At 34.6% G+C, this 143,905-nt stretch overlaps 10 protein-coding genes and 3 long non-coding RNA genes across 15 annotated transcripts in view; 6 read left to right on the top strand and 7 right to left on the bottom strand.

The window, feature by feature from the left end:
• The first annotated feature begins 16,587 nt into the window (after positions 1 to 16,587).
• LOC145016088 (uncharacterized) lies at positions 16,588 to 20,367 on the top strand. The gene is made up of 5 exons (XM_078974510.1): positions 16,588 to 16,848; positions 17,513 to 17,738; positions 17,962 to 18,769; positions 18,960 to 19,027; positions 19,304 to 20,367. The coding sequence occupies exons 1-5, from the start codon at positions 16,588 to 16,590 to the stop codon at positions 20,365 to 20,367; spliced, it is 2,427 nt and encodes an 808-aa protein (XP_078830636.1).
• An 11,705-nt stretch (positions 20,368 to 32,072) lies between these two features.
• On the top strand, positions 32,073 to 32,684 carry LOC145017813 (uncharacterized). The gene has a single exon (XM_078975768.1). It carries the CDS (start codon positions 32,157 to 32,159, stop codon positions 32,523 to 32,525), a length of 369 nt encoding a protein of 122 aa, XP_078831894.1. The 5' UTR covers positions 32,073 to 32,156; the 3' UTR covers positions 32,526 to 32,684.
• A 10,944-nt stretch (positions 32,685 to 43,628) lies between these two features.
• LOC145014705 (pentatricopeptide repeat-containing protein At1g59720, chloroplastic/mitochondrial-like) lies at positions 43,629 to 45,699 on the top strand. The gene is made up of 2 exons (XM_078973137.1): positions 43,629 to 44,721; positions 44,816 to 45,699. The coding sequence occupies exons 1-2, from the start codon at positions 43,852 to 43,854 to the stop codon at positions 45,641 to 45,643; spliced, it is 1,698 nt and encodes a 565-aa protein (XP_078829263.1). The 5' UTR covers positions 43,629 to 43,851; the 3' UTR covers positions 45,644 to 45,699.
• A 22-nt stretch (positions 45,700 to 45,721) lies between these two features.
• LOC145014706 (calcium-dependent protein kinase 7-like) lies at positions 45,722 to 48,782 on the bottom strand. 2 transcript variants are annotated; one of them, XM_078973139.1, is made up of 9 exons: positions 48,488 to 48,782; positions 47,836 to 48,355; positions 47,608 to 47,731; positions 47,327 to 47,470; positions 47,013 to 47,165; positions 46,809 to 46,924; positions 46,539 to 46,706; positions 46,219 to 46,449; positions 45,722 to 46,119 (listed from the first exon to the last, which is right to left on the bottom strand). In XM_078973139.1, exons 2-9 carry the CDS (start codon positions 48,343 to 48,345, stop codon positions 45,964 to 45,966), a joined length of 1,602 nt encoding a protein of 533 aa, XP_078829265.1. In that variant the 5' UTR covers positions 48,346 to 48,355; positions 48,488 to 48,782; the 3' UTR covers positions 45,722 to 45,963. The 2 variants fall into 2 exon arrangements, with proteins under 2 accessions (XP_078829265.1, XP_078829264.1); XM_078973138.1 differs by having other exon boundaries at positions 47,836 to 48,782.
• Positions 48,783 to 80,571: 31,789 nt separating this feature from the next.
• Positions 80,572 to 81,024, bottom strand: LOC145016087 (S-protein homolog 5-like). Its single transcript, XM_078974509.1, has one exon. The coding sequence runs from the start codon at positions 81,022 to 81,024 to the stop codon at positions 80,572 to 80,574; it is 453 nt and encodes a 150-aa protein (XP_078830635.1).
• Positions 81,025 to 83,926: 2,902 nt separating this feature from the next.
• Positions 83,927 to 87,766, bottom strand: LOC145015096 (putative elongation factor TypA-like SVR3, chloroplastic). The gene is made up of 14 exons (XM_078973547.1): positions 87,368 to 87,766; positions 87,012 to 87,121; positions 86,591 to 86,794; positions 86,317 to 86,493; positions 86,092 to 86,244; positions 85,914 to 86,003; positions 85,649 to 85,783; positions 85,451 to 85,567; positions 85,217 to 85,368; positions 85,054 to 85,138; positions 84,874 to 84,968; positions 84,625 to 84,790; positions 84,355 to 84,550; positions 83,927 to 84,266 (listed from the first exon to the last, which is right to left on the bottom strand). Exons 1-14 carry the CDS (start codon positions 87,600 to 87,602, stop codon positions 84,133 to 84,135), a joined length of 2,049 nt encoding a protein of 682 aa, XP_078829673.1. The 5' UTR covers positions 87,603 to 87,766; the 3' UTR covers positions 83,927 to 84,132.
• A 2,735-nt stretch (positions 87,767 to 90,501) lies between these two features.
• LOC145016086 (uncharacterized) lies at positions 90,502 to 90,930 on the bottom strand. Its single transcript, XM_078974508.1, has one exon. It carries the CDS (start codon positions 90,928 to 90,930, stop codon positions 90,502 to 90,504), a length of 429 nt encoding a protein of 142 aa, XP_078830634.1.
• A 14,189-nt stretch (positions 90,931 to 105,119) lies between these two features.
• Positions 105,120 to 108,199, bottom strand: LOC145014378 (uncharacterized). The gene is made up of 3 exons (XR_013665512.1): positions 107,871 to 108,199; positions 105,374 to 107,786; positions 105,120 to 105,291 (listed from the first exon to the last, which is right to left on the bottom strand). It is a non-coding gene; the product is annotated as an uncharacterized LOC145014378 (long non-coding RNA).
• Positions 108,200 to 109,586: 1,387 nt separating this feature from the next.
• Positions 109,587 to 111,364, top strand: LOC145015665 (remorin 4.1-like). The gene is made up of 2 exons (XM_078974136.1): positions 109,587 to 110,412; positions 110,965 to 111,364. Exons 1-2 carry the CDS (start codon positions 109,753 to 109,755, stop codon positions 111,154 to 111,156), a joined length of 852 nt encoding a protein of 283 aa, XP_078830262.1. The 5' UTR covers positions 109,587 to 109,752; the 3' UTR covers positions 111,157 to 111,364.
• A 2,677-nt stretch (positions 111,365 to 114,041) lies between these two features.
• LOC145014018 (remorin 4.1-like) lies at positions 114,042 to 115,254 on the top strand. The gene is made up of 2 exons (XM_078972371.1): positions 114,042 to 114,679; positions 114,764 to 115,254. Exons 1-2 carry the CDS (start codon positions 114,179 to 114,181, stop codon positions 114,953 to 114,955), a joined length of 693 nt encoding a protein of 230 aa, XP_078828497.1. The 5' UTR covers positions 114,042 to 114,178; the 3' UTR covers positions 114,956 to 115,254.
• Positions 115,255 to 127,051: 11,797 nt separating this feature from the next.
• Positions 127,052 to 130,035, top strand: LOC145015715 (guanylate kinase 2-like). Of its 2 annotated transcripts, XM_078974189.1 has the most exons (11): positions 127,053 to 127,274; positions 127,744 to 127,775; positions 127,868 to 127,975; positions 128,152 to 128,222; positions 128,294 to 128,423; positions 128,512 to 128,874; positions 129,008 to 129,129; positions 129,202 to 129,337; positions 129,405 to 129,450; positions 129,532 to 129,619; positions 129,700 to 130,035. In XM_078974189.1, the coding sequence occupies exons 2-11, from the start codon at positions 127,773 to 127,775 to the stop codon at positions 129,779 to 129,781; spliced, it is 1,149 nt and encodes a 382-aa protein (XP_078830315.1). In that variant the 5' UTR covers positions 127,053 to 127,274; positions 127,744 to 127,772; the 3' UTR covers positions 129,782 to 130,035. The 2 variants fall into 2 exon arrangements, with proteins under 2 accessions (XP_078830314.1, XP_078830315.1); XM_078974188.1 differs by having other exon boundaries at positions 127,052 to 127,274; positions 129,008 to 129,337.
• A 2,441-nt stretch (positions 130,036 to 132,476) lies between these two features.
• Positions 132,477 to 133,274, bottom strand: LOC145017724 (uncharacterized). The gene is made up of 2 exons (XR_013666636.1): positions 132,999 to 133,274; positions 132,477 to 132,842 (listed from the first exon to the last, which is right to left on the bottom strand). It is a non-coding gene; the product is annotated as an uncharacterized LOC145017724 (long non-coding RNA).
• A 7,765-nt stretch (positions 133,275 to 141,039) lies between these two features.
• Positions 141,040 to 143,905, bottom strand: part of LOC145018262 (uncharacterized) — a 3,064-nt gene continuing 198 nt past the window's right edge. Inside the window, exons 1-2 of the long non-coding RNA XR_013666927.1 lie at positions 143,664 to 143,905; positions 141,040 to 142,097 (exon numbers count right to left, since the gene is read on the bottom strand). The exon at positions 143,664 to 143,905 is cut by the window's right edge and continues 198 nt beyond it. This is a non-coding gene — a long non-coding RNA (uncharacterized LOC145018262). The remainder of the gene's footprint in view (positions 142,098 to 143,663) is intronic.

The following is a 143,905-nucleotide window of genomic DNA, read 5'->3' as shown; positions in this document are numbered from 1 at the left end:
TCAGAGATTGTTTCTTTCATTTTTACTCTTTCCTGAAAATGTCAATTTTCTGGGAATTTTTTGAGCTTCCTAAGTCAGGGTTTCCAACACTAGGATTAGGAGGTGAGTATTTCTTAAGACCTGAATATTTTCCTGGCTTGGATTTTTGTTCTATGATGGAGATATTTTTGATGTGCTCAAGAATGTCTTTATTACAAGGGCAAGAGTCAATCTTTTCAGATAACTCCTTAATAATGTCTGCAATAATTTTTGCAGATGCTACTTCCAACCGGGCAATGGTTACGTATTTATTGACTATTAAGTCCAAGTTTATAATCAGACCATCTATTTTTTCATTAAGGAGGTTGATTGATCTATTGAGCTCGGGTATCGAGGTGGTTGATCTATTGAGCTCGGGTATCGAGGTCATCCTATTAGTTGTTTTAACTGATCATGTATATTAGTGATCTTAAGGTTGATTTCCTTAAGAGTGCCCTCAATATTTGCCTTTTTGGCGACTTCTTCAACAAATTGGTTGTTTTTTAAAGAGTTTTCTAAAAGAATAGAATGTTTGTCAATAGACTGCGTTAACTTGATAGTTAATTTATTTTGTCTTTCAATAACTTCCAAGAATTTTTCCAAATCTTTTTTATCAAGATTGTTTTTAACCATAAAGGCTAAATCGTTTTTAAATTGGTTAAAAGGTATTTTATTTTTTGAAATATCTTCAGAAATATCTTTTGAAATACCAAGATAATGGCTTATTTTTGAAGTTTTTAAGAGGCGTCTTGCAATGATCTGGTTGAGATTATTGCAATGATTTACAATTGTTTGAATACCGGCTTTTCCTGAAGTAGAGAAAACGTATTCTTTCTTTTCAGTATTATCGTCAAGAGTTTTAATTTTGACTGTTTTACCTTTTTTATAGAAATGAGGAAAATCAATTTTATTATTCATTTATAATGTCAGTGATTTGTTTGATATTCTGGCGTAGACTATCAATTTTTAAAGACATGTTTCTTATTAAATTATTATCTTTTCTTTCCGAGCTTTCTCCTATGTGGAGTGAATCCATAGAAATTCTTGGTCTAAGAGTTTCTCCTAGAGCTTTTTTATTTCTAGCTATATTTAAAACCCAAGAGTTTTCTTGAGGATTTATGTCGCAGAATTGTTTATCTTTGACATGGCCTATTTCTGAAAAGACATCATCAAGTTCGATGTACTCGTCTTTCTTATAGTCTATGCTATGGTGACTGTTGGTCAGGGCATATCCTATAAGATATGTTATGGTGAATGGTTTATCACCTGGACTCATAAGGTCACTTCTTTCAAAGTGATGTATAAAAGATAAGGTTTTATCTATATTTGCAGATTTTAAATCCAGAGCAAACTTTGGATAGACTGAAAACATAAACTTTTGGTAAGCAAGGTTTCCCTTTGCAGCACCTAAGATGCAGTCCTGTCTGTCAGTAATTCTATTGTCAATTAAGGCCATTTTTATGGGAGAATTTATTCCTGCTTGGAATTGGGATTTTAGCAAAATTTTTACAGCTCCGATATGGACCATTCTAATTTTTGATCTAATCTCAACTGGAATACTTTTTAAGTTATTGTTTATTTGTTCCTTAGTTAAAAGGGGTAGAAAGACAGCTCCTATTGTATCTTTTATGTCTACTGACATTTCTTTAGTACTAACAAAGTAGAAGATTTCATTTTTCCTTTTAAGAGGATTTAAAATACTAAGTTTAGAAGGAACATTTTTGAAAATGTTTTCTTTCTTTATTTTTAAATCTATTTTCTTAACTCGAGAGAGGTCTTGTTTTATTAAAAGATTTGAATGAAAGCCATCTTCATCTTCAACATAACTTAAGATTTGTTTTTCTTCTGAATTATTTTCTTCAGTGTTGTTGAAAATTTCTTTATTCATTTTAAGAAAATTTTAATAAGTTAAAATAAATTTTCTGAGTTCTGAAACTAATTTTTTATTTCTATCAAGATGTTCTTGATGTACTTTTTGCTCATGTAGGAGATACTTACGTATACTAACCAAGTTTGGTATATATTCGTGAGTATGTTTATTTTGTGCTTGTAGAATTCTGAAATTTATATGCACTAAATCTTTTTTATTATTGAAAAGTATTTCTTTATGTTGAGAAATTTCCATTTCTTTATTATGAATATCTTCAAAAATTACACTGTAAAGTGTTTTATTATAATGTAATGCCATTTTTATCAAGGCTCTGATACCAGTTTGGTATCATCATGATCTTCAGCAAAAATGAACAAGAACATTATGTTCATGTCACACAGGTTCTCAGAACTATTTTAAAATATGGAATAATACTTTCAAAAAAGAAAGCTCATCTTTTCAAAACAAAAATCAATTTTTTGGGTTTAGAAATAAATGAGGGTACTCATTGTCCTCAAAAGCATATTCTTGAACATTTACATGACTTTCCAAATGTTTTAGAAGACAAAAAGCAACTACAAAGATTTCTTGGTGTTTTGACTTATGCTGAAACATATATTGAAAAACTTGCAGCCATGAGAAAACCTTTACAGGCAAAATTAAAAAAAGATGTCATTTGGAATTCGTCAAGTGCTGATACAGACTACATCAAAAAGATAAAGAAAGTTTTAATCAATTTTCCAAAACTTTATCTTCCAAACATTGAAGACAGTTTAATTATTGAAACTGATGCTTCTGATGAATTTTGGGGAGGTGTTTTAAAAGCTAAAAACCCCAAAAACGAAGAACAAATTTGCAGGTACACCTCTGGCAGTTTCAAAGCAGCTGAGAAAAACTACCATAGCAATGAAAAAGAATTACTCGCTGTAAAAAGAGTTATTACAAAATTCTCTGTATATTTAACACCAGTAAATTTCCTGGTTCGTACAGATAATAAAAATTTTACTTATTTCCTCCGAACGAAGATTGCAGGAGATAACAAATTAGGCCGGCTAATACGATGGCAAGAGTGGTTCTCACGATATACATTCACTGTTGAACATCTCGCAGGAAACAAAAACGTACTGGCAGACTGCCTCACTCGTGACTTCAGGTATGCCTTACATCATCCATGATCTCACTCGCTCCTCTCGAGCCCTATAAAAGGATATGATCCTCATGACATATTTCCTCACAAAAACTTCACCTACAAAAAAGAGAGGGGGAGATTAGAGAGAAAAGTAAACAAAAATCGAGTTTACAAAAATGGAAGACCTCAACATTTTGAGGATGAAGAAACAAATGCTCCTCATAGAGCTATCTGCAATTGAGCAGAAAATCAACTTGTATGAACAAGTAACAACGGTCACCAATGTACCGGAAAGCGAAAGCTCAAAAACAAAGGCTATTCCAATGCAAACGGCACCTGGTAAAGAATCAACAAATCCGTTGAAAGCTGATGCTTTGCTAAAAAGCATAATAAAGGAGACAGCTACTCCTCTTCCTAATGGAAAAACTTGCTTATTGGTTGATCCCAATCCTTGTACTGAAGGAATCAGTAAAATGACAACTTTGTCACCCACTAACAAATATGTGCAGGAGTTTACACCAGATTACAAAAAAGCTCTTAACAAAGAAGCTGAAAGATTTTATGTAATCTATAAAGGACCCCATGCCGGTGTTCATACTGACTGGGGAATTACAGAAACCTTCTGTAAAGTTGATAAAGTTACTTGCAAAAAATTCAGAAATGAAACATCTGCAAGATTAAGCCTTGCCACTTATCAAGACGATACAAGCAAGACTAACCAACCACTTCTTCGACCAAAAATTCAAAAAGTCAAAGAAGCCCACAGAGACCAAAGGTTTGACGTTCCAATCGACGTTCAACAAATGGTTAACTATCCTGAAATCTCTTTTGAAGATTTCAGAACAATCTGGAAGAAAGCAAGAGTTGCATGCCCAGAAGACCTTGTTCATGAAAAGTTTTTCACTACGGACAAGAAAACAAAAAGTCTGTTCAACTTTCTCGAAGGAGCAGATGCAAAATTAGTCTACCAATCCTTTCAAGCTGGACTAATCGACAATATCTACCCAAGTTGCAACCTTCAAGAACTCAAATTCTTCCCAAGCAGCATGGTAGAATCCATTAAGAACTTTCGAAAGAAAGTACTTAAAGCAAAAGATAATCCGATCTACATCAGATGCATCTCTTCACTCCCAGAATGGATTCAAGAATCAACTCTTTCTCCATACCATTTTCTGGAAATTGGTCTTTCTAAAGCCAATAGAGAGATTGAACAATCTCAACCAATGGAAGATAAAGATTTACCTTTCACAGAAATTCTTCATCCCAATCGCGTCAATGGTTTAAGAAGAATATCAGAAAAAATCATTGAATTTATCTCTGGTTCAAAAAAGAAGATTAATTATACCGATTCACATTGTATAATTACAAGCTGGAGTTACAACAACACCGGCCAAGAAGATCTTCGTCAAGCCTCCAAGTTTGGAGAAAAATTCATGAACAATAGCATGGAAGTATCCAATGCTACACGCCAGCACTTCTGCCGACATGCAGAACAACTTTTCGAAGAACATTTTTGTCACTTTTGCGAAAGCAAAGATTCAGAGACAAAGGAGGGACCCCCCTCTGAAGATGACAAATCCTCATCATGTTAAAGAAAGATGCTTCACATGTCAAATGGCCCCGCCACTCAAAATAATAATGCCTTTTCTCCATTATTAGAAGCTTTCCAGTTGTCCACAATAATGTAATCTTTAGTGGATAAAAAACGTCATGCCTGACATAATAGGCAAATATCAGACCCTCTCAATATATCTATAAATTGAGAGTTATGTTTTGGTTTTAAGACATCGCAATAACGAGTGCAACAAAAAACACTCTCTATCTATTAAATTTTCAGTTCAATGTCTAGTGAGTAATTCCTCCCTTAGAAGGGATAAAATGTAAAATATTGTAAGAGTTTTCCCTTTTTGGGAACTCTTTTATCAATAAATCTTTGTTTTGTTATTTTTGAGTGTTCATACAAATTAGAGTCATGAAACTTGTAAGTGACAGAGTGTCAGGTCGATGATGATTAACAGTACCACAGGCACGATGCCAAAAGGGAAAGCAACCACACAGACCAAAGAACGACACAGGCTGGCTTGAATAGTTTCTATCTATGTAAGTTTATCACTCACTACATTACAATCACACATTTATTGATATAAGAGTCTTCTTTCACAATTTTTATATTTATTCCCTTCTTTGTTAAACAACAAATTCCGTACACATCACACACCCAAACTGGTATCAGAGCCTTGATAAAAATGGCATTACATTATAATAAAACACTTTACAGTGTAATTTTTGAAAATATTCATAATAAAGAAAACTTTACACCTTGATTTGATTAACTCCTTTCCTTATATGAATTTGGACTAAAATACCCTAATTTTTAGAAATTTCGAAATTCAAAAATTAAACTTATATTTGTTGAAAGTTTTGAAACTACCTCGTGCTTTATTTCACAACCAGCCTTCCACGATCACTGATCTTGCTGTCTCCATTCGTCGTTTCAAAGTTCTTGATTTTTGGTCGTCTCCCAAGTCCCAACTCCTCACCTCCGTTCACATCCATACGACGTCGGTAGCCCGCCATCAAATCCTACTTAATAACACCATACGACGTGTGTTTCGCTTCTCCTGCATTTCATTCACTTTTCGGTAAAACTTTACCCCCTCTTTAGGTGTATCATTTCTTTGTGCTTACTTGGTTATGTGTAGAACAAGTAAATAGTTGTAGGTAGTGTGTAAACGATAACTCTTTACCTATTTTCGAACTAGACATAAATCTTTATCTGAGAAATGTAGATGCAACAAAGGTGGCTTCTGGTGCCGAAATTCGGAATTTTGTGTAAGTTGATAGCTAGGGCTTCTAATTGGTTTCAATAATATGCGATTTATGTTACTGAACAGGTATAGGGGTGGGACTTGGGAGTGGTGGGTCTTATAATGGGATTTCTATTACTTTAATTTTTTTACTTAATAGAAACATCACTTTTATGTATTTCAATCGGACAATAAAATCTGATTTTTTTACCAACAAAAACAATATATTAAAATTAAAAAATTGTATACTTATATTTATTGTATTCATCAGATTTTATAAATATTGTTTTTTAAATATAGGTATTTGAAAAAAATATATATTTTTAAATCATGTACACTATGATATTGATATATGTATTTGCATGTATTTATTGTAATTCATCATATTAAATAATTATGTTATACAGATTCATAAAATAGCATGGATTCTATTTTTGCTAAAGAGCGAAGAAAAAAAAGGAAATTATATTTGGATAACCGAAAAGCTAAAAATAAAACTATCATATCCAAGGGTCAAAGTTCATTTACTGCACAATTTTTTCACACTTCTGAGAACGGTAATTATTTCATATACCTTTTATTAAATATTTCAACCAAGTTTTAAATTTCTTTGTCGTTATATATTTTTACAATATTAACTACATTTATACTTATTTGTAGCCAATATCATCACTCATCGTCAACATATAAACTCTTCAAATAAAGTCACATCTATTTCTTCTCACAAGGAATACATCAACTCTGAAAACTTTCATCGATATAATTCTCCAAACTTTCAATCTCCTGCAAATATAAATTGTAGGACTCCGCTATCCAATATATCAAATGGTATATATAACTTTTTTTTGTTATTATACATACAATATTCTTTTCCATTACAATAATTATATGAATCATAAGTTATAATTTTTTTTCAGCTTTTTTTATCAATCAGCATAATGGTCGAGCACCGTTATCAAATAACCGACAATACTCTGCATTTTGTAATCCAATGCAATCTCCGGAAAATATAAATTGTAGGACTCAACTATCAAATATATCAAATGGTATGCATAACTCTTTTGTAATTATACATTCAATATTATTTTCCATTACAATAATTATATAAATCATAAGTTATAATTTTTTTTCCAGCTTTTTTTAGCAATCAGCATAATGGTCGAACATCGTTATCAAATAACATACAATACTCTGCATTTTGTAATCCCATGCAATCTCCTGCAAATATCAATTGTAGGACTCCACTATCCAATATATCAAATGGTATGCATAACTCTTTTGTTATTATACATACAACATACTTTTTTCATTACAATAATTATATGAATCATAATATCAGTCAAGATGTTGTTCAACCCACAGATATAGGTATGTAAAAAAAATCATCATAAATAGTATGTTAATTCTTACATGATTTATTTTTTAACGTAGAGATTATATAATAAATTTTAATTAATTTTTTTATTTTATAGGTTATGAAAATAACTTTAATTCTACTTCTGCTAAGGAGAAACGAAAATTAAAGAAATTATACTTGGATAATAGAAAATCCAAATATTTATCTACCATGTCAAATAGTCAAAGTTCATCTGCACCACCACTGGTTAACACACTCCAAAACGGTAATTATTTCTTCTACTTTTACTTTATTTATTATACTTACTATATTTTTTAATAAAATGTCAACTCCAATAAACTTCCTCATTACCATTGTATGACCTTGTGATCTCCATTAAATATCAATTCTATGATGCCAATATCCAATATTTCAAATCTTATACACCATTCTCTTTATTATACAATATTATTTTACTTTACAATAACTACATGACTAATAAGTTAAATTTTTAAAGCGTTTTGTACCAATGGTAATAATGGTCCGACACCGTTACTAAAAAATACACATCATTCTACATTTTCTAATGTCACACAATCAACTAATTCATCTGCAATCACTTACAGTTATTCATCCAACAACCCTTCTTTTGCAGTGATAAAGTAAAAAAGGAAGTCTAGACATATATCTCATATACCTATATTTGATCTAACAAGAGATGATAATAATGGTCGAGATATGTTCCAACCTACACATGCAGGTATATCAATAGGTAATTATAATAAGCAACACTTATAAGATTGTAACCTTCTAATAATTACAATATTTGTATACTTACAATTCTCAATATTGTTTTATTTAACAACCTATTTAGATCATGGTGATCAGAATGTTGTTTGCGAGATATGTCATGCTAAATTATGGAAAGATGAATCTGTAAGAGGCAAAAAACAGGGACTACAAGTTTTTCTCTCTGTTGCGGTTATGGGAAGGTAGAACTACCTGCTTTAAAAGAAGCACCACAAAGTTACAAACAACTTTATTGTGCTGTAGATTCTAAAAGCAAATACTTCATGAAAAACATTCGTCATTACAATTCAATGTTTTCATTTACGTCGATGGGTGGGAAAGTTGATTCATCCATTAACAGAGGAAATGCACCATACGTATATAGGCTTAGCGGTCAAAACTATCATAGTCTTGGAAGCCTTCTACCTGCAAATGGAGATCAACCAAGATTTTATCAGTTGTACATATACAATACCGAAAATGAAACCTCAAACAGACAGAAATGTTTTGGGTATATATTGACTTTTAGTGTTACTTTATATTATCACTTTAACTATATTTACTAAATTACTAAATAATAAGAGTATATATATATATATATATATATATATATATATATATTTATATATATAATTGATTTTATTTGTAGTGGAACAAAACATGCCTCTACATCGTCTAATGATTCAATTGATCGTCAAATTATACAAGATTTGATGATTATGTTGGATTCAAATAATGAACTGGTTAAGTGTTATAGGATCGTTAGAGATGTTTTTAATACAGATCCTCATGCTGACCTAAAGTTACGAATTATTGGTAAAAGGCAACAAGATGAAAGGACGTATAACCTACCGACTGCTTCTGAAGTCGTTGCTTTAATTGTGGGTGACTTTGGTGATTTTATTGTTAACAGAGACATCGTTGTACACACTTCATCAGGAGCTCTACAGTGTATCAGTGAATTACACCCGTCTTACCTTCCTCTTCAGTATCCTCTACTATTTCCATATGGCGATGATGGTTATAGAGTTGACATCCCTCATAGAGGTGTTACGTCTTCGAGCGATAGCAAGCGTCAAAACACAACAATGAGAGAATTTTTCGCTTACAGAATTCAAGACAGGGATAATTCTTTCTCATTGATTTTGAATTCAAAAAGGCTTTTCCAGCAGTTTTTGGTAGATGGTTATACTATGATTGAAAGCGAGAGGTTATATTACGTACGGAATCAAAAAAAGTTCTTAGCACTACTAGAAAACAGCCTTTTACGACGCGCAAATGGGCGTCAAGGAAGGCCCTGTCATAAAGAGAGACGACGCGCATTTACGACGCTCAATTACGATGCGCGTTTACGACACACAATGCGTATCAAGGAAGGCCCTGTCATAAAGGAAGACGATGCACGTGTTAATGACACGCAATGCGTATCAAGAAAGCCCCTGTCAAGAAAGATCATGTCATAAATGAAGATGACACACATTTTTGCGTATCGTAAATTTAAATGTTTAAAAAAAATAAATTTATATATTTATTAGTTTTTAAATTAAATTTGCATTTAAATTCTTATAATATAAATAAAATACAATATACAAAAAATACAATCCATTGCATAATATAAAATAAAATTTCATACTAAAAAAATAAAATAAATTACACAAATTATAATGTCATACAAAGAATCATTCAAATGTTAAACAAAAATAAAACATTCTAACATCTGTTATACATTCCTATAAAACTAACAAATAATCATACAACTCTGTTTCTTACTGGAAAGGAATGCCAAACATGATTATAAGTCTCCTTTAATCTTTGATTACTCACTTGCTTAAGTAGAATGCTGTTGTTGAAAAGGTTACCTAGCAACAGAGAAAAACACAACACCTCTCCCACAATCACAACATCATTTACAGAAAAAGGGTTGTCAATTACTTTCATTAATACTTTCATTCAATCACAAAAATATTAAATAAAAGGGTGAAAAGAATAACTTACTTTTGATAAGTTGATCTCCCTTAGAGCAAACACAGCTAAAGCATTGAACAAGACCCTATTTCAAAATTTTGTAAATACATAAATCATGATACCTGATATTGGAATACACACTTTGAGACATGAATAAATACGAGTAGATTAACTTGATATTGGAATACACACTTTGATACATGCACCATTCAGACCACCATCCAGACCTTCACCCAAATCTGGACAAGAATTACTCTCACTGCCCTTAAAAAACCCTGAAGTGAATAAAATGTTCCATAAATTATAGAAAAGGATTCGAGTATTTTTTTTTACCAAATTTTCGTCCTTCTTCCCTCATATCCTCTAATATTTCTTCATATTCTCCATCATCCATCAATTTGTCAGCATTGATCACCTTCATTGCACCAAAAAAACCATGCTTGCGTTTACCAAAATTATTCAAAAATATCATATTTCTCAAAATGAGGTTTTCCACGTTAACCAACTCCTAACATTTTCTCAAAAATATTATTTAAACATCATTTACATTTTTTCTTTTTAAAAAAGAAAAAACATATGGTACCTCAGTTAAACACAAAACTTTAGTTGGAATCTCATCAGGTAATCTAGGTAATCCGGGAAGATTAAACCCTCCAACTTGTAAGGCCATTTTCGACAAATAAAAACATGAAGTTTCAAAGCATTGAAAGTACATAAATAATAATAATAATAATTAATAATAATAATAAACTTTGTAGTCCCTACATAGCTATATGTTGTTAAGCCTGGGCCATAATGGTCTCCTGTTTAGATTTCATCTGCCCGTTGCAGTAAAATAAAGAGCACCAAAAACATTAGATTTATCATAAACTTGTTCATAATAATAAAGCCCACATGCATTGAGAAAAATTTAAATTAATAATAATAATAATAATAATAATAATAATAGTAATAATAATAATAGTAGTAGTAATAATAATAATAATAATAATAATAATAATAATAATAATAATAATAAATGATGTTTTAAATAAAAACCTGATGGTTGCACGTCTGACTGTGAGTGTTTTATCCCCCATTTTTAAGCCATTAAGTGCAGCACAGGCAACGTCTGTGGCTGCTTGATCCTGAAAATAACTCCCAAACATTTTATATTTATTGGAAGAAAGAATAACTGACAATAACACCCTTCTTTTTTAACTTAACTTAGGACAAGGTGCAAAAATGTTTAAAAATTGAGAATATTTACAGATTCATATTGTTTAATTTAAAGAAAAAAGGGTGATAATTACCTCATAGACACATAAACCATATCCTTTAGAGTTTCCAGTATCTCTATCCTTCACAAGATCAAACCTACGCAGCGGTCTGAATCAATAAAATTCCTTAAACTTTCATTTTGTAAAAATATTTAAAAAAATCATAAAATTATAAAACTACATACCCAAAGGATTCTAGCAGCTCTCTTATATGTACCACAGTAAAGTAATACGGTAAACCCCCAACAAATATACGATCAGGTCCTTCAGCTCCACCAATACCACTAATTACACAAAAAAAATCAGATTCACAATAACAAAGAGGGGCAAAAACATCTTTTTGACTCTCATCTACCCAGGGGTAAGCCCAGCACCAGCTAAATTAAGGTTTGGGTTTGGTTGACTGGGGCACCACCACGATAATCACCACCACCACCACGTCCACGGTTCCATTACCAAAGACTACCTAGAAAAGATTCCAGAAAAATTAATAATGAAGAAACTATAGGAAGACTGAAGATCAGAACAAGAACAAGATCAAATCATGGTCCTGTTTTTGAGTAATAAATAACTTCCTTTCCTAAAATTTTAAAATAAAAAATGATAAAACAAACCTCAAGAAGCTTTGGCTCACTGTTGGAATCAAGATAATGAGACACTCTGTCCTTTTCTCTTTTTAAGCACTCCTCTGCCTGAAATTCCCAAAAAGATTCTTGCATTTTACAAAATATAATCTTTAGATATAAGTTTACTTTCAAGATCTAAAAGGGTATTAGATGTATACTTTGAACATATAATCTGACCAAGAATCTTCTAGAATCCAGTTGGAAGCCTTGCGTGAATAATATGTTGCTGTATCATTAAGCATGGATGCTTCAAAATCATTCTCATAGTACTCCATTTGTCCCATTCCTATCTCCACAAATATATCTAGAACATTCTTCAGTAAAGCCCGATCAATCTGCTCCCCTTCACGCTCTTGATCAACACCTAATCCCAATCCTTTATTCTGAAATGAGGAAATAGGTTGATGAAGAGCACCTGTACTTTGATAGGCTCTTGCTGGCTGAACATATGTTTGACTAGGATGAACATACATTTGACTTGACAGATTTGGCTGCTGCTGCTGTTAAGGGTATGATTGATTTGTCACGGGTATCTGAACAACAAACACACACAACTCAAACTCAATAAATCAAAACCCAAACCACCAAATATCATTTTGCAAAAGTAACAAGTGCCATCAATTTTTGGGGAATTTGATTCTTAGGTTCTAGGAGTTTGAAGAAAAAGATGAACGAGATGGAGAATGTGACAACCCCAAATATATTGCCGTTACAAACCCTATTTTCACTAACGGAATGCGTCACTATATGTTATTTTCGGTAATGTTTGGAGTCGTCAATAAACGAATATCTAATTATTTATATGTTCAGATATTATCAAAAGTAATTATAACTTGTAAATGTTAACCCCGTTTAACTAAATAGAGATATTACTTTTCAACCACTTCACCCGGGTAAAAAGTTTTAACCCCGTTAAACTTTAGCATCGAGTAGCCGTGTATCGGGTGCAATACCCGAGACATATATAAACAAATGGACACTACAATTGAACTCTTTTACCACACCTTCACCTCTCTCTCACTACTTTCTCTCTCTAGACCCGAAATCAACCCCAAATCCGCGAAATTTCCGGCTTCCAAACGTAAGGACTCATTCCCTATCTTAATCTAAACATACTTCACTGTATTTAGAGGCCAAAATCATAGAAAACAAGGACCAAAAAGGAGTTTACGGCCTAAGAAGCCCCTTAGGCCGTAAACCCCTAAAAACTTGCCAAAAACCTCATTTTTCCTTCCTTTAAGCTTATGGACTAATTAAGACATATACCTAGGAGAGTTTGGACATTAAAACACAAGGATTTAAAGCTTAAAAAGGAGTTTACGGCCCAAGCTTATGCTTAGGCCGTAAACACCCCAAAAACCCTTGTTAAAAGCCCCAAAAACTCATCTAGGGTGTTTGGTAATTTAGTCTTGACACTAGGGAATGTTTAAATGCATTAAACAACATCATTTGAGGACAAAAAGAGGAGTTTATGGCCAAGGCTAAGCTTCGGTCGTAAACACCCAAGTTTTTGTGTCAAACAAGTCCCAAAACTTATCTAATGCATGTAAGGAATTTAGCTAAGGCCCTTGGATGTGTGTTGTACCATTAAACTTCCCATTTTGAGGCCAAAAGAAGATTTTATGGCCAAGGATATTCTTGGGCCGTAAACTCCCCAATTTTCATGTCAAAATGTCCCAAAACTCCATCTAAGGCCTTCTAGAATTTACCTAAGGTGAGTGAGAGTGTGTTGTACCATTTAAACATCCATTTTGAGGGATTAAATGGAGTTTACGGCCCAAGCACAAGTCTTGGACGTAAACTCCCCAAATTTTCACAAAATGAGGGTTTAATCCCTCCATATTAGTTCAAGACACATACCATTAAATCAAGGAAGTGAAATAAGGCCTTAAACATGCATTTTGGAAGACCACATGAGTTTACGGCCAAGCCTAGGGGGCTTACGGCCGTAAACTCCCAAGGAGTGGCCTTTGGGCCGTAAACTCCAAGGGAGTGAGCTCATAGACCCTCCCGTAAATCCTTCTTAACCTTAAACCACTCTCGGGAACCCCTTCTAGGCCCTAAAACCCTGAATTGATGCTAGAATGCCTCAATACTTAAACGGAAAGCATAAAATGATTAATTTATTGTAAAACACATATTTTCATATGACATTAGGGTCCTAAAAGGTGTACAAGTCATTATTTGGAACAAAACGCTCAACCGACACTTTTACCCGATTCACCCGATTTACGCGAATTCAGGTGAGTTCATACCCCTTTAATGAACCTTTCAAATGTTTTATATGTTTTAGGGGGGAGATACAAGTTGAATATACAGGTTTACGAAAAGTTATACAAGACAATTTTTCATATTACAGAATTAATCACATGTGATTCACTACCTGTAGTTCAAATCACATGTGATTTATCACTATGCCTCATAAATCAATCATTTGTTTTCAAAACTATTTTGGATGAACAAACGAGTTCTAAATGTTTCTTTTGTAAAATACTTTTATTTAATGAATCTCTTTATAAAAATGTGACCACATTGATATATTTATATATGTAAGACTTGAAGGACTTAGGACCGATAGCCTGCCTTATTTCCTGTTCTTGTTTGATTGTGGGCTTAGGGTAGTGGTTATCTGTCTGACTGTCGTTGATCTCTTAGTTATATATCTTGTATATTAGTATGGATTACAAGCATTTCTTATTTCATTAGATGCCTAACTCACTATCCTGACTAGAACCACACACACTAAGTTAACTATAATAAGTATAGTTAAGGTCTCTATCACTCGTTTTAACTACTACTCTACACTACTATAATTCTCCCTATTACAAAAACTAAACACTAATAAGAGAATTACAATACGAGTTATACAAAAGACTACTACACTATATTACAAGAGAAAGTACTAATCATGAGATAATTCATTAACCCACTACGAGATACGCTATTCGCTACACACTACGCCCGAATTTCTTCCGATAGGAAGACGACACTATATGTATAGATCTATACGGGGCAGACGCTATTACATCCCGAATGATAATTTCAGTCCGAGCCGCATAGGTCCAGGGATGCCTCTACTCCACTACACTCTACATGACCGGGAAGGTCATGGAGGTCCGCTATTACTCACACTATTGGCAACATGCAAGAAATACACTATAACCGCACTAAAACACTAAACAAAAGATAAAGTTAATATCCCGAAGTAAATAAGTATCTAATACTAAAGGAAGCTGCACCACTATTATTTACTTCAAGTATAACTTACTATATTGCTTTACTTATTGGTGAGTCACTATTATACCTCCACGATAAATGGTTTACAAAGATGTAAATATCATATTATTTAAAGGTTTTCACTTACTATACATTTCTGGAAAATATAGGATTTTCTAGGTTTTACCACTACTTATGACTATAAACTTCAGCTTTCATACTAATGATTATAATGCTTTTTATATAAGAACTCACACTAAGCTCTTATGAACTCACCAGCTTTATGCTGATATTCTTTTCAAAATAACTTGTATCTTCAGGTCAAAGATAGACAGGTACAACTGCAACATTTTTGGAGAAGATGGAGCATGCAAGACCCATCTCTTATTTTTGTTTACTTTTGGTGTTTGTCAAACATTACAAAACACACTTGTAAATACACTTACTATGTAAATGAAATGGTTGTATGTTTCTTGCTTTTACTATTATGCAATTGTGATGATACCGTACACTACGTCATCCACCCCGAAACGTATTCCGCCGTTATCGGTTTTGGGGTGTGACAGAGAATATGAGGGAAAAACGGTCAACTTAATGGTTTTACGTCCTGGGGACAAAATGTATCATGAAAAGTAGTTTAAGGACGAAAAAAGACAACCGATGAAAGTGATACAACATATCCATAGAAACCAATAAACCACAGGGTCTACTACAAGTGGTATGAATGCCTACACCTTAAAAAACAGAAATTCCCTTTTCAAAAAGGGTGAGATGTGATGAAAAATGGCATACCTTCTCCAATTCTTGTTGGTATAAATCTGTTCGATAATATGCAGTTGACAGCAGTAGATTAGGATTAAATAAACCAAACAGACTGCAAAACAGCAAAGAAAAATGAAGTAAAATAGGCCAAGAAAACTTTAATAGATTTTTCAAAATGCAACATTTTTTATACATGATTAATGATGCATTGTCATACATATTGAGCCTCTCAAAGAAAGCTAATGTATAAAATGTGAATCGATCCACAACAGATACACCAACCTATATCTATCACACAGAATTAGCAAGAGAAGTTAAAAATCATGGAGTATTTCTGTATATCAAATTACAAAATTTTCACTCCTTCTTTCATTGGATAACATTTACATAACAGGAAGAAGGATCACAAACTTAACATCAATATATAAGCCAGTGTTTGCTTGGATGGAATGGAATCAGGAATAGTAATTACATTCCATGGTCATGTAGGAATGGAATAATTTCATATGAATGCTATGTAAAGTTTTGACGAAAAACAAACCCATCTTCAACCATTCTACCTAAACCAAAAGGATCAAGATCCGAAAGCATGTCAGGACGTTTAGTTTTCCAATCTAGCATCATCCATTGCTTCTCAGCAGCCAAGAAAATGGTTGTGATAGCAGCAAGTAGCATGCTCCAATCAGGCAATTGATTGATAAAAGTTCTTGGAGCAGTTGATGTTGGATTATCATCATTCTTCAGGAGCGAAGCATAAATTTAATATAAGCATTTCGTCGAACACTTTAGAGGCAGCAAAAAAAACGGAAAATGAAGTTAGGAGCAAAGCATAACTTTAACTTTCCTCTTCCCCAGCTCATTCCAACCTTTCCAAACCACCCTCACATTACTCCTCGTTCATCTTATTCATCGCCTCCTCCAATCACCATCCTTCACCGCCTCCTCCGATTTTCATGGACCCGATCCGCTACTTCAGCCTCCGAGCGGAGCCCTCAAGTCGATCAAACCACTCGGTGGTCTCGAATCTCACATGATGCATGTCAGCGAGGACTTGAGGCCGAAGAGGGCTCCGTAAGAACCTCAATATCTTCTTCTCGACCTTCTCCATCTTCCGCAACAACTATACACGTTGGGGTTAACTCCATGCTGAGTAGTTGATCTGAGATACCAGCTTGGTTGTATTATTCCTTAAGGATAAAGTAGTGGTGGAGGCAGATTAGGGTTTGCAGAGAAAAGGAGAAGGAGAGAGTGAGAAGCGGGGTTTTAATTTTTTTGGGGATTTCATGCCGGAGTAGTTGATCTGAGATACCAGCTTGGTTGTGTTATTCCTTAAGGATAAAGTAGTGGTGGAGGCAGATTAGGGTTTGCAGAGAAAAGGAGAAGGAGAGAGTGAGAAGCGGGGTTTTAAAATATTTTTGGGGATTTCATTTCCCCCCCCCCCCCCCAAACGCGTGCGTTCATTAAAATTATAAAGCAACATCCATAGAGGACGCGCATTTAAGATACAGCGCCCTCCGTCTTTTTAATTTTTTTTCTTATAACACTAATTTAAGGGCACTCAATAATGCGCGACCTAAATCCTAATTTTTTTTTTGAAGAAATGACACTTTTTTAATGTCACTCTCTTTTGCGTAACATAAATCAATGAGTGTCGTGGTTTGCGCGTCGTAAAAGGGTCTTTTTCTTGTTGTGTAGATGTCAATCTTATGAGAATTTGCGTAAGTTTCAAGATCAGGGGAATAAAAATATTTCGGAATTCGGCCAACGTGTTATTTTACCTTCTTCTTTTACTGGTGGTGCACATTACATGATGCAAAACTACTTAGACGCCATGTCATTGTGTAATTGGTTTGGGTATCCTGATTTTTTCATAACCTTAACGTGTAATCCAAAATGGCCTGAAGTTTCAAGATTTCTTAAAGACACTACGCTTAATCCAGATGATAGACCTGATATCCTATGTAGGTTATTTAAGATCAAGCTTGATGCGTTAATTAAAGACTTATGAGAGAATGCGGTTTTCAGCATGGTTCAAGCAGGTAATTAAAATTAATTATTCATACCAAGCATATTATATATTAATTTTCTTTTTATATTTAAAACAATTGTTATATATATATATATATATATATATATATATATTACAAATTTACATTTCTTATTTGTTTATTTGCATATGTGCAGTTGTTTATACAATTGAATTTCAAAAACGCGGTTTGCCTCATAGTCATATATGTCTATTTATGCAACCTGATTACAAGCTTCCAACCGTGGAACACATTCATCAATTTATTTCAACTGAGATTCCCAACGTTGGTGAAGATCCTGTTTTGTATTCAATTGTCAGGGAGTTCATGATTCATGGTCCTTGTGGTGCACAAAATGTCAATTGCCCTTGCATGGTAGATAACAGATGTTCTAAAAACTTCCCAAAGAATTTCTCTGATCATACTTCAATTGATAAGAATGGTTTTCCTGTATATAGGAGAAAAAACGATGGATCTTTTGTTGAAAAATCTGGTGTCCGGTTAGATAATAGAAATGTTGTTCCATATAACAAATATCTTCTGAAAAGATACCAAGCACACATAAATATTGAATGGTGCAATCAGGGTTCTTCCATCAAGTATTTATTCAAATATATTAACAAAGGTCCTGATAGAGCTACTGTTACTGTTGTACAAAACAACAGTGAGTGTGAGAACGATGATTCAGTGGATGAGATAAAAGAATATTATGATTGTAGATATCTATCTGCATGTGAAGCATCTTGGCGAATTTTTGCATATGATGTTCATTATAGGTATCCTTCGATGATGAGACTTCCTTTTCATCTTCCTGATCAACAACAACTTGCCTATAGTGCAGATGATGACATTGACGATGTTCTTAACAAGCCTTCAGTTGCTTCTTCTATGTTCACATCTTGGATGGAGTGCAATCAAGTTTATAAAGAAGAAAAAGATCTTACATATGTTGAATTTCCAACAAAGTTTGTTTGGAAACCTAAGTTGAGTATTTGGAAGCCACGGAAAAAAAGGATATTCTATTGGAAGAATTCATTCAGTGTCTCCTAAACTTGGTGAAGCATATTTCTTAAGAGTTCTTTTAAACAAAGTGAAAGGACCAAAATCGTTTGAAGAAATTCGCACAGTTAATGGTGAATTGTTTGCTTCCTTTAGATATGCATGTTATGCTTTAGGTCTCTTAGATGATGATAAAGAATACATCGAAGCCATTAAGGAAGCAAGTCAATAAGGATCCGGTTGTTATATACGCTTCTTATTTGCTACGATATTATTATCTAACAGCTTGTCTAGACCGGACGTTGTGTGGGAAAATACATGGGAATACTTGTCGGATGGAATTCTTTACACTCAACAAAAGAGATTAAAATCTCTAGGTATTATATTATTTTCTATCTATTTTAGAATATGTATTATTGTTTCAATGTATAATATTATATTATTATACAAACAAACATATTTTTAAATTTATATTATTTATTATACAATTCTTCTTTCAGGTTTATCACTTAATGAAGATCAAATTAAGAACCTTGCTTTGTTTGAGATTGAACAAATTTTACTCCGTAACAATTCAAGTCTCAAAGATTATACAAGGATGCCTTTACCTGATGTTGATTTTGTATCTTCTTCAAACAATCGTCTTATCAATGAGGAGCTAGATTATGACATATCAGATTTAAAGAACGAGTTTGATCAGCTTTCCATTGCATTAACACATGAGCAACGAAGCATTTTTGATGATATCATGAATGCAATTCAGAATAGTAAAGGAGGTGTTTTCTTTGTCTACGGTTATGGTGGAACAGGTAAAACATATCTTAGGAAGACATTATCTGTTGCAGTTAGATGTAATGCTCAAATTGTTTTAAATGTTGCTTCAAGTGGGATTGCTTCTTTATTATTAACCGGCGGCAGGACAACACACTCTCGGTTTATAATGACTTTGGTTCTTACTGAGGTTTCTGTTTGTTCCATATCACCTGATAGTGAACTCGCCTGTTTATTACATAAAACCTCATTGATCATATGGGATGAAGCACCCACGATTCATAAGCATGCGTTTGAAGCTTTAGATCGAACTTTGAAAGACATATTAAAGCGTCATAATCCTAGAAACTCAAATTTGCCATTTGGAGGCAAAGTCATTATTTTTGGAGGAGATTTCAGACAAATTCTTCCTGTTATCCCAAGTGGTAGTATACAAGACACTGTTAATGCTTCTTTAAGTTCATCGTATTTATGGAAACAATGCAAAGTCCATCAACTTACCAAAAACATGAGGTTAACTGTTGGAAGTGATAGATCTGCTATTCAGCAAACAATGGATTTTGCAAAATGGCTCTTAGATATACGTGAAGGAAAACTCGGTGATTCTAATGATGACGAAGCGGTTATTGATATTTCGCATGATCTTCTCATTAATGATTTGTGTGATCCTATAGGTTCGTTAATTGAGTTTGTATATCCTTCAATTCTTGAAGATTACAACAATCCAGGATATTTTCAAGAAAGAGCAATACTTGCTCCAAAAAATGAAGTTGTTGGAAAAATAAATGATTGATTGCTATCATTGTTTCCAAGACATAAAGTCGAGTATTTAAGCTCAGATAAACTATGTCAATCAGAGTTTCTATATGATCAGTTTGATGCCAACTTATACTCACCTGATATTTTAAATGGTCTTAAAGTCTCAGGTCTGCCTAATCATAAGCTAGTTTTGAAAGTCGGGGTTCCAGTTATATTGCTGAGAAACATTGATAAAAAAATGGCTTATGTAATGGCACTAGACTACAGGTGATCTCTTTGGGAAAACGTGTTATTGAGGCAATTATCATATCTGGAAGTAATATTGGGAATCGGACCTTTATTCCAAGAATGTCCTTAACACAATCTGAAAAAAAAATCCCATTCAAATTCCAAAGAAGACAGTTTCCATTAGCCGTTTGTTTTGCAATGACAATCAACAAGAGCCCAGGACAGTCTTTATCTAAGGTTAGTTTGTTTCTCAAAGATCCGGTTTTTACACATGGCCAATAATATGTTGCTTTATCTAGAGTTAAAAGTAGAGAATGATTAAAATTGTTAATTTTAGATAAGGATGGTAGACCTACAAATAAAACTTCTAATGTTGTGTAAAAAGAAGTTTTTAGAAATTTGTAAGTAGTTTCTAGAATATTATTTCTTATAACGTCTTTTTTTTTTTTAATAAAACTTTATTGTTAATTTTTAGTTGTAATTTTGTATTTTTTTTCATATATATTTTTTTATTTCAAATAATTAATTTTATTATTTGCCATATATCAATTATAATTTATTTCACTTGTGCTTGTTTTATTTTTATAATTAATTTAACATTTCATTATACAAAATCATTTTTTTATTAATTAAAAGCTAATAAATAACTAATATATATTGAAAAATAATTTTACATATTTATTTGAATCAACAATTATAATTTTACATAAATAAAAACATAAATCTCTTAATTAATAATCTATTTAAAATAATTTATTAATAATTATAAGTTTTTACTATAAAAATTCAATTATTTTGCCAAACCGTAGTTTCCACAGGCTATAACCTAGTGACAATATATACATGTGTGGTTATTTTGTGTAATTGACCAAAATATAAATCGTACTTGCTAAATATTTTGGTATAAATTTATATAATTAGCACATTTTCTTGCTATATGACCATTATAGTATGTTTATGCATTTTATGAAAAATATTTTTGGAAATTTCTTCATTTGAAAATGAAAATGTTGGTTGGAATTTATTTTTTTAAGCATCATATTTGTGTATATCAATTCGGGTGGATTGGATTGCGTGTTTCATGGACATTTTGAAGGATTAATTTCATAGATTTTCAAGGATAAAACATCATGGTTTGACATGATGGTCTTGATGAAGGAAATTCTTGATTGCATAAGCACAAATAGACTTTACAAACCTATTAAATGGGAATCATGGTGATAGTTGTACGATCCTCTAAATAATGAGGGATTAGATATTGGTTCCTAACCATGTTGGTCAGAATTTACTTAATTTATTAAGTCAACGACAATGGGTTAAGTTGTAGCTTATACCCAAATTAGACTTAGACCATTTACACCTTAGTATGGGGGTGTGCAAGACTTGTTATCATTCCACTATCAAAAGCGCCAAGAGCCAAGACTTGTTATCCTTCCATTATCGAAAGCGATGAACGGGTAAGTCAAATTACACACCACCAGACCCAACCAAATTGGATTAACTCATAATCCAACCCACTTTCATACCCCTACTTAGGTTACATGTAAACGTTACAAGGCCCAGTATTTACACCCTAGTATGGAAGAGACTTTGTTTGAGAGTAAGTAACTTCGATTATGATTTTGAAGCAATTGTATTTCAATTGATTTGGTTTTATATTAATTATCACAAAAGTTTCTAAAATTACATGCTTTGTATTTATCAATGGTTTGAAGTGTTTTTGGGAGTTATGATTTGGGAATTGGATTGTTGTTATTATCCAATTCCAATCCAAAGACTAACTACAGGTTTACACGATTACTATTTTGACATATATTCACATTAGGGATTTGAGCATGGATTGAAGAACTAGCTTTAACATATTTAGAATGTCATATGACTATAGTGGTTCATCTGACTTTTGGTTTGTTCTAATTGTACACCCTCGTATTTTGAAGTTTTAAACTTAAATGGTTAAAACTTAACTTTAGTAACATTATTTAAAAATGAATAAATATTTTAGATATAATGAGGCTAAATACTTTTAACCCATACAAGGAGTGTTTCACATATGACATATTATTTTCTTCCGAAAAAGTATTATACAAGTATTATTATTTTTAAATGTGAAGTATTAAATTCATCACTGGCTACTAGTAGTGTCTCAAAGTCTATGTCTTTCCCCCATCTCTATCCTAACATTTTTTTAGTTTCAAAAAAAATATGTGTTCAACATAGCTTTCGAGAATTCATCATTGTCAAAATTATTCTCACTTTCCTCGATTCCTCGTCCTCTAAATAGTGTTAAAGTAATCTACAATTTGAATGTTTTGTATAAACTTATTTCGTATCTAAGATGATGGGTCATTTTAAAGAAGAGAAAACAAGGTATGTGACGCTTGTTTAACTTACTTCCTTTAATTATAACCATAAACTCATAAAATTATAGTAGCAGGGTTCAAAGTATCAATTTGGACTAGTTATGTAGGGTAATTTTTGGTCAAGACTTACATTGGAGGACTAAATATGACAATAAGGAGAAGATAACATGTCTTAAGTAACCAACACTTGAAAATCTTCCATTTTGATGAAACATATTTTAGAAAAGAAAATAATTATCTCTTACTTTAGAAGAGCGATTTATATTTCATCAAGCAACGGTTGATTCTAGCTGAGAACCTTCACCATTTCACTAAAGAAATCTCATATGGTAACCATCTTCTTTTGTTAGGACTTAATTTGAGTTCTATATCCAAAAAACAATGATGAAATCTTCATGTGATTTTAACAAGAATATATTTAAACTAATAAATTGAAATTAACAATATGTTAAACCTATATGTGAACGACTTATGTTCATTAAATTGAAGAAAACCACCTGATTTTTTTGTAAGGATGGAGGTTGTTCTTGTGAGCTCCATCCATGGAGAATATTGCTTAATTGAATTGAATTGACTAATCGATGTTATAAATATGATAGTAAAAATATTCTAACAGATTAAGACCAACTGAATGATGAAATCCATAGAGATTGGTCAGTTTGATGTGTTTAGAGCTCACTTGAGTGTGTATTGAGTAATATTTGTGATGAAATTCAAAATTAGTTGTAATTAGTGGACGATTTAAGTTCAAATCATTTTATAACATATTAGATCAATACCAAGTCTTGAAATTTATTAACTATGTGATGGTTGTGAACTAAAATTAAGAATATGCTTTAAAGTGAGTTTGTACATCGTTTTTGTGTACATATCCCATTACATATGCTTTAAAGTGAGTTTGTACATCATTTTTGTGTACATATCCCATTATAAGGTTGTGTAACACGCATATTTTTCATGGTCTGTGTAGTCATCGATCTCATCTAAAATGTCACACCCCCGACTGACAACTAAAACGTTAGTATGTGTGACTTCTTGTTCATGGATCACAATCATTACACATACATTTAAAAAGTAAAAAAAGTATAACATAATTGGTGATGGTATTATTTTTGAAAACGATTACAATAATATTCAAGGTTTACAATGAATTGTTGCCTTAAACAGTAGGCCAAAAGCTACATCACTCTTTTATTGGTGACGTCAGCTTCGCATCTTGACTTCCGGGTATGCAATTTCCATCTATTGATTTCCTAGGAATACATATGATTTTGATAACGTCAACATAATTGTAACATCCATATCCTAGAGGCATGATAAATTAAGTATAATACGGATTTGAGGATGGTCATGACGTGAAGGGAGCACCCTCATGTTGTGACATGGTCGTGTTGTGCAGGTTACGTAATTGAAGTGTCACGACGTGACACTATAGGGGTCACGACATGACATATGATTAAATGAAAACCCTAATTTTCAGACTTTGGACCATGTTTAAAGGAAGTGATGGGTTATACTTTCCTTCACCCTCAACATCCATCACCTCCAAACCATAAATAAAAGACCCTAAAATCCTTCTCCTCCCTTTTTGGTCTCGTTTTGGTGCTTGTGACTGCTTTTGAATGAAGAAGAAGTCATTGGAAGAGTGTAAACACATTGGCTAGCTTTGAGCTTCATTTGAGCAAGTTTGGACCTTTGTAAGTGTCCAATATTTAATCTTTCTAATGATAAGTTGGTAGATTTAAAGTTTTGTCCCATTTTTCCATATATAAGTTAGCTAGATTGGTGGGATTCCATAAAATTGGCAACTTTATGAATCCTTGAGGTCCTATGTTTATCATATGGTTCAGATCTGGAAAGTGATTGTGTTTTGGACCCTTTCATGAGAAGCTTTGGTGATTTCTTCATTTTGACCCAAAAGGAGATCTAGACATCCATGTCCACAAAAGCATCGATTTTTAGCTTCATTTTAGAGTTGTAAGGCATCCCGGAAAGTTGGAATGCATATGTTCAAGGACTATGGTTGAACGCATTAAGATGGTCATTATGTGTGCATCACGACGTGGCTATTTGGTGGTTACGACCTGACGATGAGAATTCCCCGAATGTTTTTGAATGGATTTGTTACGACGTGAGGGTATGGCCATTACGATGTGACGGTGGCCTGGATCGGTTATGAGTGGAGCTAAGTCGAGCTAAATCGTGACTGAGTTAAGACTAGGTAGGATCTGTTTTCACGGCGTGACCATGATCTGGTCACGACATAAGGGTGAGCTGATAGAAGTGCTGACTGTTAACTTTGGTTGTGACCATTGACTTGTTGACTTGGGTTGACTATTGGTCAAAATGAATAATTTTTGAAGTTCGACTAAGGTGGGACCTTGTTTGATTCGATAGGCGTGCTATCATGTCGTTCACATGGAAGTACGCTATGTTGATCCTATGAAACAAGTGAGCCTTTTCACTATATTTATGGGTCGAAGGCACCAATGTCGACCCACTAGATTGTATCATGTAGGATGTTAGATGTCTTTGTGCCTCGTGCATGTGTATGTGGGGTTGGGCCCTTTTTATTTGTATGTTGGGTTGGTCTTATTTGCATGTTGGGCGGGGCCCGTTATGTATTTTGGGCGGGGCTCGTTATGTATGTTGGTCGGGGCCTGAGATTATGTATGGTTTTGTGGTACTTTGGGGAACTCACTAAGCTTTGTGCTATATAGTTTTGTGGTATAACATTTTCGGTACTTCTAGTTCGAAAAGGAAGGCCCAATGTGATCGCGCAACACTCCCCATGATTTTATTCTGCATAGACATTTGATTTTACTCTTATGTTGACAATATTTATATTATGGTTGATTTGGAACAATTTGGTTGTATTTTTGGGTGTTTGAAAAAATAAATTTTTACTACTGTTTTTGGGACGTTACAAGTTGGTATTAGAGACTTGGTTTGAGGGATTCGGCCACACTCTTAGGTGTGTCAAAACTCAAACCGGGGAATTGATAATCTTTTAAAGGAAAATGAGTTTTCTAAAAAGATTTTTACAAAGAAAATGGGTGTGTTGTGTGCAATCAGCCGAGCTTAAGTAAGTGATTCCCAAAATACTCATACCCAAGTATTATGAATAGTATGTTGTTATGTGAATTGCATGCTAGAGTAAGGCTAAGGATACCTTCAGAAATCACATGATAGAATTGCATGATTTGTGTGATGCATTGTAGCCTAGGAGGGATTGGATGTTATGTATACTTGGAATCTATATTGACAAGATTAATTGCTAAGTGTATGTTCCAAAAGTTGAATACAGTTAGGATCATATAGCCTTAGAATGATTGATTTAGCCTTATGGGAAAATGACTTACAAACCCAAGGAAATTTCCAAACCGTTCAAAAATCATCAATCATGTTTTGTTTGTTCAAGAAAACCTAACGAAGTTAACCTTTTGTCTAAAAACTCCCAACGACGTTTCTAAACCGTTCAAAAAAAACCCTAATCGTGTTTTGTCTTTTCAAAAGGTTAAGTTTGTTGTGCTTTTTTGAATAGACAAGATATGATTGGGGTTTTTTGAACGGTTTGGAAACTTTGTTGGTCTTACAAGTCATTTTCCCGATATGGTAATAAGCCACATCGTCTATTTGTCTTCTTTGGCTTCCATAGAATTGAACAAAAGTGTAACTTAGTTGGGCTTTCTTAGACAAAAGGTTAAGTTCGTTGGGTTTTTTGAACAAGAAAAACATGATTGGGGTTTTTTTAAATGGTTTGGAAACTTCGTTGGGCTCGTAAGACATTTTCCCTTAGCCTTATTTCCTGTTCCATGTTATGTTGTGGGCTTAGTTTAGAATTATTATTCGACTATCTATCTAATACTGTATTATGTATAATTTCCATGCATAAGGCAACTAACAATGTTGGTAGAAGTTCCTAGTATTGCAGAGGCCAGTGAGGTGAGGATTCTTAGGAAAACCTGGGGAATGTTACAGTGGCGATATACGTATGTTGTTTACATATGGATTGGTTGATTTGCTTTAGTGGAGTGACTTAGAGGATTCAGGATCGTTCTTGAGGAAAGTACAGGTATGTGTGGAAGGTAGTATTAGACTCGTACTACTGAAAGAACACGACCCATACTCGAACCAAGGATGGTCTCGGAGATTCTTAGGAGCTTGGGGTGCGAGAATTCCTTTGAGTGCTTTCTGATCATTTGTATGTTTGCATTTAAGTATGGTAACCACTCGTGGAGGAGGTTCTGGGTCCGGTTATGGTTCGATGCAGAACTGATTGATGAAAGGATGCACGAGTTCATCACGTTGGAGATTGCTCATGGTATTATGGAGGCCACCCCTAGGATTTTTGGTGCCATCAAGGAGGGGATCATGGAGCTCTAATATGAACGTCTTGGGGTGATATGTGCATATCTACATATATTTTTTACATCATATTTTAATATTTTTAGCCATTTTTATGCTTGTTATAGGACAAAAGATACTTAATCTAGTGCATGGTGTGCTGTAGAACTCAGATAAAGGCTAAAATGAAGAAAAGTCTCTTTACCACAACGTATCGTTTTGAATTGTCCCGATGAACTTCGAAGACTTGTTGATTACACGATAAACCCAAAGACCATGTTGTGGTGGACTTACCACGACATGGTGAACTGACTTCGGGAAAAAAAAAAAAATATATATATATATATATATATATATATATATATATATATATATATATATATATATAGCAGGCAGAATTCTCTGAAAACCTAACTTTTTTTGGAGCTTTAGTCGACTTTTGAAGGCCAAGAACGTTATTTGGAAGCTTAGAAGTGTAGAGATCAATTAGAAGCTCGATTTTTGAGAGATCGGAGGCAATACTTCTTATATTTACTTATTCTTCTTGTTTTTTTTAATCATGGATTACAAGTTGAATTTTGTTTTTACATGTTTTTTTTGCTGGAGTTATGGGCTAAATACCCTAACTTTCGTTTAGACTAGATTACTTATTTATGAGTTGATTTATGGATTGGATTATGTTAAGTTGGTTATTTGTTATGTTAGCTTATTAAAGAACCTTTCTATGTTTATAATAACTACTTTTCTGTTTATTGTTGAGTTTAATTAAGTTTGCATGACCTATGATTCTTGATTAACTTGAATTTTATGATTTGTGATTTGCAAAATTGTAGCCTTGTAGGACTAGTGTTTTGACCACAACCCTAGGGTTAAATAGAAAAGTGGGTAAGTAAATGCAGGAGCTAATATATGAAGATCAATCATATACCCAATTAGATCAATCCATTATAAGTCTAACATAAATTGAACCGCGCACTAGTAAATTTGTTAGTTTATCTGTTTGATCACCATATGAATGAACTTATTAGCTAAATGATTAGGTTAGTGAACATTAATTTGATCATATTAGGAATCGATAATCAACGAAGTATTAATCCATTACACTTCCATTAAAGCAACCATAATAGCAAGTATATCAAATCTAAACAAAAATCTTTTATTTATCTTAATTAAAATCATGTTGTGTTTGTTGATTAAATCAACCATAATAAAAAAGAAATGAAAATATAAAGAAAATGACAAGGAAGTGTAGAGGCTTGATGCCACAACCCTATACCAAGGGAATGCGATAGTGTTTGCCACGCTAGACAAGCTTCATCTCAACCTTGATGATTTCACTGTTAAAATTAGGGGTGAGCATAAGCGGGTATCCGTCCTAATTGTATGGAATCGGAACCGCCGATTCTTGAAATTTAGGAACTGAAACCTGAACCGGTTACATCAGTTCTTTAGATTTTGGAACCGGTCATTGAACCGCAGGAACCGGTTCCGGTACCAGGTACTCGGTTGTTTTTTATAATATTTTCATTAAAATCTTGGTTAAAAATGTGTAGTTTCGTAAATAAATGAATTATTAAAATGTATAAATATTGACGATTGAAAAATTACTTGATGAACAAAAATAAACAAGAGTTAAGGTAACTTAATTTATAAACAGAGAAGATATCTTAAATATTACTAAAAGAGAAACTTTATGACATCATCTTAAATAATCTGGACCATTGATTGTATTTCAGTCTTATTTTTTCCACCCTTAGATCAAATTGCTGACATCATCTTCCCTATATGGAATGTATTTAATTCCAATAAATGTTTTCCAATCATCAATCAATAACTTACATTCGTTGAAATGGAATGTATTTAATTCCAATAAAAGCTTTCCATATTTTACATCTTGAATTTTCAGTTATGAAGATTTTAATATGATCAATTTTAAAAATATATTACTAACAAATCATTTCAATCAAGACCTTAATATCAACCATTAATATAAATCCGTTTATATTAGTAAACCAGTAATATAAAATCTTTTTTTTATTAAGAAATCATTAATACCGAAAAATCATATTCAAATTATCATATACATATACGATTCACCATTGAATCCGCGACTCACATTTATTTTCAATCGTTTCTTTTCTTCAAACATTCTCCTACAACATCGTTAATATTGGTTATAACTTCCATCATCATTCTCTACTATCAACATTCGATCTTGTGCGCTAGAAGGTCAGTACCTTCTTTCATTTTTTTATATTTTTTTCGATCATTTTTTGCTCCTATATCAAATGTATGTAGTCATATATTTCGATTTTCTTTGTCACAAATTACATGAAATAAGTTAACTACTTTTCTGAAACTTTTCAAATAAACATGAAAAGGTAGTAGGTACCTTTAACAAAACAAAAATTAACTATCCTGGGAACTGACATTAATTACGAAAATATTACTTTTATATATTAGAGATGATGATGATTTTTTTAAAATTTTTATGTCATAAGAATCCGGTTAATTTTGGCATGATTTTAAAATATCATTGAAATTATTATGTTTTTATATATCATATCAACCTACTTTTTTATCTTCGTATAGTAACAATAAAATTTATTAATTTACACAACAAATATAGATATTTCAAATTTTGTAATATTATTATACCTTACAAAATACGACTCCTTCCAAAATAAATTTTCGTCAGTAATTTCATCCATAATTTTAACAAATTTAAATTTGTATTTTCTTTATATAAATTTTTTTTAATGATCCTGATTTTTTTTTTTCTCCAAAAGTATATCAAACATTTACGTTTTAGATAATGTTGCCATATTATAATTATTATTTTCCAAAAATATACCCGTTTAATGAGGAATTTGATATAATAAACGAAGTGAATGTTAATTAAAATGAGATATATATTCCATAATTATTACATGAGTTTATTAAAAAAATTAATATCAAGGTGTAAACATTAAACATTTTTAAAATGAAATTTCAGAATACATACAAACGATAATGTTGTACAATGAAATATAAAATTGAATAGACTGAAAAAAAAAACACTATTAAAGCAGTCAATCTTGAAAATAACATAGTTATGAAAAATTATAAAGTAAGATTAAAATTATAAGATATTAGGAGATTTGTAAAAAGTACATTTAGTAAAAACGTTACGGTTATTAGAAAAAATAAGACCGTTAAGATTAATGAAAATACAATATATAAACTAAATTATCACAATAGTAATGAAATTTCATTATTTGATATTTCATATAATTGACAGATATATCAAATTAAATTGATGATATACTAAAATTATTCAAAGTTACGCCAAAACTAATACAAAATTTTTGCGAACACTAAATAAATAAGAATAAACATAAAAGCTAGCATTTATATTTATAATCAATTTAAAATAAACCAATCATGATTTAGAAAAGAATCTTCATTAATGATATACTAAAATTAAATCTATATAACATTTAACATTTTATAAATTATATTACATAACTTTATTTGAATAAATGAAATAGCTGTTAATATTTAATGCAATAGAAAAAACGGTATATTGATTGTCAATATATGTTTAAATTAGGTAATATTATTATGCAATGAACGTTTAATTAAAATTCTTATAAATATATAAATATCATAACTATATAAAACGAGGAAAATCGTTCAACTAATAAAACAAAAAATGATGTCTACAAAGAAATCTTTCAATGATTATATATATTTATCGTTTTCAATGTATTTTCTACATATTTCAATAATACAAATAACCATATATTTTTTTATAATCATTATACAATATCTATAAACGATTATATGTTTTTTTATGCGTTTCCCGCGTTTAACGCGGGCTATAATCTAATATGTAAACATTTTAAAACATATAAAAAAGAAGAAATAAAGAAATAATGATTTGAATTCGGTAACAAAAAAACCAACTTAAATTATATGTGATCTGTAATCTGACGCTTAAATTTAAAGGATGTAATATCCAAATTCTACCTGAAAGGATTAGTAACTTTTTATATGTTATAAAGGCTTATCATGTCCGTTGATTTCATATAATTCCGATTTCACATAGAAAGCAAATTAACACACAATACGTCCAATAGTAAATCGTATTATATATATATATATATATATATATATATATATATATATATATATATATATATATATATATATATATATATATATATACACACACACACACAAAAACCGATTCCGACGGGTACCCAACAGGTTGTGGTTCTAGAAAAATAAAAACTGGAACCGAAACCGCTTAAGGTTATTCCACAACTTTAGAAACCGAAACCGGAACCGTATACAAAAACCAGTTCCAACGGGTACCCACTGGAAAAATGGAAACTGGAACCGAAACCGCATACAAAAAATCGGTTCTGACGGGTACCCAACAGGTAGCGGTTCTGGAAAAATAAAAACCGGAACCGAAACCACTTAAGGCGGTTCCACAACTTTAGGAACCGGAACCGGAACCGTATACAAAAATCGGTTCCGACGGGTACCCAACAGGTAGCAGTTATGAAAAAATAAAAACCGGAACCGAAACCGTTTAAGACGGTTCCACAACTTTAGGAATCGGAACCGCTTAAGGCAGTTCCGATTCTAGAACTGACGGTTCCGAAAACGTGTACCTGTTTAGATACTTACCCCTATTTAAAATTATTATTGTTAAATTGAAGGAAAAAAAAAAAAAAAAAAAAATTTTTAATGATAGTACAGGGTTCAGACTGTAATTCAATAGTAAGGCAGTCAACACCTTTTATCACCCACCCACCCACTAACCTTAAAGTTAGAACATTGTCGTTAGCTCTCTCTTCCTCTCTCTTTCACACACACACGAACATTTTGCCTGGTCATGGTGATGGTAACGTTTAGACTGATGAGGATGGATAGTGGGGATGATGATCAGCTACCGCCTCTGGTGGAGCCACCACCGGTGGCTGTGGGGCAGAGCCATTCAGCAAACCGGTCAATCGAGACGCTGGTGGTGGTGCTGGCAGTGATAACCATCGTCGCCGTGATTGCAGGATTCATAGCACGGCTATGTGGAGGAAGGCATTATGGAGGGAATGGAGGAGATCATGAAGTTGAAGGATGTATTGAGAGTAGATGCAGAAGCTGTATTGATGCCGGCATTTCAACTGCACCACCGCCGCCGGCAGCAGCAGCAGCAGCACCGCCAAAAGAGGAATCAAACCCAGCAAAAGAAGAAGCAAAAAAGTGAAGAATGTACGGAGAGGGTAAATTTAGGAACACTAATAGTATATCTTTTTATTTTTATTTTTACATATTTAAAATCTTATATGGTTATTCATTATTGGTTTAATCAATTTGTTGGTGTAGATGAAGATTTCGGTCCCTTACATAATTAAATATGTTTTCTAACAAAATGATGAATTTGATTCCTGTTATATACACTTGATCCAGATAAAAAAAAACTTTAGTATGGTTCACAATCAAAGGCTTAAAATGTACATCTTTTGATAATAACAATTTTTGAATTTTGTATATATATATATATATATATATATATATATATATATATATATATATATATTACTTTCAATAATCGTTAATGATTAAAGAGTAATATTTGACAAAGAAACATTATGGCACTTACTTTAAAAAGGACTTACTTTAAAATGTAGACGTTGTTTAAGGATTAAATAGATAAATTTAAATTCTATCACTATATCACATATATCCGTTTGATAATTGCTGACTGAGAAAGTGTTGATTGAAAAAGGTCTGTCTGAGTAATAAGTTCTGATTGAGTAAGAAACTATGATGTTTGATTATACATCTGAGTGAATGTGCTGACTAACGGAAAATGATCATTTTACCCTGATGTTCTTTATAACAATAATAATAATAATAATAATAATAATGTATACAAAAACTTTCAGTATAATAGACATTAAATATACTATTTAGAGATTAAAACACAAAAAACTCTTTAGTTTGCTGGTAAACATCCTTATATGTATAAGGGAGACACGATTTTAATTCTTGTAACATTCCATTTCACTTGTTTTTATTCAAAGCCAAAGATATTATTGTAAAGTCTTGCTTTCTTTCTCAGTCAGCCTCCTGTCAACTCCTTTCTCAGCCAGACATATCTTACCGAGTTAGATGGCCAAAGTTGGATTATCAAACACATTTTGCTGACTGAGTCAGCCAAAAACGTCCGACTTGACTCGGTCAGACGCATATCAAACGGGGCCTAAGATCATCTCTAATCCAACCTCTCTTTATTTTCCCCCCAAAAAATGGAATAAAAAATAAAGCAACTAGTGTTTCATCTCTAATCCTACTTTATTTTTTACTCCTAAAAAGTATATTCATAATATATTTCATTATTCATTGTCAAACACAACCCCTCTACCAATTTAATTTTAACAAATGCATAATCTATATTTTTTTTCATTACATTAATATTAAATACAAAATGTTATATTTATAATAAACTTATAAATAAATATTATACATGCATTTATAAAAAAATATTACACATACACACTTTTAAATAAATATTATACATATATTTATATAAATATTAGACATACACACTTTTAATTATAAATTTTTATAAAATACGTTAACATTTTTTAAATTTTCAATATGTATTTAAATTTTTATATAAATTCGATGAACAAAAAAATAAACTTTATATTTATAATTAATTAATATAATTTAATATATAACAAAATATTGTAAATATTAAATATTATATTTAAATATTAATTCGTTGGTAAAAATGAACTAGAAATATATAAATATATAAACATAGAGACTAAAACCGACAACGCAACGTTCATTATCATTTTGAGAGAAACGGATAGTATAACACCATATTTGGTGTGATACTATTCATATCCCCAAAAATGTGTGAATAAATGGGGGAGGGTTGGAGGAGAATGAATGAATAAATGGAGGAAAAAATGAAGAATAAGAGTGAGTTGGAGATGCTATAAGACCATCATGATTTTCTTTTGAAATATTTCAACTGTTTACCACTCAAATATCAGTAAAATTTGATCAAAATTATCATTTTGGATATATATATATATATATATATATATATATATATATATATATATATATATATATATATATATATATATATATAGGGTTATGTTATTTTATTTTTACTAACTATTGTGTGCCAGAATGCACAGATCTGGACTATCGGATGAAATATAATCAAAAGTTATGATTTGAGGGTTTATGATAGTAGAATAGGATAGCATGTACCATATAATCACACAAATTTCAGAATAAGGGCATTTTAGTCAATTAACGTATATTAAAAAAGGAAATTTTCGTATTTTTAGAGATGATTAATTCCTTTATTTTTTAAAAATATGAATATTTTAAATTAATTCAAATTTAAAAATCCGATTTTATTCTGTCAGAATGCTAGATAGCCAACCATAAACTAGTAAATATATTTTTCGATTTTATTCTGTCAGAATGATAGAATGTCAAACATAAACTAGTAAATACATTCTGAAAGAATACACAAATCAATTCTTGAACTAAATAATATAACAAATAATTACATTGTATGATTGTGATTCATTGAATAATAACAATATTCTGAAAAAAAAAAATTAAAAAAAAACATCAAAATCTAACAAAAACACTAATCTATTCTGAAAGAATATTATTTTTAAGCAACACTTTATACATTGTAGCATAACACATTCTGATATAATACACTCTTGTTCTATATGTTTTCTTCCTTTTCCACATCAATGTTAGCTTCTTTAAAACCTGAATCCACAAAGAAAAGATAATCAAGTTTCAAAAATTAAACAATTCAATTTATTCTAATAGAATACAGCAATACAAAAATTCTTATAGAATAAACTATTCTTGCAGATATAAATTCTTATAGAATAAACAATTCAATGCATTATAATAGAATACAACAATACAAATATAAATTTTTGATAAGAGGGACTAAAAATGTGGATTTATTAAAACTTGGGCCAAAAAGATGAATTTATATATAAATGGGCCGAAAATGCACATTTTCATAACAATCAAGCCAAAAATGATATTTTTGACAAAAGTGAGTTAAGAATGTTATTTCTACTTAAAACTAGCCTCAAATACAAATTTTATCCTTAAAGAACCTAAATTGTCATTTTTACCAAAAAGGTGCCCTAAGTGTAAATTTTCGATTTTAGGACCAAAAATGTCTTTTTACAAAAAAAAAAAAGGGTTTTTCGCATCAATTTGGTAACCAACGAAGCTTATACAGTCAACGTAACCAACAACGGATAAAATACGTCATTCTTACCCTTATTGGGCCTGAAACTAATTTACATGCTTAGTGGGTCTTAGTTGTCTACTTACATGTTTATTGGGCTTGGGATACTCCTTATATGATTATTGGGCCTGTAAATAATATACATGTTAAATGGGCCTTAGTTGACCTTTTACATAAATATTTGGTCTTGGATAGATATTCTCATTCCTTTTGCGCTTAGAAATAATTTACATGTTTAGTGGGCCTTAGTTGTCCACTTACATGTTAATTGGGTCAGGAATATATCTTATATGTTTCTATTCGCGTAAATTCAATTAAGGATCAAGTGAGACATGTCGGTTGACAATTATTGAGTGTACAATCGTAGCCTGTAGTTATAACCAGAGTCTCCTGAAGGGAGAGCGGGAGTTTGTGTATAGATCTATACAGGGATGACACCCCACACCTGAGTTGTTCGTTACAGTTAGACTAGGCCAGTCTAGGGTGACAAAAACCTTACCTTATTCCATCAGCGTCCGAAAAATGCCAAGACAGGCGAAATTGTCATTATCTAGTATGGTTATAAAGACTCACTTAGAGGAATTAACGTTATAAAATTTACGGGAAACCATTCTGTTTTCTCTTTGGATTACTCAGTAACATACTCGCGCTGGTACTCAACCTCGGGGGTTGAGATACCAGTATTCTCTTTCACCGATAACATCTGGTTGTTTGGGGTCATTATATTTAAATTCTCTTGGTTATTCTCTCCATACTCTCTTTACATTCTAGCAAACATAAACACACATGCATTAATACAAGATCGGACACAAACATATCAAACTGTTTTAAGAAAATATCGGATTTTCTGGTGTTTACATAGTAATACAAATCATTTTCTCAAACATGCTTATGAACTCACCAACATTTTTATCTTGACCTTTTAAATTAACTAGTATTCTCAGGAAATTGTTGAGCAGGTTGGGCACAAAGAATCCATGGATATTTTGTTATATTATTTTTCATTATACTTTGATTATTTTGGCATGCAATATTGAAATACAATACTTGATGTAAACAATGAATGTTTTTATATTAAACGTGTGATGGTGATGATGTTATGTTTCAACTAAATACTCTGTGATGATACTACAACAATGAAGTCGCCCAAGCCCTCGGACGTTTCCGCTGTCTTGTTCGGGGGTGTGACAGCGATTCACTCAACCGAGAAATAGATATCGCTGAACATCTCGCCCAGGGTATTGACATTCTTTTTGTCATGCCAAACTGTGGAGACTCAAATGTATTCTCGGATACATTCTGTGACATTCCCATTTTCACGGCCAGAAAAGACTGATTTTGTTTATGCTTTATAAAAATCAGAGTACTTTTCATAAAAATGTTGCCGAATTTGTTCCCAGAAAAATACGATAAATATGTTATCAAAATATTTTCGAAGAAATGTATTTTATTCATTTTAAAACGTTTGGGATGTCATCGTCAATACAGAAACATAAGCAAAAACAAAACTTACATTTATTTACACTGTTGATCTACATCTTTGTAATCTCTCAGTGTAATGTGACTTCATATCAACACCTGTGATATAAATAAACTAAGTAGGTCAGGTTGGGAAACCTGGTGAGTACATAGGGTTTTCAACCCACAATAATATCATTATTATGTTTAAACAATCAAACAATCAACCCAATTACCCATCCCCATTATCTTCTTTAATCTTAAGGATCTACCTTAAGAATCAACTATTCCTCGTTCATTCATTCCTAAGGATCATCCTAAGGAATCAGCACAAAGTCCATCGTTGCCACGGTTTACACAATGGGAACTAAGTCTGCATAATCGCCAGGGTTAAGGCATCAAGTCTGCATGATCATCAAGGTTTAGGCATCAAGTCTGCATGATCACCATGGTTTAGGCATTAAGTCTGCATGATCACCAGGGTTTAGGCATCAAGTCTGCATGATCACCAGGGTTTAGAGTACACCGGGTGAACACATCGTTCACAACACCTACAGGTTGTGAGCCTGCTAGTGTTCCACTGGACTGTCTAGAATAGTCTGTGGTTGTCATCCATACTCTATTGAATGACGGGGTCATCATTTGGAAAAAAGGCTTCTCACATTGTCCACCTCTCACCCTCACCTCGTGGTCTATAACACGTCTTAACTCATCATTCAACTCATATTCCATCTATTATATCTACCCATGTTTATCCCAACATTATCGTAGATATAAAATACATATACAGTTTAAATCATTTAAAACATGTATAAAATCATTCATTTAGCATAGACAACAAGTACTCAGATAATATGCACACATAGCATGTAATTTATATAAAATACTTCATATTTATGTGTAAGATGAAAGTAATTATGCACTCACTTGAAAAGGTGGTGATTCCGAACTCAGACAACGCTTCACTTGAAGAAAAAAAAATTCCTTCGACGAAACCTAGTATTATTACCACTAGAGTTTAGTCTATTATTCACCGAGACAAATTAATAGTCTAGCTATTATTACTATTATATAACCGTTAAATAATACTTATATAACCCATAATAATAGCCCAGTTACTTATTATATGTTCTTAATAACGTTAATATAATTAAATAAAAACTATATTAAAAATAGCGTAGGCGTAGCTCACTTACAGCGGGTTTTATAGAAAACCAGGCTTTGCTTGGAGCATCATTCCCGTGCGGAAAATCTCTTCTTCTCGGAGCTGTCGATCACTCAGGGCTTCCGCCTCGTGCTATGGAGGTTCCCTAGGCTTTTCGGGGGGTTTTGGGGCTAGAGAGAGGTTCTAGAGAGAGAGTAAAGAGAAGAAAGAATGAGAAAGGTGTGAAGAAAATGAGGGTGGGAGAGGTTCTATTTATAGGGTGAAAATGGTTGAACTTGGTGCCACATGTCACCATCTAGTGGCAAGACTTGGGGAGAAAGCAATGGCCAAGATTGTGCCACATCACCCATTTTCGCACAACACACTTCCAACTTCTAAAATCCGTAACTTTCACATACGACCGCCGTTTTTACGTTCTTTATATCCACACGTAGGTAAAAATAATATCTACAACTTTCATTTTGACTCCGTCGGCTAATTCTCGACCGATCTTAAATTTAACAGTACAAGGCGTTTAGACTATTAAATGACTGCGAAGAATTCGTAACTCCTTCATACGGACTCTGTTTTCGTCTGTATTTTTACTGTTAAGCTCCTATTAATGATATATTCAACTCTCATTTAAGTCACGTAAGCCAAAAACCGCTCGAACTAAAATTCGAGTTTCGGGTCATGCACTGCTAAGCCGAATCTTAGAAAAATCATAACTTCTTCATACGCAGTCAGATTTGGGCGTTCTTTTTATGGATTTTCTCGGTTTAACATATTATACGAATTTCATTTAGATATCTAAGGCTAAAAAGTCTTCCATCGTAAAATCACTATTTACGCTTCCCGGTGCCGTGCCGGTTCCGTCGCGAAACTTCGACGGGTCATAACTTCTTCGTTATAACTCGGATTTCGACGCTCTTTATATGTACGGAAACCTTGTGACATATTCTACAACTTGGTTAAGATTATTTATTCTAAATAATCTTTTGTCAAAAAATCATTTTCAATCCCTATTACCTCTAAATTGACTAGCCCAGATCTACGGGCGTTACACTTTCTCCGCAGGTAAGGAATTAATGGTATTGGCACCAAGGAAATGCACCTCGCAAGGCATGATTATTGTTGAATGTCCCGCCAAGGGCCTTGACCTTGTGTCATGCTAAAATTTGGAAATATGTCTTTGGATACATTTGCCGCAAGAATGGTTTTGTGAGTTATTCCTCATTAACTCTCACTGGCACTAGAATAGTACACTCAACTGAGATTCAGAAACCAATTAACATCTCGCCAAGGGCCAAGTTAACTTGTTAACTTGAAAACTGTATTGAGATCTTTGATCGAGGATATACAAGGGCTAACATCAAAAATAGCCATGAGTAGTTCTCCGATATTCAACAAATCGCAATGTGTTCCTTCGTGTTCACACAGATACTGCGAGTAGTCTCCATCTGAGCCAAGGCTGGGTCCTTGAACAGTTGTGGTGAGAAGGGTCTTTATGACTCTGTAATCCATATGGACTTTTAGTCATGGTTATTTTTCAAGATGCATCTTTGATTAGTGAATAATATTTATTCAAAGGAACAAGAAGTGAAAAATCAATTTTCAACACACAACCTTTCAACCCCAGAAGCAACGTGAAACAGTATTTGAAGTTATGCGACGAATTGCATTGAAGCCTCCTCAATCAGTTTGCTACTATTTATGAACCTGCTGAAGTGATCAAGAAGCATCGAACTCTATGTAATTATCAAGGAAGAAATTTAAAGCTAAACGTGCTGATCTTGAAGAACCAATTCAAGAAGCCTCTACGCCCAGTGTATATTAAAAGTCAGATTTTTAATGAAGTCCAACTACTAAAGATAAAGTTATTCATGTAGAAGATTCATATGCACATCTTGTAGTCAAGTCGTGAAGAAATCGAGGAAAGAGAGCTGAAAGTCAAGATCAAGGAAGACTGAAAAGAAAAGAAAGCTATAAACCAAGGTGGAGTTTGTTATGACATAAATTTGTGGTTTATACTTTGTTTCTCAAGGCTTTTAGAGTTCTCGATTTAGAACCGAAATCACTATGATCTCAGTTGTACATGGACCGAAGTCACCATGTGATTTCGGTGGGCTTAATGATGTTTTCGATTGGACTGGGCTTTAGTAATTAGGTATTAGTATATACTGTGTTATTTTCAGTTGTGAAGAGAGTTGGTCATTCGGTTTTATCAAAGAGAGATTTAGAAAGCATTAACAGTTAGAGAGAAATTGTTTGATCTTATGTACCCGACTATTAGTCAATAATAGTGTGCATTGAAGATTTGTGTTTTTGTTTTTGTTTCATATTTATTGTTTTGTGTTTATCACTTGATTAGGATTCCGCACTAATCTCATATTTAAAATTGATACCTAGATCGGGGTTTTACATAAGGTAGGGTTCTGTGTGTGATCTTTGTTTTAGATTTATTCTTCTTCATCTTCCTTTTTTATTTGGAACGAAGAACATACCCATCTTTGACTTTTGGCTTTGGGTTTTATTTCAGACCCAGAATTAAGAACCAAGAACACACATTATGTGTTTATGTGCATGCCGTGTTGTACACTCACCGAACAATGTTTATTAGAGGGAGAAAGAGAGTTAAACACACACACACATACATAGTTCGATCTTGAAAGAATCAACATCTACTTCGATCTTAAAAGTTGATTTCATCTGGGTTTGCAACTTGAAGATCGTTCTTGAGTTATTGAAGTTCATTATTGAGTTCATGAAATCGAGTTTGAGTCTTGATTTGTTAATAACATACAAGGGGGTTTAAAAATTGTTTATTCATCAACTTTTTTTTTGTCCATCTTCATGTTTGGACAAGAACACGCAGAAAACCCAATAAATTTCGGGATCTACATCCTTATTTGGTTAATCCTAGATACATATGTTCATGAACAAATATGAGAGAGAGAGAGAGAGAGAAGAGAAGAGAAGAGAAGAGTTCTTGTCATAATAAAAGAAAAATAAAAAATAAAATAATATGAGGCAAATCCGTCATTTAAAAAAATTTTAAAACAATTTGGACCAAACTTGCACCAAAATCAAACTTTTTTTATCGCTGACGAATCCATACATTTTTGGACTAAACTTGCGAGTTGTGACATAGCACAATGACCATTCTTATAATTTTGTCTCTTATTTTTTTGACAAAATTTCAAAAATGGTCTATATGGTATATCAAAAATTGTCATTTTGGTTCAAAAAGTTTGGACTAGCAACACTAGTCCAAAACAAGCATTTTGTTGTGTTTTCTGTCCTGTTTTTTAAATATATAAACTGATGGATTTGTCATTGATATTTTCTTATTTTATTTTTTTTAATTATTTTTTCTAATTATTTTTTCTAATTAAAAATTAAGCAAAAAAGAAAAGGTAACCTCATTCCACTAACATTCTTCTTGTAACACACCAGTGTCGATTAACACATCCACCATCACCGTCGTTCGCCACCATCGCCGTTGGTCACTACCACTATCGACGGTCACCACCACCACCCCTCTAGTTTTTTAGATCGCAAGAACAAAAACATATTTTTCAATATCAAACCTCACTTTAATTAAACATTCATTCTAAATAAAAACAAAAACAAATCAAACTTCACTTTAATTATCATTAACCACCAAAACCCATTATATTATACTATATATTAATTTCAAAGTGCTTATGAATAGTAAATTTTTATGCTTTTGGAGTTTTGCCACAGTAAATTTGTATTTTGCAAGATTTAATCTTTATAATAACAATGGTAGACCTAAACAGTGGAATTTAGGGATTGGCCAAAGGGTTGGTCACCTATGGCTACCCAAAGTTCCAGTTCATGAGTTTTTTGACGATGTATCATGAGCCTTCAAATTCTTTACATATGAAAAGTTATATCTTATGTTATCCCGTTTATATTTTGTCACACTTATACATAAAAAATTTATGTCATATCATCTGTATGCCCAACATCAAACTTTAAGAGTCATTACATCTTTTTTTATTATTATTATTATTATTATTATACAATTTCATGTTATTTTCACTGCAAAAATTAGGATTTGCTTACAATATACTATATATTAATTTCAAAGTGCTTATGAATAGTAAATTTTCATGCTTTTGGAGTTTTGCCGCAATAAATTTTTATTTAGCAAGATTTAATCATTATAATAATAAATGGTAGACCTAAATAGTGGAATTTAGGGATCGACCAAAGGGTTGATCACCTATGGCTACCCAAAGTTCTAGTTCGTGAGCTTTTTGATGATGTATCATGAGCCTTCAAATTCATTACATATCGGGGACGGGCCAAAGGTGGGGGCAAGATTAACCCTCGTTTTAATTTCGGGGGCGGGGGCATGGTTTGGTAGTCCCGTCTCGAAACCCCCGTGGGAACCCCGTTAATAAATTATATGAATTGACATATATTAATTATATAAATATTATAAACAATAAAATGATTTTTTACGTACAAAAATTCAATAAAAAACCAGTTTTTAAGTTGTTTGTAACATGTAAAATTATGTTATAAATATCTATTTGTTACTTAAAAAATAGTTTCTTTTTGCTCAAATAAGGTAGATCAAAATCAATTGGGGATGGAGGTCACAAGAGGAATTCAGGGGCGGGGGTGGAAAGGATGGAGATTATGTATGTGGCTTTTTCAGTTTTTTGTGAGCATTGTAGTTTTAGAAACCGCATTGTACTCTAAAAATAGCATTGTATTTCAAGTTGCATTATACTTCTAATTTTAACAAATATTTCAATTCCTCGAACCCGGTTTAGAAGTGTGGAAATCGATTTCTTCCTTTCCTTGAAACCTTCTATTTCTGTCTATGGATGTTAAACATCGATATAGGCACATGCAAATATAGAGAAATTAAATATCCTTCTATTTTTGTTCGTATAAATCTTCTTATCAAATTGAATAATGATATATGTAACATTTAATGTATTTTTAATAATATTTTAGTATATTAATATAACACATGTCATCATTTAATTTGGTAGAAAGATTTGTAAGAATTTCTCATAAATAGAGAAAAAAAGTATTTCGTTACTTTAAAATGTCTAGTTTTTTTTAAACATTTTAGAAAAATATAAGGGGGTGTTTGGATAAATAATCTTGTAGTTTATTAGCTTATTGCTTATTTGCTTATTATGGTGAGAATAAACATTTTTTAAAATGTGCTTAGATTAGCTTATTGCGGTGAAAATAATCAATAAGCAATAATCTTTTAAGTGTTTGGCAAAATAAAACAACTTATATGAATAAAATGACCAATAAGTATTTTCCATCTTACTTATTAAAATCAGTTTATTTTATTTTTCCTATGATAATAAACTGATTTTTAAATATTTTTATCCAAACATTTAAACAATAACCTATGTACTTTTCCTGTCCCAACACCCGTGATTCTATTCGTAAACCCTGTTCATGACATGCATATGTATCATCATCAGAAGGTAGCAAAAGGGCACGAATAGAATCACACTTCTCCATAGCTGTATAAACTGATAGAGCTCAGTTTTTACTGCATAAACAAAGTGTTCATCCATATCTTTATTCTTTGTCTAGATACAAGCAGAAGATCTGGAAGAAGAAGAAGAGAGAGTCGCTTCTTTGGTCCGAAAATGTCCGAACATGAGAGTACTTCATCAAATCCATTCCTATATCCTTACTCGAGCTTTACCTTTCTCCACCCTATGCTTCTCTCTCTCGAAAATCCTCAGCTTTTGCGCCATCTCCCCTGTCGGCAACATCCTATATGCCGAAAAGCTTCTCTTTCAAATCCCAAATCCCAACATTTTCTCTTGGAATTCCGTCATTAGAGGCTTCTCCCAATCTCATATCTCAGCAACAACTCAATCTGTTTCCATCTTCAATCGTTTGATCAGAAGAGGACACCCAAACCCCAACACTTACACACTTGTGTTTGTTTTAAAAGCCTGCTCGATATTACCAGCTATACAAGAAGGCCAGCAGGTCCATGCACGTGTCATACGCTCTGGATTTTCGACAAATTCGTTTTTGCAGTCGTCGTTGATTAATTTCTACGCAAAATGCGAGGATATCAAGTGCGCACGGAAGGTGTTCGATGAAATTCCTGACAGAAATATGATTGCTTGGAGTACGATGATTGGCGGGTATGCTAAACTTGACATGTTTAATGAGGCATTGGCTGTATTCGGGGATATGCAGAAAGCAGGTGTTGTTCCCGATGAACTGACAATGGCTAGTGTGGTATCCGCTTGTGCTGGGTTGGGGGCACTCGATACAGGTAGGTGGGTGCATGCTTACATCAAGAAACAAAGGATCTTGATAGATATAAAGCTTAATACTGCACTTATTAATATGTACGCAAAGTGTGGATGCATAGAAAAAGCTAGAGAAGTGTTTGATGAAATGCCCACAAGAGATTCAAGAACTTGGAGCTCAATGATTGTCGGGTATGCAGTTCATGGGCATGCAGATGATGCTCTTAGGGTATTTGCTGATATGGAAAAATCCCAGGTATTATACATTTGAACATTCCTCATTCCATTCCATTCCATTCTTTCGTCATTCCATTCGCATGTCATTCATGTTGTTTGAAATCTTGTTTTAGGTGAAACCCAATAATGTAGCATTCCTTGGTGTGTTACTAGCATGTGGCCATGGTCAACTAGTTTATGAGGGACAAAAACATTGGGATATCTTGCTCGAATCTGGAATTCAACCATCAATGGAGCATTATAGCTGCATGGTTGATCTATTTTGTCGTGCAAACCTATTTCAAGAAGCTTACACCTTCATCAAAAACATGCCCATTGACCCCGATCCAGTAATCTTACGCACTTTTCTTGTCGCATGCAAGAAAAACAAAAACATAGAAAAAGGAGAGTCAACAGGTCAACAGCTCCTCAAATTGGAACCATCAAACCCCGAAAACTATGCCCTTCTATCAAGCTTTTACGCAACATGTTCATCATGGTCTAAAATGGGAAATGTAAGGAAACAAATGAGAGATAAAGGGTTAAAAACTACACCAGGGTGTAGCTCCATTGAAGTTGAGGGAACCCTACATGAGTTTGTGTTAGGGGATTGGTCTCACCCTGAGAGAGAGGAGATAATGGAAGTGTTGAGTGATGTTTTGAAACGAGTTAAAGCTTTTGGGCATAAAGTGGATGTTTCAGAGGTGTGTCATGATGTGGGTGATGAAGTTAAAGTGGAAGCTCTTTGTGAGCATAGTGAAAGATTGGCTATTGCTTATGGGATTTTGAAGACTAAAGCTCCTGTGGTGATTAGGGTAGTGAAGAATCTTAGGGTTTGTGGGGATTGTCATGAAGTGACGAAGATTATTAGTAAGATATATGAGCGAGAGATTGTTGTTAGGGATAGAGTTCGGTTTCATAGATTTGTTGGTGGAACTTGTTCTTGTAAGGACATTTGGTGAACTTATAGAAGGTGTTCATGGAAATGCCATAAATGGTGGCAATTAACCGATTACAATATACATGAAAACAAAACCATGTTAGAAAAATAATAATAAAGACTTGTTATTAGTTAGAATAGAATGCTTTACAAGATCCAATATTCCAATTCGCTATAAGAAAAAAAGATGAAAAAGAAGGGATGATGGCCCTCAAGGGATATGTGTAAGTAAACACATCCATATTTACAACCACATCTTTCTCGAAACAAAAAAAAAAATCTCAATAAATGTATTTCAACAACTTTGATTCTTTTGAACAAAATCATTATTTAATTTTCTAGTCATCTTTCCTCATTGCCTAAATCCAATGATGCATCTTGGAACAATTTCAAGCTCAAATTATTGTATCTCTCTCTGGAGTACTGTCGCGAAGCTTTTCTCCAATCTGTTCCCGCCTTCATCATCGCTGTGAATTCCTCAAAACTAATCTTTCCATCCTGCAAAAAAACAATCAAACACCATTAAACATTTAAAAAAAGAATTAGTAATTAAATCCTATGTTACATAAATGTTCTACGAAATACACAAACACAAACCTTATCAGTGTCAACATCATGAATGATGGCGGAAATGACTTCTTCATTATTGGCTTCATCTTCATCAGCTAAGGCTTCCCTCAACTCTTCAACCTCTATGTATCCACTTTGGTTTTTATCAAAGAATGCAAAAGCATCTTTAAGATGATCATCATTGCCCATCTTTCTTAAGTGAACCGAAATCGCCACAAATTCACCATAATTCAAGAATCCATCTTTGTCAACATCTCCCTGTTTAAGGAAAAAAAATTTAAAAATCGAAAAGGCTCTGACTTTCTGTATTAAGTCGTTCTTTCTCTATTCTATATTAAGTGAATTACCGCTTCCATAAGTATTTGAAGATCCACATCAGCGATTTGATGGCCAAGTTTCTGCAATCCAGCTTTCAATTCAGGTAGATTTATCTTTCCTTGTTTGTTTGTGTCCATTAAATCAAAACCTTGCTTTATGCCTGCCACTTCCTCTGCAGATAAATGCTCCGCAATTACCTGCAAGTTTTTTTTATGTTAACCCAAAAATGATTTTATAACATGATGATTAATTGTATAATAAACAAAAAAATATATTATGAATGTGTTTGCTTTGCTTACTCTTAGAGCTCTCTTCTTTAGCTTGTTCATGACTGAGAATTGTTTGAGTCTTGCTTTAACAGTTTCACCTAATGAGACATTTGGTGCCTTTTTGGCATTCTGTATCCACGGATGATCTAAAGGAATTTAAAAAACAATAAAGTTACATTACTATTTAGTGCATTTAACAACTTATAGAGCAAAAAAAGAGAAATTTTATTGCACCTAAAACTTCTTGAGCTGTAAGGCGTAACTTGGGGTCAGGATTGAGCATCTTCTTGACAAGATCCTTTGCAGTATCAGATACTTTTGGCCATGGATCCCTCTTGAAATCAACAACAGATTTAATGATTGCCTGTGCAACACCTTGTTCAGTTTCTGCAATTAAAACAAACCATATTTTTCATCAATATATTTATCTTCACTTATCATCATTCTGACATTGCAAAAACCAACATCCAACAATTATATATAGAGAACTTTATTACCACTCTAGTTTAAGAAGAAGAAAATCAAGATTTATCTTTGTTCATACATACCTGCCCAAAAAGGTGGGACCCCACAAAGCAATATGTATAAGATGACACCAGCACTCCATACATCCACCTCAGGACCATAGTTTCGTTTTAAGACTTCAGGAGCCATGTAATATGGACTACCAACAATTTCATTGAATCTTTCCCCTGTAAACATTAGAAACAACTCCATTTAGCACAAATAGATCGAGTTTTAAAACCAAAACCAAGGGTTATATCTATATGAATTATATCTTTTAATAATACTGATAAGATGATATCTCATGACTATTATAAGTTGTTACCTGGTTTAAAGAAAACAGATAACCCAAAGTCAATAGCCTTCAAGGCTGCAGTTTCTTTCTTGTTTGCAAACAAGAAGTTCTCTGGTTTAAGATCACGATGCATCACACCATGCTTGTGGCACATCTGCAATAAAATAGAGCAATTGAAAATTTGTACACTAACATTTTGTAGGTGGAATGGATGGTTTTGGGTAAACAGAAATCAATTTGGAGGGATTATTGTGTCACCTGAATAACCTCAACGATGGTTTTTGTCACACCCGCAGCTGCCCTCTCAGTGTAGTGTCCTCTGGCAACAATCCGATCAAACAATTCGCCACCCTCACATAACTCCATAACCAAATGAACAGCATTATCATCTTCGTAAGTACCCTTTAAGCTCACGATATTAGGTTGTGGTGGCATATGCTTCATAATCTCGACTTCTCTCTTCACATCTTCAATATCGATTCTGGTTCTAAGCTTCTTTTTTGATATCGATTTACAGGCGAAAACTTCACCAGTGGATTTATCGGTACACATATAAGTAATCCCAAATTCGCCTCTACCCATCTCTTTACCAAGAACATATGTTTTCTCAATCTCAGTTCCAGTTGGGTTTTCTAACACAGTGGTTTTATAGCCGCCATTTCCAGATGGATTAGACGAACCATAGTCTAATGAAAACGGATTCGGTTTATTTTTCCCTTTTTTCTTCTCGAAATCGGTAGTGGAGGGTGTAGCACAACAATTACCCATATCACCAGAGCTTCAAAATCAAACCGATTAATGTTTAAACCTTTTCGATTGGGTATCGTATCAGAAGGTTCGGCAATTTACTAGTCTAAAACAGCACAAAACTTAATCAAGGCCTTCAAAGTTAAAGATCCGAACGACCTACCTTTAAATCGAACAGATCTTGTGATTCTTCAACTTGATCTTAGAGACCTGATTTAGATTTTCCAGTAAAACAAATCTGTGAATCTTTTTATCAGAAAAAGAGGAAATGGATGATGTCCAGATTCTTGGGAGATGTGAGACGTGTGATTTATGGAAAGAAAGGGGTTTGGAGGGGTTGAAGAAAAGGGTGTGAATGTGAATAATTCAGGCTATCAACATTTCAATTTTCACCCATTCCTGATAAAGAAAGGATAGTCAATACCGACAGTTTCCTACCTATGGCACCTATACATTTCCCACTCGTCATTTTAAAGGGCTGCTACTCAACTTGTTCAACGAACTCAAATGATACTAATTTTTTTTTTTTTTTTTTTTTTTTTTTGAGAACTACTAAAAAGATCCTTTAGTTAACTCTCACTAGTCTTGTTTTTTATTTTATTGTTATTATTATTTTTAATTTGGATAATGATTTAGTAGGTCAAAGAACTTTCATTTTTTGTTCATGTTTATTTAAATATTTATATTATTTATGAGTAAACTTGTTTTTGGTGTTCAAAAAAATCATATAATCGACTATTGTCAGTTTAACCGACTTCCGAAATCCATGACAGCTCCGGCAAACCTTCGGTTATCTTCTTTGGTGAAGTTTTATTTTTTCTTGGTGTGTATAAGAGAGATGAATCTGAACAAAAAAAACACACAAATCGATTTTTAGATCTAAATATCAAGTTCTTGGTGTGTTCTTAGTGTTTGTGTATGTGTTATTGGTGTTTGTGTGTGTAAGAGGGATGAATCTAAAAAACACACACATATAAACTGTTTTCAAATATAAAAAAAAAAACAAGTTTTTGTTGTGTTCTTGGTGTTTGTATGTATAGATATATGGATCTGAAACAAACGCACACAAACAAAGGATTTTTAGATCTGAAAAACGAATTCTTAGTGTGTTTTTGGTGTTTGTGTAACACCATGTTCTTTTTAAAATCATTTATAAACCATGGTTATAAACCTTACATGACTTATAGTCATGCATCATAAGTTGGTTTTAACACAAACATCAAAAGTATTATCATAGTTTACAACTATTGGTGTTACAAAAACATATAATAACCATAGTTAAGGAAAAAGATGTACAAAAGTCCACGATTAAGCTAAGTCTTCCAAAAGTTCACTTTTAGCTTTAAACTTTTGTTCCTTTGCTCCTATGTTGAGTACATAATAATTTTGAAACAAACAAATATGTAAGACATATAAGATATATGGGTTTAGACTCAACAATATAGTAACATGTAATAAGCTTTAATATGACTCAAGCTTCTTGCAATGAAAAAAAATTAATTCAAGCATGATCATAACTATAAATGAAAACCTTATCGGTTTCCTTATATCTTGCTCCGTATAGAAATATGGTCTTTAGATCATACCTTACTCCTTATGGCATCTTGGCTAGAATCTACTTTGCGACGGAGGCACCATCCTAATAGAGTCTTCCAATTTAACTAGTCCAGACACTGGAAACTATGAATTCATTCATGACATAAAAACTCAAAGCTTAATTGATAAACAATTGACTAAACTCAATCAAACTCAATTAGTATGCTACATACGTTCAAAACAACGCTCATGGTAACGAACAATAACAATCTTAATAGAAGATCTAAACAATGTTCAATCATCAAAACAAGTTGTTATGAAAATATAGTTATAAAATGAATATTGCTTGTTATGTACCCATTTGAAAAATCCACATATACTCACCTCGTGTAGTTATGGAGTCTATCTAGCTTCCACATTATCTATTACCCTTCACTTGAACCTTTGCTCCTTCAACACTTATTAAATTATCCCATTCATACAAGCCATTCAATTTACTAGATTTATGTATGTAAAAGAGTTTCCATTTCTATATCTATATAGGCATGTGTCAACTTTTAATACTTAACATTATTCAATACATTGTCCTAAACTTAAATTATTTGATTATCATAATACTAATTTGAAAACTCTTCCATAATATGGCATGTTCTATTACTCTACTATGTACCAATTATACAATCTAGATATGAATCCAATGACTCATCAAGTTATTTTACCATTCTTGTATTGTAACACTCATAAAATTCATAAAAAAAAATTTAAACTTTTAAATAGACCCCAAAACCATCGCTATTTACAAATTGTTTTAAAAAAATAGTTCAACATCAGAGAAATCCCAAAATTACGAATGAGAACATGAGGAGGTGCACAATCATGTCTTCATCTTTCCGCGGTCCTCTGAAGTACCTGAAACATAATCCAAAACTGTAAGCCCAAAGCTTAGTGATTTTCCCCCAAAGTACCAACACAACACAAAAACCAAGATAATACAATAAACAACATACATATAGAGCCTTCGGTCTGAGTGGAACCCCCCATCGACCTACAATTCTAGCATGCAATATTCATAAAGTTGTAACACATAAGCAGGCACATAAGGCATCACTCCTAGATCCTTAGCCTATTCTAGCATGCAATTCTACGTAAGCTAATAAACATAACATAAACTTGTATGGGTACTATGGGGAATACTTACTTGAGCTCGGCCGGTCGCGCACGTCACACACTTTGCTCTTTCTTATGACTCTTTTCCGGGTTTTAAAGAACAATTTCTTTTGGAAAATCTTTCAATCCCTCGATTTGAGTCCAAACACTCCCGAAGGCGTGTCCGAATCCCTCAAACCAGGGCTCTGATACCAACTTGTAACGACCCAATTTTTACGTCCGAAAAATTTCATTTTAAAATATTACTTTAGAAAACATTAATAGATAAAAACATTGTTTGATCACACCATAACACATCGTAACCATGTTCTAAAAGGTCAAACCATACATCCCATCAAAATATCAGAGTACAATCCCAGTAAATCTCGTAAATGCGGAAACCGAAGAGTGTGTGTATGACGTGCCGCTACCACGCCGGCTCCTTCCCTTTCGATGCAGAGGTACCTGAAAACAAAACTGTAAACGTAAGCACGAAGCTTAGTGAGTTCCCCCAACGTACCACATACCATACAAACACATAACATACGTACTGCCAGGCTATTCTGGGGTGCCTGACTACCCGGTACGGCCATTCTGGGGTGCCGACCTACCCATACGGCCATTCTGGGGTGTCGTCTTACCCGTGTCAAGCCATTCTGGGGTGCTGACTACCCATGTCAAGCCATTCTGGGGTGCTGACTACCCATCGGTCCTAACAACCGATCCTCGGGGACTGGTCCCCTCCCGCTACCTCTATCGCATAACATAATAGATCAACATACAAGCATACCATCACATACAGTCAGATAATTCTGGGGTGTCTGACTACCCAGCGGTCCTAACAACCGAACTCTACTACTATTGCATATAACGTATCGTGATAGCATGTAACATAACAGGTAATAGCAAACCTAGATGATATCACAAAGACAATCATCTATCATACATCTCCTACTGGTGGGTCGGCCATGTGGCCTTAGACCCACCACTACTGGAAGGTAACTCACCTCAAAGTAGCTGCTGAACTGATCGGGAACTAACTGACTGCTGCTGCTCCGGGAGTCCTCCGGCTGCAATTCCCACAACATACTCAATCAAACACTGCTAACTGTCCTTTAGGTAAAATGACCATTTTACCCCCGGTCTAGCTCTAAGCCAAAGCTAGAGTCAACTTTCAGTTGACCCGACTCGCCGAGTGGATCTCCACTCGCCGAGTCCCTAGCAACTATTGTCCTGGGTCCCTGGTTCTACTCGTCGAGTTGGGCTATGACTCGACGAGTTCATCTTCTAACGGTCTTTCAACTCCTTCATCCTACTCCCCGAGTTGTATGAACAACTCGTTGAGTTCATCTTCATCCGAAGAACACTTTATGCTAAGACTCGCCGAGTTGTATGAACAACTCGCCGAGTCTGTTCTTAATCTATGAAGATTGCCTTGGACTCGCCGAGTCAGGGCATTGACTCGCCGAGTCCTAACATGGATGAGTTCAGCTCCCAACTCACCGAGTCACTCCCTGTGACTCACGGCTCAACTCGATACATCATGAAGGGACCAAATCGGTGACTCGCGATCAGACTCGCCGAGTCGCTGCCATGCATCCACCAAATACACCGATTTACTCGATTTCAGTCCATGCCAATCATAGATCTGGACTTCTAGGACACAAATCACACGTAAAGTTTCCAACTTTACGTGTGGATATTCACTAATGTGGATTTTAGGGTGCAAAATGCCTCAAAAGGGTAGATCTAGGATGAACAAGCCACATGGGGCCATAAAGCTAACAGATCTGAGCTCCTGGAGCTCAATCTTGCCTAGATCTAAAGGTTAATCCACTTATTACGAATCATTAAGCATAAACAAGCTTGAAGAATTGCTCAAGAGTGATCCAAATGAAATCCTAAGCATAGAAACAGGGGAAAAACGAGATATACCTCGAGGAAAATGTTGAAATGACACAAAGATGGCTGATCTCCTTCTCCTCTTCTTGATCTACTCCTCTTTCTCCTCAAAACCTTCAATAACACACCAAGAACACTTCAATCTCTCAAGGAAATAAGGGAAAACGATGTTGGGGGAGTTCTGGGGGTGAATGGGGACGAGTTGGGGCGGAATGAGGGTTTAAATAGGGTGCAAACCCTTGAAACTTAGGGTTTCATCCAGCAGCGGTGACTCGCCGAGTCCAGGATATGGACTCGCCGAGTCACCCACTTAAAATGTGTCCTGAGTCTCGTCCCTACTCGGCGAGTCGGACCTTATGACTCGCCGAGTCCAAGGCTAAAATGGGGCAATGCTCAAATAAAATTCACATACCGGAAACCAGGTGCTACAAATCTCCCCCACTTATTTTAGACTTCGTCCTCGAAGTCTGCTGCCCGGTCCTGAAACAGCTCGGGGTAATGCTCCATCATCTCGTCCATCGGTTCCCAAGTCCATTCTGAACCCTTGCGGTGCTGCCATTGCACCTTTACTAGTTCTACCCTCTTGTTTCTCAACGTCTTGGTCTTTCTGTCAAGTATTGCGACTGGGCGCTCAATGTAATTCAAGCTGTCATCAACCTGAATATCCTCCAACGGTACTACTGCTGAATCGTCCACCAGGCACTTCCGCAACTGCGAAACATTGAAGGTGCTGTGGATCTGACCGAGCTCGGCTGGCAGATCCAGCCTATACGCCACCTTGCCCACCCGGGCTGCAACCCTGAACGGCCCGATGAACCTTGGGCCCAACTTGCCCTACTTCCTGAATCGAATGACACCTTTCCAAGGTGAGACTTTCAGGAGGACCATATCCCCGACTTGGAACTCCAAGTCGGATCGACGTCTATTGGCGTAGCTTTTCTGCCGACTCTGTGCAGTCTGAAGTCTGCTCCGAACCTGCTGAATTCTCTCGGTCGTCTCTAGCACCACCTCGGTGCTTCCCATGACTCTCTGGCCAACTTCCCCCCAACATATCGGGGTTCTGCACTTCCGCCCATACAACATCTCGAACGGGGGTCGGTCAATACTCGCGTGATAGCTGTTGTTGTAGGAGAACTCAGCCAAAGGAAGATAGGTATCCCAGCTACCACCGAAATCCAGTACACACGCCCGCAACATGTCCTCCAAAGTCTGGATGGTCCGCTCACTCTAACCATCTGACTGCGGGTGAAAGGCGGTGCTGAAATGCAGACGAGTGCCCAACTCGTCATGAAATTTCTTCCAGAATCTGGAAGTAAAACGCACATCCCTGTCTGAGATTACCGATACTGGCACCCCATGCCGTGCCACAATCTCCCTGATATAGATGTCGGCCAATTTTTCGGCCGATATGCTCTCCTGAATCGGAATAAAGTGAGCACTCTTGGTCAATCTATCCACGATGACCCAAATCGAATCCACTCCCCGTGCGGTCCTGGGAAGCTTTGTGATAAAATCCATCGTGATATCTTCCCATTTCCACAGTGGAATGTCCAACAGCTGCATCTTGCCATGCGGCCTTTGATGTTCGGCCTTGACCTTCCTGCAGGTCAAACACCGCTCGACGTACCATGCCACATCCCGCTTCATGCAAGGCCACCAATAATCCGGACGAAGATCCCTATACATCTTCGTCGCCCCGGGATGAATAGAAAATCGGGACTTGTGCGCCTCCTCCATCAAAGTCTGACGCACGCCACCGTGATACGGCACCCACACCCTACGGTGTAATGTCAAAAGTCCTCTGCCATCATAATCAAATGAGGAAACCTGACCCACCACACGCTCGCTCTTCCGATGCTCCTCCTTGATAGCCTCCTGTTGAGCCTCCCGAATCTGCTCCAACAGGGGAGTCACCACAGTCATCCTCAAACAGACGTCCCTGATCGGCACCGTCTTGCGGCTAAGCGCATCGGCCACCACATTGGCCTTCCCCGGGTGGTAAAGAATCTCGCAATCATAATCCTTCACCACGTCCAACCACCGTCGCTGCCTCATATTCAGATTCGGCTGGTCCATGAGGTACCTCAAACTCTTGTGGTCCGTGTAGATGGTACACCGAACCCCGTAGAGGTAATGCCGCCAAATCTTGAGGGCAAAGACCACCGCCCCCAACTCCAAATCGTGTGTCGGGTAATTTGCCTCGTGAGGCTTGAGCTGCCGCGAAGCGTAGGCAATGACATGCTCCCTCTGCATCAGAACTGCGCCCAACCCTGAAATGGACGCATCGTAGTAAACCAAAAAATCCTCTACGCCCTCAGGCAGGGCTAGGATCGGTGCCTCGCACAATTTCTGTCTCAGCATCTCAAACGCAGCCTGCTGCTCGGGTCCCCACCGAAAGACCACGACTTTCTTCGTCAGTCGTGTCAGGGGTACGGCTATCTTGGAGAAATCCTGGATAAATCTTCGATAGTAGCCCGCCAATCCCAGGAAGCTCCGAATCTCGGATGGAGACTTCGGGACCTCCCATCTCATCACGGCCTCGACCTTGGCCGGATCAACCAGAATCCCGTTCTGATTGACGAGGTGTCCAAGAAATTGCACCTCGTGCAACCAAAACTCACACTTGGAGAACTTGGCATACAAGCTCTCCCTCCTCAGGGTCTCCAATACCTCCCTCAGATGCTCCTCGTGTTCCTCCCGAGTCTTGGAATAGACCAAGATATCATCGATAAAGACTATCACAAACCAGTCCAGCATCGGTCTACACACGCGGTTCATGAGGTCCATGAACGCGGCAGGAGAATTGGTGAGCCCAAACGGCATCACCACGAACTCGTAATGACCATAGCGCGTCCGAAACGCAGTCTTCTGCATATCCTCCTCCCTGACCCTCATCTGATGATACCCCGAACGCAAGTCAATCTTGGAGAACCAAGATGCTCCCTGAAGCTGGTCAAATAGGTCGTCAATCCTTGGAAGCGGGTATCGGTTCTTCACCGTTACCTTGTTCAGCTCCCGATAATCTATACACATCCGATGCGACCCGTCCTTCTTTCTTACAAACAGAATCGGGGCTCCCCAGGGTGAACTGCTCGACCGAATAAATCCTTTGTCCAGCAGCTCCTGCAGCTGCGTAGACAACTCCTGCATCTCAGGAGGAGCCAACCGATATGGTGCTTTGGCTATCGGAGCCGCACCGGGAATGAGGTCAATCCTGAACTCCACCTGTCGCTCCGGAGGTATCCCAGGTAGTTCCTCCGGGAAAACATCGGCAAAATCTCGAACCACCGGGACCTCGCTCACGGTCGCCTTACCCGCCTCCCGGGTATCCATCACATACGCGACATAACCCGCGCATCCCTGCTGAAGGTAGCTCCTAGCCCTCGCTGCTGAACATACAGTGGGTCCACACTGCGGCCGCTCTCCATGAATCACTAACTCTCCCCCGCTTGGGGTCCTGACTCGCACTAGCTGCTGTGCGCAATCTATCACTGCCCCATTAGGGCTCAACCAATCCATACCAATAATCACCTTGTTCCCACGCAATGGAATGGGAACCAAGTCTACCAGGTAACACTCCTCAAACAGTCACAGAACACAATCTCGAAACACCATCGATGCTCGCACCGATCGATCGTCAGCAATCTCTACCTCTAACGGGCAATCTAACTCGCCTGAAGTCTCATGAAATCTCTTGCTAAGGGCAAGAGAAACGAACGATCGGGATGCACCTGAGTCGAACAATACCTGAACTGGGATGCCGTTCACATGGAACGATCCTAATACACATGTATACACACGGAGCACATATCAATATCATAACAACGTAAAATAAAAGATAGAAGGAAGGAATCATACCCGTCACCACATCGGGCGCGGCGCGTGCCTCCTCGGCAGTCAACTGAAATGCCCGACTCCTCACCACTGGAGCCTCTGCCTTGCCCTGACGGCCATCCGTGATCCGCAGGGTCGCTGGAGCTGGCGCCTTCACTGGCGCTGAAACTGTCAACATGGGGCAATTGGCCTTCTTGTGGCCCCTCTGGTTGCAGTGGAAACACAGCAACTCCGATGTCTGAATAACTGTCGCAGGAGCAGTGCAATCCCTGCTGATATGCCCAAACTTGCCGCACTTGTAGCAGCCTGACGATCCCATCCTGCACGCCCCCTCGTGCGGCCTGCCGCACCTCCTGCAGCGGCTCGGTCCCGACTGGCCTTTCGGCCTCCCATCTGATCCCTTGGGCTTCTTCCCCGAAGCCCCTGCTGCCTGACCGTCCTCAAGTTTCCGTTTCCGGATGTGCTCCAAATCTATCTCTTTCCCTAGCCCTGGCAATCATAGAGTCCAAGGTAGGGCAAGCCGAAAAGCTAACATGCTCCCGAATGTCAGCTCGTAGCATATCATGGTAACGAGTCCTCCTCATATCCTCGTCACCTGCATACTGGGGCACCAATAAAGCCCTCTCCCGAAACTTGGCGGTGATCTCCGCCACGGTCTCTGTCGTCTGCCTCATGTCTAGAAACTCCCTGGCCAGCTGCTGAAGCTCGACCGCTGGCGCAAACTCTGCCCTGAACCTAGCCACGAAGTCCGACCAGGTCATTGCCTCGATAGCCGAGGCTCCCAACGAGTCACCCACTGACTCCCACCAATCCCGGGTCCGGTCCCGCAAACACCCTGCTGCGTACCTCACCTTCGACCCCTCGGGGCAGAAGCTGGTCAACTGGGCGGACTCAATATCTGCAATCCACCGCCTGGCGACAATGGGGTCCTTTACCCCATGGAAATCCGGCGCGCCACTGCCCCTGAAGTCCTTGAAGGACAGCGTGCGAGATCCCGACTGGCTAGAGGCCAAGTCGCTCCTGAATGCCCGTAGGCGATCCTCCATCAACTCCACGATCCCTTCCTTGATCGACCCAAAGATGCTGGGGGTCGACTCAAGGATGCCCCTAGTGATCTCCGACGTGATGAACTCACGTAGCCTCTCATCAATCGGCTCGGTGCCTGATCCCGAACCTGACCCCTCTCCTGACCCACCATCTGTCGGTCTCGGTCGAAGTACCACCATTCTGCAAAACATCATAATAATCATTAGTGGTACTGCTACTTTCTGAGGGATCCCAACTACTTACAGGTTCCTTGGTCTCGTCTTGGCCTTCCTTGGCTCGGGTACGGATCCTCTGCTTTCAGTAGTACGGGCCCATACTACCTTCCACATCTATCCGTACCTTCTCGAGGAATTCCTCGACTCCACCAGCTCCCATTTACTACTGCTACTCTCTGTTATTCTCATCCTAGGCTTGCCCTAGGGAAACCTCAAGTTCAACACGACTGGTCCTCAGCTGCTGTAGGTCTCCTCATAATGCCAGTTAGCCACCACCTAAACACCATCACATGTGATGAGGACTAGATAATCCTTCAAGTAAAAGATCCGTCCCTACAACGGTTGGACTCAAACAAGAGCTGCGCAATAGGGCCAGTTCCAACACTTTGGGATTATTCAACCCTGATTACATGTGGTGTGACGTGTTTACCTAGTGGCTAACTCCCATTACTCAGAATCCCACCAAGCACGAAGCAAGCAACATTCGGATAAGGGAAAAACAGACTCAAGCCAAAACTATTCTTATAACAAGAAACGACACTTAACATAGGATGCTAAGCTCATACTATCAGGCATAACCTAAACAGGCTATCCTACGGCTGTCTACTCAATTCTAGCATGCAATATTCATAAAGCTGTAACACATAAGCAGGCACATAAGGCATCACTCCTAGATCCTTAGCCTATTCTAGCATGCAGTTCTACGTAAGCTGATAAACATAACATAAACTTGTATGGGTACTATGGGGAATACTTACTTGAGCTCGGCCGGTCGCGCACGTCACACACTTTGCTCTTTCTTATGACTCTTTTCCGGGTTTTAAAGAACAATTTCTTTTGGAAAATATTTCAATCCCTCGATTTGAGTCCAAACACTCCCGAAGGCGTGTCCGAATCCCTCAAACCAGGGCTCTGATACCAACTTGTAACGACCCAATTTTTACGTCCGAAAAATTTCATTTTAAAATATTACTTTAGAAAACATTAATAGATAAAAACATTGTTTGATCACACCATAACACATCGTAACCATGTTCTAAAAGGTCAAACCATACATCCCATCAAAATATCAGAGTACAATCCCAGTAAATCTCGTAAATGCGGAAACCGAAGAGTGTGTGTATGACGTACCGCTACCGCGCCGGCTCCTTCCCTTTCGATGCAGAGGTACCTGAAAACAAAACTGTAAACGTAAGCACGAAGCTTAGTGAGTTCCCCCAACGTACCACATACCATACAAACACATAACATACGTACTGCCAGGTTATTCTGGGGTGCCTGACTACCCGGTACGGCCATTCTGGGGTGCCGACCTACCCATACGACCATTCTGGGGTGCCGTCTTACCCGTGTCAAGCCATTCTGGGGTGCTGACTACCCATGTCAAGCCATTCTGGGGTGCTGACTACCCATGTCAAGCCATTCTGGGGTGCTGACTACCCATCGGTCCTAACAACCGATCCTCGGGGACTGGTCCCCTCCCGCTACCTCTATCGCATAACATAATAGATCAACATACAAGCATACCATCACATACAGTCAGATAATTCTGGGGTGTCTGACTACCCAGCGGTCCTAACAACCGAACTCTACTACTATTGCATATAACGTATCGTGATAGCATGTAACATAACAGGTAATAGCAAACCTAGATGATATCACAAAGACAATCATCTATCATACATCTCCTACTGGTGGGTCGGCCGTGTGGCCTTAGACCCACCACTACTGGAAGGTAACTCACCTCAAAGTAGCTGCTGAACTAATCGGGAACTAACTGACTGCTGCTGCTCCGGGAGTCCTCCGGCTGCAATTCCCACAACATACTCAATCAAACACTGCTAACTGTCCTTTAGGTAAAATGACCATTTTACCCCCGGTCTAGCTCTAAGCCAAAGCTAGAGTCAACTTTCAGTTGACCCGACTCGCCGAGTGGATCTCCACTCGCCGAGTCCCTAGCAACTATTGTCCTGGGTCCCTGGTTCTACTCGTCGAGTTGGGCTATGACTCGACGAGTTCATCTTCTAACGGTCTTTCAACTCCTTCATCCTACTCCCCGAGTTGTATGAACAACTCGTTGAGTTCATCTTCATCCGAAGAACACTTTATGCTAAGACTCGCCGAGTTGTATGAACAACTCGCCGAGTCTGTTCTTAATCTATGAAGATTGCCTTGGACTCGCCGAGTCAGGGCATTGACTCGCCGAGTCCTAACATGGATGAGTTCAGCTCCCAACTCACCGAGTCACTCCCTGTGACTCACGGCTCAACTCGATACATCATGAAGGGACCAAATCGGTGACTCGCGATCAGACTCGCCGAGTCGCTGCCATGCATCCACCAAATACACCGATTTACTCGATTTCAGTCCATGCCAATCATAGATCTGGACTTCTAGGACACAAATCACACGTAAAGTTTCCAACTTTACGTGTGGATATTCACTAATGTGGATTTTAGGGTGCAAAATGCCTCAAAAGGGTAGATCTAGGATGAACAAGCCACATGGGGCCATAAAGCTAACAGATCTGAGCTCCTGGAGCTCAATCTTGCCTAGATCTAAAGGTTAATCCACTTATTACGAATCATTAAGCATAAACAAGCTTGAAGAATTGCTCAAGAGTGATCCAAATGAAATCCTAAGCATAGAAACAGGGGAAAAACGAGATATACCTCGAGGAAAATGTTGAAATGACACAAAGATGGTTGATCTCCTTCTCCTCTTCTTGATCTACTCCTCTTTCTCCTCAAAACCTTCAAGAACACACCAAGAACACTTCAATCTCTCAAGGAAATAAGGGAAAACGATGTTGGGGGAGTTCTGGGGGTGAATGGGGACGAGTTGGGGCGGAATGAGGGTTTAAATAGGGTGCAAACCCTTGAAACTTAGGGTTTCATCCAGCAGCGGTGACTCGCCGAGTCCAGGATATGGACTCGCCGAGTCGCCCACTTAAAACGTGTCCTGAGTCTCGTCCCTACTCGGCGAGTCGGACCTTATGACTCGCCGAGTCCAAGGCTAAAATGGGGCAATGCTCAAATAAAATTCACATACCGGAAACCAGGTGCTACAAATCTCCCCCACTTATTTTAGACTTCGTCCTCGAAGTCTGCTGCCCGGTCCTGAAACAGCGCGGGGTTTTCAAGCCCGTATAGATCTATACACAAACACCATGCTCCCCCTCCAAGGGATTCTGGTATATAATACATGACTTGAAATGTGTACTCGTGCGTACGTGAAGTTTAATGTCTCACAAAACTTAGTATAAAACAAATTTACGTGTGAAAATGTTCGTTTGTTATTGTATATGAAAGTAGCTTCTTGAAATAGTATTTCCATGTATGTAAAATTTTGTAGTATTCTCGTAGAACTATACCTATTATAGTTTCCTAAAAGTGTGTTTCGTTTGTATAATGATCCTTAGTAAAAATGCTCACTTGTTATGGAAAGTTATAATTTATATAGTACCAATATGAACATATATACATATATAACCACATTTTTCATTTCCAAAAATATGATGTTATCGTGATATATTTTGCATACGAAAGTTTCCCTATAATAATTATAAATCACATATGATTCCGTTGATAAAACACGTATAGTGAAAGTTTATATAACACACAATAATAATCGAGTGTTTTACTTGTATTCCCCCCTTAAAAGCATATAAAAGTACTCATAAAACATTTACAAGTGTGAAGATTGGAGGAGGCGGGATGAAAACCGGACAGAATTTTGACTCGAGAAAGCGGATTTCCTCAGGAATCTCGGGAGCACAAACGACATTCGGAACTTGAGAAAAGTGATCGGGGCTTCGGGTTAGCACGTGCACGGAAAACGAGGAAAGAACGCAAGAGAAATGAGAGAAATGGAGCCCTTTCTTCGGAACCCTCGCATCCCTGTTATAGGGGCTGGGAACCGCCTCAGTACGCTGGGCGTACGCGTGCGTCATGCATGACCGGATCCTCGACTGCCTCGGAGCTCGGATGGGACGGGGCATAGCCTCGCATAGGGCGCGACGTGGACGATCCGAGGCCAAGGCCTTGAGTACGCTGGGCGTAACCGTGTACGCTGGGCGTACTCGCGTGACTCAGCGTTCGGATAATACCGAAGTTTTCATTAAATTTTATATATTTATTAGTTAATAAACTTCAAAAATTTTATATCTTCTTCATACGAACTTCGTTTTCGACGTTCTTTATATCCACGCGTAGGTGAGACTACGCTCTACAACTTTCGTTTAGATTCCGTCGGCAAATTTTGAAATTATTTTTATTATTTATTTTTAAAATGTCGCGTTAAGAAAATTTCTTTAAAAATTCATAACTTCATTATCTGACGTCTATTTTTGCCAGACCTTTTACCGTTGAAAAACCATTGACGAGACCTTCGATTCTCGTTTAGGTCATTCCGGTCAAAAGTTGCTCGATCTCTGTTTCGAGTTTTTAGTTGTCCGTTGCTAAGCCGAACTTGTAAAATTCCTAACTTTCTTATACGAAGCCGGATCTTGGCGTTCTTTTTACGTACGATCACGGTTTAATGACATTTAACATAATAGGTAATTTAATTAGTGATTTTTGGATATTTTATTTTCGAAGTTAATTTCATTATAACGAACGTGGTTACAATACTTGACTTTCTAGGTCGTTTACATATAGTTGAAATATCGGGTTGTCACAATCCTTGCTTCATTCTTCCAACTTTCTTCTTCTTTTGTTCCAAAAATACCACACTAACACACAAATGAGAGGGAAGGATGATTAGGGTTTACAAGGGTCGATATGAGGGTTTGGAGGCTGATAAACGATCAACCCTAGGGACTTAAGGAGATTATATAGAGTGCAAAACCCTAAAATTTAGGTTTTCTCATCAATCCGCCAACATGACGAGTTTCCCTCACCAACTTGCCGTGTTGGTCCATAAAAAATACGCAGCCCAAAAGTCCCTCAACACGCCGAGTTCCATAGGAAAAGCAAGCTTTAAGGAATAAATCTCATACTTCGAAATTGAGATGTTACAACTCTCCCCCACCTGGACTAGGCTTTGTCTTTGAAGCCTATTGCAGTAAACAAATTTGGATAATGCTCTCACATCTCAGCCTCCAGCTCTCAGGTCCACTTGGAGCCCCTCCGGTCCTGCCACCATACCTTTACCAAATGTACTTCCTTGCTTCGCAAAACCTTTACTTTCCTCTCCAGAATAGCTACCGGTGTCTCGAAATAGTTCAGGTGCTCAAAAACCTGAATATCATCCAATGATACCACTGTATCCTCATCCAACACGCACTTTTGCAGCTGCGAAACATGGAAAGTGTTATGAAACTGGTTGAGCTCCTTCGGAAGATCCAATCTATAAGCAACCTTGCCAACCCTGGTAATGACCAGAATGGCCCAATATGCCGGGGACCCAATTTCTCCCCTCTTCTTGAAGTGAATCACACCTTCCCAAGGTGAGTCTTTCAATAGAACCATGTTGCCAACCTAGAATTCCAACTCAGATCGACGTCGGTCGGCATAGCTCTTCTCCCGACTCTGAGCAGTCTGCAATCTTTGCCTAATCTGATGGATATTCTTTGTAATCTGAAGGACCACCTTGTTCAGCCCCATAACCCTATGACCTACCTCACCCCAACAGACTGGGGTACGACATCTCCACCCATAAAAGAGCTCAAAATGCAGAGCACCAATGTTGGAGTGGAAGTTGTTGTTGTGGGAGAACTCTGCAAGAGGTAGGCAAGAATCCCAACTCCCACCAAAATCAATGACATAAGCTCACAACATATCCTCAAGAGTCTGTATCGTCTGTTCACTCTGGCCGTCGGTCTGCATATGATAAGCTGTGTTAAAATGCAACCTCGTTCCCAGTTCCTCATGGAACTTCTGCCAAAATCGGGAAGTGAAACAAACATCACGGTCAGAAACAATGGAGACAAGAACTCCATGGCGAGCAACGATCTCGCGAATATACACATCGGCCAGCTTCTCGGCCAAAGAACTCTCCTGAATTTCCAGAAAATAAGCACTATTGGCCAATCGATCCACGATGACCCAAATAGCATTAAAACCCTTTGCCGTCTTCAGCATCTTGGTGATGAAGTTCATCAAAATTTGTTCCAATTTCGACATAGGAACCTCCAAAGGCTGCAGCTTTCCATGCGGCCTCTGATGCTTGGCCTTGACCATCCTGCAGGTTAAGCACCTCTCTATGTACCAAGTGATCTCCCTCTTCATACACGACATCCAATAGTTCAATATCAGATCCTGATACATCTTGGTGGCCCCCAAGTGGATAGAAAAACGAGAATTATGAGCCTCCTCCAGCACCGATCTGTCTGAACCCACCAGACATAGGAACCCAAACCCGACCACAACAGGTCAACAAACCACGACTGTCTGGGACAAATCTGGTGATCTCACCCCTGATCCTCTCAATCTTCCAATTCCTACAAGTGAAGAATCCACATATATCCTCATACATGACGCCTCAATAGAAGGTCCAGCCGACTTGTGGCTCAAAGCATCCGCCACCATATTTGCTTTACCCGGATGGTAAAGGATCTCACAGTCATAGTCCTCGACCACGTCCAACCACTTGCGCTACCTCATGTTCAGGTCCGACTGATCCAAAATGTGCCTCAAACTCTTGTTATCCATGTATATGGTACAACGTACCCCATACGTGTAACACCCCGACTACCAGGTATAAGTTTTAAAACATCATGTTTATGGACCTACTCGACGAGTTGGTTTCCCCAACTCGTAGTGTAGAGTTGGGTTAACCCACGTGGATTATTGGACCTAGTCAGCGAGTCGGAGGACCTTGACTCGACGAGTAGGAGCTGGAAAATATAGCCCTAATTTCCAGGGTCTTGCACCCTATTTAAAGGGTCATTAGCCTCCCTCCGACTCCCTAACCGTCCCCTTGAGTCCAGAAAACCCTAATCTTGAATACCCTCTATTTATGTGTGTGAAGAAGCTTAGAAATCGGTTTTGGTGAGGAAGGATTGAAGTCTAAGGAACTTGGAGCAAAGAAAACCTTGTGGATCTGACTCTAATTCATCTTGGCATCATTTTGAAGGTAACAAGTCGTTACCTTGACTTCCCTCTAGCTAGATCTCTCCATGCTTAAGTTTAGGGCCATTTTGGCATGTATGTGAACCATTTCAGGTATTGGTCATGACCTGAAGTTGTAACTTCATATATGGACTTCTCTAAGTCACTATAGCCATAAAGTTATCTGATTTAGCAAGCTTGGGCCTTTCTCTTTGGGTTAAGCCTTTCCTTTAGCTTGGTTTTGGCATTTAGGACCATGCATGTACGTAAAGTTTGCAACTTTACATGGAAACCATGCCTTAGGAGGTTAGATTTGCAATATAGATCTTTGTGGTGGCTTAAAAACGTATGGATAAGAAATGGACTGCATGAACTCGACGAGTCGCATAACCGACTCGGTGAGTCAGATGAAGATTGCCAGTATTTAATTATGCATGAACTCAGCGAGTCAGTTAGGGTTTTCCCCGACATCTAGACACGCATGGACTCGACGAGTTGGTTGGAAACTCGGAGAGTCAATTAGGGTTTTAATGATTTCTGATTTCTTAAGGAACTCGACGAGTTGCTAGTTGCACTCGACGAGTTGGGTCAACATGGACTGTTAACTTAACTGTTGACTTTTACTTTGACCAATGGTTGACCAGTTGGACTTTTGAGGGTATTTTGGTAATTTGGGATTCTGAAGGACTTGTTCATATGGTGGTTATAGGTGGTTGAGTTCGTGACGATGATTTGGGAGTTTGATCTTATCACTACAGTTCGACATTGTAAGGTGAGTTCTTCTCACTATATCAACAGGGTCTAAGGCACCAAATGCTAGCCCTTTTTCAGATTTGTATTCGGGTTATTACATGATATGCTTATTGATTTACATCTTGGTAGTTAGGATGGTGATATGCTTAGTGACCTGGTTAGGTCGGTATCCTGGTATATAAGATGATGCTATGTTAGTGACCGGTTAGGTCTGTATCCTGGTTATAGGATGTTGCTATAATTAGTGATCTGTTAGATCCGTTTGAATGTTATATATGCTAGAGTATGATATTTATGTGCACATGATTGTTTGACTGGGGGTTAGGTTGAGGCAATCCTGCTTTGTGCTGAAGGCCAACATACCCAGGGCGGTCCGGATAGACTGAACGCCCTGTGAGGCGGTCTAGTCAGGTCGAAGGCCCGACGATTGGTCCGGATAGGTTGTAGGCACTGCGAGGCTGTCTAGACATGTCGAAGGCTCGGGAGCAGCCCAGATAGGCTGAAGGCCCTGCGAGGCGGTCCAGTCGGGCTGAAGGCTCACTATGCACACTGTTTGTTTAGATGATATGATTATGATTGTATGACGTTGGTATTTTGGGGGAACTCACTAAGATTCGGGCTTACAGTTGTTGATTTTGTTTCAGGTACTTCTGATGATCACGGGAAGGCGAAGGCGTGATTTTACATCTCCATATGTTTTTATGATTTGATTATGGGATACTCTGACATTATACTATTTTAAAAACAAGTTTTGTAATAATCATTGGTTTTTAAATGTTTTAAAAAGTTTAAATTTGGCATGATTTTTATGAATGTTACAAGTTGTTATCAGAGCCTTGGTTTGAGTGAATTGGAGGAAACACTCATGTGTATCCAATCTCAAATCGAGGACAGGAATTTTAAAATGATTTTCAAACGGTTTTCAAAATAATAAAGGATGCTACAAGTATACGATTAGCCGAATCCAGTAAGTAGACCCCAAAATACCTTACGTATTATTTGATTTTGTGATATGTTAGATCAACATGCTATTACTAGGCTAGGGATATTCAAGAATTGCATGATTATATGATTCTTGATAGCCTAGGGTTTTTCCTTATATGAAATTGACATCATTACTGTAGTTTCTTAGTGTATGTGTTACGGTTGTACATAATTAAGATCTTATAGCCTGAGAATGTTTGGTTTGGCCTTATTTCCTATTCTTGTTTGATGAAGGGCTTAGGGTAGGATCAGGTATTCAAAAGTCTATAGGGTCCAGTGTTATGTATGGCTAGCATACACTAGTGCTGCAGGGTTGGTGGAAGTTTCATGGATGGGTTGTTTGGGATTAGTCCGTTGGTTATGAGATACTTAGCCTTCCTCTAGGGGTGAGGATTGAGCGCATGCCACACTTACGTGTAGTGTTAGGGCATTTTGATGATACTTGAGACAAATATGGGTAGGCGTGGAAGGTAGTATGGGCGTGTACTACTGAAAGCACAGGACCTATACGCATAGCAAGGAAGTCACAATCACTAGGGTTTTGTTGGGAGTTGGTTCCCAGATTATTATATGGAATATCTGATATATTCCTAGTATATTTTCATCATGGTGGTTACTCGACGATTTGTGAGTGGATCTGCGTCAGGATCAGGAGGCACCAGCAGTGCCCGAGACTATCGGCCATATGGGGCCAGACGAGATAGACGCCAAGATCGGGGAGATCCTACATGATAAGGTTGATGTGATGTTCCAGGATCAGTTACCAACGATGTTTGGGTCTATCAAGACTGCCATGATGGAGTATTTCGATGAGCGTTATGCAGCCCTCACTGAGGCGGCTGTCGTATCAGCTGTAATGGCGGCAAAGGTAGGAGCTAGTCAGGCTTTTCAGTATCGGGACTTCGACAACACGAAGCACCCTACTTTTGATGGGACTCAGGACCCCATCAAATCCATCAGGTGACCATTTACTTCCATAGGATGAAATCTAAGTAAATAAAGGTCAAGGTAGCAACTTTATACCTCAAGACGGGTGCCAATACAGAGTGGATGTCGGATCTACTGCTTCTCTGTTTAATCCACCTTCTTCAAGATTCAAAATCCTTCACAACCACACCAAAACCACTCTCCAAAGCTCTCTCTCACACTCAAGAAGGTATAAGGATCAAAATAGGTTTTCTTTGGGCTGTAAGGACGATGAGAGAGGCTACAAATGAGCCATAAGTTCTTTAAATAGGGTACAAATCCCTGAAAATTAAGGTTTCTCTTTAGGGTGTCTACTCGTCAAGTTGGGCCTTCCAACTCGTCGAGTAGATCCTAATTCGCGCGTCTAAAATTGATTTCTACTCGACGAGTTGGAGCTCCCCAACTCGTCGAGTTCCAGTTTAAAACCCTAAAATAACTTAGAAAAGCAAATGATACCTGGAACAGGTGTTACAAAATACCTAGAATTGGGTGTTACAGTTAAGTAGTTTATTGTTCAATTAAGCATTCTAAAACTCAAAAATCTTGTTCCCAACTTATTGAAAACTCATATGAATGTTGTTAAGTACATAAAACCACAACTAATTTGTTGGAAATAGGTGTCCAATGTCATAACAAATTGGTATAACTTTGAGAATAATAAAAAAGTCCTTTGTAGATTTCCCTGAAGAGCTAAAATAGCTAGAAACAAATTTAATGAAGTGATATAAATAGTTTGTTAATTTATTACAGGTTAAGAAATTAATTAGAATCTAGTTAAAGTTAATTAGAATTAATTTAGATTTATTTAAAGGTTTAGGGGATGAATGTTAATTGTTTAATAGTTGAACAAAATGAACATTTTGGATGATCCATATAGGTCGATGGTTCTAGAGAGGTCCCAGAAGGCTTTTAGAATCTTTCAGGTAACAAATAAAGATAAAGATTTGAATCATGATTATATTTTATTATTCAAATGAGTCAAATCAGCATTTATTTAAAAATTACCATAGCTATATAATGACCCTCTAGGCCTTAGAAAAACCAAAATTTCTCTTTACAAGCTTGTAAATTTTGTATTTCCAACCTTTCTCTCTCTCTCTCTCTCTCTCTCTCTCTCTCTCTCTCTTTCTCCCCCTCTCTCTCTCTCTCTCTCTCTTTCTCCCCCCTCCCCCTCTCTCCAAAAGTTTCTAGGGTTTTAGTCTTGTAGGTGTGAGCCATTACAGATATTCCTACTTTGGGAGCTAGATCTTCCGAAAGCAGGAAAGGAACTGAACATCATCAAGGATACACAAGTATATATGATTATACTTGGAAGGTTCGTAAATTTCTTATTTTGATAGTTCAAATTCATAAATTTTGTAAGTACATTGCCATAATAGTAAAACCTAGATCTAAGGTTCATGTACACTTAGGTTTTATATTTAATGTCTCCAATTCCTAATTTTTGTGTATAGATGCCTAGTAAAACCATAACCAATTCCATTGTAAGTGCTTAATTTAACTATAAAATCCTCAATTTTACTATTACACTCTAATACTCTTTAACCAATATGACTTATTCCCAAATCATTTAATACATCATTGGGTATGGTCATGTGTATTAAACATGTTGTAACCCAATCCAATCCCATACCAAGCTCTTAACAATAAAGGGATTGTCCAATTCTATAACAAATTCCCAAAATGCCTTACGGCCAAATATTCGTTAAATTAAACTAGATATCATTCAAGTTTTCATGTTTTTGCATTCAAATCATATTATTAGTATCAAATCATGTTTATGAGTATCATATGGTCATCAAATGCTCACATACAAAGTATTCCAATGTTTTCATCATAATTTCCCCTAAAAATACAATTTCATGTTTATACTTGATTCTACCACCATGGATGATTTTGAGCATTAAAATTGGACTTTTTGTTATCAATCATCATTTTGTTCATAGAATCCAATCCTATTTCATCAAATGAAATATCCAAAAATTAGGTTTTCCAGGGTTCATGGAAATTTTTTTACCTAAATCATTAAATCCATTAATGGGATGATTGGATTGAGATTTGAACCATGGAAACCACTCAAAGGAGGTTAGAAAACCAAACCCTAATCATTGAATCCCATAAAAATAAATATTGGGGTTTTACCCACTTCAAAAACTCGATTTCTAGGCTAAAAGGAAATAGATTTTACCTTGCAAACCTTTGTTTTTCCCTTCTTTGCTTGGTTTCTCAATTCACCACTTAAATCAAACCCTAGATGGAAAAGGATGAAGAAATCTCCATTAAAGATCTCTTGATTTTCAAAACACGACTAGAATGAGGGAGTGAGGAGTGTGTGCATCTTATTTCCCTACTTTTTTACATTTAGTCTCTTAAGTTTACTTGTTTTGGCCAAAACCCACAAAACCTCAATATATTTGATTTTAACTCAAGTTTTGACATAATAAGTCGTTCCTCATACATTTTATGAACTTGGTGGTCCATCTTTCATTAAGCGGGTCAACCCTTTGGTAAACTCATTTCTCTAAGTTGACACTTTTGCCCTTTAACTTTAAAGTATTGTTATTTCTACTTTTAACTTTCCAAACTTCAAATCAATTAACGATATGAATATCCCATAATGATTTATTTATATAAATCACCATATTTTTATTTACTTTATTCATTGAAGAACCTAGTCTTGAACTTTAGGATGTTACCTCAAATCCTAAGCAAAAAGTCAGGCTTCGAGTGAGGTGTATTAGATCCTTAAATATTGACCTTCTTGTAAAATAGTGGTTGCATTTAAAAGTTGAAAATAATTCCATTTGAACTCCTTGTATTAAGGCCTTACACAATTTAAAATGTATTGATGGGAAGTCGTTAGCTAGATATGGTATTGGTGTTACTTTGTTTAATATTTGTAAAAGCAATGTGGAGCTTGAGGAGTGGGATTTGTCTCTTGAGGATCTATTTTATAGAAAAATGGGAGCTAGTAATCATAATCATTTTTGTATAACTAAGTGGTGTGATGACCTTATTTTAAAAGACTCTTTCCCAAAGTTATACAAGCTTGAAATCAGAAAAAATTGTAGGGTTTCAGAGACGTTATTTGGTGGTTCGAAAACTGTTTTTCAGGAGTTATGGAAGAGAAGTATGAGATGAGGCATGGAGGTTGTTGAGATGGAAATTTTGACAAGGGTTGTTATTGAGACTAATCTTTTGAGTTCCTCAGACACTTCGTTATGAAAGTCTGAGGTGTTGGGGTAGTTTTTGGTGCACTCGTTGAGGACCTTGATGGTTGCGAAGATGGATGATTTAGATTGGGTGTGTGGCTTTAATTGGATCAAGTGGGTACCAATGAAGATTAACTATTTTGTTTGGAACTTTTTTCATTAAACAATATTCCATCTGCGAGTAATAATTTGGCTAGAGGAATGGTTTTATGCTTTATAACCTGTTCGTTCTATGGTATCGAGGAGGAAGACGTGAACCATATTTTTAGGTGTGATTTCTCTTTGAATGTTTGAAATTGGTTTTTTCATTGGTGTGATTCGATGTCATCCTCTCCTTCCAAAAAGTTGAGTTCCTTAATGTGTCGAAGGCTCCGATTCGAGAGAAAAAAAAGGTTGCTTATATCAATTTTAATTGATTTCGGCCGCTTACAATAACTTGGTGTTCATTTAGAAAAGATGCTCTTATCTTATGATGATAGATGATATTCAACTAAACACATTTAACTATTTTAAGTGTATTCCTTTAAATTTATTTGTTGGCTTAAGTAGTGCGTTTTTCCTTTTGGTGCTTGTAATTTGTAATGTTTCTTGCTTTTGTACTGTCTTATCTAGCATTTTCTTGTTTTTCAATGCATCCATCGTTAAAAACAATATTAAAGATAAAAACATGTTCTTTCATGTGCATTTCTATTTTGGTTCGATTGTAGCTTAAGGACTAAGGCCAAATTTAGAGAGAGATATTAGTTGTGTTACAACTTGTTCAATGTTATGTTTGTAAGATAAATTGAACTGTTGTTTTCTTTAAGTATGAGTTTTCATTTTTTTAGAATTTTATTTGAAGCTTATGTTGTTACAGGTAGAGAACATCCCAATCTAATCGAGTCCTTAAAACCCATAATGGACACCTAATTCAGTGAATCTAGACCTTAGAATATTTATCATCACACAAGAGATAATGGATACATGTAGGTCTAAGATGAGAGAGACTTTATTTTCCATGAGATTGAAAGACTATATACATCGCGCTTTCATGTAATAAGAAGGCATGTGAGAGTATCTTTTATGTTAGAAGGAATTGGCTACTTATAGCGGCTGGATGAGAAACCTTAAATTTTACAGTTTTACACCCTATATAATCTCGTTAAGTCCCTAGGGATGATCTTTTATCCGCCTCCAAGCCCTCATATCGTCCCTTGTGAACCCTAATTATCCTTCCCTTTCATTTGTTTGTTAGTGTAGTATTTTTGGAACAAAAGAAGAAGAAAGTTAGAAGAAGGAAGCAAGGATCTAGCAAGAAAAGCTCTCATCTTTAGTTTGACCCTCTTCTGGACCTTTGTAAGTGTCTAAGATCCGATTTTTATTCCTCTATGTAGCTAGATCATGAGTTTTGTCCATTTTTCTCCTTATTCTTGGATGATGCAATGGATGGATCTCTTAAAGCTTGCAACTTTATGAATTGCCAGGTCAAGGTGACATTGTAGTGGTTTGGATTTGGTCTTTATCCAAGTTTTGATGCCATGCTTGGAGTATGGGTCATGTTTTCCTTTTTGACCCATTGATTTTTTGTGACTCTTTTGTGTGTGAGCTAGTTATTGAATGTCATTCTTATTTTGTTCACACAATGTATTTACAAACACTATAAGCAAATTTGTTCTGAATATAATCCCTGAATCCGTAGATTCTTTAATCCTCTCTTCAACATCTGATGGTCTCATAACCTTGTAGTTGTATTGCTGCTTCCAATCCAGTAATTTTTTCCCTTCACATTGATCAGTTTTTTATATATCTTTTCCACCTACAGGAATTCCAAGCAAATCATGAACACGAGCTGGTGTTATATCTATGTTTCCTTTGGGTAGATGCATCTTCATATCTTACGGATTAAATGATTTAACACCAAATTGTTCAATTTTCCTAGTTATTCCGTTAGCTACAATTCTAAGCAACGATCCTAATCCCATATCTCTAACTAGGCCTGTCAAATCGGGTCGTTGTGTCGTGTTTTTGTCTGAAACGACACGACACGACAATGTTTTTTGTAACACGAACACAACACGACATGATGTCGTGTTTTTTTTTCACTAACACGAAAACGAACCAATTAAAAAACGACAACACGACACGACACGACAAAGATAATATTACATAACTGTTATTTTATTTAATTCATATTTAATCATATATAACACGATAAAAACGACAAACACGAAAAACACATGCTCAATCGTGTCAATTTCGTGTGGATTTGTAAACACGAACACGACACGACACGGCATCGTGTTTTTTATACTTGACACGAACACGACACGAAAACGAATTCGAATTTTGATTTCGTCCCAATTTCGTTTCGTGTCGTGTATTTTTGTCGTACCGTGTCATAAATTGACACCCCTATCTCTAACAACTTTTTTTGTTCTTTGTTTAAAGATTTAACAATATCATAAAATTTCTTTGGGCTCATTCTTGTTCTCAAAGATACTTTCTCATTTTGATTTATTGGAACTTTTGCCCTTTTTTCTTTGAATACTTCCAAAGTATCTTTTTGTTGCACTGTAACTTTCATATTTCTTTTTCTTTTGCCTGTTAGGTATTAATTTTTGTAAGTTTCTTACAATAATATATATTATATAATAATTAAACATTTGAATAGTAATAAAAAAACCTATTTCTTTTTTATCAGATTCTTTCTTTACAAGGCTATTATAGATTTAATATGAGTCACAAATTTTGAATATTCAAACATTTTAAGTATTGGACTCCTGATTTTTGTTCATGTTTTAATTTTTTTAATAAGAATTGATTATATACTATTAAATTCAATTATAATTTTATAAATACTTACTTTGTGTTGTTTTCTTTTCCGGTGTCTTAAAAGCAGCCTTATCTTCCTTCATTAACTTTTTTGTTTTCTTTTGTGAATCTTCTCATCTTTTGAACTCTTCTCTTCCTTCTTCTTAACTTATCAACAATTTCCTCTATAGTTCTTTTTGTTGTTTTTTTGTAAACTTTATTGAACCTTCAACTACACAATGTGAATTTTCACGTCATTCCAAATTCAGTTATGGTTCACCATGTGAATTTTGTTTTTATTTTTGTTTTTTTGTTTTGTTTTGTTTTGTTTTGTTTTTTTTTTTTGTTTTTTTGTTTTTTGTTTTTTTTTTTTTTTTGCATTTCAAGACATTGTGATATCACCAACCAAATTTTATAAATGAAACACATGGTGAAACTTAGCATGTGTTTATGTGCATAGTGTATCAAGTGAGAGTGATAAGAAGCTTTGCAAAACCACTTTGAGCAAATTCACAATGTGAATCTGTTTTCCTATTATCCACATCAAGGATTCACCATGTGAATTTTCATGTCATTCCAAATTCAGTTAAGGTTCACCATGTGAAATTTTCTTTTTTGCATTTCAAGGCATTATGATATCACCAACCATATTTTATAAATGAAACACATTATGAAACTTAGCATGTGTTTGTGTGTATAGTGTATCAAGTGAGAGTGATAAGAAGCTTTGCAAAACCATTTTGAGCAAATTCACAATGTGAATATGTTTTCCTATTATCCACATCAAAGATTCACCATGTGAATTTTCACGTCATTCCAAATTCAGTTAAGGTTCACCATGTGAATTCTGCTTTTTTGCATTTCAAGGCATTATGATATCACCAACCAAATTTTATAAATGAAACAGATGGTAAAACTTAGCATGTGTTTGTGTGTATAGTGTATCAAGCGAGAGTGATAAAAAGCTTTGCAAAACCACTTTAATCAAATTCACAATGTGAATCAGTGTGTCTGTTATCCACATCAAAGATTTACCATGTGAATTTGTGTCTCATTCAAATTTAGTTAAGGTTCACCATGTGAATTTTGCTTCCTTTTTTTTTTTTTTTTTATTTCAAGGCATTATGATATCACCAACAAAGTTTTATAAATGAAACACATGATGAAACTTAGCATATGTTTGTGTGCATAGTGTATCAAGTGAGAGTGATAATAAGCTTTGCAAAACCACTTTGAGCAAATTCACAATATGAATCTGTGTGCCTGTTATCCATATCAAAGATTCACCATGTGAATTTGTGTCTCATTCTAAATTCAGTTAAGGTTCATCATGTGAATTTTGCTTTTTTGCATTTCAAGGCATTATGATATCACCAACAAATTTTTTTAAATGAAACACATGGTAAAACTTAGCATGTGTTTGTGTGCATAGTGTATCAAGTGAGAGTGATAAGAAGCTTTGCAAAATCATTTTGAGCAAATTCACAATGTGAACAGTTATCCATATCAAAGATTCACCATGTAAATTTGTATTTAAATAGGTTTGTAGTATATTACTAGATAATTTCAATGTGAATGCTCTAACCTGTAGTTGTAGGTTGAACATCTTTAACATTTCTTGTCATTTTCACTCTTTTCTTATTATCCTTTTTTTTTTCATTCTTCTTTTCTTCATTTTATGTTTAAAAAATTAAGTTAAACATGTGTTTTCATGATATGAAAGTTATGATTTATACATATAATTTCCAAATTAATGATTAATTGATGCATCTAAATATAAATATTAAGAAAACTATCATAATTTGTTATATATAACAATGATAATGTTTTAAACATATCAATCACAAATTCTAAATGTGATTTTGCAATTCTATGAACTACAAAAGTGATTCAGAATATGAAATTAGGTTTTCAATTTAATGAATAAACTCATAAATGATTTCGATTCACAAATTTTAGCAAACAACTTAAATATTGACTATTTCCTAAATGATTTTAAGAAATTTAACTCATTAGGTTTTCGATTTTTATAGAAATTCACCAAAGTTTCCGAGGGTTTGAATTTTGTTTAAAAGTGTAAAAACGATTTCGTAAATAGAACGTTCTTCATAGATTGATCGAATATATACTGTAACAAGTAATTTAGATTTTAGGTTTTGAAATTTCAGAAATCAAACATTTTGATTTGGAATCATTAAATGAGATAATCGGAGTATGAGTGAATAGAAGTCGAATATACATTCTAGATTCATTTTTCGAACTTTGTGGCAAGATTCACAGTTAATATCGTCTGAATCAATCATCGATCTTCAGAGTATAGTGAAGTAAATGATCGCTTTCATTGAGGGTAAAATCAATTTGACCGAGACAATGTAATTGAGACTAACGGTGTTAAACGCCTAAATGTTAAAATGTTTCAGTTTTACGAAATTGCCCCCTAAAATTTTGTGTACTTTTACAATCAGCTACATCTATGTTTTTATTTATAGTTTACAACTGTGACATCCCCAAAATCACGGCCAGAAAAGACCGATTTTGTTTATGCTTTATAAAAATCAGAGTACTTCATTTTATAAAAAGGTTGCGAAATTTGTTCCCAGAAAAACACGATAAATATGTTATTAAAACATTTTCGAAGAAACGTATTTTTATTCATCTTAAAACGTTTGGGATGTCATCGTTAATACAGAAACATAAGCATAAACAGAACTTACAATTATTTACACTAGTGATCTACATCTCTTTAAATCTCTCAATGTAATGTCACTTCATATCGCCACCTGTGATGTAAATAAACTGAGTGGGTCAGGTTGAGAAACTTGGTGAGTACATAGGGTTTTCAACCCACAATAATATAATTGTTATGTTCAATCATCAAACAATTAACCCAATTACCCATCCCCGTTATCTTCTTTACTCCTAAGAGTCATCTATTCTGCATTCGTTATTCCAAATTCCCTTACTTCCAGGGTTATAGGACTGACACTAAATCCATAGCTGCTGATATTCGTTCGTAAAGCACTAATTCCATAGCTGCTATAGTCTATTCACCGGGTACTAAATCCATAGCTACCAGTGCTCAACAGGTACTAAGTCCATAGCTACCAATTCCTACAGGTACTAAATCCATAGCTACCAGTGTCTAAATAATAGGTACTAAGTCCATAGCTACCAATTCCCAACAGGTACTAAATCCATAGCTACCAACGTCTAACAGGTACTAAGTCCATAGCTACCGGTGTTTGTCCCATAGGCACTAAGTCTATAGCTGCCAATGTATACTCACGTCATCTTCTATCTCTCATCATTCATCTACCCATCATCATACCCAACATATTCGTGTATATAAAATACGTATACAGTTTAAATCATTTAAAACATGTATAAAACGTTCATCCAGCATAGACAGCAAGTATTCAGATAATATGCACACATAGCACGTAGTTTATATAAAATACTTCATATCTATGTGTAAGATGAAAGGGACTGTGCACTCACCTGATTAGGTGGTGATTTCGAACTCAAAAAGCACTTCGTTATCTCAAAACAATTTTCCTCGACAAAACCTAGTATCAATACCACTAGGGTTTAGTTTTTAACGTTAACCACGACTAATTAATAGTCTAGCTATTATTACTATTATATAAGCGTTAAAAACACTCAATATAACTCATAATAATAGCCCAAATAATTATTTTAAGGTCCTAATAATGTTACTATAATTAAATAAAATCTATATTAAATATAGTATAGGCGTAGCTCACTTACAGCGAGTTTTTATTAAAAACCGGGCTTCGCTGGAGCAGCGTTTCCAAGCCGAAAGCTTTTCTTCTCGGAGCCGTCGGGCGCTCCGGGGTTTTCTTCTCGTGCTAGGGAGGTTCCGTAGACTTGGGAGGGGTTTAGGGAGGCTAGAGAGAAGTTAGAGAGAGAAAGAGAGGCTTATGGTGTGAAGAAAATATGAGGAGTTCACCCTTGTATTTATAGGAAGTGTATAGTAAAGTAGTCACCAAGCTTCGTCCGTAACTTTTGCATACGAGCTCCGTTTTTGTCTGTCTTTTTACCGTTGAGTTCCTATTAATGAGATATTCAACTTTCATTTAGACCTCGTTGGCTAATTCTCATTCTATCTCGGATTTACAAAACTGTATCGAATTCGCTGCGCTCGAAAAGTAAGGACTAAGCTTCGTCCATAACTTTTGCATACGAGCCCCATTTTTGTCTGTCTTTTTACCGTTGAGTTCCTATTAATGAGATCTTCAACTCTCATTTAGACCTCGTTGACTAATTCTCATTCTATCTCGGATTTACAAAACTGTATCGAATTCGCCGCGCTCGAAAAGTAGGGACTAAGCTTCGTCCATATCTTTCGCATACGAGCTCTATTATTGACGTTCTTTATATCCACGTGTTGGTATTTACGAGTACTACAACTTTCATTTAGATCCCTTCAGCTAAAAATCGACCGATCTAAAATTCAGATTTCGGGCTGTGCACTACGATGCTAAATCTTAGAAAAATCATAATTTCCTCCTACGAAGTCAGATTTGGGCGTTCTTTTTATCGACGTTATTAGTTTAACATATTCTACGACTTTCGTTTAGATCGCTAAGGCTAAATCTCGCTCTATCGTAAATTCACTATTTACGCTTCCCGGTATCGTGCCGGTTCCGTCGCGAAACTTCAACGGGTCATAACTTCTTCGTTATAACTCGGATTTCGGCGTTCTTTATATGTACGAAAACCTTGTAACATACTCTACAACTTGTTTAAGATTATTTATTCTAAATAATCTTTTGTCGAAAAGTCGTTTTCGACCCCTATTGCCTCTAATTTGACTAGCCCGGATTTGCGGGCGTTACAACAACCTAAATCCTGCCACTGTATTTTTTGGATCCAACCATCTACAATGGTTCCTTGGTTCCATGGTTTCAAACAGTTCCTTGTTGAACCCAAACCTATATATATATATATATATATATATATATATATATATATATATATATATATATATATATATATATATATATATAATGTTTACAAAATATATCAAACAAACTAGCAGATATTTTGATAGTTGTAAATCACCAACAAGTTTCAATATTTTGTACAAGAATTTTTTTATTTTTTTTATATTTTAAAATTCGATTAATATAAATCAATACATATCGATGGAAGGCAAACGGGCAACAAGCTGCGCCGCTAGCCCTTTCTGGATGGCAAAAGTAATTATTTTGAAAACAACATCTGTGGATCTAGGAGATATGCCATTAGAATGCTTGACCCGTTGGACTATATTAAGGAGTTTCACCGCCTCTAGTGCGAAAAAACCAAATATATCAAATGCAAAATGTACAAAACATGTTGATTTTCTATACATGCATTCTCGTGCTTTGCCGCTTTGTTTTGCCACTTTGCACGCAACAACTTTCAAAGCAGCATGCCCTGCTGTGAAACCCCCACTCCTCAAACCAACGAGATGAGAGACTGATCCACACACGTGTGCTTCCATCCTGCCCATCCAGAGACCAAAATGTCAGCCGGTCTAAGTGTGAACCTTGCATCCTGCGGGTCCGTTAAAAAGTTCACTAGCCATTCTATCTTCGCAGAAATACCAGCACACCGACAAGCATCAAAGAGAACATCTCTAACCACATCATGTTTGTACTTGAAACCAGGGAGCTCTCTACAGTGAACAACATGTTCCCCAAAGGTATCCAAACATGCTTTGCGGCAAACTAGGCATATCTCGTCAATTGAGAATAGTGGAATCATGAGACAGTAACGAAGGATAGTTCAGTACTCTACATGAGACATAAGTTGTCCAAGGCCATCAATATAGATAGTTAGCAAAAAATCCCAAGTATGATGTACCCGCAAACACTCAAAGACTGCTTTTTGTCTAACAGTCATGTCGAAGTTACCTTCCATATCTTTGACGATTTTGCTAAAAAGGGCACACGCCAATGCTTTTTGGGATTTAGGGGGGGCGGTGTCCTTATTAGTGAAACCACTACAGTTAAATCACAGAATCGTATTGCGAAGACGAGTCATAACCCATAGGTAATCAGAGTTCATACCACATATGTCACTGTCACGTAAGATGTGGTATTGTAAAGCCCAAGATTTGGCCCTCAAGGTTACAAATGCGTAGGACCTCGTATGCCGAGTACAAACCCAAACCACCGAAACGAATAGATAAGAAAGTCGGACGCCACAGAATGTCTCCAAAAAAGGAGTCTCCACATACCATCATATCCTCAACTGACCTGCACAATCTTTTGTCAAGGAACAAAGCCGCCTCTTCTACGAGCAATCCTTTCAATATTAAACAATCATTATCTAATACTCCAATTTATTCATCGCTTTGACTTTTGGTTATGGTTTTATATGTGTTTGATGAGTTAATAATTATTTGTTGCGCATTGTACTTTTTAATAAATGGAAGTATTTAAAATAACTTGCAATTGTTCGTGCATTAAATACGAGTTTCGATAATCACCAGCTCATGAACTTTCCCGAATATACAATATTTATTACCACTTGCAATCAAAATACCTATCAGGCTATCACCCACCCAAATCTTTATTAAGCGATGTTCATTTTTCTTATATTTGTTCGATCGTGAGTACGTACGGATAGTAAAGATGATTCAAAGTTAACAAAGAATACGCCTCACAAAACGATCTAGATCTTATCAAGTTGTTGGAGAAGTTGATCATAAATAGCATAATTGAATATTTAATTATAATAAATATTATTGTTCGATGCATGGTTTAATTGAGGTTATCGTCAATCACATCGAATACAAAATTAATATTTTTGCCATGGAGCCTTGTATTCGTAATCAGAAGGAATGGGTTTATCGGTGACAGCTAAAAAAAAACCCTTTGGTCTCACTAACCATCTATATGTTCTACAACCTGCCGCCTTTGGCAAAATAACGTTGCTGCTACCACAATGAGATGGCCATCCAGTGTTGATAACCTGAAATTTGTTTGACAAATCATTCCACTGGAACTTACACCAAAACACCGAATGCTTACCCGGCCAAAACAGATCACGAAATCTCCATGAATACTCCTGATTCGGCAGGAGCACATGAATTCCAAGATCGTCATTTCCTGACCAACACCCGACAATCAGATTATTTCCCGGAAGATCCAGACCACTCCTAATATGCACTTCGAATACATGAGGAACCGATGTAATTTCACCAACATAAAACACTAAAAACACAAGGAAGAAACTTGTACACGAACCCATTGTATTTTGTTTTGGAGAAATACTTTGGGTTTTTTTTTTACTCAAAGAATATATATATATATATATATATATATATATATATATATATATATATATATATATATATATATATATATATATATATATATATATATATATATATATATATATATATATATATATATATATTTATTGTGAATATTACTAAATATGTTAAAATCTTAATTTTTGTTGTCTGTTAAGAAAATGATAAAATCATATTTTTTTGGTCTAATATTTTCATTCTTACCATCATTCTATATTTTTAACCCAAAATTTATGTAAAATGCAAATTTATACAGTCCATTTACAGTATAATAGACAAAATTCACAACTTAATACTATCTATTTTACACTAATTCACAAATTTAATGAAGTCAAACCCAAACTCTACCACCACCACCATTAGCACACGCTGTCACCGACCACCTATGCCAATATTGCAACTATATTTTCTTGAAAATCAGATCTGCATATATAGTCATGTAATGAGAGGGTAAATACTACATTCATAATTTAATAAACCTATTAATTCACTCATATTGAATTTAATACAAAACAATTAAAAAAACTAATGCATTCTTATGTACTTATACAACATAAAAAATAAACATATTCTAACATTAATACAGAAGTTCATTCATAAATCATTTATATTTTAACATAAAATTTATAAAAAAAATCACTTAAAGTTGCAATCAGTTCACTTAATATAATTAACTCACAGTTTAAACAGAAAATTCATAGCTTAACGCAATCAATTTAAAGTCTTATACACAAAAATCACAGTTTAATACACAAAATTAGGAGCTTAATATAGTCAATTCATAGTTTAAACAAAAAATTCACAACTTAATGTAGTTAATTCACAGTTGAAAACACAAAAATCATAGTTTAATACATAAAATTTACAAATTATTACAATAAATTCACAGCTTAATAAGCAAAAAGTATTAAATTCACAGTTATATTATCAACTTAAAACTCTTAATACAATCAATCATAAGTTTAATACATAAAATTCACAGATTAATACACAAAAACTATATATTCACATCCATATTATCAAATTAAAGTTTACATTTATACGTTCATATATGGAAGCATGTCTATGTATTAATTTGTGAATTTAATATAGCTTAAAATATAAAAAATTGCAATTTAATACAATATATTCATAGCTCATTTACAAGTATAATACAGTTAATTCACTTTTTAATACCAAAATTCACAGCTTAATATAACAAATTCACGGTTTAATACACAAAATTCACAGCTTAATATAACATTACCGGAAAATCACTTCTTGTAAATCTAACATTTTGTTTTTAAAGATAACGATAACGCTTGAAAACCACATGAAATGATTGCCAGAACTCGTGACCAAAAAGCACATATAGTCGTGTTGAACTCACCGGGACGCGTAAACAGTAGTCGGAAAAGATTTGGTAACCATGAAAGAAGTCGTCGGAGGAGAAGAAGGGGAAGAGATTTGACGAAAATCTTAGATCTAATTTCGTTGGCGAGATGAGGACGTGATCCAGATCTGATACATTCGAGATCTACCGTATTTTAGTGAAAATCTGGTGGTTTTGGCGGCTGTCTAAAGCAGATCTGAAGAAAAAGTGGTGGCTCGTCGGAGCAGATATGTCATTGAAGGAGGACACGACGATGACTGTGGCGGTTCACTGGCGGAGCTTCAATATTTCATTTGGGGGGAGGGGGGCGAAAACACAATTTATATAAAAATTGGTGAACAGGGGGGGCCGTAGTCAAAATTTTATATTTTTGGACTAAATATGTATAAAGTTAAAGCATAGGGACTATTAATGCCAAAAAAATCAGGGGGGGCCACAACCCCCCTAGCCCTTGAAAAGATCCGCCCATGGGTTCACCACAACAACAACAAAGAGAAGGGTTCCAGATCTGAAACTTCAATGACGTATTTGAGTGTTATCGCCGATGGTCAAAGGCTACGAAGTGGAGGTGTCGTCGTCAGCGGTAACAGTGGTGAGGCAACCGTCGATAATGGTGGATGTGGTGGTGTTCATCGGAGATGGTTGTAGGAGGTGAAAGGATATTTATTTTGTCTCGGAAGAATAGTGAAGAAATGGTATCAGATCTAACATATGTAATATGAGTGGTTCTTAGGTTCTTAACCTTTAGTGGTTCTCATTTGAACTTATATATATATATATATATATATATATATATATATATATATATATATATATATATATATATATATATCCGTACCTAATAAAAGAGTAGCAAATTTACCACATATCAATCAATTAAAGCTTGAAATTAATTATTTGCCACTTGTCAGCTATTGGTTTTTCCTCATTAATTACATTTCCACTAATTCATTCTTCCCTTTTACACGGATGAAACACGTCAGCAAAAAATTGATTTGTAATATCTGTTGCCTAATTTATTACAATAAATATTTAATTTATTTTATAACCGTGGTACCCACAAGTATTAACCTAGTTAGTGAATAAAAAAGCCTCCGCAATAAATTAAGGAAATACATTTAGTAATTCATGGTGAAATCATTGCATGCGGAATAACCAAATTTTGTGAAGTTAGGAATCTCACGAGCAGTATGGAAATATATTTTATGTCAAAAAAATTGTATTGCGGATGCACGGCATATGTTTACGAATTGAATGATCATTTTGTTAAGAGTACTAGGAAACCTTTGGTGACACATACTCGATTATGGTCATTTTAACCAATAGTCATTCTCTGTTTTTTATTTGGTTTGATTTTGAAAGAATACATTATACCCTATTCAAATAGCAATGACAAAGGGTCAAAACCGCATTAGGCAATGTGATATTTACCCACAAATTGTATGTGATTTTGTAGATAACCTATATGAAGTCAAAATCCAAACATATTTCGGCTCTTGCCATCAATTTTTTACCACTACACATTATATTTCTCGGGTTATTTCACAATAGTCATATACTCGTTTTGATATCTAACGAACTAAAAAATTTTCTATATACTATGAGGAAACTTTAGCACAAAAATCCTCGCAATGAAAGTAGATCACCCAAAAGTGCCACCTTCAGATCTTGATCAACGCCCCTTTCTGTTGATCTTTGGATTTTTTGACATCCGGACACTTTTTGGAGTAACTTCAACCAGCTCATCTTCTTGAATGTACTCGATGCAGTCATCAAGACTATAATCCATCGGCGTGTCAAGAACAACTGCATTATAAACAATTAGAGTTTGAGTTGTGGTTGATAACTTTCATCATGGGTTAAATTTGATTCAGAGGTTATTAACGGTTCTTACCTGACACTTCTTTATTGGAACGAACATTAGTAGCAGCTTTCTTTTTGCATACATTGAGGGACAAGTCACCAGGTCGTTGATGAATGCCAACAATTTGGCCTTTGTAAACTTCTGCTCCAGGTTTGACAAACAACTGCCCTCGTTCTTGAGAACTAGCAAGAGCATACGAGGTTGTGGTTCCATCTTCAAATGCAACCTACAAAAATAAATAAATTTCCAATAAAACACTAGTGGCTTCTGTATTTTTTGTATTTTCCCCATTTGACTTACCAGGGATCCAAGATCACGGGTCGACATATCACCGGCCCACGGGCCGTAACTGTCAAATATTGTGTTCAGAATCGCGGTCCCACGGGAAGCTGTTAAAATTGCATTTCTCAACCCAAGAAGCCCACGGGTCGGAATTTTGTATTTCAATAGTGTCGTTCCTTCGGACCTGATTAAAAAAAATGTAAAGTCATTATTATTATTAAAAAATAATATTTGGAAACAATGTAAAACAGAAAACTTTGAGCTTACCCAAGGCCTTGCATATCAACCATTTGCCCTTTCCTTTTTCCAAGAAGTTCAACAACCGAACCCATGTGTACTTCAGGCACTTCTACAGTCGCAATCTGCGTGTAATATTAAAATATTAATAATAATAAAAATTAAAATAAAGTAAGAAGAGAGAGAGAGAGTGTGTGTATATATTATTACCTCGTAAGGTTCGAGCACCTTATCGTCCACTTTTTTGTTTATTACTTTCGGAGGGCCCACCATGAACTCAAAGTTTTCCCTTCGCCTAAAAGAATTATTATTTGTTAATAAAAAAAAATAAAAGATTTTAGAAATGTAGAATTGAAGTAATGACGTGTCTTACATGTTCTCTATGAGTATAGTGAGATGTAAAGTGCCACGTCCACTAACAAGAAAAGTATCTGCAGTTTCACCATCTTCAACTTTCATGGCCAAATTCCTCTCAAGCTCACGATAAAGTCTATCTCTTAAATTTCTACTTGTAACATACTTCCCCTAATTGAAAAGAAAATATATATTTTTCAATTGTTCAAATGATGCGCATATAAATATATATAATTTAATCATTTTCATATACCTCGCGACCAACAAAAGGTGAAGTATTGATAGAGAAAGCCATTTTTACAGTTGGTTCTTCAACCCTAATAGCAGGCAATGGCTTCCCATCGTTTTTATCAGCAATCGTCTCCCCAATCTGATTAAAAAAATATTAATAATTAATCTCTACAATTTTCTACATGAATAGAAAATCTTTCATCTACATATACGCCTTTACCTGAACATCACCAACACCACAAACAGCACAAATATCACCAGCCTCAACACTTTCTGCAGGTGCCCTGTAAAACTTCTCAAATACAAACAGTTCGCTAACTTTTCCAAATCTGCATGAATCTTCGGTTGTGCATATCTGAGATCATGTTTATACAACATAATTATGAAGAACACAAAAACTTTGTTACTAACTTTTTATAAAAAAAAAAAAAAAAAACGAAACCCATTTAGACAATGTGTTGAAGTTGAGTATAAATCAGACTTACCCGAACATCCATGCCTCTAGTCAGAACCCCTGCATGTAATCGTCCAATAGCTATCCTCCCTTTGTGCTCATCATATTCTGTGCTTGTGACCTAAATATAGTTAAACAACATTCATTAGCCATTATAATATAGTGTTATGTATGATAGCATAATGAGAGAAGTAAAAAAAAAAAGTTACAAGCATTTGAAGTGATCCATCTTTCTTGATTTTTGGGCCTGGTATGCATCGAATTATGGTCTCAAAAAGTGGTCCAAGATCATCTGCCAAATTATCAGGAGAAAGTCCAGCCATTCCCTTTATGCCACTCGCATATACAGCTTGAAAATCACACTACACGATAAATGAGATTGTTATATTATAGAATATAGATACAGATATAAACGTATTTATCATGTAACATACTTGTTCATCGGATGCATTTAGTTCAATGAAAAGTTCAAAAGTGGAGTTGATGACAAAATCCGGACGTGCAGATGGTCTATCGATTTTATTGACAACAACAACAACAGCATGACCAAATTCAAGAGCTTTCTTCAAAACAAATCTTGTTTGTGGCATTGGGCCTTCAACAGAATCTACCTGATAAACAAGCATCATGTAATATGGAAAAATGAAAGCAGGATGCAATAATCAACAAATCAATGGAAGTAGTTTGTTATTTCTTGAGAATAATTACCACTAAAATAATTCCTTCCACCATATTGAGGACACGTTCTACTTCACCTCCAAAGTCAGAATGGCCAGGAGTGTCGATAATATTCATTTTTGTATCTTTATAAGTAATTGATGTGTTTTTACTGAGGATTGTAATCCCCCTTTCACGTTCCAAATCATTTGAGTCCATTATTCTTTCTTCTACAACTTGATTATCACGAAATACCTGGAATAAATTAGTATTAGACTATTAGTTCATTACCATGAGAATATCCCCAACAGGTAATAACAACTAAATAAAGCAGTCATTGTTGTTTGTTAGGTTAAGAAGACATACAGTGGAGGTTGGTTAGTTGTGCTATTTATATTTAGTATTTACACAATCATTAAATTATGAACATGTAAAAGTAATAGAAGTGAAAGTGAATGAATATTATGCTTACCTTTGCTTGTTTCAACATAGCATCCACTAGAGTTGTCTTTCCATGATCTACATGAGCAACAATTGCTATATTCCTTATGTCGTTTCTCCTCACTAATGCAACCTTATTCTCTGAATAAATAAAGTACCAAAAAGTTTAAAAACACACAAAACTTGTTCACTTCATGAAAATATGTTGCTATTTATTGCATTTAACCCTTGATCAAATAACAAGATAGCTATGTTTATGATCATAAACAGGAAAATTTGTGTGGACTTCAACCAAATACGAGTTTATGAACATTAAAAACTAAAAAAACTAATGAAATTAAAGGCAACCAAGCACAGAGAAACAAGCGTATACATATGAAATTATACCAGAGGCAGTTTCAGGTGCCTCAGCTTCAGAAACAGAGCATTTGATGAAACTGTGAAGTGGGTTTCTTCTTGAATGCGAAAAAGATGGAGACTTGATGTTGGAGGAAGAATAAGAAGATAAGGTACGACCAACAGGGAGTTGGGTTCTGAGGATCGGTGAAGAAAAGGAGGAGTTCCTGTGATTAGGGTTAACTGTGGGAGTGACATAACTGTGAATTCCGACAGCCATCTCCATTGCTAATTTGCTCGGCCTCAGTCCACAGTCTACGAACAGAGAACGAGGGATAGCAAAATGGGATGGAAGGGATGTAATGTAATTGGAAGTGAATGGTGGTCATCGTGTTTAAAAGGTCTGGGAATTTAACGATTGTAATAGAGAAATTAGAAGAGGTGGGAGATGATTTGGGAAAAATAATATAAATTGTATGGCTCTGAACCTCAGATTATATATTCTCTCCTCGTGTCACATTGCAGAGCCAGTGTTCATATTTTGTCCAGTACCAACATGGGAATTGCCGTATTGGGCATAGTTGCTCAATTGGGCTTTCACAGGTAGAGCCATCGTTTATATTTGGAAAAATGAATTAGGTAGGTAACAATGAATTTTTCATTTGGTTTATATCCAAACAACTTTTTTTTTTTTTTTTTTTTTTTTTTTTTTTTTTTTTTTTTTACATTATTAGCTATCAAACTTTTTGTAACGTTCGGTTCCCGGTATGTATTCTAAATATGAATTTCTCATTTTTGCAAAGGGACTCAACGAGTTGGAGGCCCCAAACTCGTCGAGTAGGAACGTAATTATTGGATGCGGGACTTGAAGTCTACTCGACAAGTTGAGAGCCTTAACTCGACGAGTAGGGTTGCCATAATGAAACCCTAATTTTCAGGATTTGCACCATATTTAAAGAATAATATCACAAAAGTCCCATGTTTTTGCCATTAAACTGGAAAAAGCTCTGAATTTAATTTTTCATTTAATGTGACCACAGTATTTTCTTTGAGTTATTGTTTGAGGGCAAAGAGCCGGTTTCAGCAGATTTACTCCTTAGTCGAACGTTGCAGGTAGTTTTGGGTCGATTTTTCTCTCCAACTTCAAATCAAAAAGATGGTAAGCTCCTCCAACACGCACACACAAGGTTACAAAGAGTGGGCTTTAAGGAATCGTTGGTCTGAAGATTTGAGATGCGATTGTGATGAACATGCGATATTCTCGATCTCCAAAACTGTCGATAATCCATGGAGGAAATTCAGGGGGTGTCCAAACTATCAGGTAATATTAAGTAATTTTTTGTGGTCTTGTTGAAGCATTATGAACAAGTGATTGTTGTGCAGGACTCCAAAAAAAATACGGCTTTTTTTTATGGCTTGATCCACCCCTGCCAAGCACTTACTACAAGGAAACTATGTAGAAATTCCATATGGATTTGGAGGAGGCTAACAACAATAAAGCATTTGCAATGGAGGTTTTGAAGCTTTCGGAGGAGGCCAAGAACAACAAAGAAGTTCAACTGGATATTTTAAACCTGTTAAAGGTGGAGCTACTTATGATGGTCATGCTTTTGATGGTGGTGATAGTGATGGGGTTTATGGTTCACAATGTTATGGTTAAAGCATTGTGAAGTTGTGGGAATTAGTTAGGTTCAGGTGGAATGGTAGTAGTAGTTTAGGTGTAAGGGTATTTTGGTCAAGTTAGGCAGTAAGTAGATGCATGTGTTATGTATGGCAATTTTTTAGTTTTGTAAGAGATGACAATGACAACAACTTATTATGTATTAATGATAACAATGTATTAAGTCCTTTAACACATACATATGTATAAACTTACTTACCAAACTAACCAAAATATGGAAGGTAACAACAATTATAGTGATCAAGGCATATATATATATATATATATATATATATATATATATATATATATATATATATATATATATTGATAACTTAACAATCATACCAAATATTTAACAGCCCAAAAATGGGAATGTACTTTACAATGCTTCCCAAAAACCACTATCATACCATTTAACCTAATTAGAACCAAACTTCCAATTCTACCAAACATTATGGATATGAATTGGAAGCTTGTTACTAAAAGACAAGTGTACCATTTGTAGATGTTTACAAAAAAAAGGCAACCTATTTACTAATGCCCATTCTACCCATTGAACCCTTAAACACAAAAAGTAGATGTTTACAAAAAGGGCAACCTATTTACTAATGCCCATTCTACCCATTGAACCCTTAAACACAACTCCTTACTCTAAAACCCAAGGGGTTTTGGAGGAACCACCACCATCAACATCTTCAACCATTTTCCTGAGCTTCAACTTCCTAATTCTTTCAGATGGTTTTCTCTTTTTCTCCCAATGGAAATTGTAAGCACCATAACTTCTTCTGGAGGGTAGGACTATTGCTCCAACCTCTGTCTCTTCAACTCCTTCTTCCTCAACCACTATGCCTTCAACTTCTTCTTGCTCAACCTGTATGCCTTCAACTTCTTCTTCTTCAACCTCTCTATCTTCAACTCGTTCCTTAGCCTGTTTTTCTTCAATCTATTGTTCCTCAACCTCTCAATAAACCTACAATATGGAAAGGTAGTTAGTAAATCTATAATATGAAAGCCAAAAATAGTGATTACCAGAACATACCTTTTTCATAGCAGCCACTGCATCAGCATATGTATATCCAGACATCAGCAACTCTTGTAAAGTAACTCTTTCACTCACCTTCACCTCATTGTCATCGTGTTCTTGTTCCTGAACATCCTCTATTGCTTGACTCATACCTTGCTTACCATTAGGTGTATGTGTAAAAAGATCAACAAAATCCTCATCACAGGTTAGGGACACATCCTCCTTTGCATTAATCTTATGTTTCTTACCATTAGGTGTTTTCTTTGGTGTTTTGTTCCTTGATCCAGACACTTTAGTTTTCCCTCCTCTCCTTGCCATCATCTTAGTCCTTTTTAGAGGACTAATATTAGGACCACCTACTTGATTACCACATTTTGAAATTGGGGGAAGAGTAACATCACTTCTTGGTACATCAGGCCCACTAACTTGATCACCATATTCTGAAACTGTGGGAGGAGCAGCATCACTTCTTGGTATAGCAGGATCAGCTGGAGGGAATTAATCAAAGACAGGTTGGCCTCCCCCATCTTTCCTAGGTCTTCCAATCTTCCTTTTTGGGACAGGCGGTTTAGGTACCTCATCATTTGTGCATGAGATCTTATTATGCCCAAGTTGTTGGCACTTTCCACACCTCGCAGTCCTAGTAACCTTTAACCTTTGAGAGGGGTATTTGGCATCTTCTGATTCAGATGCATGCTTCACTCTATTTACTTTGGGTCTTGCAGGCATCCTTCTAACTAGGGGTGGTAATGGTTTAATAAACTCAGTCACTGGCCACAAGTTGCTTCCACCAACAGGTTGTATGTTCTGACTGTAGGTTGCAACATATTTGTCCTTGTGGAACCAAGATGAAATGAATTCACTTGGATCTTTGTGGACATAGTTGATTGCAGCTTGACTATGCACACATGGTATGCCCGACAACATCTACAAGTTGCAGGTGCAAGTGTGATTGGCTAAATCAACCTTGTATCCATTGTAGCCATACCTAGTCTCAAACACATCACCACCACTTGGCACCACTATCCACAACCCACACACAAAACAAACAAAGTACACATATAAATACATACTTAATATTTTTGGATACATGCCAATAAAAATTTATATTACCTCATATCTTTCCCAAATTCATTAAGCTTCAATTGTATGTTAGGCCCATAACTACCCCTCCATTTGGTGGCCTCTTGACCTTGATGAAAAAACCTTTTCATAAGGAGAATCCTCATTTCCTCAAGCATTGTGATTATAGGCTTCTTCCTTATTTGTTTGATCATAGCATTGAAGCATTCTGCAACCCCATTCTCTACTGCTTCACTAGCATACCCATGAGAAAATAAGGCTCTGCACCAAGTTTCAGGTTTCCTTGCCATAAGATAATTGTATCATGTTTCTGTTATCTTCTCTATCTTCTCCATTGTAGCAAGAAAGTCCCCTTCCACTGTACTCATAGCAGCTTCCCAGAACAAACTCTTTAGCTCTAATCCCGTGAATTTCTTTCTAAAGTTTGCAAAGATGTGTCTAGCACATTGTCTGTGCTCAACATTAGGGAGTAGGTCTGACACAGCCTGTAAAAGTCCCTATAATTAACAAACAAACACAACACAACACATGTAAATATTAATGACTGTAACATACAAATATATATTGTATACTAGTGTATGTTATGGTACCTTGTGTTGGTATGATATAACTGTTGGTAATATATATTGTAAACTAAATTGTTTCGAAATTTTAAGATAGATTAAAACTAAATTGTTTTCGAAATTTTAAGATAGATTAAAACTAAAAAAGGTTTAATTAGGAGTGTTAAATTCTAAAACCCTAGTATTGTTTTGAAAAGTTCAAATCACACCCTTATGGTTTTATTAATTAATTAAGGTGTATAATTAAAAGAGATTTAATAAATCCATAAAAGTTTTGGTTTGCAATTTAATTGAATTAAAGGTATAATTATTAAATTTGACCACATAGTATTTTAAAAGTATGAAATGCACCCTATATTATATATATAACATTAAAAGTCTAACATTATATATATGTATGAGTAAAAGTCAGTCTTACCGTAAGTAGGCCTCATTCATGAAGCTGGTCTATAAGGGGTGTTTAAGGAAATTGCCTATAAAATGGCGATTGAATGGGTATCCACTCTTACCCACCGCACTTTTGACTAGTGGAGGGTCGTTAGCTGAACGGGTAGGATAGGACGAAACCTTCCATTATAAGTATAATGAAATACAAAGTAACTAAATGTTTTTCTAATTCCCAATCTTAGTTACTTAGGCAAAAGTGAATTGATGCAATTCCATGAAATTACACTTTGTGCCCTTGCGAAGACGTTAATGGAGGGTGTGTGGTTTACCGGCACACTAAATGGTTCTAAGCAAAGGTAGCAAAGGGTGACTTAATGTTTGTCATAGTTCGGTGGAGCGTGTGTGGTTTACCGGCACATCGAATAGGTGACTGTAACATGTGAGGGCACCGTGTAAGTTTGCATGGTTATTCACACCCGCTTTGTGATCCTCGGCATCCCAGTCACAAACAAGAGGGGCATATCGAGATTTAAACATGCCATTGAAAGTTCAATGAATCTCAAAGGATCTAGGAGTTTTCATAGATTTAAAACTTAAATTTCTTTTTCGTTTTTCATGGTGGAAATTAGTGAATCGTCATTCACTTACCTTAAAATATTCTGCAACTAGATTACGGCATCCCTTTTCTAGGTTGTAGAATATTGTGTTGGGTCCTAGCCTTAGTATTTCATTTGAGTGATTTACTAAGGACTCAATCTATCAACTAACTTGAATTCGTTTTTCTCCCGTTTTGTAGATGTCAAAGTTTGACAACTATGGTCTTCCCAAATCCCGTGGAACAAGCATTCCACGTGAAGATGATATTCCAAGATTCGATCAAGGAACAAGAAATCATGCTTCACTTCCTCCTCCTCCTCCAATTATTCTCCCTAACCCACAAATTCAAAGGCTTGAAAAGTTCAAGATCACTCAAGCCCTTTTGGCAAGTGAACATAAAGAAGGAAAGTCAGTGTGTCACACATTGATAGGTTAAGAATGTTGGGATCCGTTGTCTGTGAGGAAATGGCTGTTGATTGGGTTCTTCAGTCACTTCCTAACTCATATAGTGAGTTCGCAAGAGAGTACTATAGGATAAACCACGACGTGACCCTTATAGATCTCACTTATATTCTTATTGCTGCTGAATCAGCAATGGTTTGGCGCAATAGAAAAGCAAAGTTGATTGGTGAATCTGCCTTCAAGACCTCTATGGATATAGACAATGGCAATGAAAGACATGCAATGATCGAAAAGTTTGATCACAAGAGAAAGGCGATGTCTGAAGTAGTTCCATGTGTTGTTCCAAAAGAGTCAATTTGCTTTTATTGCCAAGAGAAGGGGCATTGGAGACGAAGTTACCCTATTTACCTAAGAGATCTAAGAGATGGGAGAGTCAAAAGTATGACCACGCTTCAGGTAAAATCCACTATCTAACTCCGTTAAGTTCCTATTCATTGATTCTTAATACATGATGTGATAAGATTGCATTTGAATGTTTTGAAGGATCAGTGAAAAGAAAGGAAGCTTGATAAGAGAGCAAGATGAATCTAATCACAAGAGATGGATCTTGATCGCATGGACTTGAAGATTGGATTTTGAGCTTAGATAGTTATGATAGAGTTGTTAGAAAATTTCCTTTTACATAGTTTTTCAAATAGATTTTGCATTGTAAGGACAAATGTTTTTCCGCTGCTTTTATAAATAAAATAAATTTTGTTTGACTTATTTATTTATTTGTTTACTTCCTTGCAATGAAATCGTTATGAAAATTGATGTTTGCATATTTCTACAACGAATGGATATGATTCTTAGTTATGTTATTTATGGGAATGTCGAGAATTTACCAAATAGGGAGAGTTTCTCATCGTCCAAAGTTTCAATTGGACTGAAATTTGGAATCACGCAACTTGGTTGCATGATGAATGAGAAATTTCATATTTGGAAATTAGACAAACTCGTTGACAAAGTGTCAAGTGAAGGACTAGGAGATCGAGTACACAAAGTTGTGTGTTGATCAAGTTCACCATAAGAGTAACAAAGATATTCGTCATGATTTACTAAAGGCTTAGTAAATATGATTACACTTACAAGATTAAGTGTAATTCTGAATTGATTAAAGGGTTTAGATCAATAGTAAAATGAATAAGAAGAATCAAGTAGGCAGAAAGATAAAGTTTCTCCATTCTAAGAAGAAGGAAGAGTACCTTTTATGCTTTATGATAGGTCTTAATGATTAAGAACCATATCTCAATTGATCCTCTAAGTGAGTCTTAGTACAATTGTATGTTTAAGAAGAGGAATCAAGGATTGAAGAAATGGTTAAATCAAGAAGTCTATCATACTTCGTTCCAATAACAAGTCTTAAAGTTAAGATTATGATAATGAGTGAAAAGTATTAAAGGTTTATAACATTCATCAAATGTGGAAAGTTGTGATGTCTTGGATAAGACAAAGACCAACTAGGACCAATTTATGAAGTGTTTTGATAAAAGCTACACTAACTCTTGAACATTTGGTTGTCAACAAATGTTTATTGACAAGAGAATCTTATATGTCAAGGAGTCAGTGGGAGTCTTAATGGTCTTGAAAGGTTTCAAGAACAAATCAAATAAACCTTATTGATCATCACTAGCACACGAGTTGAGGTTTACAACCTATCGTGTTGACAATATTTTGATTCTGTGCTGTTCCAATTAAGTTAATTATGCATGTGAGTTCTATGAGTTCTCATTTTGAACGCATAAATGGCAAAGCACCTTAATCGATGAAAGGTACATTGATAGGAAAGGGTGAGCTGCTTAACTACTTGGAAGACATGGTGGGCAGTTGTGCTACCATAAGGCAAGAAATCAAGATTAAGAAAGTTCGGTCCATATGAGTTTGAATTTGTCGTAAACTTTGGTTTTAACAAATTCACATGGATAGGAACACATACACCGTTTAAATCTAAGTGTCATAAGATTTCCTCCTTCATGAAAATGATTGTGAGGAAATGCTTTCACTAAGAAAGATTTTAAGAAGATAGTGATTGTAAAATTGCATTCTCGAATTCAATTATGGTTACGGTATCCCTTTCCATAATTTGAATTGTGAGGTTTGGCAATTAGTCTTAAGTGTTTAGAAACACATATGAACTATCGAAGGCAAAGGTGTATAAGTTCAAGAAGCCTTGATAAAATATTATCAAAGCACTAAGTATTAGAAACATGGACTTAAGAAATTCAATAGGTATTGTTTTTCTGGAAGTTAAGATGTTTATGAATACATGTCGAAGCTAGTGGGAGCATAAATGTTATGTTTTATAATAATCATCATGATAGTGGGAGCATAAAAGTTATGATTGTATGATTATTATGGAAAGTATTGCAAGTTGGTAATATTAATTATATAAAAACAAGAGTTATACTTTGCAAAGTCGTAAGGGTTGTAAAGTTGTTTTGCTATAATTAAGGGAGAGAATATTATGCTTCATTTCAAATCTAAAGGATTAGGTTGTGGAATGTTAATAAATTTAGTCAAAGGTACATTGTGTGTTCTTAAAATTTCGATTATGATTACGGCATTCCTCTTCACAATTCGAATTTTGAGAACATAGCAAATAAAACATTGTGCATCATGTCCCATACGCTTCGGGTATAGGATCGATTGCAAATGCTTTAATGTTTGACCATTCTAAAATTTTCCAAATGTCTAGCGCATTTAGAGGGAAAAGGGACTAGAATTGGTTTTGACTAAAATAATTAAACAACTATCAAAGGACAATCCAAAGTTCGACGAGGATTGGGCGCTTGTGAGTAGTTGGAAGCATGGTATTGGATGGACCATATTGACATTATTATGAATAGATAAGATTCTATTAAGAATAAGTTGTCATATGGAAAATATGGAAGCGTGTCCATATTGGGAATTGAATATTAAAAATCTATGTCTAGATTAGAAACTTTTATGCAAAAGGATGTTCAAAGGAATGTACTTTGAGAGAGAGACATCATATCTAAGGAATTGTCTTGTAACAATCTCCGATAGAGGACTTTGTAATATCATTGGTAATAGTCTTTGTGACTTTGGTGCAGTGACATTACGAAAGGATCATTGCATAAAGTGTTAGAATCTAGCATATTCTATAAGTAGCAAGAATTTGATATTCTTACACTTATGAAAAAGGATTTGGAGTTGTAAAATGAGAATGATTGGAAATGTGTTCAATTTGTCTATTTCACAAAGTAAGAACCATAGGTAAACATTGTGTGCATGCTAGGAGCATGGGACAAGTGTAATAATTCAAGTAAGAAGTTGATTACCCGAAACGACAAATAATGAGTAATCAATATGGTGATAAATAAAAGGAGTTTTATTTATACTCAAAGGTTTGAGGCCATATGGGATTAGTATTATTCTTGTGTTTCACCTTGCATGTTTTGACTTCCAGAATAATTGAGTTTATTAAGAATAATCGAATTATTCAAACGGGCCACAGTCGTTCATATGTTGGAAGTAGATATGAATGAAGACTGTCGTGAATTGGTGTGTGGATTATCTAAAAGAGTATTAGACATAAGCAAATGTTTGCTGCAACGTTCATGAGTGCTTATGAATATGAATTTGAGCATTGGATTAAACCCACGCTCACTTGGATCACTCCATGAATTGTATCACGAGTGATTAGTGAGACGATAACATCTTATATTCTTGAAACCGAGATGTGTGAGTTGTATCTTGCAAATCGGTTGCACATTGATAATATGTAAACGCACTAGTAACTTGGTGTTATAAAACATATTGTTGTGTGTGATTTGGTTAGTGAGTGCAAGCAAGCATTGTATCAAAGTTTATCCGTTCCTTTTATTCAAGTAGGATAAAAGCGATATCTTTTGGGCCCCTCGATGGTTTAATGATGACAAACGTAAATGCTCGGCCGGGCTAGGGCTAATTTGATTTGTTCAATTAGTATGTCGTCATAAATCGGAAATCGAGAAGTAGTACAAAGAGAATGATTTGAAATCATATCTCATACGATATCTAGAATGGAGGAATATATGATCCCTTATCTAAGGACACGTGTATCTGATAGGATCAGAGTTGACAGCGGCTTTGGAAAGCTACGATTGCAGATCAGGATCTGAAGTCATACGTATAATAGTTATTAGACTTATCCAAGTGGGAGACTGTTGGATTAGTGTCTAAGTCCATAACTATTTTGGTACGTACTTGACCCGATGGTGCATGGTCCTTTTGGGTTGCCTTCACCAACGCAACTTGATTGGAGAAATAAATAAAAAGAGAGAGGTTATTATGATTTATTAATATGTTATAAGAATAATATATTAAAGGAGAAATCATATTTTCTTAATTAATATTGGTCAATAATTAATTAGGAATTAATTTTGTGATCAATTGTAATTAATTAAACTAGAGGGGCTGAATTGTAATTATATGATAGTTACAAAATATGGTAATGGTTATCCTAAATATGGGTTGAACGAATTCAAGGAGATAAGGATCCTTGAAATCGTTCAAAGGATAAAGGATAAGGGTTGTCAAGGCTTATCTTATGGTTGCTTTGTGGATAAGCAACTAGATAAGGATAATGACTGAAACCCTATCTCTACACCTATATAAAGACCCTAAGGCCTTAGAATTCGTGCACTTGTTCCCAAGGAGTCCTAAGTACAAATTCTAACCTCTCTCCTCTCTCTTTCTACCTTCTCCATTTTCTCTTGGTGTTTGTAAGCCATTAAAGGAGTGACACTTGTGACTCTAAGCATTCCAAAGTCATTACAAGGAGATTTGGGATTGTTATTACTACATAACAATCAAGGTAATATCTTAAACCTATTTATATGTTAATATTGATTTCCATATGCTAGAATTAGGGTTTATAGTCTTGGATTCAAAGCATGTACAATAGAGAAACCTAGATCCAAGCATTAGGGTTTGTATGAGCACATAGGATGTCTTATGACCAAAACCCATCAATAACAACCAATTCATTGCCAGCACCAAGATTCAAATCAGCAACCAAATTATCAATGAACCAGGTCCAGTTGTCCTTATTCTCAACATTCACAACTGCCCATGCTATTGGGTAGACATGGTTGTCTGCATCCCTCCCAATAGCAGTTAAAATCTCCCCCTTAACCTACCCCTTCAAGAAACTACCATCTAGTCCTATTACCCTTCTACGTCCTCTGCTCCATCCATCTCTGAAAGCCTTGAAGCCAACATAAAACCTTTTGAAATAGTTAAACCCCAAATTACTTTCTACCCCCACCAAGCAAGTTGTACCCGGATTAATCAACCTAATTGCAGCTGCATAGTCCCAAATCTTGGCATAGTGATCTTCTAACTTCCCTTCCAATCATCCCCATTGCATTAGCCCTTGCTCTTTGGCATTGTCCAAGAGATACACTCACTGAAAACCTTTGTAGCACATCTGCTTGCATATCTAGCAATGTCATCTTGGGCTTCATGATTACATCTTTCAGGTAGTGTTTGGCTAACAAACTGCTAGTAACTAAGGAACCAAAATGATAATTCCTAGCACACAGATGCATTTCAATACAAAATTTTATCTGGAATGTTCTTCCATTGTACTTCCATCCAACTGCAACCCTAAATGGACACTGTATTTTGTTATTATCATTGCTATCCCTGGTTCCACTACCACACTTAGCTATAACCCTCACTCTATCACTTTTTTCAAAATAAAGCTGGTACCCTCCATGGACTGCATAGTTAGTTAAAGCAAACCTGAGTTGAGCAGGGGATTCATAACAGTCTCCTAATCGGGGCCTCATCTCTTTCCAGTCAACATTGGGATCATCCACCCTATACTCCACACCAACATCTTCATTGTCCTCATCTAAGTGGGCATGCTCTTTTTTTTGACATGAGGAATATCTCCATCATCTACCATTCCATCAATACTCCTCTTTAATACGTTTTCATCACACAATAAGTTAAGAAAGTGATCATCACATAGTCTTGAGGGGGCTTTGAAAGTTTCTTCAGAAAAATCCAAGAAGCTAAAGTCAAATGTATCTTCATCGGAGTCAAAGTCTGGAAGATATGTCTTCTCAGGGAGCTTAGTCCCTTTAGGCTTCTCAGTTCCAGAAGTAGAAGCCATCTGTTTCATAAAAAAAAACACAACTTGTTAGCTCAAACTTGTAACTCCATAGACGAAGATAACCACCCTCATAATCATCAATTTCTTGTTTCCATACACGTACCTTTCTACTCCAACCTTACTTCACCAACGATTTCGAAGCTTTAAGTTGCCAAATTGGGGACTATGAAATTCTTCTCAGCGTCAAAACCTTCTTGAATGGAGGGGTAGTGTTTGTGTCTATTCAGGTATACTACCTCATCTCGAAGTTCGAAGCTTTAAGTTCGAACCTTTCTACTCCATTTGACGATCCAACATCATCTGGATCATTGCTTGCACTCCTGCCATCGTGATTGGCTCAGGTGCAGCTGCTACCATTGGTACTTGCTTAATCACTTGGGGTTGAAGCTGCTGATTCATGTTTCCATTTGCATTTCCAACACCGCTTCGGGTTCTTGCCATTTCAATCTATACACCAAATCAAACGTTCGTGTGTAACTATGAGAATTAATATAGGAAAGATTTTATTTACAATCGACATGTAAATCCCCTTATTACTCTGAAAAGCTACATGCAAGTTCTAATACCGTAATTAAACGTTTAGAAATCTGAACACATAAAATTTCCAGATCCAGTCGGCAATAGACCATAGATCCAATCAAGGAATGGCATCATAAAACATCACAAATCATTTAGCACATAAAATCATTTTAAGCATCTTCCCTAAATAAGCTAGTGTTTGTGTCTATTCAGGTATACTACCTAAAATAAGTTAGATATACTCATCACGATCATCGTTTAGCATTCTAAGTTTAATTCTAGAAATAAATCCTAATTCCTAGTTCGCTTAAATTAATGCTCTGATACCAACTGTGACACCCCAAATTTACGGTCATTTTAAAAATTTTATTTATTCTTATTTTAAAATCAGAGTATCATTTTAAAAGAACAATGTTGCGGAATTTTATTTCCAGAAAACATGATAAAGGTTTTATCAAAGTATTTCCGAAGAAATGTATTTGTTTATATTAAAACATTGGGATGTCATTGTCAATACAGAACCATAAGCATAAACAGACCTTACATTCTTTTACATTAGTGATTTACATCTTATTTAATCTCTTAGTGTAATATAGCTTCGTATCGACACATGTGATACAAATAAATTAAGTGAGCCAGGTTGGGAAACCTGGTGAGTACATAGGGTTTTCAACCCACAATAATAAAGTTATTATGTTTAATCATCAAACATTATCCATCCCCATTATCTTCTTTACTCTTAAGTATCTTCTCTAAGAATCATTTATTCCTCATTATTTATTCCTAAGGATTGTCCTAAGGAATAGATACGAAGTCCATCGTTACCAATATTTATATAACAGGCACTAAGTCCATACTTGTCAAGGTTCATCTAACAAGCGCTAAGTCCATAGATGTCAGGGTTTATCTCATTTATTGACAATGTTATTTTAGGGAGCCCACCCGCAATACATGTCAATGGGTTTTTTTAGAGTACACCGGGTGAACACATCGTTCACAACACCTACATGTTGCGAGTCTGCTAGTGTTCCGTTGGACTGTCTAGAATAGTCTGTGGTTGTCATCTATACTCTGCTAGATGACGGGGCCATTGCTTGGCTCATCGCTTTTCACAATTTTTTACCACTCATATATCATCGCTCATCATTCATCTCATTTTTCATCGCACATTGTTCATCTCATCTTTAATCTACCCGTCTTTTACTCATCATAATTATAGGTATAAAATACATATACAATTTAAAATAACTAAAACATGTATATTTTTGTTCATCCAGCATAAATATTAAGTACACAGATAATATGCACACATAACACATAACTTATATTAAATATTTCATATCTATGTATAAGATAAAAGTAACTATGCACTCACTTGTTAAAGTGATGATTCCAAACTCGGACAGCGTTTCACTTATTAACAATATAATTTCCTTCGATGAAACATAGTATTATTGCCACTAGATTTTTAGTATAATATTTACCGTGACTAATTACTAGTCTTAAAATTATTATTATTATTATATAAGCGTTTAAACAATATTTTCCAACCACTATGTACAGACAGGGGTCAGACATAAAACACCGAAGGGCATGACCATTTTGGCATATAACACTTCTGAAATCCAACAACCCTATGCGATCCTTTAAACCAGATTCTCTGTACCGCGAGTAGCTAAAAAGATATTATAACGACACTTATATAAGTCATAATAATAGCCCAAATATTTATTATAAGTTCATAATAACAATAATAATTTTAAATATAAGTTATATTTAAAATATGATAAGTTTAACTTACTTACAAGTAGACCTGACAATGGGGCGGGTTTGGAGCGAATCGACCTTGATCCAAACCCTTTTAAAAAAATTTAAAATCCGATCCAAACCCGCTCCGTAACCCACAGGGTTTTGAATAATCAAACTCATACCCTTATCCACCGAATCAGCAGATATCCAAACCCGCCCCATAACCCGTAGGTTTTTTGAATAATCAAACACATTTTACTTAAATCATAAAATCACATTTATTAAATAAAACTAAGTTTTGATTTAGAAAACACATTATGTACTCGAGGAATTTCTATTGGAATTAAAATCATTATTTTAGTTACTTCCAATTGGTCTTTGATCATCGATTGCATTGATAGAGAATAATAATTATAAACTTTCTTTCAGTTGATAAATGACCTTATTGATTTATAAATGAAATTGATGATTACATGATGAAATATAAATGAATTGAAATTATGACTCTTAGGAGAAGACTCGAAGTCTAGAAGTTGAGTCATCGAGTCCTATGTAAAAACAATTTAGTCATTGGCCTTTTCTCTTTTGACTTCTGATTGGAATTTAATGTAACCTTTAGGTAATATAAAACATAAATTTATATGGGGCGGATTATAAACGGAGTGGATCGGTGATGATCCATATCCGACCCTTTTAATAAAAGGTTTAGCAGGTACGGATCGTTAACGGGTAAACGGATCACAAACTATGCTCCAAACCCATATAATTGTTAAGGGTTTGGATCGGATCAGGGTCAAAACCCGCTCCATTGCCAGGCCTACTTACAAGGGGGGTTTTTGCTAGGAGTCGGACTCTGTAGGGACAAAACTTCGTCGCTGAATCTTTCTAAGAAAGATTCTTGCAGCGCTTCAGCGCTCACCTTACTATATTAAAACTACAGAAAAAGAAATCGAATCAATAGGGACGAAATGTTTGGGGGATAAGAAAAAGGTGCAAGAAATATGAGAGCCTAGAGGCTCTTATTTATAGTAATTGGGTTTTTAAAAACCAACCTCTATAATTACTTAAATGACTAAACACACCTGTATAATACTATTTAAAATAGATTTAATGATATTTGTACTAAACAAATGTCGAAAATACTCAACACTAGTCCTATTACGACCGCATGTCGATACATTTCTAATGATATATACATATGTATATATATGTATACGTATACATGACTTACATTTTATTTTAATACGTAAATGTGCAATTAAAAGTTATAACTCGTTCATACGAACTCCATTTTTGATGTTCTTTATATCCACACGTAGTTATCGACAAGATCTACAACTTTCGTTTAGACTCTGCCTGTTAATTTTAAATTTATATTTTTGTCCCTATTTTTATAAAATTAAATCATTTTGCTAAAATCATAACTCTCTCGTACGAACTCCGTTTTTGACATTATTTTTCTCAAATTTCCTATTTTAAGGAGTACTACGATTTTCTTTTGGTCGCATTAACGAAAAGTCAACAATTCACTTCGCAGCTTTTTACGTCATACATTCGTTGTGCGATGTTAACTTTTATATCTTATAAAAATCATATTTAATTCATACATAGTCGGATTTCTACGAAATTTATATTTTTGGGATAGTGAAGACGTGTACTTTATATATATATATATATATATATATATATATATATATATATATATATATATATATATGTTTTGGCGTATTTATTTTTACGATTTACGGACGATTCAACTTTTTTTTCTATTTTATTATATTTTAATAATAATGAAACATATAATATTCACATAATTTTTCTTTATTATATCAAATAAGTTACGAAAGGGCTTGTAGCCTAACGGTATCAGGTGGTGCCCTCCTTCTTTGAGGTCGAGGGTTCAAGTCCCGTCGTGGACATAGATGGAATAGGTGTTGTTAGCTTAGGAGTAAATTAGATTTGCCGGTTCAAAAAAAAAAAGGTTACAATTGTTGACCATAACTATTACTTTGGTTAAGATTATTTATCATAGATAAAAAAAATCATTTTTAACGCTTATTATTGACTAGCTCGAATATGCGGGTGTTACATTGACCAAAATCTTGTTATGGTTAACGAGGTGTCCCAAGAAATGGACATCCCATAACCAAAATTCACATTTTGAGAACTTGGCATACAATCGCTCCCGCCTCAAAACTCCCAGAAGCACTCGAAGGTACTCTTCGTGTTGCTCCCTAGTCTTGGAATAGACCAGACTATTATCGATGAAAACAATAATTTATCGATCGAGTATCGGCCTGCACACTCGATCCAGAAAATCCATAAACGCCACAGGCACATTAGTGAGCCCAAACTACATTACCACGAACTCGTAATGACCATAACAAGTCCGGAACGTTGTCTTCTCCGCATCCTCTTCTCTAACCCTCATCTGATGATACCTTTATCTTAAATCAATCTTTGGAGAACCAAGATGCACCCTGCAAATGATCGAAGAAGTCATCAATCTGTGAAAGTGGGTAACGGTTCTTCTCCTTAATTTGTTTAACTCCCAATAATCGATACGCATGTAGTGAGACCTATCCTTCTTCTTTACAAAGAAGATTGATGCTCCCCGAAGGCGAACTACTTGACCTGGTAAGCTATTTGCCCAAAAGCTCCTGAAGCTGAGTGGACAAATCATGAGTCTCTGGTGGTGCTAATCTTTACGCTGCCTTTACAATCGGGGCCACACTGGGGACCAAATCAATCTTGAACTCAACCTGCCTCTCGGGAGGCACACTGGGTAATTCCTCCGGAAACACATCTGGGAACTCCCTAACTTTGGGCACATCTAAAAATGAGACCTCCCTCTCAACCCAAGTGTCAACCACATACGCAAGTTAACCCATATACCCATGTTGTAAATACTGTCGAGCCCTAGCAGCAGAACAAAAGGCAGATCCCACCCTGGTACCTTCTCTATATATGTTGGCAGAGTGTGTTATTTTTTTTCTCTGAACAGTGCTAGATAGTCACCATCACACGACTCTCAAACCCAATCTCCTCCACTTGACGTTCGAACTACCACCCACTGACCATTATAATCGATCATTGCACCAAACCTGCTCAACCATTCCATCCCTACTATCACACACACATCCCTAATAGGGATATGGATCAAATCAATCGGGTAAGACATCCCCAAAATCTCCAAAACACAACCCCGATAAACACTCGATGCAGAAACCCCGTGCTCATTGGCGATGGAAACTCGTAACGGGCACTCCAACTCTCCAAGAGGCATATCGAAACTCTTATTGAAGCACTGGGATACAAAAGAATGACTTGCGCCCAAGTCAAATAGCTCAAGAGTAGGCAGGTTAATAATAGATGAAAAGAGAACCATTCCTACATTAGTTTTTTTTTCCTTTATTCTAAAGGATTAAATTATAAGCATAAAAATCCCGATGTGAACCTCGATCAAGTCTGAAAAATCATGGCACATTGGCGTTTATATGCACCTTCAAAGAAATGTTGAACCATTTACAATTTATTGTAATTTCCTTATTAAGTATTTAAATGTATATTTTACTCAATTATAAACTCTTAATGGTGTATGATACTTGCAATGATAGACTTGGAAAGCAGCCAATTGTATTGTAATATCCCAAAATTTTCAACAATTTTAAACTTTTCAAAACGACCCATTCACTAATAAAAATGTTTACAAAATTAGTGTTTCCAAAACATTATTTAAAAATCAGTGCCTCCCAAGATCAATGTCATAAAATCAGGATGTATACGGTCACACCTTCGCCTTGCCATCATTCTCTGAAGTACCTGAAACCATATAACAAAAACTGTAAGCACAAAGCTTAGTGAGTTCCCCCAAAGTACTAACACACATATATATAACATATACCATGAAACGACATGCATACAGGGCCTTCAGCATGACTAACATGCCCCTACCGACCTACAGTCCATCTGGTACGCCCACAGAGCCTTCAGTCTGACTGGAATAACCCACTGACCTACAGTCTATCTGGTACGCTCACAGAATCTTCAGTATGACTGGTACGCCTTACTGGGCCTTTAGCCTATCTGGAATGTTCTCCGGGCCTTCAACCTGACAGGTACGCCCTACAGTCCTTCAGCGCATAGCAGGACCGCCTCAACCCAACCACACATAACATGTCAACATATACATATCTAAAGCACATATAAGTCCAGTAAATCATAACAACATATCAATATAAACATTACCAGGTTTGTTGACTAACGGCACAAAGCAGTACAGTCTCAACCCACCCATACCACGACAACATATACACATCTAAACATATAAGCAATCAAAAGACAATAAGGCAGATCTTACAGATCACTAAACATAGCATCACCATCCTATCTACCATGATACATATCTAACAAATCACTATAGTACACAATCATATGATAATTAGGATAATAATCCAAAGGGTTGGCCTTGGTGCCTTCTACGTGTAAGTACAGTGAGCAAAACTCACCTCAACAACTAATCCTACGAATAATCTCTGACTGCAGATCCGCTAAAATCCACGTGCCATCAGATACCAGAAATGACAACCCATTAACATCTAGCCCCTGACTCACACTATGAGTCCAATATATGGGTAAAAGACCTTTTTACCCTTCCTCAAGCTTGGCCCAAGGCCAAGGCCCAAACTAGATAACCAAAGGCCCAAAATCCAAAATAAGCATCTAAGGACCAAATATGGCCCAATTTTCAAATTTGGCCCAATTCCTTTCATGGGCCTTTACCCAAGAAAGTCCAACAAGTCATAAAAGCCCAATCATAAAATCCAGATGGCCCAACATGGACCAAGACAACCAAGCCCGAAACGAAGAAGCCCAAGTCTGTTGTGTACGCGAGGCATACTCAGTCTGTACGCTCAATGTATTACATGAAAGGCTTGTACGTGTAATGTACATACTTGTACGCCCAACGTACTTACTAGGCATGGCCAACTCTCCAAATTAGCACTTAATCCTTTAAGACATTGATCCAAACCTAGATCTGACTTCCCCAAGGTGGTTAATCACATATAATTGCCAACTTTATGTGCATGCATGGCTAAATTGGACTCTAGAGCTCAAAGGAGCTTAATACTTGACTTAATACATGCATGGGACCAAAACCACCATAAATTTTTCACCTTTATGACCAAAGAACCCATAAAATATCAAGATCTTCAAAGACAAGCTCCCAAAACGACCTTAACTCCCAATCACCAACCAAAAGGACCAAAAATGAGCTAAGAAGTAGATCCATGAAATAAAATGGCAAGATTTGAACTGTATACCTCCCAAGCCACCGAAAGGAGATGCTAATGTTGGATCTCAAAGCCTTCCTCTAAATAACAAGTCTTCAAGTTTCTTCTTCTTCTTCTTCTAGATCCATAAATCTCTCCACAAAAACCTCACAAGAGCTCAAGATCACCAACCATGGGCTAGGGGACAAATTAGAGTTTTTAAGGTATGGAGGATGGCTTAGAAATGAACAAAAGAGGCTAACATAAAGCTTATATAGGGTACATCACGGAAAATTAGGGTTTTCTTACGCACGCTCGTACGCCCAACGTACGAGGTCTCGCACTCCCGCTCCACCCTTCGTAGTACGCGAAGCATACACCACTTTATGCAACACGTACCAACCTCCATAGCAGTACGCCGCGCGTACTAGGGTTCCCTGTTAAACCCTAAAACACTCCAAAGGTCATAATTCATTCATCTGAAGTCTGTTTCCAACGATCTTTATATCCCCGGAAAGGTGATAGGAAGCCTTACACTTCTATCAACTCACCTTCGCCTAAGAACTGTCCAAACAAAACCCAAAATTCATAAAATGCCCTAAACTGACAAATTACAATTATACCCTTGGATTTTGAAACACAAACGAACACTTGGATCACTTAGACCAAAACACCCACACCTAAAAATGGCCAAATCTTTTCTTCCCCAAGGCCCTAAGCCTTATGATAACCGTTGATCAGACCACGGGCCGAATAATGAAACGATTCGAAACCGAGCGTTACAACTTATGAGTTTATGTATCTTAGAATAAACAACATGTTCTTTGTATTTGTTTTTCTTATTTTACATTGACGTTTCTTACTTTTTTACATGTTTATGTAACAGGTGCATAAAGTTCAATTTGGAATGTGTTTCTTTAAACAAATTCCACCGTCAACTCTCGTGCCTTCTCATTGTCGTAATGGAAAAGTTAAGTTTCCATGTATTTGAGCTTGCCGCGATAAATTATCAGCGTTTTTCTTTTCTACATGCCGACATGCACCCTAATTTCATAAAAGACAATATTAAAATATATATTAATATTGCAAAAAAAAAAGTAACTAAAACAAAAAATTTAGAATACTTACATGCCAGTGTCATCGTCAAAATTCTGTGTTGTAAACAATCCCTAACACCATGACATCCTACCCATTGCTTGCCAACTCCATCCTCAACGTGCTCAAAATTCTCCTAAACCTTAAACTTTTGGCTTGTTTTCTTAAGAATCTTCAAGTCCGATTGAAAATTGCTTGATGATGTTATTTTTCGTAAATAATTTGAGATGACAAGTAAAACTAGAGAGAATCCATAGAAAGAGTTTCCAGAGAAAAGTGTGAGATGAGGTGTGGAATAGAACCATAGAAACTTTCTGTGCCAAGTTTTTGAAACTTTGAACTAAAAATACTAGTATACCCCGTGAACCATTTGTGTTCAAAAAAAATTGTGTATTTTTCTTTAAATATAACGTTTCACGCTAGAGTACGTCACATCGGCAGTGTTAATTCAATCCGGGTCACGACCAATGATCTTGTGTCACGTGATATGGACTTCCTCTGAATGTGTGACGCGTGTGAGCGCATTATTGGTGATGAAACACCTAATTATGTGGGCCCTCCAGATTGATAGATCTTGGCCGACAGTTTTAAAGTATTATAAAAGAAAACAAAAATAAAAATATATGGAGATTTTTTGAATATATAAAGATGTTTGGAGACATATGTCCTAATCTACCACTATCATCAAATATTTTTCTTTCATATGAAATTAAACTGAAAAATAAATCTCAACAATCTTGAGACAATCGTCTGTTTTACGTTTGTTAATATAAAAACTAAAAAGAGCATTAGCATTTGCTTTCATATAATCATATTATTTCATTGGAATGAAATAAAAAGGTAAATATCTACAATTTACAGTTATGTCTCTATATAAACGAATGTTTCACATGTCACATGTCTAATAGTATGAAAATGGTAAACTTTAAATCTGAATGCGGATTTATTATTTCAATATAGCCAGAGGATGCAAATAAAACACTGCTTTAACTTAAGGGGTAACTGCATTATCTCAATAATAAGGATTAATTAAAATAATAATGAAAGACAAAAAATAATGCAAAATAAAATATTCTAAATCTTTGACACGTAACATTTTATGAATGGTATATGTGGCCACCTTTCCGACCTAAGTTTAGTGGACTTCGACTTATTTGTCCAGACGTTTAAAAAAATTAATTTCTATTAAAAAAATTCTAATTAATTTATCGATAACAATAATAAATAAAAATAAGTAAACTACAAATGCATTGTTCATATTATTATAAATTCTATCTACCTTACTATATCATCTCGATTCTCGAATACATCAGCTTCAAAGATTGAAGCTCCAGTATAAATCTTTAACCGCTTCCATATGATATCATGCTCATCTTCAATAATCATATAATATTCATTAAATATATGTGCACTGACGATATATATAACAAATAATTACATATACTTTTTCCAGAAAAATACACGTATCCTTTGACTATTGTACATGATCAATGATCGGATAACTTCAAATACACGTTCAATATCTTGTCTATATACCATTAAACTTTTAATATTCATTGTTAATTGTTCTTATCAACTTTGAGTATTACAATTTTGACTTATAATTTGCAATTTAATCACTTTATTAAACAGGTTATAATCGTATTCTTGCTTAATTATGGTTTAATGTTGTACGTAATATACTTGGTCCATCTTAAAGATTTTAACAATTTTTTTTTTTAAATAATAAGAAAGAAAACACTCCTTTTGTTTTGTATTGAGCCATGGGGTTAAGGAAATTGTAGCTTCCTTTAGTTAGCCTTCGCTCCATGCAACTTCCACCACATGTGTGGCTCATATTTGCTTTAACATAAATCATAATCCAAACCCCTTTACTCCATTTCCATGAGCTTTTCTCTTCGTCTCTAAAACCGCCATGTTCATTGAAGCTTCCACTAGACAGCATCAACAACAACAAGACGAAGATGAAGATGATGAAAACATAAGAGAAATACATGCCCTATCGCCACCATCACTATCACCACCACCACCACCACAACAACAACAACAACCACCGCACCACCCTCGCCGGGGAGAACCTTGGGAAACAACCAGCCACAGATCATCAAATCTCTCCATAGGCAGCACGGAAACCGAAAACTTTACCACCATGAGTAGGGAGTTTAACGCCTTGGTACTTGCAGGAAACGACATAGATGTTAATGAACACAACGAGCCGATTAGTAACTTGCAGAGGATCAGGGAGGAAGAAATTCTGGTGGAAAACAATCCTTTGGCGATTGTTGCGGATAATAATCCAAGGGTGGCTTCTCCGACAAGACTTGGTAGCGGTGGCGGCGGCGCTGGTGGTGGTGGTGGGATGAGTTTGATAAGTAGTAGCAGTACTGGGGGTACCCATGCCGATGTGTCTTCTGTGCAACGGGTGAAGAAAGAGGAGGTGGAATCTAAGATATCGGCATGGCAGAACGCCAAAATTGCGAAGATCAACAACCGTTTCAAGCGGGATGATGCGATCATCACTGGTTGGGAGAACGAACAGGTTCAGAAGTCCACTTCGTGGATGAAGAAAATCGAGGTACTTAAAGTGCAATAAAACAAAATTATGGGGTCTTGTTGCAAGTTTTAATTGACTTATCACAAAATAGGTAAAAAGGGTAAATACGTATTACGTACTCAATACTTTTTACATTTTATGATAGAATTTAAAATTTTCGATCCATTATCGTAACTTATGATATTAGATGAAAAGAAAAACATTTAACTATCAGATAATTTAAATAATAAAATTTAAATGTTATGATTGTTATGTTCTTATCCTATAAATCTTTTCTACATGATTTGATGTTTTCCTTTTTGGAAAGAGCTAATCGTATAATTTCCTATTGGGTACTATTTATAATGTATTTGATACAACATAAAGTTCCATGTTATAAGGATCCAATAACAAATTGGGAGATGAGTAGATTTGGTTGATAAATTAGAGACATATTATATTTCAACAGGTGGGGTATATATTGTGCTATTATAAAAAGTAAAAACCATTTTATATTTCATAAATAAAAACTTTGCAAGTTTTATATTATATTCTATATACATGCAAACTTATCATAAGGTGTATGTTGTGTAGAGAAAATTGGAGGAAAAACGAGCAAAAGCAATGGAGAAGATGCAAAATGATGTAGCTAAAGCTAGAAGGAAAGCAGAGGAAAAACGAGCAACCGCAGAGGCCAAGAGAGGAACCAAAGTGGCCAGGGTTTTGGAAATAGCCAACTTGATGAGAGCTGTTGGACGAGGTCCTACAAAACGATCTTTCTTTTAACTCCTATTATATATAAGAAAATGTGTAAAAAGATAGAAAGGAAAAAAATAAGTCGGGTTTGAATAGTGTATGCCTTTGTCATGTATTGTTTTAATGATTTTGAATTAAAAAACACCCACCCATATGAGCTTGGGGGACAGTAAAGGTTTTGTACCCTAAAAGTTCAAGTGTTGGAGGTGAATTGATGCGTGTTTGGATTGATGCACAATGATGAATCTCTTATTTGAGCGTGTTAGCATCGCTAGAAAGCTTGTGATCTAGAGAACATTTTGTACATTTTTTTGGTTATAAACTATTTTATGATGTTAAAAGTTTTATAAGTTTGCTACAAGTAGTGAACTTTGCATTTGCGATATTTGTGCTAGATTTTATGTAGCTATCTTGTGGCCGGATAATATAATTCGTCATATTATATGAAATGCTATTAAAATATATCTCATATTTCATCATATTATACTAATTAATAACAAAGAGTTCTCCAATCATTTTTAGGTTTAAAACACATTCCTTGAATGCCACATCATATTTTCATTACTATAACAAATTTCGAGTGTTAACATGAACTTGAATCTTTTTATAATGGCTTGCTTCCTTTAATCCTCTTATTACCAATCCTGACATTTAAGGAATTAGAGCCATAGTTTATATATATTTTGTAAACAATGTTAAAAATCATATTTGTTGATTCATTCCTTCGAATAGTATTATGAAGAGTATATGAATATATGATGTTATTATCACATCTATTTGTGTCATCTTGTTAAAGCTTGACATTTTGTTTGATATTCCACCTCTTCTTTAGTATTCCAAATGAACAATTGGATACAACTTCAAAGAGATGAATATATACAACTAGAGCCTAGGCACTATTTGGAAGGGCATGATTGATGATATCTAATACATGAATATAATGTCATATATCCTTTTAGTCACGATATCTTTTGTCCACTATATATATTTTCCTATAAAAAGGAGATGTCAAAATAAAGTTATAAATAGTGGTTAACACACAAGTTTTTAAGGATTGTCAAACTACTTGTACCTTCAGATGGCTTAAGAAAATTCATAGAAGATGTCTCCATCACATGAAGAAAAACTTAGATATCATGTGTTAATCCTTTCCATCCGACAAATATGAATGCAAATCACTTGTCAAAGTCACATGCAACCATGAAGGTGGGCATTTTAATCCTATACGACTATATTATAATAATAATAAAGACAAAATAAAACAAAACTTAATGAATGCTCCCCATGATTTACAAAAAATATTATTTTGAGGATAATTATCAGAAGCCTTATGATGTTGGTACTTGTGGTTTCAAAACCTTTTATGGTTGGTCATTTTAGCTAACTTTATTAGTAACAAGGTTAAATACATGTGAAATAACTAATTTATCCTTCTATATTATTTTTGTTATTTTTCAATTAAATGTATTCTTCTTTTATCCATACCCTCACACCACCCTTACTTCCTTCTTACTATATGCCCCTCCCTCTTCGTTATTCCTCTCATCCCTTCTCTTCTCACTACATTTGTCTTCTCCATCCACCACCAGGAATTCCTTCGCCATGTGAATCAACTACATAATTTTAAGAAAATGAACGAACGGGTCCGGTGTGTTTGGGGACGAATAAGATGAAAACAAATAAAAAAACTCAGAAACGCCTTTCGATATGGAGATGGGAGGGGTAGGGCGGTGGATCGGAGGAGTGAAACATTGATAAACTAAAGAGTAGAGTCTCGTGTGAGTGAGGCCGATTAAGAGAAGCGGTGGCAGGGACGGGGAGTCAAAGTGGTTGCCGATGATGTGCAATTGCACCTCTTCTCATTGTGGTATCAATGAAATACATGTTATGTATTGTCTATTATCTAAAAATAATGGTTTCGGAGGTTTATATATAATAAGTTACAAAAATGATCCTATAGGTTTATTGAAAATTTCATATTTGATTATTTGGTATAAGAGTATATTAGTCATTTAAAAAAAAAATGAACACTTCAAAAGTAAGATTTAACGTCCGAAAAACTAACAATGCAACAAAATAAATTAACCATGAGAACAAATGTTACGTTTCTGATAGTTATCCTTAAAGTGATAATTTTTTGCAAACTATACAAACCAATCGTGAAATTTTGTGTAATAATAATCATTAGAAAATGCATATTTTCATTAATTAGTTTAATAATTTAATCAAACAAATAAATTAGCTTTTTCATATTGCCAGCATTATTTTCAATGAATGGGCTTAATAAACTTTTTTGGGCTAACCTTCTTATGGGCTAAAATACTCTCAGGCGCAACACATTTATTTAACATTAAATTTTTAAATAGAAGCCCAAGTATAGTTCTTTAAACTTTTACGTAATCCGTGTTCAAGAATCACTGAATCAAGATGACCGATTTGTATAGATTTAGGATGTTACATTACTTGTCCCTTGATAATGTTTTCCAGGTCGATAATTATATGTCGGCCTCTTTTCCCAAAGTATTTTGCGAAGGAAAAGGTTTACGTGGTGGTATAGTTATCATGTCGGGTCATTTGGAGGTACAAGTAACACATGAAAACGTGGAGCTACCAGAATGGTGCTTCTTAAAAAATAACCACACTTACAAAACTGTGACCCGTTAAGTCGTTATTATATATTCGAAATTGAAACAAAAAACGCGTTTTGTCAATTTTATATCCATCTTTAATATTGCTTTAATCAAACCACTCCAATCACTTAAAAATAACTGTTGATGGAGGACCCATGACATGAACCTTCACATATTCAAATCCTTTTCGCCCACCAACTGCAGAAAAAGTTGGAGTAATTTAATCAAGAAAACCTGCAAAGGAAACATCATGAAGACGAGTCAATTACGCGGAAGTAAATTAAACTTTATGATGTCACATTGCATATCAATATCTTGTGATCTCTTGTCTATCTTGTTTAATGCGTATTTTTGTCCATCTGATTAGTGATTACACCCTTTTTGAATACTAAACTGAGAAAGTGCTCTAATTAACCCCACTAATGTCTGATTATGATAGAAGCGTCCAAGATCTTTATAGCGATGAAGATATTAGGGATGTACATGCTTTGACTCCACCGTTTTCCCCTCTTCATTCATCTCTTTCCATGACTACAAGTGATCGAGCTTCACGTGGAGGTTTTTCAAATATGAGTGTCACTAATAGTACACTGGTGCTCGCAGGATCACCCATAGCGAGCAGGAGCAACATAGCTGAAAACGATCATTCTGGCAACTGGGGTTTCGGATTACATCCTTCGGCGGCCTTATCTTCTGTGTTAGGAGATCGTGGTTCTGTTGTAACTGCTGACCATGGTCGAGATGATCAGGTGTTGGTGTCTGTGACAAGCTTCAAGAAGGAAGAGGTTGAATCCAAGATAACAGCATGGAAGAATGCTAAGGTTGCTGAGATCAACAATAGGTTTAAGTGTGAGGACGCCATAATCAAAGGTTGGGAAAGCGAGCAGACTCAACAGTCTGCCTTACGAATGAAGAAAGTCGAGGTATATATTGAGTCAAGTTCTATGTATTAAACATATATGTTGAGTTGATTTGATTTGTTGTTAATTAACTTTCTGTTGTTGCAGAGAAAGCTTGAAGAGAAGCGAGCAAGAGCGTTGGAAAAGATGGAGAATGAGATAGCAAAAGCACATCATAAGGCTGAAGAACGGAGAGCATCAGCAGAGGCAAAGAGGGGAACAAAAATTGCTAGGGTTCTTGAAGTAGCCAACTTGATGAAGGCTGTGGGAAGGTCTCCTGTTAAGAACTCGTTTTTTTAGAGGCTCGCGGCTATCTTCCACTTTATGCATAATTTTATGATGAATGGAGTTGAAGAGGCAGCCCATATGAGTTGGAAATTGGAATCTGTTGTTCATCTTGTTTTGTAAATAGACAAAATTGTGCTTTTGATGTATTAAAGTTTGTGAGGATTGTGTCTTGTATGGTATTTGCAATGTACAAGATGCTACTATTTTACTTGTTCGTATTGTTGGTTATTCCGTGGTCTTTGAAACGAATCAAAGAGATTACTTTTCCCCCTATCTATGACGATCGTTTGTAAAGTACTTAAGTTTCAGCTTTTGTTTTTCTTCATTTCAATTAGAATAAGAAGATTCATTTATTAGGTGTAAAGGGTAAGAGCAGCCATAGGCCTTAGCAATTTAGGAAAGGGAAAAATGACATAACTACCCTACAAATTTTTTAGGATAATAACTTAAAAGGGTAATATATTTTTCGATTTGTACACATTTTGTCACAGATTTTTTTTTGTCTACATTTACCCCTTCAACTTGTTAAACTGTACACATTCAGTCCTTATGACCGGTTTCTCCAAGTTAGCTGGGAAAAATAATTTAATATGATAATATATTTTTCTTTTTGTACACATTTAGCCCTTAATATATATATATATATATATATATATATATATATATATATATATATATATATTTTGTTTCAAAATAAATCATTTTTGTTTTTGTACTAATTCAGTACTTATGAATGATTTCTTTAGGTTTTTCTCACGGCATCTTACGTGAGTCAATAATTGAAGAAGTGTGTGAAGCTGTTGATATTTATGTGTAACGTCTCATTTTCACCACAAAAAATCATCATTTTTAAATAAGACAATCCCTAAATATAAATCAATTATTAAGAAAATATGTTTATTCCAAAATACATTTATCGAAAACCAGAGTAATATAAGAAACGTGGAATCTTCAATATTGTTGATGAGTGTTTACAATCATGTCTTCGCATTTTCATGATCAACGATAGAACCTGAAAACATAAATAACTGGGTAAGCACAAAGTTTCGTGAATTTTACCCAAAATACTTGATACAACAAATGTATTATCATGCATAACGAGCCTACACTCATCAGATTGGAATACTTTGGCCCTATCAGTTATCAGACTGGAATGCCAACATGCAACAGGTCCAATCAATCATCAGACTGGAATATCGACAGTTTGTCGGCATGCCGCCTTCACCCAACCGCTCTTCTCGAGCCTCCGTGCCTACACCTTACAGCCGGCTCGCACCAGGTATCATGACCTATAACATATAGTAGAACCACCTCAACTTATCCCACCACCATATGGCTATCTCACGTAAGATGTCGTGAGAAAAACCTAAAGAAATCACTCATAAGTACTAAATGAGTACAAACACAAAAATGACTTATTTTGCAACAAAAAAAAATATTAATGACTAAATGTGTACAAAAAAAATTAAGGACTAAATGTGTACAAAACTGAGAAATATATTACCCTATTAAGTCATTTTTACCGGCTAACCTGGAGTAACAGATCATAAGGACTAAATGTGTACAGTTTAACAAGTTGAAGGGGTAAATGTGGACAAAATAAAAGTTAATGACTAAATGTGTACAAATCATAAAATACATTACACTTTTAAGTCATTATCTCAACTTTTTATGGTTTATCCATTTAGTTCTTAAAGTTTTTGTCCGGCTATATGGGTCCCTAAACTAGGATATGACATGCTCTTTTAGTCCTTGCCAACCTGTAATAATAACTGGTTCAGAGACATTTTAGACCAAAGAAACTCACATTGTGCCCCTATAAAGCCAAAAAATAAGTTCGGGGATGAATTCGTAACAAATAATGATTTAAGTGATCGTCATGTTATAAAAAGTGGAAATATTTGATAACTTTATGAAAAGCCTTATATAAATATGGTTATATCTTTCTTTTTTCTTCCGGTTTATTCCTCCTAAAACACTTTTACGTGTAAAGATTTTAAACTTTTGTTTTCATCAAATGTAGATGAACAAAATTTTACGATATATATATATATATATATATATATATATATATATATATATATATATATATATAGACACACACACAAATAATCTTTGAGAGTATACGTTTACTTTTGTTTGTATTTCAAAACCTAGAAAGCAACCAATAATTTTACTCGCAATTGTAACAAAGAATTCAGGTGAAAAACTACAATTATGGGATAAGAATTACGTATATGGATACGAGAAGAATGAAACCTGCATTGATCCTCATTTCATCTAGAAAATGATAATATGCATTCTACATCATTTGCTGACAATCAACGTGCCAATCGTGATTTAGAAACCAACAGCCAATCCAACGATCATACATATCCCTAGGATCCAATCAGTGCCATCAGGTTCGACATGTTCCTCATTAGCTCCCTTGGTATCATCTGTTTTTTGTCAGTAACCTGGAAGAGGAGCCCCACTGTAACAACGTAAATTTTCAAAACAAATTTTCATTTTTCAAATATCATAAAACTCATTAAATATTTTCAAATCTCATGTTTAACAAATATCATCATGATAAAAACATATCCCAAGATCATAAAATAAATCTTCTGCCAGTGTGTACGGATCATGTCGGCGCCTTCCCGCGATCATCGTTAGTACCTGAAACACATAACACATAACATTGTAAGCATAAATGCTTAGTGAGTTCCCCAAAATACCACATACAACACACACGCCACTCAAGGCCATAACTCTATGGGACCTTCCGGTCCATGTGTCTCAGGGTACTTCCGTCCCAACCCTGGTAGACCTTACGGCCCTCCCCGTATGACCTTCCGGTCCATACACTGTTGACCTTCCGGTCCATATCATGCTGCTCATAACATAGCATAACACATACATATCACATAGCAACATATATTACATACTCCGCATAACATATAAGACCTTCCGATCACACATAGTTACCACTCTAGGTAAAGTATACTGAGAAGACTTACCTCGTATATTGTCTAGTAATTCACGTGCTCGGTATCCCTGAACCTCGCAACAATGACCTAACCCCACCTAAACACATAAGCAATCATCTCAAATCAATAACGGCTCTCCAGGCTAGACTAGTCAGTTCCAATGTTCTCTCAGAAGGCTAAAAGACCGTTTTACCCTTCTAATGGTCCAAAAGTCCAAGTGTTGACCCAACCATAAAAGTCAACAAAAGTCAACAGTCAAACTTTGACCAGACTCGTCGAATGCACATAGGTGACTCGGCGAAACCAAGCGTGTCCTCTGGATCTTTCTAAACCTCCCTCGACTCGTTGAGTGAACCTTCCACTCGACGGCTACTACTGGTCACGAGTCGTGGGGCAACCCAACTCGACTCGTTGAGTTCCCATATGGACTCGATGAGTTTCTTCCATGACAATCACCCAAACAACTTTCTGAGGTCAGATATGCTTCTCTAACCTATAGATATGACGTCCCCATGTCCAATAATCACGTAAAGGTCAAATCTTGACACTCATGCAACGCACCCACGGCTTCTTTTGGTGAATGGCTTCTAAAATGGCATCATAGGTTCATTTCCTCCATGGAACAACATAAAGCAGGATATATAATGCTCTCTGGACCTCTAAAGGTCTAGATCCAGAGTCTAACACTCAAAGGGACAACATATGCATCAATTCAAGCCAATAAAGGGTGGAGAAAACTCTAGATTCAAGGATCTTGTACAACACAGGAGAAGGGATCGATTTACTACCTCAACAATGAAGATCCAAGCTTGAAAACCACAGAATCCCAATCCCCTTGACCTTCTCTTGTTGGAAACACCTTCTTCTTTGCAAAGCTACAACAAAAAGGATCAAAATAGCTCTCTCTCTCACACAACTCGCTCAAGATCTCTAGGGTTTCTCTCTCTAGACTGGTAGCCGCAAATGAGGGCTATAAGGTCCCTTAAATAGGGCACAAGCCCAGAGATTTAGGGTTTCTGACCTCAGCGCGGACTCGTCGAGTCCACCTATCGACTCGTCGAGTCCGTTCATTAATCCAGTCAGCAAATCACGTTCCTACTTGATGAGTCTACGCATCAACTCGTCGAGTCCCTCCTCATAACTCAAAATAAACAATTAAAATATGATACTTGGAAATCCGGATGTTACATCCACAAGGTGCATCATTTCCAATGAAACTAAATTCATTGAAGGTTTGATGTTGATGCCTTGTCGGGATTGTTCCATTAAGATGGTTGTATGATACGTTCAACAAACTCAGAGTAGTTAACCTAGTAGCGCTCAAGCGAATTTTTTCATCAAGATGGTTCACAGACAAATCCAAAGATTTGAGTTCTCTCATTTCGTCAAAAATGTCAGGAATGTATCCTGTTAATTCATTTTCTGAAAGGGGAAGAGGGTTGTGATCTCTGGTGAGTATGTGTGACGATTGAGGGTGAAGACAGAAAGAAGAGTAGTAATCGATTTCTTGGGAGGGTACAAAATTGAGTGTAAATCTACTTTAGAAGAAAATGAGAGCTTTTTGATTCGTATTGATCCCCAAACTTAACCTTTTGGCTTTAGAGGGGCACAATGTGAGTTTTTTTGGTCTAAAATGTCACTGAACCTGCTATTACAGGTTAACAGAGACCAAAAGAGCATATCATATCCTAGTTTAAGGACTCATAAAGCCCGAAATTAACTTAAGGATTAAATGTGTAAACCCTAGAAAGTTTGTAGGACATTTCTATCATTTTTCCTTTAGTAAATTTAGTCCTTACAAATAGTAAATTCTAAAAAGCAAGGTTAGCTATGAGCAAATAGCACAAAAAACCACTAAGTTTTCAAAAAGGGTTAATGACTAGGAGGCTAATAAGGTTTTAATTTTGTCCACATCAAGCCTCTAAGGTTTTTTTGTACATATTACACCAACCTAATTGTTATAACCATTTAAAGAAAGTAACAATGTTTTAATTTCTTAAGTTTTTGTTTATATATATGACACAAACATGGTTATTATAACCGTTTAAAGAGAACAATAAGGTTTTAATTTTGTTTATATTAGATCCTTATTTTTAATATTTTTATCATTTCATCTAACTTTTTTAAAATTTATATTAGTATCTAGTTAGATGGCATCATCATTTTATCTTTTCATTTTAGTCACACATTCAGCATAACCAACAGTTTCAATTAAAAGGTTACATAACAATTTTTTGTCATTTAAAAAAAACTAATAATAATAATCAATGTCTTAATGATTAAGGTTATGTTCGGCGCGTCATAGCTAGCTGATAAGCTAGTTTATTTTTTGATCTTTTTTAAGTTGTCATCTTTGGCAAGCCAAAAGTAGCTTATAAGCTAGCGTTTTAAAAAGTCATTTAGAGTTGTTTTTTAAAAGTTTTTTTTTTTTTTTTAATTTTACAAATATATGTATTAATTAATTTTAGAAAACATATATTCAAACGTCTTTTTATGTCATTATATAAATTTCGGATAGCTTATAGCTTATAAGCTAGTGGTGGAGCCAGAGTCAAAAGTAAAAAAGTATTGTCGATAAGTAATGGGGTATCCCCGACAAGTAAAGGGTATCCCTAAAAATCTTGTATGTCTAATTTCTTTTCGAATGGTTAATGAATTTGGAGGGTAATAAGGTTTCAAATTTGTCCACGTTAGGTCCTTAAAGTTTTTTTTTTACGTATTACACCAAAACATTTAAATTTTGCCCTTTTAACGTTTAAATGTACAACATTTAAACGATTGTAGCAACCATATTGGTGTAATATTTGAAAAAAAATACCTTAAGAACCTAATGTTGACAAATTTAAAACGTTATTACCCTCATATGTCATTAACCTTTCACTACCTTTTTTTTTTATCAATTTTGACATTTAGAAATTAATGTCACAAATAGTGTCAAATCATCATGTCATGTCAGGGTTATGTTATCAATGACAAACATATCATCATACCATGTCAGTTAGCAACTAGATTGACTGATCAAATGGTCAACATTGAAATAAATTGAAAATTATAATGTTGAGTTCGAACTTTTGAGAAAACTTAATGTCTTAATTGTAAGAAAAAATAATACAATATCAAAATCATTTTTTTTGTAACTGTCTTTTTATGCAACTTGCCTTAATAAAAATAAGAAAATGACAAAAAAGATATACAAGAAAAAGTCTTCTTACATGCACTTAACGTTGCCTTTTTAACGGTATTAGTCAAAAGAACTCGTCGTGTGCAATTTCGAACTTTAAAGAACCATCCCTATTTGAAAAACCCTCAAAAGAACTTGCAATGTGTTTTTTGCCAACCTCATGCATGAGTAGTGTTTTTTAATTGGATTGAAAACCTTTTAATTTTATATAGATTTAAGATATTTGATTTGATATTTGGAGGGTGTTTGATTGAGTTTTTTAAGGAGTTTATTAGCTTATTAGCGGTTTTACACTGCTATAAGTTATAAAGTTGGTTGGATGAAAATAGTTTATTGTGGTGGGAACCGTTAATAAGTCATTGAGTAAATTACACGATCCTAGTCCGAGCATTAAATTACGTGTTTAATCTATATTTTCAAATATTAACTCGAACTGTCGCTTATAAGTTTAAATGTTGCACGTTTAGTACCTGCCTGAAATAACTATATTGTCCTTTCTTTTTTAAAAAAAAAATCTTTTCGTTTGTTTATTATTATAATAATATAAAATTTTTAAAAGGGACCACTATCACCAATCTCTTTCCCTACCATTGCTAAAAATCATCCATCTTGTTTCTCTTCAACCCCTCTTTCTCCTTCCCCACTTTCTGTTCAAATCAGTTGAAGAATAGAAGCCTAAAACCTTACCGGAAATTTGGACCATTAAGACCAAAACTCTTTCCAATGGTGGACCACCATTTAAAACTCCGGCCACCTATCGTTCACCTTCTTAGGTGAACTACCATCGGAGCTACTGAGAAAGAAAATACCATCACTACTTGCACACCACCATCTTTGCACCATCTCCGTAAGCTCCATCTACACAACGTCGTGTCCGCAAGCTCCTTTTACAATCTATGAACGGTTGTTTCCACTGATCAAACATTGTTTCTTATCCATTACTCCGTCAGATCTATAACCCTTTTATCTTCTCCGGTTCTCTCTACCATAAATACACACTATTTTGTTCTTGTTCCGTGAATTAGTGGACATAATGAATTAATTAAGTTGGTATGGTAACCTTTTCATGGATGAAACAGGTTGGGTTATGTTTAAATTTCTAGAGCTATTCTTCAAATTTCTACTCTAGTTTTGTTCTTAGTTTACTATCATTTCAACTAGAAAATACCCTTTTTGTATCAATTAGTGCAAATTGAATAAGTTTTTATCAAAATTTGCAAGTTCTATTTGTAGGAGGGTTTGATTTGAGGTTAGGGTTTTATTGCATCATTCTCTTTTATTTTAGAGGCAAATGGTGGTGTTTTCGAAGGTGGTCGGTGGCTGGAGATGGCTAGTGGCAAGAACCAATTTCATGTGTCTTTTCTATTTTAGTTTGGTTAGTGCTTAGAGTTGTAACCAACCCTAGGTTTTTTTGGTTTTTGCTTTGGTTTGGTCTGCAGGTGGTCGTCGGAGGTCAACTATGGTGACTGTGGGAGATGTTTCCTACATGTTGGAGTGATGGGTGGTGGTGATGTTGTCGGGAAATGTGTAAAGTGAACAAAGGGTGGCCGAAAAATAAAAGGGAAATATATGAGGTGGTGGGACCCACCAAAATAAAAATCATATAATTCAATTTTTTTTTTAATTTCAAAATAATAAACCAATATTTAAAAAAATGAAAAAGAAAAATAAATGATAAAATAGTCTTTTCAGATCAGTCAGAGACTAAGTATGTACCATTTAAACTTATGATGAATGCTCCGAATTAATTTTTAAAAATAAAAACTAAACGCATAATTTACTCGTACTAGGGATACTAGGAATCGATCATATAATTTATTCTAATTTATTTTTTCATAAATTACTCTCCTCTAACTTAGCTTATAAACCAATAAGAATAAACAACCCCTTTTAATTTCAAATCCAAAATCTCACCAAAGTTTAGATACAAATATACCAAAAGCCACAACTTTAAGAGATCTATATTTTCGTACACCACTACTAAAAAAATACATCGGTTTACGACACGGATAAAACAACTATCCTTTAAAGTCAAGTTGACAATTTGACATCACAACCTCAACTTGTACGATTTGCTAAAAATAGTAAATACAATAATATTAGTTTATTTTACCCTCTTTTGAGAAGATTTTTTTCACTATTCCAAATTAAATTCTTACTATAAATTGCCGATATTTTGTATGCCGTTTTTTTTTACTATTAAAATATAGTGATATTAAAGAAACTAAGTTGGAAGATACGGGTAAAACGAGAACAACAAAAGAGAAATTGGATATCGTATGAGAATCACTTTCCCAAATAAATAAACTAAGTTATAAAATCAACCATATAAGTCTTCATTACATAAATTTTCATTTGGAAAATTAAAAATAACACTCAAGGTTTTGGCAAAAACCGAGTGAATCACCAAGATGCTCTGTCTTTTTTCTTTAAGTGGGACCAAAACATTAATAATTTTTACCAAAACACTTATTTTCATTAGAAATTATTAATTTTTTCTCGCCAAAAAAGTAAAAGACAAAATGGTGGTTGATTAAGTTTGCCATCAAAGACGTGTCGACAAAAGTGTTCAAGCATCCTATAGAGGGTGCATATGTAGCCGTCATTACTTCAAATCTCCCAAGAACATATTAAGTATTAACAATGCAACACATGATAGTAAAACACAACATAAAACATTGTAGACATAACATAATTATACAATTAGAATCTAAGTCGTATGTTGAGAGCATGTTGAATGAGGCATGTGTAACACAATTTTCCTTAAAAATATTTCAATATATTATCGGACAAGGGTGTGAAGGCCTTGAAGTTAGAGATACCATGAGATGTTTGAGAGAAGAATAGGAAGACGAGGAGTGGCATTGTCAACCATGAACGTCGTGATGGAGAGAATTGAATGACATACGGGGAGGTGCAAATGGGAAGAAGGCATGAGTTTCTTTTAAAAATACTATGGTTTCTGGAGAGAAGCTTTAATAACAGAAAAATGTATTTTCCCCATAATCAATATCTTCTCATTGAGTCGCGTTAAATACAAGATTACAAGAGAATAAATTCGTAATACAAAATATACACGCATGACCATACATCATTTTTTATACACTAACACCTTCCATAATATCAATATCTAAATCTCGCGCTCAACTACTAATCATTTGATTTTGGAACAACCAAACTATCAAAACATGTTATCTATTGAACATTTATAGATACCAGAACTTTTTGTTGCCAAACACTTATGATTACCAATCAACCAGCCATCAAGTGAACTTTCGAATTGTTCTAAACTAACCAACATAAACATGATAAGCAAAGATATATGCATATGATAAGTTCTGTTTTCTTGTCGTTATAATCTAGGATTGTGAAGGAATAGAATAGATGATTATAATTCAGTGTTGTGAAGCAATCGATAAAGAAGTTGAATACATAATTTTTATTGTAACATCCGTTTATTAAATAAATAAATAGATAAAATTATTAAATGAATAGTAGCCCTAAAATCCATAATATTTAGCGGGTTGTTGGTTTTGAGGAGCCAAATGATATAAATTGAAATTTCAAGGGTTAAAGTATAATTTTAGAATTTAATTTGTAAAGATTTTCAGAAATCAAGGTTGTTTGGTAAAATATTGGACATAAATTAAGTCATATTTAAAATATATATATATGTTTACAAATGAAATTATCACTTTTAAATATACATCATATAATTTAAAATATTTTTCATTGATGAGAAGAAACGTTTTTCACATTTCTAAACATTGGTATAATTTCAAATTATTATAAAAATCAATTCCTAAATCCATGAAATCCAACATTTTTACTTGTTATCAAAGACGTAAAATTTTATTCATAGTCACTTGTCGCTTTATATACATTATCGTCATTTCATTTTATACAATCAATTGCCTAAAAAATAAGTAAAAAAACTTGACAGTCTTTTAAAACATTAATATATAATTAAATAGTAACATGTAACATTAAGTCTGTCGAGATTTGTTCTAAATATATTTATAAAAATAAATAAACGTCAAATATAAGATGTATAAAAAATAAGTTCAATTAAAATAAATTATTCAAATTAATAAATAGTATATTTTAAAATCCAAAAATAAGTTAATAAACTTGTTGAAATATTAGTTAGAAAGTTAGTTTTAAGTTATTTTTAGTTTACTATATATTAGTGTCTAAACTTTCCAAAAATAATGTGACATGTTAAACATATGCTTAAAAAATGATCATTAAACTAAAATAAATAAGAGAAATTAAATAATCTCCTATCTTTTCTTTTTAATTATCTTTTTACCCATGTAAAATAGTGATAAGTGTTATATTTTAATAAAATTAATTATATTTTAGGATACTTGTAATCATTTTAAATGGAAAAGAAAATATTTAGAAAAAAAATAATATTTATTTTCTCAACAAATAATATAGTGTATCAAAGATAACCTTAAAAGATTTTTGTATAAATAAAGAATATGACATATGATCCATAAATACTAGTAGGGGTAGTATTATGGCTTGGAGTCTAAGAAAGCAAAAAACCAAGTCAAAATAGAACCTATTTCGTACCAATCCAATTTTAAAATTTAGTTTACCGTTTGATTTCACACCAAACAAAGTCATAAATTTGGTTTACTGTTTCACTGTTTCAGTTAAGGTCTAGTGGAATTCTGGAATTCGGACAAAAACAAATCAGATCACCAAAAAATATTTTTGGTTTGAAACTTCATGTTTTATGTTTGAAACTTTGGCTTATTATTTTGAAAGCTTAATTTTAGATTTTATTTTTAACTCTAAAATTTGTTTTCCTAGATTTTTAAACCAAATTTAATCGGTTTTTGTTTTGATCATGGCCTCGAATTTGGTTTAATTTGGTATTAAATGTAAAAAAAAACCATAAACCGAATTGATTCTCATTCGAAATTACCCTAAATAACAAATCGGATATAAAATAAGAGAAAATTCATAAAATGACAAAATTGTGGGTGTGTATGAAGAATTTGACCATGAAAAACTACAATTTGTAAAATGTCAATGACTTCCGTAGAGACCCTCTCTATAGAAGCCTTATAGCTTTGAGGAATGTAAACAGCAATGAGGAAATGAGGTGGCAGGGAAAAAGTCAAAAAAATCCTGAAATTTAAAAAAAAAAAAAAAAAAGAGAACATAATTCCGCAGAGGCTTCTGTGGATCTGCAAAAAGGTCATTTGCGAATCTGTTCTTTATCCACACACCTCTGAGAAACTGTTATTTGGCTAACCATAGCAAAAATTGGAATTTCCTAACTGTTTCTTATCAATTAAACTAAGATATACCATAAAGAACATATATTTTTTTCAAGAAAGATAATGATACAAAAAAACACAGCAATTTTGTAACAACAATCTTTCTTCAATCGTCCGATGGTTCATGTTCCGGTCTTCATTCCGCAGCAACGTCCCCCCCCCCCCCCCCCCCCCCCCCCCCCAAATGGCCTAAACCGTTCGCACTTCCGTAGCCAAACAGATATGAACCATTTTTTTTTTTTTTTTTTTTTGTGATTTTACAATATTAACTTTGTCACCTCAATTCCTCATAGATAGTGCCATTCATCAGAGTTTTTAGGCTTCCGCAGTGACCTCTCTGCGGAAGTTATGATTATTTTACAAAACATAATTTTTTATAATTATAATCTTCAAACAACCGATTTTTTCTATGATCATTTCATAAATTTTATACTAAAATAAGTCATGAATGAATAAGAAAACAAAACCAAAATGTTTGTAGTCTAACGGTATTCGGTGTTGTCTTTCTCTTTAAAGTTGAGGGTTTAAGTCATATTATGAAGATAATGGGTTTAATGAGTAATTTAGAAATATGTTTTAGTAGATTTACCATTTTAAAAAAAAAAACAAAAAACAAAGTAAATAGAAAAAGAGAAAAGAATAAAGAGGGGGGACTGCAAACGACCCAAGAGGCCAAGATCCGCCTCCTTACCAATCCTCTCTTCTCTCTCCATAAATATGGCGGTCTACGTTTCTTCTTTCATCATCTTTTTCCTCAACCATCTTGACTTTTCCAATCCCAAGTTACTTCCGCGTTCATATTTAACCTCCACAAGTGATCTCGCATTCTCAAATTCATCCCCCCATTCTTTTTACAGATTATATCAAATTTTGCCCTTTCTCAGGTAATTCTTCTTCAAATGAATCAAATCTGTGGTATGATCCTTTAATTCAAAACATTGGCTGGTATTTTAGCAAAAAAGTGTTTTTTTAGTTGATTTTTTTTTTCAGATTTCAAACGAAAGCAGAGCAATTGTTCTTCGCTTGTTTCAGCACTGTCGTAAAATAACCTGTACAATGTCCATTTATGATGATTTATTTTATTGGTTAATCGGATTTTTAGGGTCTAACATTGTTTGGGTTTTGGGGTTTTAATGGTGATATATATATATATTTTTTATTCTTCAGTTTCTAGTTTGAAAGATTTGCTAATCAATTCAATAATAGTGGCTTTTGTCTGTTATATGGATTTAGTATCTTTCCAATTTCCACCGCCTGGAAATTTGTCTTTTTGTTTACTTTTTGTAAGATCTTGAAACCGAGATAAGTTTCATTTGCTTTAATAATTGATTTTTGATAATTCTCTTTGCTCAGGTCTTAAATCTGTTGAAAACATTGCTCTAATGGTGAGCAAAACCTCCAATTATTAACGCATTGATAAGATGCAGTAGGAAATTTGATCAATTCTTTAACCTTTCCCTTTTCTTTTGGTAATTAGGGTGAAGCTCCAGCTTTCATTGCCGATGATCTGCAGACCAGTTTTTCAAATGGGCTTCATTTGAAACTAAATGAGTTTGAAACAGCTACTGTTATTGGGAATAAGACAGTATGTTGTTGAACCAATTCTATTTCATTTGACATATGTTAAAAGCTTGGTGTAGGCTGATTTCAATACAAAGTCAAAAAATTACATTTTTTGCTATCTCTCCTCTATGCAAAAAGACATGATTACCCTTCTCATGTCATTATATCTGAATCATCATATCTTTTCGTTTTAATCAGTATGTCATTGGTGGGATTAGTGATCCGACATCAACTGGAGTTCGTATTTTCAATAAATCAACTGGTAACTGGTGAGTTTTTTATAACTCATATTGTTTCTTTTTAACAGTTTTGATTTATAAAGATTCATTTTTTTGTAAAGGGTGATTCCGACAATTCTAGGAACAAAACCAAAGGCATTCAAGGGCCATTCTACAATACTCTTGAATAAAGATAGAATCTTGATTATCAAAACCAATTCCAAATCCAACGACAGTATTTGGTTTCTTGAGGTGGGTATTCCAAAAAATTCCACAAGTTTCATGACAATATCATAATGATCTTCACTGATCTTTAATCAATTTCATGATCCCATTCTAGGTGGACACTCAGTTTGTTGAAGATCAGAAGAAGAAATTTGAAACTGAAGTAGTTGCTTGGAGTAAGGGAGTTGTAGGTGATGCTGAAAGACCAATAGTAATTAGTGGGCCCTCTGGAGTGGGTAAGGGCACACTAATCAATATGCTAATGAAAGAGTTCCCTTCAATGTTTGGGTTCTCTGTTAGCCACACTACTCGGGCCCCACGAGAGAAAGAGGAGAATGGTGTTCATTATCATTTTACAAACCGAAGTGTCATGGAGGAAGAGATTAAAGCAGGAAAGTTTCTTGAATTTGCTGCAGTTCATGGAAATCTTTATGGGACTAGTGTAGAAGCTGTTGAGGTTGTTGCTGATGCTGGAAAGGTATTGCTTTTATCATCATGAGAAACCCTCTTTTCTCTAACTCTTCTTTCTGCATTAAGCCAAAAAGAAGCACCATGTTTGGTGTTCTTTCTGCATTAAGAGATGAAATCTACAATAAAGTTTTATTATGTAGAGATGCATCCTTGACATTGATGTTCAAGGGGCAAGGTCTGTTCGGGGTAGTTCACTTGAGGCTATTTTTGTCTTTATTTGCCCTCCCTCATTTGAGGAGCTTGAGAAGCGCCTTCGTGCAAGGTTTGAGTTTTTTTGTTTGTGTTTTTGTTCTTTAAGTTGTGGATCAAATAAGTCATCAATTTGGTCAAACAGAGGGACAGAGACTGAAGAACAGATCCAAAAAAGGCTTAGAAATGCCAAGTCGGAGCTTGAACAAGGAAAATCTTCTGGCCTTTTTGATCATGTTTTGGTGAATGATGATCTTGAGGCTTGTTATGAACGGCTTAAGGTGAAATTACTTTTTTAGCCATTGTTAGATCCGAGCTTTTGGTTAATCTGATTTGTTTTGTTTGTAGAAAATCTTGGATCTTGATGGAAGCTCGGATGCTACCCTAAAAGCGCGTAAGTTTGTCAACTTTTTTTGAACTTGTAATTTAATCTCTTAGAAAAGTTCTCATGGAGCTTTGGAATTGTTGAATCCAGAAACCAAGGTGTTCGATTTGCCAATGGAGTTGTCATTGTCCAAAATCAATGAAAAGATCCTGATAAACAGTGGGAATGATGATCGAAGGTATGTATAAGAAACACAAATTCCGACATTTTTTTTTGAATTAAAATTAAAATGGTAGACTTATTGTGAATTGTTTGCAGGATTGTGCTGGACTTATCTTCCATGAAAGGTGGGGCCCCTGGGCGGACAAGAGGGCTGTGTATGTACACCACTGGCAACTGATGGTGTCAGCCTTTTTCGATACTAACTTTAGTAATGAATTTCTATTTGATTTATAATTTTAAGGGAAACCCAAAAGGATTAACTTCAGGAAAGGAGAATGGTGGTAGTTTTTTTGATAATTATTTTCCTAGATTTCGGTCATATTCATGATTTAGAAGTAGAAAAATGAAGTAGCTTTTGGAATATTGCTTTGTATTTGACCAGAAACTGATTGATTCTTTAAACGTATGGAAACAGAAAAGGAATTTTACTCTTGTACAATGTTTAGAAAGGAACTGGAATTTGTCAAATGAAATTCAATTTTTGACCGGAAACTAATTTTAATTGAATTCTTAGTAGAGACTAAAATGTATATATCCTTAAACAATCCAAAATAAAATTAATGTTATTCTTTTCGTATAAACAAAAAGTAAATTTCATAAGAAAACTAGTCTACTAATTTGTTCACTAACTTGTAAGAAACTAACATATAATTGAACGACATACCGGAAGCGATACTGAAAAAGGAATTGTGGGTACAAATCGCCATGAAGACAATGTCGTCACATGTGCACAACGATAAAATATTGCTGAATGAATTGAAATATTGCTGAATGAATTGAAATATGTTGTAAATATATGTGGAATGTGGTCTGCCAATTTGAAATTGGGTCAATTAATTGGGCCTACTTAAAATTCTTAATATCCATAATAAACTAATACGTTATACATATAATCTTAACCGAATAACATTAATTAAATTACTAATCAATGTATTATACGGATATAATATAACCGGGTACGGGGTGGGTTGGGGAATAGGATACCCGGCCCCGGCCTCAATTTTTTCTATACGGGAATCCCTAGTCCCATACATGTTATCCGGTTTTGTGGGGAATACCCATCCACGATCGGGGCGGGTCAACCAGGTTCCCCAATGGACCGGGTCAAGTTTACATGCCTAATTATTACATGTATTTATATTTAAGGTGACAATTAATGATACGACACGACAAGGGTGATTCCATTTACATAACCTTAACTTAAACATCTAAAGGGTTTTTTGTCCAAATCATCCTCACTTATTCCCAATTTTATCAAGGGTGATTCCATTTACATAACCTTAACTATCATAACTTCTAATCAAATCGGGAATAAGTGGAAATGATTTGTAGCTTGAAACCTCATTAGTAACTTCATATTTTGGCAAAAACTTGAATATCTTAAATTTGAGAGATTTGAGTTTACTAACCCTTGATGGAAATGGAACAAGGAAATGTTGAGAATGGGATGAATCTTGAATTTCATCACTTAATAAAAAATAATTTAATAAAAATAAAATGGAATGATGGATTACACCACTTAATGGAAAACTTGTCAATGTATAATATAATGAAGAATGGAATGGAATCACATATTCCATAATTTAATGAAAGAAAAAGGAATGCATAATTTTTATGCTACATATTGGAGTGTATAATTGATGTCTATTGAGGGTATTATTAGCCATAGTCAATAAGATAAACCCTTGTATGTATGGTCTCGTTGGGTAAAGAGGTAGACACTTGTATGTGTTTGAAAATGGGTATTTTAGATCATGAAAGTGAAGATATACATCCCAAAAGTTGTCAAACGACATTTTACAACTAAAATATAGTATAACGAACTCCTAAATGTGCATAGTAGGGTCAATTAAGATGTTAAATGGGTGAAGATATGTAAAGGTTGTTGAGTTTTTGAAAGTTAAACATGGTTTTGTAGACAGCTTTGGCCATAGAAAAGATACAAGAAAGTGCTATCAATTTAAAGCTTATTCCATACAGATATCTTAAGGTGAGTAATTTGTTTTGTTACCCTTATTATGAATGAAGTATGAGATGATTGAAATGATAATGATAAGATTAAACACGAAACTTTAGTGATAAGTACTCAAGTGGAGTTCTAGAGTCAAATCCCCTTTAATGACACAAGATGTGTCCAAAGGCATATGAGACAAGGTATCTTTAACTATATTAACGACACATGATGAATCTAAAGACGTATGATGAGCCATTAACTATTCTCAACACTCAAGTAGTGTCTAAGGTACATATGGAGTCTTTAGTCATATTTAAAGGCACGAGTTGTATTCTTGATCCTTTTAAAGGCACAATTGGTGTCTTGGGCATGAGTGGCGCCTCCCAATTTTCAAATGGTATAAACGAAGTCTTTAGTTTAAAATTTGTGATAAATGGACTTATATATGGATTAAAGTGGACTGGACGACTATAGCGATACACACTTACTTTATAAATGTTAAAATGTCTTCATGACTTGTTTCATTTTGTTGAGCATATTACACCACAGTTTATTTTTTATGTTTAAAAAGCAGCTTATGCTTTATGTTTAAAAATGAAAGTAAAAATACAACTACGTGTGTTACTAGAAAAAATGCAAACACCCATGTTTTCTTCATTTTCAAAATCATTGCAATTTTTATCCCTTGTATTTTCTGTTAACCATGTTTAAGGCGACCCCAAGTTCTTTTACACCAAGTATTTTCTGCCGGACGACTTTATATTTTTTTTCGTTCATTCATATAATTTCTTTTAATATTTATAATTGTATTTGATTACATTATTATATATGTTTATATATAATTGAATTATGTTTATCTTTTTGATTTAGTTAAAAGATAACACATGAACGAGAAAACTCGATTTTATAAACAAACAAATATGAAAGCCCCTTTAACCAAATTTTTTCATTTTAAGGTGATTTATATTTTGACCACTGTATTTTACGTTCAATGGTGGGATCAACAAGAAACTTCTTCCATGTTCCAGGTTCATCGTTCAAGTTCCTGTGGGGTTTCACTTTCGTAATCAACATCTTTGACAAGATCAATCTCAGATTTCAAACTACAGCAATTTTAGGCATTTTTTATTTTCGAAGTTAAATTAGGGTTCTTGTAAGACTGTTCCAAATTGGCGAATCTTTCAAGAATAGTTTGAACATTCAGTATTATCATCTTCAAACGCTCCCTGTGCTCAATATATTAACAGCAGGAATCAAGAACTGAGCAGGCGAGAAAAATCCAAACCTGTAATCAAATGAGCGAAAACAAAATCAATTTCAAAACAGGTTCTTCTTTCAATTAATAAGAATCCAAAAAGCTACGAAAAGGATTTATAAGAATTAAGTGCAGATCGAGTTAGACAAAACACAGAGCACTAATGAAAACCATATGCACTCAAACCTCGATTTGATTGAGGGATTAAATACGATCACGATGCAAAGAGATCTCAGATCTCGGCTAACAATTATCATCAACAAGTAACATTGCCTCAAAACTTAAGAACACGTTGTAGCCCAAAAAACCACGGAAGCCGTCTGAAAACAACGTCTTCTTAAGTTTTAGAGGCGATGACACTTCGATTGGATAGTAGTCGGTTACTGGATGAATGGAAGAACGTTGAAGGGACGAAACAGATTTATGTGACTGCGAAGTGGGAAGGTCCTTCAGCCTTCACAATCACCCCAAACCCTAATCTCCATTTTCGCCCCCCGACTTCTATTTATACTCATGAGAAAATTAGGGTAACATAGGAGACACTAGATCACCGGTCCAGCACGATCTGTCAACGAACGGTCGAGATCGGTATTCTTTTTTTTTTTTTTTTTTTAATTTATTTATTTATTTATTTTTTTACTATTATGTGCAAAATAGATAAAGCAAATATCAGAAAACAAAAATCACCAAATAATCATTTTTAACAAGCGGAAAAAAACAAAATTTAAACTATTTTAATAAACAGAAATATATATATATATATATATATATATATATATATGCATATGGGAAAACTGAATATACCCTTAAGGGTATATAAGTTTAGGTACCCAAACCTACCATAATACGTTGTTTTGTTTGATATGTTGATTATAATGTTCTTAAACTTCAACCCCTAACTTAATTTACTTTCTAGATTTTCAAAATTTCACTACTATCTTTCTCTTATATCACATCTTTTTGTCGAACACTACTAGACTATATATATTATAATTGAAAATGAATATTATGTAAAAAGAAGATAAATGTGAAATTTAAAAAAATCTTCGAAGTAAATCATGTTAGAAGTTAAATTATAAGAACATTGGGTTATTACAATGTATATATATATGATACAAAACGGCGTAGTACGGTGAGTTAGGATACCTAAACTTATATACCCTTAAGGGTATATATATACAAAATTAAGAAGTTTTCAACACTATGCACTTCGTTGGCACACGGTAAAATGCTCGAAACAAAACCGTTTTGAGCATGTTTTCACAGCGTGTTTAATGTTTGGAAATAAGCATTCCCTTTGTAAACAAATTACTATAAAAAATTAAAAATATTATAATAAAAATTATAAATTTTATCATCTACTATTACTATTAGAGCTAGGGATATACAAGCCACAAGACACACTCATGGCTTAGGTGGGGGTGTACCACGGGTGTGCAAAACATACCAAGTGTCATGGTTGTGGCTTTTCGTTGGCAGTGGCACACAACATGCATAGTCCAATTTCTTTTTTACCTCTCCTCATTCATTTACTCTTTATTGCAACCCTCTTCCTCTTGCTCTTCTCTTCTATTCTTCTTCATTGGTAGTACATTGGCGATCATAACACTAGTTTGCGGTAGTGTCAGTTGTTGACCTAGAAGCTCTCCACGCTCCTTGGCGTGGGGAGTTTACCCTTTACCCTTAAAAAATTATGTCATTTCTCGTTGTTGTTAAATCTTTTAAGTCGTGTAGTCAGTTTTGTGATTATAAATATCATTCATTTTGTAAAGAATATTCTTGTGAATTAACAAATTAACCATTTCAAACAAAAAAAAAAGGTTAGGTTGATTTTTTTCTTTTCAAATTCATTAAATAATGTGTATTAATTCATTCACTTCGTTTTCATTTTGGTATCGTGAATTGCTCGGGAAATTTAAAAATCTTCGTGAACTTGACATTATAAGTTGAAACCATATCTAATAAATTTTTACAACCCTTATGCATATGTTTTGCTATAATTGATTCAAAAATTATATCTTCATCAACATCTATAGTCCAACCTTCAAGACTTATTTTTTAGTTTTTACGTCATCAAATTTTTGTAATTTTTATTATCGTGGTAGTATTGAATATGATAACGGAGAAATCGATGTCATATGAATGACTTCAACTTGTATGACTCAAGATATGCCTAAATTGTAGTTAGATGATTTTGTTGATATGGTTTATCCAAGCACAATGATAGAGAAATTATATTATAAGTTAAGACACACCATATATTTTACAATGACACGAAACAAGTCTGAACATAATAGAGCAAGGTTGAGTTAGACATATATGTATAATGTTTGGTAAACTATAACAAAATAAATTGTAAAGTTAAAAGTGTTGATATTGAAATGTTTGACAGAGGAATATTTATTTTAACTTAGTAGTTTTAGGGTTTTTTAGATTTTTATACCATGTAACTATAAATAGTTTAGCTCATTTTTATTTTAGTGGGAGCCTCTTTTACTCTTGATTTTCGTTTTTTATCATATGAGAGAAAGTGGGTTTATTTTTGTTTATGTGAGATTTCTTCATTGTAATCAGATCTTGATCGTATGAATGCAGAACTATTTCATTAATTATTTCTTTATTTGAGTTTGAGTCGTCTCCTATTCTTAATTTCCGTATTATCATATCATATTGTGTGAATTTGGGTTCCTAAAAACGATGTCCAAGGTTATTTACTAATCAAGTCAAAATGCATCACTAAGCACAATATCATATAGCAAAACCGAGCGGTACTCTTACTAGAGTAATCTCTTTACAATAAAAAGAATACAAAATTATAAGCTAGATCTCTAAAATAAAATTAGCTAAAAATGTAGTTATATTGGTAATAACAAATTTGTAAACTCTAAATACAACTTGCTGTCAAAATACTTATAGTACTTCACCATTCAAACCAGGGTTGTCAAGATCGGGATCGGGATCTTAAGATCCCACAAAATAAAACATAATTTTAACTTATAACTTTAAAACATAAAAAATATTTCAAACATTCAACTTTCCGTTCCAAAAACTATAAAAACTTTGAAATATTTAGTTACAATTCACAACACAAAATTATAAACAATAAAGTAGAAAATGGTAAAAACCATAAAATGACAAATTCATTTGTTAAAAAAAAAAAAAAAAAAAAAAAAAAAAAAAAAAAAAAAAAAAAAAAAAGGAATGTACGATCAGATCGGATCCCAATTCTATGATCCTACCCCAAATATGATTCGTATACGATTCTTCTCTTTTTTCATACACGATCAAGATCGCAATTTTTACAATCTTAATTCAAACATTTCGCACCTATATTTAGAAAATATTTTTAGTCGCGAACACGGAATCACTTAGCAAGACATATATAGGTCCTATACTTCTTCACCAGGTGTTTTTAAGAAATCTAGGATATTAATATGAAAATGATGGAAGAGTTTGCATCTGAATATAAAATTTTAATAATGAGAACATTGTTACAAGTTGCTAACAATATGGTTGAACATCTTTAGTTGCCATATAAAGAACTCACGCGTTACAAGATGCCAAGTTCGAATTCAATGTTTTGAAGTTAAATGCCATTAAACATTTTATTGAACGGATTAAAACAACTTTTTTAAATGTAGATATGTTAAAGTTTGTATAAATTAAAAAAATCGTATGAAAAACGGAATACAAAAGAGGTGAGCAATTAAGCTTTATAGAAAACCGCTAGAGTGAATTTGAATTGAAGGTTATAGAATTCCAAAGATTTGATATGGAGTGATCGGTACTACAATAGAGTTTTTTTTACATGTTTTGTGCTATTTGCTGTTGTACTTCTTAATTGGCATTTATATCTTGTTCTCTTTAGTTATATTTCTGTAGTGGCAATTATATTTTACTCTTTAGTGGCAAGACATTTAAACACAAACAAGCTCGAGCTTTCACATATGCGTAAACAAATTCAGGCTTGCATTTGGATATATGTTTGAACAAACATTGCTAGGAAATTATCAAAATGCAAAAATGTATAAAAGTTAAACTAATATACTCCAAACAATGCTTTTTTAATTCAAATTTTGTTCTTAAAAACCCAATGCTCCCTAAAAATACAACATAAAAAAAATGAAAATAACCGAATCTTTTTGTAATATACTCTAAATGTGGAGTACAACATTATTGTCAAATATAAAAACAACCATTTTCTATTTACCGATGTATTTTCTCCTATATACACGAATAAATTCGTGTACTGCATAAAAGTCATCATAAAAGCATAAGTTATCTGTCTAATCCATTACATTTGTCCAATATTTTCATTTAATACCCCTATAACTTATAAAAATAATATATATTACCCCTTTAAGTTTCAAATTTTTTTACTTTAAATTTTTTTTTTGATTTTTTTAATAATATATTCAAAACATAAGTTTTAACCAAATTTTCTCACACACATATATTTAAAACATATGTTTGTAATGAGTTTACGGTCGTAAACACCTTACAGCTATAAACTCTTTTCGGTCGTAGTTCCCTATATATAGAGGGTTAATCAGGCGTGTTTAGTTGTTGATGCCTAATTGTTCTCGTTTCTGTGATTGTGTTTACTATTGATCACTACTAAGATTCATTTTGAGGACCTTACAAGTTGTGATTATCTTATATACCTATTCAATATAATTAGGTTATTTTATAAATTTTGGGCATTGATTATAATTTTCAGATTAACCATTCAAAATAATATTTGTTATGAGTGGTGTTGTTTGCGTGACGAATAGTGTTAGTTAGTGGGGTTTTTTTTAATTTCTTTACTTATTTTCTTTATTTATATTAATATTATTTGATGATTTTAATTTAAAAATATTAGATAGTTTAAATTTGTTCTTAAATGTTCTCGCAATAAGAAATGTTCTCGATTCAACACTCTTATATATATATATATATATATATATATATATATATATATATATATATGTGTGTGTGTGTGTGTGGAAAACTTCAATAGAGGACCATTATAATCAAGAAGCCAATGAATTAATCCAAAATGTCGAAACTTAAAAGCGATCAACAACACAATGAAGGGTTGTAAACTTTTATAATGGACACACATGCACGGAATTATAATAAAACTCATTTTTTTTTTTAGTTTAATTATTTTAGGCTATATTTTTATCGAAAAAAAAACGAATATAACATTGTTAGTGATTTTTTATCATCTTTCCATAGAGATCCACATTTATATATAAAATATGACTTTTTTTTTAAAATTTACTTCATTTTCTTTAATGTTGTTGAAAAGTTAAAGTCCATTTTTTTTGTAGAATATATATATATATATATATATATATATATATATATATATTTATATTTTTTGATACTTTTCGTGTTTAATATAATAGGTGTTTAATATATATTCTTATCAAACGTGTACCTAATGTTATATCCAATTGATTTTTTTTTATCAAAATAAAGATAAAAAACGGCTAAAAATATATATTTTGATTTAGATTAGATGTTACTATATATTAAAAAGGATCATAGAAAACTAAACACGAAATATAAAAAAAAAATAACAAGAATGTAAAACAATAAGGGTTAAAGTAAACACTTCTACATATATAAAGGTTATAATTAAAAAAAATAATAATAAAATTAATATACAAGAATGTAAAACAATATGGGTGCCACTTTTTCGTGTATTTGTTGCATTGAATTGCGTGCCGAATTATTTTATCGATAAATATGTGTGCCGATTAATATGTGTGCCGAATTATTTTATCGATAAAATATAATATTACAATTTTATACCTTCGGTTTACATTGTAGTTTTAGAAAAGACCCTAGATTTTATCAATTTAAATCTTAAACCCTTAAAACTTTATTAATTTTGAAAACTAACAAGTAGAAACATATTAATTATTCATAAAAGTTGTTTAATTAAAATGATCTCATGAATACATTTATAAAAAAAGTAATAATGAATATTATTAAATATTAATAGAAAAAAATTAATTTGTTAAATAAGAAATATAAACTATGAAACATTAACAAAAATAGAAGGGATAAAAATGAAAATTTGGTTACAATTTCTTTCTATATATAGAGGATTCGTATTTCTTATATGGTACACTGAAAGCGACTTGCTGAAAGTAACTTTCCTTAAAAGCAAATATATGATATTTGTTAAAAATATAGATTTTATTAAATGACAAGTTGGAAAGAATGGATGGGTGACACATATTATGAGGTATTTGTACTTAACCTTTCTTATTATTATTATTATTATTATTATTATTATTATTATTATTATTATTATTGTTATTATTATTATTATTATTATTATTATTATTATATATTGTTTTCTCTTTGTTATGTTTAGAGAGATGATATTCATCCAATGGAGACAAATGAAATAGATGAAAATAATAGCTTCAATGAAAGTAACTATTTTTTCGACGACACATCACCATTCGAAACGGATATTCATCCAATGGACACAAATGAAACATATGAAAATGAAAGTTTGAACGAAAGTCGTTATTTCTTTGATGACACGTCACCCTTCAAAACAAATAAGGTATAAATTCATTAGTATGTTGTTACTGTAATGTAAGCATCAAGTGGATTTGTCTGCTACTGATAATAATATAATTGTCAGGTGTTCAATTCTCGTCAAGAATTGATGGATTGGGTGCAAAATATGGCAAATACTTTAGGTTATGTCATCGTCATAAAAAATTCTAAACGTAACTTTAATGTTGTATTTCAATGTGACCGTGGAGGTACATACAAAAGTACACAAATCTCCAAAAAAAAAACAGGGACAAAAAAAATTAATTGTCCATTTAGCCTACAGGGTAAATATTCGTCAGTAGATAATTCTTGGAAGATAAAAATGATATGTGAATTTCATAACCATGAGCCGTCATTATATTTAGAAGGTCATCCTTATCCACGACGACTAACTGAATATGAATGTCGAATAGTGGAAGATTTGTTGAAAAAAAATGTCAAACCAAAAGATATATTATCTGCACTAAAAAACCTAAATCCGAAAAATGTATCTACTCTCAAAACTATCTACAATGCAGACGAAAAACTTCGACGTAGGGAGAGAGAAGGTAAAACTCAAATGCAAGGTGTTATGGAATTTCTAGATCAAAATGGATATGTTTATTATAGTCGTGCAAATGTTTTGACAAATAAGTTAGAAGATTTATTCTTTGCTCATCCAAGATCATTAGAAATATGGCGTGCATTTCCACATGTCTTGTTAATGGATGCAACATATAAAACAAACAAGTACGGGATGCCTCTATTGGAGATTGTTGGTGTAACTCCAACAAATATGACATTTTCCATTGCATTTGTGTACATGCATGAAGAAAAACAATCCAACTATGTTTGGGCTTTAGACTGTCTAAAATCGGTAATGGAAGGATGTATGTTGCCGCGTGTTATTGTGACTGATAGAGAAATGGCTCTCATGAACGCATACACTATTATATTTCCAGATGCTAAAGGATTACTTTGCAGATGGCATATAAATAACAATATCATGAAGAAATGCAAATCATGTTGGGATGTTCTTTATACGTCATGGACAAGGTTGGTTAACTCTGAAACAAAGGAAGCATACAACAAGAATTTGGCACAAGTTGAAAAAACTACGAACAATTATCCAGGTATTTTTAAATATACACTATAATATGTTATAAATCATTACATGAACTGAAATTTTTTATGTATTTCAGATGCATTTTCTTATCTAAACAAAACATGGTTGACACCACACAAAGAAAAGTTTGTGTCTGCATGGACCGATAAGTTTCTTAACTTTGGCAATCACACAACTAATAGAGCTGAAAGTCAACATGCCAAGTTAAAAAGATATGTCGAAACATCAAGATCAGATATCGCCAAATCATTGAAGCGTATTGCTGATGTTGTTGAGTCACAATACACAGGTATAAAAGCGAGTCTTGCGCATAACAAAATTTTCATTGTACATCGGTACTACGAAATACCACATCTAAAACCATTGTGTCGTTTCGTTTCAATTTATGCACTTGATATCATTTTCAAAGAATATGAGCGGTCCAAAGAATTTGGATTTGTTTATGAAAATTGTGGATGTCAAGTACGTACAAGTTATGGGCTGCCATGTGCGCATGAACAAGCTATATTTGTTAAAAAAGGTCATTGTGTACCGCTTCATTCAGTAGATAAGTTTTGGAAGAAACTTGATTTATTAGAATGCAAATCGTTAGAAGATGATAAATTGGGTTGTGCAGTTGAGGTAAATATGTTTAATGCTCATTACGAAAAACAATCAAGACCTGTTAAGTTAAGTTTAGCAAGGAAGTTACTAAACTTAATCACGCCGTCAACAACTTCAGTTTCTGAACCTGCTACTCACAAAAATACTCGTGGGCGCCCCTCCTTAAAGAAGAAACTTTTCAAGAAAACCCATATCGATTTAAACCACGACCCACCAACTCAACATCCACCACCTCAAGATCAACCGACTCAAGCGCCACCAACTCAATATCCGTCTCGACGTAGCATTTCTACTTATACGCCTGATTATATGCGGTCTAATTTGTTTGATCTAAACCAGGAGCCGGATAGGCACAGTACGTACTCGTTCCGAGAACCTCCAATGTTCAACTCAACTTTTAATCAGGAACAATCGATGCATAGCTCGTACTTCAACCAAGAACAAGTAATGTATAATTCAGATCCACTTATGAATGAAATTCCGTATGAATTTCATCCATATGTCACAAACATACAAAACGTGAGGGGAGATGGAAATTGTGGATTTCGTGCAATAGCTGCGTGTCTCGGTTATAGTGAAGATAATTGGCGTCAAATCCGCTTAGATTTACAGAATGAGTTGTTAGCACACCCAGCTGAGTACGCACAGATTTTTGATTACGATTTAAACACCATACACCACTCATTGAATTTCAATGGATCACATTTCGCACCAACAGATCGTTGGTTGATTATGCCGGTCACTAGCTTTCTCATTGCTAACAAGTATAATGTAATAGTTATTTTTCTAAGCAAAGATAGTCCGTCAACATGTTTTCCACTATGGCTTGGTCCCCAAGACATCTCAACTCATAGAGTTGTTGTTATTGCTCTTGTTAGAGGTGATCATTATGTGAAGGTTGATTTACATGGAGGATATCCAATGCCTACTATTTTACCACTTTGGCGTCACAACAGATCATCACGGTCTGCTGGATGGGAAACTGTTTATGCTGCTCGCCTGAATTCCTACATTTCTCCATTTGCAACACACAATAATTGTAACAATTCTACAGTTATAATATCCGATAATTAATAAAATCAAATTTATGTTTTGTTGTTTATAATTATTAAGATCTCTATAAATTAAAAAAAATTGTTTTTTTTTTTGTTTTTTTTTTTTTTTTTATAAATTTAGCAAACTTATATATGTGCGATTCTGATGTTTCTAAAAAAAAGATTAAATATTTTGAAGTACAATGTACCATTTACAATTTCTATTTGAACCAAAATAATATAGTTTAAAGGGGTTTTATACCTAAGCTTGCGTGAGGTTGTTATATATATTCACTTTGCCCATAAAATTTCAATTATCGTATTAATATGCGTGCCGATAAAATGTATTAATATGTGTGTCAATCATTTTATCGATAAAATGTAATGTATATATATATATATATATATATATATATATATATATATATATATATATATATATATATATATAAAGTATAAAGTTTAATCTAAAAATCAGTATAAGTACATGGGTATTTACTATAAATTTGAAAAATAACATATTTATGAATGCTCTTATATATATATATATATATATATATATATATATATATATATATATATATATATATATATATATATATATATATATATATATATATATATATATATGAAAGTCTTAGAAAATAAAAGGTTTGATTTAAAAATCAATATAAATATAAGTATGTTTAAGGTAAAATGAAAAATAACATTAATAACTTTGAATAAATATTTTTTATTAAAAAATCATTTTAATATGTTAAAATTGATAAGTGAAGATTTAAAACTTCATTCGTGCATATAATTAGAAAGATGTTTTTATGCCATTTCTTAAAAGGTAAATTTTGAAAGATAAATAAAAGTATAGGGACAAAATTGGAATATATTAAGTAAAAGGTTTAAAATAAAATTTTAAAAAACAAAAGGTAAATTTTGAAAGATAAATAGAAGCATGAGGACAACATTTGAAAATTAAAATACTATTATATACATGAGATTTGATTGATGGAAGTATATTTTGCAATAATTATTCGTGCATATAGATATTTATTCGTGGGTTTAGAATTACCCATTTTATTGAAGTGGTAAATACAATGACACGCCGTGTACATCTGTCCACCATTTTGCACTGATCAAAATATTCCATCTCTCACCTCTATGATATCTTGAAGCAGTACTGTTACTGTTTTCGATCATCTCTTTATGCCTCTCATTTACCCAGTAGATTTTGATTTACATGTTTGAATATGACTTTTATAGATGTATGTAATGTAATAGAGATTGTCAATCAAACAAAACTGTAATCTAGAAATAGAAGATCGTGAAATCAAATTGAGCTTATAAACTAATACGCATTAAGATCTACTTTACGCATCATAGATCTGAGTATATATATCAAGTCAAATTCTGATAAATTAAGCTAAACGCTTTCATATCAATTAAACAAGCACATAAACACGGAAAATTAAACCAATTCCATGTCGTCAAAAAACTGAAACATAATTTACACAAAATATAAATCACTTTGGGATAAGACTTCACCTGAATCAACATAGACAGATCAAAATAAGTGATGATTGTTAACCAACGTCATAACCTCGAAACACAAGAACACGTCGTTTACTGAACAACGAAAGAATCACAGATTCCACTTCGAAGACGACGTGTTCTTGAGTTTCAGAGGTGATGACATTGCATTAGAATGAACAAGAATCTTCAACCGATTGGGGTGTATAAAACGGATTACGAGTATAGCAGATTCTAAAACTGAGAAACCATCGTTT

Source organism: Lactuca saligna, chromosome 9 (genome assembly GCF_052625555.1).
Source record: "Lactuca saligna cultivar CGN05327 chromosome 9, ASM5262555v1, whole genome shotgun sequence".
Classification (NCBI taxonomy): Eukaryota; Viridiplantae; Streptophyta; class Magnoliopsida; order Asterales; family Asteraceae; genus Lactuca; species Lactuca saligna.
This window is presented reverse-complemented; position numbering and strand designations above follow the sequence as displayed.

What these genes read in the sequence shown, in the direction of transcription:
- LOC145016088 (XM_078974510.1), top strand. Translation starts at nt 16,588, where the DNA reads ATGAAGTTAGGAGCAAAGCATAACTTTAACTTTCCTCTTCCCCAGCTC. An exon ending in TTGAGGCCGAAGAGGGCTCC is followed by an intron (nt 16,849 to 17,512) that starts GTAAGAACCTCA and finishes TTTCAAGATCAG; the next exon opens with GGGAATAAAAATATTTCGGA. An exon ending in TATGTTGAATTTCCAACAAA is followed by an intron (nt 18,770 to 18,959) that starts GTTTGTTTGGAA and finishes TGCTTCCTTTAG; the next exon opens with ATATGCATGTTATGCTTTAG.
- LOC145017813 (XM_078975768.1), top strand. Translation starts at nt 32,157, where the DNA reads ATGGTGATGGTAACGTTTAGACTGATGAGGATGGATAGTGGGGATGAT.
- LOC145014705 (XM_078973137.1), top strand. Translation starts at nt 43,852, where the DNA reads ATGAGAGTACTTCATCAAATCCATTCCTATATCCTTACTCGAGCTTTA. An exon ending in CTGATATGGAAAAATCCCAG is followed by an intron (nt 44,722 to 44,815) that starts GTATTATACATT and finishes ATCTTGTTTTAG; the next exon opens with GTGAAACCCAATAATGTAGC.
- LOC145014706 (XM_078973138.1), bottom strand. Translation starts at nt 48,345, where the DNA reads ATGGGTAATTGTTGTGCTACACCCTCCACTACCGATTTCGAGAAGAAA. An exon ending in CCATCGTTGAGGTTATTCAG is followed by an intron (nt 47,732 to 47,835) that starts GTGACACAATAA and finishes ATTTTATTGCAG; the next exon opens with ATGTGCCACAAGCATGGTGT. An exon ending in ATGATGTTGACACTGATAAG is followed by an intron (nt 46,120 to 46,218) that starts GTTTGTGTTTGT and finishes GTTTTTTTGCAG; the next exon opens with GATGGAAAGATTAGTTTTGA.
- LOC145016087 (XM_078974509.1), bottom strand. Translation starts at nt 81,024, where the DNA reads ATGGGTTCGTGTACAAGTTTCTTCCTTGTGTTTTTAGTGTTTTATGTT.
- LOC145015096 (XM_078973547.1), bottom strand. Translation starts at nt 87,602, where the DNA reads ATGGAGATGGCTGTCGGAATTCACAGTTATGTCACTCCCACAGTTAAC. An exon ending in TGGAAGGAATTATTTTAGTG is followed by an intron (nt 86,494 to 86,590) that starts GTAATTATTCTC and finishes CTTGTTTATCAG; the next exon opens with GTAGATTCTGTTGAAGGCCC. An exon ending in AGGTGCTCGAACCTTACGAG is followed by an intron (nt 84,969 to 85,053) that starts GTAATAATATAT and finishes TATTACACGCAG; the next exon opens with ATTGCGACTGTAGAAGTGCC.
- LOC145016086 (XM_078974508.1), bottom strand. Translation starts at nt 90,930, where the DNA reads ATGTTGTCGGGCATACCATGTGTGCATAGTCAAGCTGCAATCAACTAT.
- LOC145015665 (XM_078974136.1), top strand. Translation starts at nt 109,753, where the DNA reads ATGTTCATTGAAGCTTCCACTAGACAGCATCAACAACAACAAGACGAA. An exon ending in CGTGGATGAAGAAAATCGAG is followed by an intron (nt 110,413 to 110,964) that starts GTACTTAAAGTG and finishes TATGTTGTGTAG; the next exon opens with AGAAAATTGGAGGAAAAACG.
- LOC145014018 (XM_078972371.1), top strand. Translation starts at nt 114,179, where the DNA reads ATGTCTGATTATGATAGAAGCGTCCAAGATCTTTATAGCGATGAAGAT. An exon ending in TACGAATGAAGAAAGTCGAG is followed by an intron (nt 114,680 to 114,763) that starts GTATATATTGAG and finishes CTGTTGTTGCAG; the next exon opens with AGAAAGCTTGAAGAGAAGCG.
- LOC145015715 (XM_078974188.1), top strand. An exon ending in ACAGTATTTGGTTTCTTGAG is followed by an intron (nt 128,424 to 128,511) that starts GTGGGTATTCCA and finishes ATCCCATTCTAG; the next exon opens with GTGGACACTCAGTTTGTTGA. An exon ending in CTTGTTATGAACGGCTTAAG is followed by an intron (nt 129,338 to 129,404) that starts GTGAAATTACTT and finishes TTTTGTTTGTAG; the next exon opens with AAAATCTTGGATCTTGATGG.